The sequence below is a fragment of the Micromys minutus genome (assembly GCF_963924665.1).
Source record: "Micromys minutus genome assembly, chromosome: 1".
NCBI classification, from domain to species: Eukaryota; Metazoa; Chordata; class Mammalia; order Rodentia; family Muridae; genus Micromys; species Micromys minutus.
This window is the reverse complement of record NC_137969.1, coordinates 128,951,707-129,095,885: the sequence shown is the minus strand read 5'-3', so window position 1 is coordinate 129,095,885 and position 144,179 is coordinate 128,951,707. Positions and strand designations below refer to the sequence as shown.

The 144,179-nt window shown below is 44.9% G+C and overlaps 3 protein-coding genes across 4 annotated transcripts; 1 reads left to right on the top strand and 2 right to left on the bottom strand.

The window, feature by feature from the left end:
- The first annotated feature begins 24,910 nt into the window (after positions 1-24,910).
- On the top strand, positions 24,911-131,432 carry FRYL (FRY like transcription coactivator). Its single transcript, XM_080920253.1, has 59 exons — positions 24,911-24,959; positions 27,726-27,865; positions 28,551-28,647; positions 34,681-34,760; positions 35,454-35,534; positions 37,537-37,705; positions 37,965-38,057; positions 39,869-39,967; positions 41,040-41,141; positions 46,897-47,000; positions 47,281-47,389; positions 49,670-49,756; positions 51,277-51,448; positions 52,128-52,260; positions 54,959-55,066; positions 57,928-58,165; positions 59,473-59,655; positions 59,856-59,942; positions 61,198-61,466; positions 62,073-62,268; positions 63,220-63,344; positions 64,142-64,199; positions 66,272-66,363; positions 68,637-68,809; positions 71,521-71,681; positions 72,271-72,381; positions 73,580-73,734; positions 74,010-74,109; positions 75,050-75,218; positions 77,069-77,328; positions 77,523-77,663; positions 79,111-79,279; positions 81,857-81,941; positions 82,625-82,737; positions 83,836-83,986; positions 84,718-84,821; positions 86,403-86,588; positions 88,392-88,596; positions 89,539-89,660; positions 90,646-90,836; positions 92,111-92,205; positions 93,552-94,159; positions 94,528-94,625; positions 99,418-99,588; positions 100,799-100,939; positions 102,911-103,108; positions 103,622-103,783; positions 103,896-103,970; positions 104,266-104,442; positions 107,881-108,084; positions 110,215-110,379; positions 115,814-116,061; positions 118,372-118,579; positions 119,595-119,744; positions 120,529-120,627; positions 125,172-125,240; positions 128,294-128,404; positions 129,018-129,208; positions 129,372-131,432. Exons 2-59 carry the CDS (start codon positions 27,738-27,740, stop codon positions 129,628-129,630), a joined length of 8,835 nt encoding a protein of 2,944 aa, XP_080776379.1. The 5' UTR covers positions 24,911-24,959; positions 27,726-27,737; the 3' UTR covers positions 129,631-131,432.
- Positions 131,433-133,278: 1,846 nt separating this feature from the next.
- ZAR1 (zygote arrest 1) lies at positions 133,279-136,831 on the bottom strand (the record flags this gene model as incomplete). 2 transcript variants are annotated; one of them, XM_080912056.1, is made up of 4 exons in its annotated part: positions 133,279-133,422; positions 134,265-134,339; positions 134,422-134,514; positions 136,073-136,831. In XM_080912056.1, the coding sequence occupies 4 exons, from the start codon at positions 136,829-136,831 to the stop codon at positions 133,279-133,281; spliced, it is 1,071 nt and encodes a 356-aa protein (XP_080768182.1). The 2 variants fall into 2 exon arrangements, with proteins under 2 accessions (XP_080768182.1, XP_080768183.1); XM_080912057.1 differs by lacking the exons at positions 134,265-134,339; positions 134,422-134,514.
- A 1,191-nt stretch (positions 136,832-138,022) lies between these two features.
- Positions 138,023-142,813, bottom strand: SLC10A4 (solute carrier family 10 member 4; the record flags this gene model as incomplete). Its single annotated transcript, XM_080930038.1, has 3 exons — positions 138,023-138,535; positions 141,352-141,562; positions 142,224-142,813. The coding sequence occupies 3 exons, from the start codon at positions 142,811-142,813 to the stop codon at positions 138,023-138,025; spliced, it is 1,314 nt and encodes a 437-aa protein (XP_080786164.1).
- Between the last annotated feature and the right edge of the window lie 1,366 nt (positions 142,814-144,179).

Genomic DNA, 144,179 nt, shown 5'->3' with positions numbered 1-144,179 from the left:
GCCTTCACAGTTTGCTTCCTTCACTCTGCTTACTCCGCCCCTCCCCCCATCTGCTTCACAGTGCACCCCATCCTGTCTGCTTTGCATGGAACACCTGATCTCCACCAACCATCCTGGGAGTCCATCGGCCAGTGCTGCATCTGCTCTGTGCCTCCACTGGCCATTGTCACCCCCCCCCCCCCCAGAGGTGTGGATTGGTTGTCTCTTCACTTCTCATGCTCCGTGCTTGCTTGTGCTCTGGGAAATATCTAGGCACCTACCAGAGCAGGTAAAGATTCAGTCTTTTCTCTTGAAGTGAGATAACACAGCCAGTAGGAAGCTGTTTTGTCTGATTATCAACATTACATGCTCTGGATACATGTACATATGAAAAGCTAAATGAATCTAGTACAACACACACACATACACACACACACACACACACACACACACACACAACTAAAAAGGTGATGAATTTGGCATGGGGCCAAAGAAGGGCTGGGGGGTAGAGGTGAGGTAGGTGTGGTGCTCATGTAGGAAGTTCTTGAAAAATAAAACTAGAAGAAAGCGAGTAAACGGAAAAAACTTAAAAGTTTAAAAACTTTGATATGCTACCATTTCCCTTCAGGGGAACAGGCCCTAAAGCAAATTTGTATTCAGTTATACCATAGTAACTTTGAAAAAGTAACAACCTATTGTGTTCCATTTACTGAATTTGTTGGGAAGAACAGAGCAAACTTGATTTGTGGAATAGGTTTTATTAAAAAAAAAAAAAAAGGAAATTTATTTCAAATGTTGCCCCACCTCCTCAAGAATAAAAGAAAAAGAAAGATCTAGAGTTTTCATGACTCCCTGCCCTTATCCACAGTGCCTATCTTTGATAGCAACACTCCTTACTTGCATGATGCGCCTGCGCGGTTTGTGTTGGGCTAGATGTTCCGTCGGGCGCTAAGCGCGGAGGCCCTGGTAGGGACTGCTTAGCTGGCAAAATGTTGATGCAGCCAGGCTGAAGTTTGCCGAGCAAAGCCTTTGTCTTTTGGTAACAATGAGCAACCTCCCTGTGGCCTACATTTTTTTGTCTCTGGGCCAAAACTTTCAGGCATCACTTCTGTAAAAAAAAAAAAGAAACAAAACCTGAGTCAGGAACATTCTGTGACGCCAGCTGCACAGCGAGGATGCTGTCCTTTAAAAGATCTCAGAGGTCCCCAGACTGATAAGGCCAAGCAAGTGTCCGCCTACTCCATAAGTATCTGGTGTTGGTCAAGGTGGCAGATGTGTGACAGTCCCTCTTGTGAATATATTTTTAGCATTGCCTCTGCTTACCTAAGTTTACATAGCAGCTCCTGTTTCAAAGGATTCAGGGTTTTGTTTTGTTTTTAAATCACAGACAGTGGAATAGATAATAAATTGGGCCAGTTTGACCGTCTTGTGAGTTGGAATATGAATTAGCTGTGTTGCATTACAGTGGACGTGCACAATGGAATGAGTCTTAAATTGCCCAGAAATGGTTTTCCCTGAACTGCAGACAAAGCACCCTCCTCCCAGTCATACCTTCTAATCTAAATTTGGTAGAGCCATAATGCTCTCTGTCCGGAGTTAAACTTTGCATGCATGGTATTCATGTGCACATGTGGGTGTGCACATATCTGCACTTATACACACATGCATTCATGAGATTCCCATTAAATCGAGGCAGTCTGATGGGGGATGCTATCAGCTCCGTCTTGATAGCATTTACATGGTATAAAACGCTTCCTTTCGTGGTGTCCAGCCTGCCATTGTTTACCGTCTTCCTAAGCCTGTGCAGCCGCCACCCCAGTCCACTGCTAGAATATTTTCATCATTGCCACCCCCGTCCCCCAGAAACAGTGCACACTAATCTGCTTTCTGCACGGTGGCTCTTCTGGACACTTTGTATAATAGCATCCCAGTGACTAGTCAGAGAAAGGTTTGCTTGAATACGGTATGTCCCGAGAGAGAGGAAAGGGAGCAGTGCAGAGAGAAGGAGGAAGCAGCCGTACCGGGACAGTTGTATACAGTTGTACAGAGGCAGGCTGCAGAGAGAGAACAAGCTAGACACAGGTGAGGACCGAAGGAGCCAGAAGATTAGAGCAGACTGCCAAGGTTAGTATGAGGCCAAGCCGAGTGATTCAGGCAAGGCTGAGAAAGATGCCAGCTTGAAGCAGCCAGCTTGCAGAGCAGTTTTGAGCCAGGACAGCTGAGTTGAACCAGCCAGAACTCAGAAAGAACAAGAGGGGTTGAGTTTACTCAGCAGCAAGTCTCAGAGGCTGAAAATATTAGGCCTAGGTTAGCAGATGAGGGCAGGAAGCCTGGAAGACAGTTATAACAGTTATAATAGAAATGTACTTTTACATAGTGAATCTACCACATTTTGAATATCCATCTGTTGATAGATTTCTGATTTTTCTTTTTCTTTTTCTTCCTTCAAGGTTCAGATATAACCTAAGGAACATTGAGCCCCCTTGTCTGACCTCCAGTCCCTCACACATACACGCTTTGGCTAAGTTCTTTTAATCATTCAGATTTCAGTTAGGGGCTCCTCTGGCCCGGTGCTCCTCGGGCGAATTTCAAAGGAATAAACAGCAGATAGTTCAGGAGAAGCATAGACAGACAGAAGAGATGTCAGGTGCAGGAGATTGGAGGCTAGCTTTGGCCTCGCTGGGACGTGATAATTAGCAGAGACCTTCATAAAGAATGAAGGGGTGAATAACTTTTAACAGATGCTTGTCTGACGATGTAATGGAAAATGTAGACCTACACTACATAGGACGAATGAATACCTTTTTATTAAAGATGTTTCTCATAAAACTTTGGGACAGGATATGAATGAGTCATTTTTAATATAGGAAGATGGAGGGAGAGAATGATTCCAATGTAGTGGCCTTGGGTACGCTCAAAGATAAGGTTATCGATGTGATTTACACAGCCCCTGCTGTGGGTGGTTGGTACACGGGGTCCTCGTGCTTGGGCAGAAAGTGGTCTGCCCTTTGACCTCCCGGAGGAAGAACTTGGGAACAGTATGGACGATATCATTACTAACTTCTAAACCTAAAAGTGAGCTGGGGTTGGCAGATGGCTCCCTGCTGACAAATATTTGCTATGCAACCATGGGCACAAGCTCTGATCCCTAGAACCCACTGGAAAGTCGGGGAGGTGTGATCGCTGCCTGTAATCCCAGGACGCACCCGGCACACATATGTACTTCCCAGGCGTGACTGTGCACACCCCTCCCCCACAGTCCAGTTTAAAAAAATGGAGTAACAGGTAGCTTCCAGTAGAATTGATAAGTAGATTAGATATAGAATTCATATAGGTCAGAGAGAAGACTTAATAATGATTTTAGAGTAATTGAACCCCTGCCCCTAGAAATCACAGGTAATGACAGTTGGGGGTTCAAACTGTGGACAGTAATTAACCTTTAAGGTTAAAACCTTGAAAAGGGTGGGGGGGGGCTGGAGAGATGGCACAGTGGTTAAGAGCACTGACTGCCTTTCCAGAGGTCTTGAGTTGAGTTCCCAGCAACCACATGGTGGCTTACAACCATCTGTAATGGGATATGATGCCCTCTTCTGGTGTGTCTGAAGACAGCTACAGTGCACTTATACATAATAAATAAATAAATCTTAAAAAAAAAAAAAAACCTTAAAAAAGTCAATTCACCAAGATTTCTAATGTGATCTAAGAGACTATCCTTGTCTTGTGTCTTACTGCTCCCTTGCTTTGCATGGGCTGTGCCCCACGACATGCAGTTATTTGAATAATTTGCTGTATTATATGGTAGGTTTCTGTACTTATAGAGCTTTAGACACACAGTGATCAGAATTAATTTTAAGTGAAGTCATTGTACAGAGCCATTGCTCTTCTTTAGATCAGCATACAGCAATGGTCCCTCCCTTCCATTCACTTTTAGGAGCTTCCAGAAACTTGGGATGCCAGGGCCCCCAGCTCTGGCAAGTCTGTTTCTGATTTAAGACATTGACAGGCTTGGCCAGCGGAGCTGAGCATCGAGTCAGGAGACTTGCTTTGCCAGAATGTGGTTCTGAAATGTCTCTCAGAGGGTGGCAGTATTATTAATAAATAGCGCTATCGATACATTCTTTTTTAAAGGGTTGCTAATTTACTATGAGGAGCGCACCCCGAGGGCAGTTATGCTGCAGCTGACTCTGAGTCCCTTGCTGTCTTCTGAGCTCATGTAGACTGAATGCTACATGAAGGCTGCACGGAGAAATGAGCAGGTGGCTGCAGGCCCAGGGCGCTCCTGCTCTGTGCAGCGTGCTCACCTCCTCACACACTCAGGAGTGTGCGAAGTGTTCCGATTCCTTGTGTCTCTCCCACAGTAGCTACAATTATTCCATTTACTATCTGCCCCTTTCTTATGACAGATGATTGAAGCTTTAGATTTTCTCTCCTGTATCAGTACTTTTCCAAATCTGTCCTTTATTGTTTGGGTGTTGTTTACCCTAAGTATTTTAAGTGGCTCGCGTGCTGAGATGTGATTTTGTTTATTTGTTGGGTGGGGGGATGGTTGGCTCGGCGAGAGCGCTGTAGTCAGACTATGGCTGCCAGGGGGTGGCTTTCTCTCCCTCTCCCCTGTGGTCCCGGGAATCACACTGGATGTAAAGTGCCTTCACCTGTTTGTGAAGCCTTCAGCCCTCTTGTGAGTCCAGATATCGTTTTTTTATTAAAGTAAATAGTTTGGATTTTTTTTCCCAACTTGGTAGTCCTTTGTTGCCTGGATTATACACGAAAGCTTTTAATAACCTGTAAGGCTTTGAGAAATTAATTTTAAACTTCAAGTCCATTTGTACTTTAGTGTTTGAATATAGGATCTGTAGGATTTTGGCAGCCCGTTTTGATTATTGCTGTATTTTTATTATAGTAATGGGGCTACCAGATTTAGAAGATATTCATATTTTGTTTCTCAAACAGGGTCTCTCTATGTGTCCCCTAGCTGTCCTGGAACTCACTATGTAGACCAGGGTGGCCTTGAGCTCAGAGATTGCCTCTGCCTCCCAGATACTGGAACTGAAGGCGTGAGCTGTTATTATTATATGTAAGAATGCCTGGCGGATCTTTGCATTTTTAAGAACATAACTTCTGTGGCGTGTCTTGGAAATGTATTCCTCTAGACACTAATAGTTCCCTTCAATATCACCTAGACCGAAATCATGTAGAAAATTTAATTGAAATTATGCTCATATGTTAATTTTGTGGGGAACTGGCACTTCTGTTAAATCATCTCATCCAAAATATGCCTTTCCTTGTGATCTGTTCTTTTATGTCCTTTGAGAAATCCTTGTGGTTTCCATGTGCCAGTCTTGTAAGTTTTATAAGTTTTTTAAAAGAGGCATATGATATTTTTTACTTATTGAGAATTCCATTCATGTATATAATGTATTTTGACCCTGTCTACTCCACTGCCTCTCAGTCACCCCTGACCTTCTGCACCAACATGTCCTCCCAGCTTCATGTCCCCTTCCTTTTTGAAAAGATAACCTGAGTTCAGTTAGTGCTGCCAGTAAGTGACATCATCCACGGGGCATGCACCACCTGCCCCTAGTTATGTCTCCAAAGGAGTGGCTGCTCCCACCCCCAGGAGCCAGCAGCTGTCAGTAGCTCTTCAGTTAGGAGTGGGGCTCGGGACCTCTTCTTCACACCCTCCCCCATCGTGGCTGGTTTGATCTTGTGCAGGGGACCATAGCCTCTGTGCATTCATGAGCGCAATGATCATGTCACACGCAGGACAGCGCTGTGCAGCATCCCTGCATCTTCCTGCTCCTCCATCCTTTCTGCCTCCTCCTCCTGGGGTGTTCCCTGAGCCTCGGGAGGATGTCATGTTTAAGGCCGAGACGAGACTCCCAGTCTCTTCTCCTTAGACTTTTGAGTTAGGAGTCTTTGCCATAACCACAGTTTGCTCCTGAAGAAGCTTCTCTGGCCAAGACTGAGGGCAGCATGTGTAAGAGATGAATTCCAGACATAGCCGTGCAGAGCTAAAGGATAGCCTTCCTGGTTCCCGGTGATTTTCTAACTCTTTCCACTTAATTTCTATTAGTGAATGGATGACTTTTTAACAAATCCACCCTTATTTCTTGATAATTATAGTATAGAAAGTTTCGTCTTTTTAATATTTATAAGAATGACTCAATTCTCCTTCTCTCCCCTCCTTCCCCTCTCTCTTTTTGTTTTTTTCAAGACAGGGTTTCTCTGTGTAGCCCTGGCTATCCTGGAACTGGCTCTATAGACCCCGGCTGGCCTTGAACTCACAGAGATCCGCCTGCCTCCGCCTCCCAAGTGCTGGGATTAAAGGTGTGCACCACCGCTGCCTGGACAACTTCCCATATTGTTGCATTTGCTTATATTGCCTATAGCCTCCAGAATGGTGTGGAATAATGAAGCAGAAATCAGCATCTTCATTTTGTTTCTATGTTTAGTAGAAATCAGTGTTATGCTTCGAAGCCTCTGTTATGGCTTCCATTATAATAACAAAATGCCTGAGCCAGTTGCTTATAAAGAGAAAGGGTTTCTTATGGTTCCTAGACCATGGTTGGATTAGCCCATTGCTTCTAGACCTCTGTTAGGATCATGTGATAAAGCAGAAACCAGGAAAGGAAGAGGGAGTGACTAGTTAGAGCCCCACAGCTCCCTAGGGGAGGCTTCTGGTTAAGCCACTGTGCCCTCGCTCAATAGTGCCATCCTTTGAACCAAGCCCATAATGCATTGAACATCTGAATGTAGCCTTCCAATCCCAGCCCCAGAGGTTTATATCTATGTCACAGTGTAAAATGTGTCCAAGAGTCCCTAAAGTTCAAATTCATGGTCTCCTCTGAAACTGAAGGCAAAATCAACTGTGAGCTCCTGAAAAAAAAATCAGACAGAAATATATACTCCTAAGTTACATGTCTGGGCAGGCGCAGAGTGAGCCATTTCAGAAGCCAGAAATAGGAAAATGGTTAAGAGTTGCTGGCCCCAGGCAAGACTAGAACAGCAGAGCAAGCTTTACATCCTACAGTTCCTTGGTGGAGGACCCAGGGCCCGTGGTGGGGAATGGTTTCCAAGGGTTTGGTTAGGCCTGGCTCACTGGCCTCATTGCATATGGCTTATCTCTTGGGCAGGTTTCCTGTAGTAGGTATTGTTCTGTGCGAACATGTGTGCATCCTTGGGCTACCAAGACTTCACAGTTTGCCCTGCTGTGAGCTAGCTGAAGGGTCTTATTGTTCACTCTTTGACCCCCTCTGCCATAGTAACTCTGTAACTCTTGCGTGCCGAGTGCATGCTCAGCCAGCCTCATGTGGGCGATGCCAAGTTCTGCTGTCAGTACCAGCTGTACCTGGGCCTGCTGAAACCCCAGCCCTGGCAACCTTGGGACATTATACAGGGCATTCATGGAGGGCACCCACGTCCAGCTCTGTTCTGAAAAGCATTCTACGCAGGAAAGTAAACAAAATCGTGTTGCTGCATTTCTAAGCTCGTGGTGGTCAGTGGCCTTGCTGACTCAGTGCCTGCTCCTGAGGCAGCTCTCCCAGGGTCCCAGGGCAAACCCTTTGGCTTTTCTGTGCCTTTGTTGGGGCTGGCGACCACGCCTCACTTAACTGGACCATGACGTGCGCTGCTTTTCTGGCCAAGTTGTAAATTTCCCAAAGCTTTTCACATCGCTTTTTACTTTATGTGAGACCAGGGCTTCCTGTGTGGCACAGACAGCTTGCAATCCTCCTGCTTCAGCTTTTATCCCAGACCTTTTCCAAATCCATGTCTTTTTCCCCTCCCTAGCTAACACCGCCTGAATCTATTTAGCGCTGTTCTTACAAGGGTGTGGTGCCCTCACTGGAGCATGGCAACCCCCCAAGAGCCACACCCTGAAGAGAACTGACACCCTCTTGCCCCAGCAGCCATCACCTGCCAATGGCTCTCAGTTAACTGTGGGGGCCTCATGATCTTCTCCTCCCTTCCCCCGAAATACCCAGCATATTCATTAAATACTGCCTTGTCTCTGGGGTTAAGAATGATTTCTGAGCCAAGCTTCGGAAGTCATAAGGACTCAAGAACATTGTAACAGTGTAACATTGTAACTGGGGTTCTCCAGCAGAGTAAGTAATGGGTTACATAGAAGATGGGTCATCTTCCTCAAGCTTTACTATAGCAAATATTTCTGTGTAGACTTCAAGTGAAAAACATTGAGCACATGCCAGAGATGTCACAGGACTTCTATGTTTAGAAACTGTTTTTAGTGGGAATAGTTTAGATTAGGATAAATAAACATTTTTTGAAACAGCTGTTCGTGGAACAAGTGAAAAGTTTTAATTTTGCTATCTGTCACAGTTGAGTGAGAAGAAAAACATTGAGCTAACTAGTGAGGGGAAAATGATTTCATTCACAGACAATAGAAGCAGGGTATTTAGGGTTTAGAATTAATAAGCTAAAGATACCTGTTCTTAGTGGAGAACATGCCAGCTTCTGAATATGGACTTTAAATTTTTTATTTAATTTTTTTAATGAATTATTTTATTTATTTACACCCAAATGTTGCCCCCCTCCCAGTCCCTCCTCTCAGAATTCTTGTCATCCCTCCTGCCCTTTGATTCTCTGGGGGCATCAAGTCTCTGCAGGATTAGATGCATTCTCTCCAACTGAGACTAGACAAGGCAGCCCTCTGCTACCTATGTGCTAGGGACTACAGACCAGCCCATGTGTGCTCTTTGGATGGTGGCTTAGTCTTTGGGAGCTCCCAGGGGTGTGGGTTAGTTGACACTATTGGTCTTCTTATGGGATTGTCTCCCTCTTCAGCTCCTTCAGTCCTTCCCCTCACTCTTCCATAGGGGTCCCTGATCTCAGTCCAGCGGTTGGCAGGAAGTATCTGCATCTGTCTCAGTCAACTGCTGGTAGAGCCTCTCAGGGGACAGCCATGCTGGGCTCCTGTCTGCAAGCACAACATGGCATCAGTAGTGTCAGGGTTTGGTGCCTGCCCATGGGATGAATCTAAGTTGGGATTCTCTCTCTCTCTCTCTCTCTCTCTCTCTCTCTCTCTCTCTCTCTCTCTCTCTCTCTGTCTGTCTGTCTGTCTGTCTCAGAGTAGGGTTTCACTATATAGCCCCTGCTTGCCTGGAACTCACTATGTAGATCAAGCTGGCCTCAAACTCAGAGATACACCTCTGTCTGACTGCCTCGGTCTCTGAATTTGGGATTAACACTGTGTAACATACTGGCTACATGTACTTTATACGATAAAGATGCCAGATTTCCCCCAAGTTAATGCATAAGACATGAATAGCCATGGCGGTGTGACTGTCAGTGAACTTGATATGCAGGAATATGCTAACACTCTTATCTCAAGCATGGATTTAGTTTATGGTGGTAAAGCCAGGACTAAATCTCAGTAAACATACCCAGAAGAACAGGTTACATTTTGGGAGAGAAAAATCTGTATTAATAGCCAAAGAAACTTTGAGGCAGACGACAGACTAAAGTGGAATAAGGAAATGAACAAAGAAAGAGTTACCACAAAGTATAGGTAGCGGTTTACCTGTCAGAGTGAGAGCCTTCTTAGCTCATCTCCTTGTAGTCTGGTGTGGTAAACGGTGTCTTAAGGATCCACGTGGGATGTAGAGAACAGACTGCAGAGCTGTTCTGGGGGAAATAAGGTTCCCACTGGCAAGTTCTGAGAAACTGGGACAGGGTCTCATGCTCCAGAGCCTTATCTCCCATGTGAACTGACAGTAATTCGGAACTAGTTTGCCAGATGATGGAGGTGCGCACCTTGAATCCCGGCACTTAGGAGGCAGAGGCCAGCCTGGTCTAGAGAGAGAGGTCCAGGACAGCCTGGGCTACACAAAGAAACCCTCTCTTGAAAAACAGATTGAGAGAGGAGATTGAGAGAGAGAGAGAGAGAGAGAGAGAGAGAGAGAGAGAGAGGTGGAATCAGTTTGTTCTTCAGGTAAGGAGAGTTACATTCAATGCAGTTTCCCCAGGAATCTTGGAAGGCAAGATGGATCAGTGGGTAAAGGTATTCTGCCCAAGCCCGATGACCTGAGTTCATTACCTAGAACCTACAAGGTCAAAGGAGAGAACTGACTCTCATAGGTTGCCCTCTGACCTCCACATAAGTGTGACCTATGGCGCACATACCCTCCCTTATACACACAATAAGTAAATGATGTGATAATTAAAATGTGTGTATATGTATATATATATATATATATATATATATATTTTTTTTTTTTTTTTTTTTTTTTTTTGGGTGGCTAGTTTTATGTAAGTGCCGAGTAGTGTCCCTTGTGTGGACACTTCCTCTCTCTCCCTCTCAAGAACAGCTTGGCTGTGTCTGTTTTGGTGACTCCGAGCAAGCTGTTCCACATTGCTGTAAACAGTGTGCAGGATGCGGTGTGGTTTAGTTCCTGCAGGTGAGAACTATGATGGACATGATAGATATCACCTGTTTAAGAAACCTCCAAGCCACCTCCCGCCAGCAGTGAGTGACAGTTCTGTTTCTGCTTGTCCCTCTTCCTCCTTCACCAGTGGTCTGCTCGGGAGCTCCGGCTGAGCATCATTGGCAGTCCCCGAGTGCTTCCCGGGATGAGCATCTGTCACACACCATCCCGTCTTCGCTGAGAAGCACCTGTTTTTGAAGTCAGTTGGTTTTTTTTCTTTCTTTCTTACTGTTGTTGCTTGTGTATTTTGCATACCAATTCTTTATTAGATTTTTTTTATTCCTTGAGAATAGTCTTTTCACTCTCATCATTGATTTTTGCACTATTAATGTTGTTAATAATTTGTTTATTTTCATTCATGGAACTTGGTTTTGGTGTACATATAACAAGCCCTATCTGAGATCAAGATCACCTAGGTTTTTCTCCTATCTTCTGGGGATATACAGTTTCCAGTTTTATGTTTAGGTCTATGTGTTCCATTTTCAGTGAGTTTTCATGGAAGATAAAAGTTCTGTTTAACTTCTTTTGCTTTTTTTCCCCTTAAACATGTGGGTGTTGAATTGTTCCAGCCGCATTTGTTGAAGTCTTTCTTCTTGTTGCCTTTCCTTTGCACCCTTGTCAAAGATCAGTTGACTATATTTGTGTGGGTCTATTTCTGGGCTGTCTGTTCTGTCCCATTGATCTGTTTGTCTGTTCCTTTGCCAATAACACAATGCCTTGATTACTGTAGATTTATAATAAGTCCTGAAACCAGGTAGTGCCTGCCCCTGGACTTCATTCCCCTTCCACATTACACTGGCTCTTTCTGAGATATTTTTCTTGCTGTATAAACTTTTAGAATAAGTTCATTGGTGTCCATGAAATAAATAACTCTCTGGCCTAAGTTTTCTTTTTAAGCTAATTTTGCTTTTGATTTGTGAAGTTGGCCTCCTCCTCCTCCTCCTCCTCCTCCTCCTCCTCCTCCTCCTCCTCCTCCTCCTCCTCATCCTCCTCCTCCTCCTCCTCCTCCTCCTCCTCCTCCTCCTCCTCTTCCTCTTCCTCTTCCTCTTCCCATTCTCCTTCTTCTTATTTTTAATCATTGTTCTAAGGCCTTTTCTTTCTCAGGTGTCACCAAAACTTATTTATTGGCAAATGATGTAAGCAATAATGGTCATAATAGCAAGCAACTCTATGGTGCCATTGAATTTCTGTATATAAATGTGTGTACTGAACGTATCTGAGTTATATTAGCCTGTACCTACAAAGGAGTGTGTGTGTGTGTGTGTGTGTGTGTGTGTGTGTGTGTGTGTGTGCACATGTGCATGAGTACATAAATGTGTAGGTAAAGGCTAGAGGTCAATGTAAAGGAGGGCAACAGCTTGGGAAGGTAGCTTTTAGGTAGTTTCTTACAAAGGTGATACCCATCACTGTTGCTCAGGAGCTAAACTACATGTCCACACCACATCCTGCACACCGTCTATAGCTGTTTGTAACAGTTTGCTCTCAGTCGCCAAAACAGACACAGCCAAGCTGCTCTTGAGCGGGAGGGTAGAGGCACCCACACAAGGGACACTACTCAGCACTTACATGGCAGAGGTCAAACGTCTTCCTAAGTTATCTCCCAGCTTATTTTTTGAGAAAGTGTCTCTCACTGAACCCGGAGATGACTGGGCTCAGAGGGGCTGGCAGGCCATTCCCCCGCCCCAGCACTGGCATCACAGGTACATTACATGGGTGATACATGCTTTTACATGCGTGCTGGGGATTGAAGGCTGACCCTCATGGTTGAGCAACCAGCATTTTGCCTATTGACCCATGCATACGGAGAACCCTGAAGTCCATTGTTATTAAGACCCCAGAGACACACCCGGTCAAGGGTTATGTCTTCCCACTTGTCCTTTCCGTTTGACTGAATTTGAGTTTATCGGGGGACAGGTGCTGTATTAATATGACAGCTCTTTTATTGTATGTATCAGCACAGAGCTATAGAGAGTGAACTATATAAAAGATAGTAGCAATTACATTTTATGTCGAGCTTAAGAGAGAATAGGATTGCCAAAATATAAACTATTCAGTTGTTGCTTTATCCTAACATAGCTATCCGTGGTCAGTGGGGTTATATCTAAAGAGTGTTTAATGCAACATTGGATGTTTCTGTTTGTAATTCAGTGCCTGGAACGTGTACACTCTAACCTTTATGTTATTGTATTCCTTTAATGAGCAGAATTCTGTAATTGCATGTAGTGGAATTCTACTGTTTGGTCTGGAGAGATGACTCAGTGATTACAAGTTCATTCTGCTCCTAGAAGATATGAGTTCAATTCCTACCACCCACATTGGAGGCTCACAACCACCTGCAACTCCAGCTTCAGGGAATGCAGTACCCTCTTAGGGGCTCCGTGAGCACTACACTCGTGGGCATACACATACACGATTAAAGCTTTAAATACTAAGAGAACACAATTCTCCTATTTGACTTTATAAAATATTTAATTCAAGTGGTCAGGTGTCCCTGAGCATCTTGGTTAGGGTTTCCGTTGGTGATAAAACACCGTGACCAAAAGCAGCGACGGGGTAGGTAAGCGGTTCAAGTTGACTGACATTTCCAGTTAACTGTCCATCTCTGGGAGAAGTCAGGGTAGTAGGAGGCTGGAGCAGGAACAGGATGAGGAGCCCAGCTTGCTGGCTTGCTCCCCATGGCTTTCTCAGTGTGGTCCTCCTAGCCTCTTGACAGATGATAAATGTCCAGTTCTTATTATCAGGAAACTGGTAAAAGTGAGTATTTGTGTGTGTGTGTGTGTGTGTGTTTATTGGGCTCTTTATTCATTAATTCTTCAACCTTGCTGTCATCTTCTGTCCTGTTTTCTAAGGAATGGGATTAATTTCATTGGTGTTTTGGGTTGTCTTTGAATTCTCTGTTTAACGTGTTCCCAAGTATTTTTGTGGTTCAGCTTAGTTTTCTGTATATATTCTTCTTGTCTTAAATCGGATACTGTGTTTTGTACATTTTTCTCATGCCATTTGCTATGTCTGAATCATATCATCATTTCAGTTGCTTGTGCTGTTAAGAGGGCCATAAAAAAATAAGGTTTTTTTCTAGCTCTCTGGTAGTGGGATGTTTAATGGCCTGAGATTTCAACAGGAAGATACTTTTTCCTTCCACTTTTGTAACAGTAAATTGAAATATTGTTTTACTTTACTTAATCATAAACACTTGCTGTTGGTTGAAAGTTTAAGGTTTTAAGTTAGAAATGAAGTTATCCCTTGGGACCTTTCACTGTGCAGTCATGACACCACCTTAGAGCAGTGGTCCCCCACCCTCCTGACACTGTGACCCTTTAATACGGCTCCTCAGACTGCGGTAACCCCAAACCATAGTTATTTTCTTTGCTACCTCATAACTGTAATTTCACTACTGTTATGAGTCATAGTGTAAATATTTGTGAAGCTAGAGGTTTGACAGAAGAGTTGGGACCCACTGGTTGAGAATGGATACCTTGGCACATTTATTCCTGATTATTTTCAAAGCGGGTCGAGGGCAGCAGGAGTGAGACAGTTGAGATGAGCTGTGTCTTTGGCTCTTAAGGGGCCAAAACTAATTTTTAAAAATGTAAGATCTCTGACTTTGTCCACAGTGACACTTGTCAATAGATTCCCCTCTTAGTAATACACAATGTTGGATCAGGACACATCTAGACAAGCAGGCCATTGTTTGAGATAATGTGTGCTGTGTTCGAGGACTGTGAATTTTTGTCTTGGATTATTTTTATGATACGGTTTTAATTCTAGAATACAAAATGTATTTGAACTTGCTGCTAATAAAAGGCACTTGTTGTTAGATTCAATATTAACAGTTTGCAATGATCTTTAGATTATTGTTGCAAAATATCTGTATCTTTACATCCTGTGTTTTATAAAGTATGCTTTTTAAGGTTTGAGACACCCTCCCCACCACCACCACGTGGCCTAGGCTGACTTAGTAGCAACAACTTTCTCACCCCTGCTGATCTCGAACTTGGGACCATAACTACCTTGGCCTTTGGATTACTGAAATGCAAGCACAGGATGCTACATCTAACTTAGAGTAGACTTTTCTGTGACCTAAAAATGCAATGTAGGTTTCAAATTTATGTTTTTTAAGACAAATTTGCTGTGCTGTCATGATGCATATATCCACAGCTGTTTAGTGTTTAAGTACCTGTCTTCTGCCTCCCATTCTCAGGCCTGGGGTTGACTGACAGTTCCGTAGACAGAGAAGGCAGGAGCTGAAGAGCAGGTTAGATAGAAGCGCAGGCTGTGGCTTTCAAAAGTCTGTTTCCACTAGGCCAGGAGAAGTCGTGCGAGCCAGAGGTAGAATACGGTTATTGTTCAGCCTTGGGCTGGGAAGATGGGCGTGACTGGATGAGTCAGAGATGGGAGTGATTTGGTTAACGCTCTTTTCCACCACACACGATAGGACTCACACTACTTGGCAGACACACGTAATCCCCATCAGAACAGACAGTCACAGCACAGACAGTCACAGCATCTTCTGAGTGACTTAGGAGGAGGTACCTCGAGTTACTACTGATTCCTGACCCTTGCCTGGGTACCACAAAATCTGGACAAGGCTCTGAGCCTTTTCTTTTCAGTATCCTTTTAGCCCAACCTCCAGCCATCTCATTGGCTGTCTGAACTGGCATCCCTGGTGCCATGATTGGGTTCCTCAGACTCATTCTCCAGCGAAGCCAGAGAGATTTATAAGGACAAGTCAGATCCCATTCCTCCCCACCTTAATACGTTCCGCTAAGTGTTCTTCTTAGAGTCTTAAAGAGCCATCTATGTTCTGAGTGCCTCTCACATACCCCTCCACCCCTGTGCCCGTGCTTGGTCTTTCTGTTCACTCGTGTACAGTCTTAAGTGTTCCGATTCTTTCTTCATCCTTTAGGCCTGCAGCTAGCTGTAGCTTCTTTAATGAAGCCTCCACTGCGTGCCTTCCGGGCTTCATGTACTTGTCTCTCCCATTTCCTTCCTATCTCTGGACCAGTGTCTCTCAACGTTCCTAATGCTGTGGCCCTTTAATAGAGTTTCTCAGGTTGTGATGAGCCCCAACCATACAGTCACTTTTGTTGCTACTTTAAAACTATAATTTCGCTACTGTTGCTGATCATAAAATTAATACTTTTGGGAGATAGAAGTTTGCCAAAGGGGTCATGACCCACAGGTTGAGAATCACCACTTTACACTGACCAGACTCTAGTCATTCAGTAAATACTTGCTGTGTACCTGAAGTGTGCCAGGCACTATTTCTAGGCACATGGGAATCACCTAGGCCAGAGCAGATCAAACGAGAACGCCGAATGCTTTGGGAAGGACACGAGTGGAAGGTGAAGAAATACCCACTGCTTAGTAAAGGGGACGTGGCTGCGCTGCAGACATATTAGGTAGGCATCAGGACGGCAAGCATGAACGAGAACCGTGGATTGCTGCATCCGGGAGGGATTGAGGTGTGACTTTTGCTGAGATAGACGGAGTAGGTCCAGGTCCCGCAGAGCTAGTCATTAATACAGGGCTCTTCTGTTTCTCTGACGTCTAGCTTCAGCACCAGTCAGCAAAGTGAATAAGTTCTGTGCCGCTTCCAACTTGCATTCTACCTTGGGAGGAAAGAGCACCGCCATGTCTAACATCACGATTGACCCCGATGTCAAGCCGGGTGAATATGTCATCAAGAGTCTCTTTGCAGAGTTTGCTGTTCAAGCTGAAAAGAAAATTGAAGTTGTAATGGCTGAACCCTTGGTGAGTAGAGCCATCCATGAATCTTTTTTCCCCCTTTTGCATTAGCTGCTTTAATACGAATTTTCCAATGGGAATAATGTACTTGATCACATTAAGGGCTAGGATTGTTGTAAAGTGCTGATCCAGACAGTGGCAGTGGCTTCAGAATCCACTTTGATGAAATTTTGGAGATCACTTAGAGAAAGAAATGACCACACGGGTGGAAATTGTGTAGCCAGATAAAACACCGCAGGAAATAAAAGAGAATCTGGACTATTCTACAGGTTGTCCTAAAAACTATAGACAACTTAAATTAGTGAACATCTTATTTTTTTTAGTGATTGTTTTGCGGTCCAGGGTTCACTTGGCAGTTCCGGTTGGTCTTGAGCTTCTGTGTAGCCAAAGATGACCCTGAACTCTTGATCCTGTTACCTTTTCAAAGAGCCAGGACTGTGGACTCGTACCACCGTAGCTGACCTACATACATCTTACATTCACAATGCCCGAGAAACACTTAGAGAGTGTGAGTGGAGACTGTGACGAGGAGAACGGCAAAAAATAAATGTTTAGGTTAGATTCTGTAGAGTCATCATAAATCAGGATGCTGGGAAACAGTATGGTGGCTAGATGCCCGAGGACAGACTCGTATGTGGTTCAGGCTGGAGCGAACCAGGGCCTGAAAAGTAGAAGAGAAAGCTATATTGACATGTATCAGATAAAAGCAGTCCCAGGGTTACAGCTAAGAGTTGCCATTGTTTGGGATGTTGGGGAATTGGAAGGTGACAGGAACCTCCTGAGGCAGATCTGAGTGTATTAATAAACTCGACTCACTAGTGATCTGCCCATGTGGAGTCCATTGATCGGTAACTGGGAATTCTTTGGGAGATCTCCTAAGAGACAGCAGTAAGTGTAAAAGTGGGCACCATCTACCTCAAAGCTGAGAGAACACTTGATATTAAAAGAAATGAAGGGCTGAATAGAGATACCTTCCCCCGTTTGGAGACTGCCGGAGTTAAACAGAACAAGGTTATTGGATTTGCCGGGCGGACAACCTAGTCTCTGAGAGACTGGTCTCAGCACCTTGTTGCTAGTTCATTCAGGTGGCACTGAAGGTCCAGGTGGTATTTTAGGTTGCCCTTTGCGTTTGAAGGGAGTGAGCACGCCTCATGCCACGGGGGTGCTGTGAGGACCAGAGGGCGAGGATGGGGACCACGGCTGCTGCAACTCATTTACCCAACTTAGGGGTGTGCGCTGCCAGTTGGAACTTGGAGTAACTGTGGCTCATCTGAGACCAAAAGCCAGTGGGTGGTGGATTGAGGCCTGAGATGGGCTTCAGGACCTGTCGGCTCCTCCAGTCGGCTGTGCTCCCAGGACAGAGTACAGAGAGGGAAGTCGGTGTCCTAGGAAAGTGTAAGGAGGTATCTCCACACATGTTCCAAATGCTCTCAGACATCGGCCTGATGCTCAGGTGAGCTCCTTCCTAGTCATTAAATAGAGGAAGCTACTGGGCAAACAGATCAATGAGGTGATGTGGTCTGGGGTTTCAGAATCAGCCAGATGTGCATTCCAAAACTACGCACATCACTCTGTTCAGCTCAAACAATCCAGAGTTACTTTTTACATATCAAATTAATGCTTTTTTTATACCAGCATACAAGCATGTACATATTTTGATAGCTTTGTATCATATAAATTTTTTATGGTTTTGGTTTTGGTTTTAGTTTGTTAGTTTGTTTTTGTTTTTGAGGCAGGGTCTCACTACGTAGCTCTGGCTGTCCTGGAACTCACTACATAGGCCAGGCCATCCTCAAATTCAGAGATCTACCTGCTTTTGCCTCCCAAGTGCTGGGATCAAAGGTGTGCGAGTACCCACCAGGCCTGGCTCACAGTTTTGTCTTAAGACATAAGGATTTATAAAACCTTACAGACGTAATTAAGAATCATAAGTTTTAATTATAAAAATGCTGAATCTACAAAATGTTAATTTCTCTGTTGAATGCTCTTTTAGTGATATGATGAATAGTTAGCTACAGGAGTCTCTATAACTGCACCCAGTAAGAAAAGGAAACAAAAGAAACTTGTGAGGAGTCTCAGATTTATAGTGTGTCAAGTACCCGGCCAGGCCTGTCATGTAGTTCTAGCTCTGACACCCCCCCACACACACATACACACACACACATACACACACACACACACACACACACACACACACTGCCTGTTTCACATGTCATGGTCCTGTCGGGTCTCCAATATTTCATATTCTTGAGAAAAATTTAATTCCAAAGTTCTTGAGGTCTTGAGAGCAAAAGGATGTCCAAGTGGGTTACCGACCATGACTGAGTCTCTAAGTCCCTTGTCCCCTTTCTGTTGGTAAAACCTGGTGTCATTCTAGAGGTCCTATCTAGGTCAGACTCCGTGCAGGAGCCTGGAACCTCAGGAAGAGGTCTCACAGCCTCACCTCAGATGTCTTCCCTGCAGCCTTTTGTACTTTCTTCTTTCCATCTAAGGTGCATCCGACTCCCAGTTTTTAAATTGCCTTTTCTTTTTCCTTTTGGCAGTCTGCTAACCCTTCTGAACTTCCCCATTGCCCCCTTCAACATAGTGGGTCTATACTAAGCTAAATGTTTGTTTTCCGATAACATATGCCTGCAATAGTCATATAGTGATCTCTCCATAACATGTGTCAATGCCAGTATGTATTTATACATATGTGCACAGATGTCTATGAACATGCATGAACATGCACATATGATTGTGTTGTGTCATGGTTGGTTATGTGTCTTCTCTGGGGTGGGTCACATGATGCCAGGAATCCCATGTCACCCTGCAGGGTAGCCTGAGGCTTAGGTGTTTCACAGAAATTAGCACGTTAGTTGGATTTAACCCTAAGAAGACTCGGTGCAGCGGTTCAAGGCAGAACTTCAAATAATTCCTTTAGAATCATTCAGTGTGCTTTTACTCTTTCCTCTAACAGGCTTTTTCAGGGGCATCTGCTCTGTAATCTTACAATGAGTGGTGTAAAAGCCCATTCAGAGAGGCTGGTGAGACAGCTGCACAGTTAGGAACATTGGTTGCTCTTGCGGAGGACCTGATCTGGTCCCCAGTATCCACACGGCAGCTCACAACCATCTGTGACTTCAGTTGGAGAGAAGCTGACATCCTGTCTGGCCTCTGGCAACAATAGGTCCACACATGGGGTGCACAGACATACATCTGGGCCAAACGTTCATACATGGAAGATAAAAATCAATAAATCCTTAAAGGTCCCATTGTGGTGTAGATGTTGCTATCCCTCATCAGAGGCATTGCTGCGTATCCTCCCTGACACACTAAGCGTGACACCCCGGGCGTCATCATAACTTATAGATTTTTACCTGTGACCCTCCCATCTACCAAAACGATCCCTCCTTATGTAGGTCAATACCCAGGCTGCTAGGTTCTTTCTGTCCAAGTCTAGATAGATCGGAAATCCATAGCACCAAGACAGTGTGTAGAAGATGGCTTCCAGTGCTTTCTTTGTGATGTCATATATTCCCAAGGTAATTCTTTATCCTTTGAGGGAGCAAGCAGCTGCCGACATAGCTGGGTTCTTAGAGGAAAACCTCACAGCCTTTGTTCTAAGCAGACAGCACCCAGGGCTTGTCACGAGCCAGTGCTGACCCGGCTCAAGTCAGTCAGGATGGGGTAGCTGCAGAGATGCTGCCGGAACCTAACCTGCCAATGAAACGATAGAGCCAGCCTTCCCCTCCCTTGTCAGAGAGAGATAAAAGAAGGCTACAAAGGCCATCAAAGAAGAGCCGAGCCTGATCTTCTGCCTCTAATTTGATTTTCGCTTTTGGAGGAAGATTCGGGAAGGGCAGGCAGTGATTGAAATGGCAGCCCGCAAGCTAGGCAGCCCAATCATTTTTACTAAGGGAAGATGGATCGATCCCGGCTAATGACCCAGGCCTTTCCAGACTCACTTATTCACTGCGTCCATTGTCAGAGACTACAAGAGAGATGGGAGAAAAGGCAGTAGCTAGTCACCTGCTGATTTCGTTTTAGGCCCCTCCTTTCAAAAGCAAGCTCTCTGATTTACACTGTTGTTTGAGACTATCAAATACGAGTGCATTTTACGATGGGTTTGTTGCACTGTGTCTTTATGTTGCTTCTTTATGTCAGTCAGTTCTCCTGGCGTGTTTTCCAGAATAATTAAAACACATTTGCTTACTAAAATTTTATGCACACGAGTAGTTTGCCTGCGTGTGTGCATGTGACTAGATTCTGTGGAGGCCAGAAGGGGGTGTTAGACCCTTGAACTGGAGTTATATGGATGGTTGTGAGCCAGTGCAAAAGCAGCTAGTGCTTGTAGCTGCTAAACCATCTCTCCAGCCCTGGCATGTTTACTTTAGCAAGCCCTTGTTAAGAACGAGGCTCTAAACTGCTTACTGTAAGCACAGTGCACACAGACCATGCTCTTCCCATGGAATCCTGGAATGGGCTATGTCAGCTTTTTCTCTGGAGGCCATGCAGAGTCTCAGGAGAAGACCTGCCGAATTCTGAATGGGACAGCGTGGGTTCTGGGTAGCATCATAATCACTGTCCTACTGCTGTGAAGAGACATGTGAAGACCATGTCAGTCCTTATAAAGGACAACTTTAATTGGGACTGGCTTATATTTTCAGAGGCTTAGTCCATTATCATCATGGTGAGGAGCAGGCACTCCAGGCACGCATGGTGCTGGAGTAGTTAAGAGCTACATCCTAGCCTGCAGGCAGAAAGAGAAGTGTGGGGGGGGGGGAAAGAGACTGGGTCTGGCATGAACCCTTTGAGCCCAGTGACACATCTCCAACAAGGCCTCACCTCTTCCAACAAGGCCTCACCTCTTCCAACAAGGCCACACCTCCTCCAACAAGGCCACACCTACTCCAACAAGGCCACACCTCCTCCAACGAGGCCACACCTCCTCCAACGAGGCCTCACCTCCTCCAACGAGGCCTCACCTCCTCCAACAAGGCCACACCTACTCCAACAAGGCCACACCTCCTCCAACAAGGCCACACCTCCTCCAACAAGGCCACACCTCCTCCAACAAGGCCACACCTCCTCCAACAAGGCCACACCTCCTCCAATAAGGCCACACCTCCTCCAACGAGGCCACACCTCCTAATCTATCTTGAATAGTGTCAGTCTCTGTGGCTAAGCATTCAGATATATGAGCCTTTGGGGCCATTCTCATTCAAACCACCATAGCATTGTCGGGGTTTTGCCGTACTCAATTCCCCATCTTTTGGAATGAGACCTCATCTTGAGTTGTATTCCCACAGGTAGCACCTTTGTCCCTGTCCCTGCCTCCAAGTGGGTGGAGGGAATGGGAGGAGTGTCTTCAGTTGTTCAACCAGCCCTTGCCTCAGCCCACACTGGCTTTGAACTCCACATGTAGACAGTGCTGGCCTTGAACTCCTTCCTGATCCTGCCGCCTCCACTTCTGAAGTGCTGAAGTGCTGATTCGTGTGGATCTGGAAACTGAATTCTGGGTGTTGCTCATGGTCAGCCAGCACTGAACTGCACCCTCTTTGTTTTTTCTTCACTGTAGCTGTCCATCCTTTCAGAGTTCTTCAAGCCCTGAGCCTTTTGGGAGCCCCAGAACACTCTTCCTTCACTTTCTGGTGGGCAAGCTTCTCCGTGGCTCTGCTCAAATGATGTTTCTTCTTCCTTGTCACTTCTGTCTGCAATCTCAGTCCCATTTCACCCTCCTGTCCTGCCTGCTCTCGCCTGTCAGAGAGTGCAGACCCCTGCTGCTCTGATATGCTTCCTGCCTTATATTTTAGGTGGTAAACTTTTATAACAAAATATACACAATCACAGACTTTTGTTCTTGTATTCCTCTGTTTTATTAGCATATCTTAACCACACATAGTAAGAGGCCTCACTGTGACATTTCCCTATATGCACACAAAGTACTTTGGCTGTCCTCAACACATGCACACACATACCTACACACCTGTTGCCTTTTTTGTTCCACTCCCCATCATCGACTTCCTCTTCCAAACTAGTCTTTCATTTACTTTCATATTTTTGTCTTTGATTTTTTTGAATGAGCCAATGAGTTTCCTTAAAGTTGCTCATAGGAACGTTGCACACCTTACCAGTGGCTACAGCACAGGAGAAAGTGACTCTCTTCCCTTCGACTACAGGGCCCTCATAGAACATTCTGTTTTCTTGTGGTGTTGCTGGGTGTCCAGCTCTGTGACTGTGGAAAGCACACACTCTGTACCACAGTTATGTCCCCAGGTGCCGAGCTGTGTCCCCAGCCCCCATGTAGAACCCTTTCATGTATGAGAATTGCCCCTTATATACTGATGACTTGAGTCGAAGTAAATAAAATGGACATTACTTGGATCCAGACATATTCTGATCTAAATAATTCAGTTCAAAGAAACTCAACATTAAGACTTTTTGTCTTTCTTTCTTTTTTTTTTGCTTAGCGAGTCCATGTATCTTTATTAAATTTTTCTAATTGATTGGAGGTTTTCTGTTGTTGTCGTCCTTAAAATGTAGACTAAGCCGTGGACTCGATTCATTTTAGTTTCCCTGCCCTTTTGTAACTGCCACTAGGTAATATTCCAGAATTATCTCTGATGTGCAAAGAGACTGGAACCTGTGCTGGACCTCACAGCACAGTTAACAAGCCTTTGAAGTCACTTAGGACTTCAGACTGCTGTCCTACTGTGCACTCAGCCTGTTTGTTTGACCTGCCGTAAGGAGAACAGTATAACCACCAACATTACTTGCCTTAGATTCCCCGTGTCATAAGCGTTTACACCCTAAGCTGTAATCAATCCTAAGTTTTGTACACTTTTGTGCCCCTGACCCATGTGTGTCCTGATGCTCATTTGCTGGAAACAAATAGACATAAGCCAGTCTTACAAATGAATATCCACGGTAAACACTGGACACGACTTACAGCTACTGCTCCATAAACAAGGCTGTCTAATGCTGTCCGTTATTCCAGGCAGTTGGAGTTGGTTGGAGTCAGGAACTTAGTCCCTTGTAAAGCTCTGATAAAGACTTCGGTAGAGTCTCCCTCATCCCTTCCTCATGTGATCCTTTGTGATCCTTTCTGATCCATTCAGATCCATTCAGTAAGCACAGAGTGGGGCCCTTTGTTAAGAACACTCACAATCACACAGACACAACAAAACACAGACACTCTGGGACAAGCGTAGAGTCACGAGACAGCCCTCAGGCGGGCACAGACTCACTCTTACAACAGACAGAGATAAAGTAAGGCGGGGAGAGAATGCAGATCTGGGTTTGCTGGTGGTCTCAGCAAGGGGGAGTTCTTTGATCTCTTCAGTGTGACACTGATTATTGGAGACTGGGTTTGTTAATGTGTTCAATAATGTGCACGGGGGTCAAGACACAGACAATTTAGCAAACCCTCCAGGTCCTCACAGAGGCCAGAGACACCCCTGGAGGGAGAGTTACTGGAGGCTGACTCATTGGTTAAGGTTCACTCTGGCCTCTGGACACCTGTCCTCATATGCACAGACACACGATTGAACAAAAGAAATCTGCTTTTAAAAAGAGTTTGTGTACAAAATACCTGTGCCTTCATCAGTCTTCCTTGAACAGGGAGTTGTAAACTGAGAAGTGACTTATCAGCGTGTGCACACCTAAGTAACAATGGGGGGGTGGTAAACTCACTTTCTAGAGCAGTGGTTCCCAGGCAGCCTGCCCACTCCTAGCTTCTCTAATTCTCTAAACAGTTTCCGTGCATAGAGAGAACTGGAAAACCCCCTCTCCCCATCTGCAAGTAGCTTCTTTCTGAAAGCAGTGCTTGATAGTATGTGTATTTGTTTGGTTTTCAAATGAGTCCTCCAGCCAGCTTCCAGATCCAGCTTCCTGGCCTCAGAGGTAGGACACCTCATTGTCTGAGGATACTATTCATAAACACTGTTCCTCATAGCCCACACTAGCCTGGAGCCATACACATACACAAATATACACACATACACACACATGTATATACACACATATACACACATATGTATACACACATATATATGTATACACACATATATGCACACGCACATATATATGTATACACACACATATGTATACACACACACACACTCACACGCACACATGTGCACACAGTCCAAGTTGGCCCCAAACCCCTTCCAGTTTCAGCTTTTCCAGTGGTAGACTATAGGCATGAGTTGCCCCACCTGGAAAAGGATCTTTTCTTTCCCTTCCTGCCCTACCTACACCTCCTTACCTCCTTGGTTCTCTCTGTCTCTCTGTTCGTCCCCCCCTCTGGTACTGGTACATGGGGCCTCACACACAGTTGTTCTACCAACATATTTAACACTGGTTAAACAAATGAACAGACTAATAAAAGCATCTCGGTGACATTCTGAACTTGAATTTAAGCAGGTCTTTGTGTTGAACTTTAATTTCTTAATCTAAGAATTGTCATTAATAGAGAGCCATTGTTTAGAGAGTGGTCGGGGAAGTCCCTTGCTTGGCAGTAGTTTGGTTCCTATGTTGCCTTGAGGGCAAGGTAGAGGCATACCTTCCTCAAGGCAACCTGTAAAACAATGGAACAAACCCAAATGAACTGTAAGCCTAAACTGTTGGTCACCTGGCGGCCCTCTAATGTACTGTATTTAAGCTGTATTATTATTATTATTATTATTATTATTATTATTATTATTATTATTATTATTATTATTATTATTATTATTATTATTATTATTACTACAGGAAAAGCTGTTATCCAGATCTCTTCAGCGGGGTGAGGATCTGCAGTTTGACCAGGTACTGTCATTTGGGGGAACAGTTTTTTCTTTGAAGAACTATGTCTGACCTAATAACCTAGCTCACACCTGTCCACCGTTGAGAAAGTCCTCTGTCTTGTGTAATAATCCTGTGTATTTCTATATGGTAGATTCTTCTTCGTGGAGTAATGGACATGATTTTTTGTTTAGTCAGCACTTTAAGACTGCCTCCCCCCTTCATTGCTAATGTCTTTAATATGCTTTAAAAAGTTTTCCCAGGAAGCTAACTAAATCCTTTTATTTTATGTACCAGTTTGTTTCTATATTTATGTATGCATTCATTCATTCATTCATTCATTCATTCATTTGAGACAGGGTCTCACTATGTAGGCCAGACAAGCCTCGAACTCTCAGAGATCCCACTGTCCCTGCTTTCCAAATGCTGGGATGACAGATGTCCACCACCATTCCTAGCTCCAGAATCCAGCATTTTTACATTGTGTTACCTTACTTTCTAACAATTTAACATTACTTTTTAACTTTTAGCGCAGTTTTACAGTTCTTGGAAAACTGTATACAGAATTTCAACATCTAAAAATCTGTTTTTTTTAATTAATTTTTTTTTCTTTGCTGAGATTAAATGTTGGGTCACACACCCTGGTATCATAACCATTTTTATTACATAATAATTATTTAAAATAACAGTCTGGTGTCACTAATATATATAGGCCTGCTTATTCAAAATACTGTCTCTATAGTGGTGGGCCTGGCTGCCTTCCAGAATACTGGGTCTAGGAAAAGGAAGTGAATGCTCATTATAGATTAGCTGGTCAGATAAAGCAGTCTGTGTAGACTGTTGGCTCAATCGAAGCCCGTGCTGCTGGATCTGACTGGTGTTTCTAGATCCTCATCGCCAAGAGAGATCTGCAATAGAGCGTTTACAACCCACTGTCTGGGACCTGGTGTTCTGCATGTGCCAAGTGGGTAGACACTGGTCTACAAAGAAACCACAGGCAGGCAGGAAGGTAACGCCTGGCTACTCAGTTCTTTAGGGGTTCTCCACAATAGAAGTAAGGAAGACCGATAGCATCTGGCTTCGCCAGTGAGTGTACAGTCAGCGATTAAACTCTGACCCAATGGCCGCTCTTCTCAGGCAGTTTTCCTTTATATATATATATATATATATGGTCATTTAAAACTGCAAGTGGGTGCTAGGTGGTTTGCCGACAGAAAAATGCATTGTGTCGTATGAATTTTTTAACTATATGTTTAGCAGAGCAGACAATGCTTATTCTTCTTTCCCAGACACGAAATGAAGCTTTGTTTGGGGTGCACCACTCATTTTCTTAAAATGCAATTTTTAAACACATTGAGCAACACAATTAAGGTCTTGTTTTGAATTTCCAGTGTTACAGAGCCTATCCAGTTCCAGTCCTCTATAATAAACTGTGGCCAAAGGAAGTTAGAAATCACGAAGAGGCTTAAACAACGAAACAGCGCTGTGGAATCAATGTTTTCTTTTCCTGGAGAAACTTAATTTTGAAGTTTCTAAAGAGTATGAAACACTACAGAATTAATTTGATTTCTAGAGATACCAATTTATCTTCATTAAAAGCTACTTCCTGTAGTCACAGAACTGAACAAAGCCCTTGACAATTACGCAGCCTTCATGCTTTAGATAACATGTAACCCCGTGGCACATTGACTATCTGCTGTTTTAATTTTGGAGGCAGTGGGTTGAATCCAATTTAGAAATGGTTTGGAAGAAAGACCATTCTCTTGGAGTCTTTGATATATGACCATGGGGCTACTCGTTATAGCTAGTCCAGGAAAGTTGGTTTATTCAAAAAAAGGAATCGATTGGTGTTCATCTTAAATTTGGTGACAGCCAGCAGAATTTCTGTCGCTGTGACAAAGTATCCGAGATAATTAACTCGGATGGAAGAAAGGTTTGTTTTGGCTCATGGTGCCAGGGGTTACAGTTTCTGGTCACTTGCTCCCATTTCGTTCTGCCTGTGGAGGCGCAGTGCATGCTTGCTGTGGCTGCTAAGTAAAGAGAAACAGGAGGGAGCTAGACTCCCCCCAAGTGACCTACTTCCTGAGGCTGCACCTCTTAAAAGTACTGCAATCTCCAATACCAGCACCAGCCCAACACACAAGCCATCAGGGGACACTGCGGTTCCAAACCAACGTGTTCAGAGTTCAGCCCCCTTCACTTCATTATCTGTATCTCTGTGTCTCTAGAAGTTTGTTTACGGCGTGACTCCACCATGTGGATAAAAGAGTAACTACAGTTCCCCATGTCACAGGAACCCTGGCAGGATGGAGGCTTCCTCCATCCACACATAATGTGGTCTCCTTTGTCTTTAGGGAATCTCATCTGTCATAAACTTGGCGATGGTCTGGAGTCTTGCTCACGGAAGCATCGACAAGCTGGCAGGGTGGGAATAGGAATGATTTGAAGAAAGTGTGGGGAGGATGCTTAAAAAAAAGCAGCCGAGGTTCACCCATGTAACTCACCTCAGAGGTAGCCATGGATGTATCAGGGGTTCAGTAGACAGACTTGACGTCACGCACCCGAGTGGTGTGTGGGTGCCATAAGATCACAGTTACTGACTAAAGTGAGCGGTTTGGGATGACTTCTTACTGAGACTAAAGCTCAGGCTAAAGCCCTGGCTCATCTTTAGCTCTCAGACACTGTTTTACAATTTACCATCTCTGCATTTTCCGTGGGGTGGCTTGTGGAGTGAGGAGGGTGCTGCCCGCAGCTGTCCCTCTTCTCATACGTGACCGTCTTGCCTTTCAGTTGGTAAGCTCTATGAGTTCCGTAGCCGAGCACTGTCTCCCTTCCTTACTCCGAACCCTGTTTGACTGGTACCGACGCCAGAATGGCACTGACGATGAATCCTACGGGTACAGGCCTAGGTCTAGCACGAAGTCTAAGGGGTAAGCGGCTTGTCCAACCATCTTTCCTAGACGTGAGGCACTTGGCAGTAGATGGGACGATGGTATTGTCAAGCCAAGATTGTGTCACTTGGCTACAGGGCACAGATTACTTTATCTAGAGACTAGGTAGATAAATTCATGCCTAGAATGATAATCTACTTTATCAGTTGAGGGTATCTATCATAGGTGATTGCTTGAGGCTTAGGGGTTTAGCACTATACTTGGGTGTATCCTATGTAAAGTTTCACTTTAGATGTGGGAAAAAGTTACCCCATGTTGTGTTTTTATCCACAGAAGTTAGTCCTTTTGCTCAGTTCGTGGACATATTTTTACGAAGCCATACTAGGTTTTCTAGAGAACAATTGAAGTATTGTCTCTCTATTGCGAATTCTACATTAGGCTCATCTCCAGTAGATGGAACAGTGAAATGTATGTTGTACGTATAAATATCCAGTGTCCAAAAACAACAGAACATGCCACGCCATGCATGCAGTGGGGTACTGAAGCGAAGTCCCCACCCCACTAAGTACCCTCCCTCCTCACTCATTCCCGCTCACTCACACACTCACACTCCCTTGTGCTAAGGAGGAACACACACAGTAAACCACACAAACCAACCGCTGTGCAGTAGTCATTTTGGAACCAGGAGTCTCAACACAGTTCTCATTTTGGGTTCTTGTTTCAGGGATGAACAGCACCGTGAGAGAGATTACCTGCTGGAGCGGCGGGATTTAGCTGTAGACTTCATTTTCTGTTTAGTTTTGGTAGAGGTTCTAAAGCAGGTAAGTGCCTCTGTACCTCCAAACCTGGGTCCCCTGTCTCCCTCGCCTCCGTTGCTGAGGCCACATCTTTGATTTCCTGGGCCCTGGCTGCTCTGTACTTGCCTGCCCCTGTTTATGTGAAGGGAAATCTTTTTGCCATCTGAGATGCAGACTCAGGTTAAGAAGAGCGAGCTGGGTGGGGTTGTGGTAACTAGGGACTTGTCGCTGTCGGGCTACTCGATCCTCTTATTGTCACTTCGATTCCCTGAGGTGGCAGTAAAGATAGAAATAGCACCGGAAATGTCGTTTGTCGAAAGAGAAGACGGTGTGCAGGCGTACACATGTCTGTGTGAACTCTCGAAGGTTGTTTTTATGTTCGTGGTCTTTCAGACATTATATGTTATCAAAGGATCATCTATATATGGAGTGTGGTTAGGGAAGAAAATTAGGAAATTTTGAAAAACCTCACACGTTTTCCCTCATGAAGCATTTGAATAGGAGTTTCATGTTTGTTACTTAGAATGGGATGTAAAAGAATAGCAGATGCCAAATCTGAAAGTAGTTTGCAGTCTAGCTTGATTTAGCTAAGGCAGTATATTCTTGGGCGATAGTGTTTGTTTTTACAGTGTATGTGAACAGACATCGAACAGATAGCTGTCTGCAAATAAAAAACACAACAAACAGGTAAAAGAAATAAATGAGTTAATCAAAGGCCAAAGGCACCTTAGTATATGCAGTTTGTAAAGGTCTTTTTGTTGGTAGTAATTTTTTCAGTAGATCTGGGAATCAGATTCGCTCTGTGACTTTGCTAACAGGGTAGGGAGAGCTGTGGGGAGAAAGGGCCCTGGTCACGGGGGACCTTGACTGCCCCTTGGCTGACTGGTCCTGTCTGTTCTGTGCTGACACTTGTGTGCCGACTGTGGTCCTGTGATGTGTGGGCACTGTTTCCACTCTCCATGGTGCACGCTGAGCTTGTGAGTGCAAGGGCGGTGGCCGTACGCTCCTTTCTTACCGAAGTAATACTGGGTTCCCTTCTTCCAGACCGAGACGTTGCAGCATCCGCACCAGACACTGATCTCTGGGATCCTAGCTCACTGTAGTTTTTCTTCTTTGCATCTCATGTAACTCTCCAGTTGGACCCTGTTTTGTTGTTGTTGTGTTGGCTTCCCAGCCCCAGAGTCACCTGTACTAGGACTGGCTTCAGGGCTTCAACCCATAGCCAACCCCTGTGTGTGTGTGTGTGTGTGTGTGTGTGTGTGTCGTATCCTCCCACCATCTCCCCCCACCCCCCCCTGCTGAATTTCTCAGAGTTACAAGCCTCCTGCCTCCGCTTCACATAGCTCTCTTAACACAGGACAACATCAGTACCTGTTTTTAGAAGTTTTTCTAGTGGGCTTGTTTTTTGTTAAGATCTCTGCACAAGGTCTCGATGACTAGCTCAGGGGCCTCGGGTGTGAGACAAGGCACTACCTCTGATGAGGAGCAGGATTCAGCCACCACACCGTTCCTCCCAGCAGCGCCCTTTCTCATCCTTCATGATCACCCCATTCCAGAGTTCTCGTGTACCCAATCAAACAGCCTGCGTCACTGAGGACACATGTAAGCTTCTCCCAAAACCCTGTGTAGGGATTCTTCTCCACAAAAAAGGCAAAGTTGTTTTTGTTCCTTCAATTAGTTTCTCTTAACCTATAGAAAGTGAAATTAAAAAAAAAATCAATAGAGGTTTCTAAAATATAGAGACTAAGTAACCTGATTTATGTGAAAATGCCACAGAGCCTCATAGATCTCCAGAGTATGACTCAGTGTCTTGAGTTTGCCAGCATAATCGGTCCTCGTGAGGCTGGGGTTCTGTATTGCTGTCGCAGGTTCTGCATGGGGTGCTAGAGTATCCATGCACTGAGTTCACTGTTGAAAGGGAATCATCACTCAGTGACTTGGTCCCTGATAGGATAAATGATCTCTCCCTGGGTAATGGTTATGCGCTCACCGCTGCTTCCCCATGTGTGAAGGATTCTGTAATCTTTGAGCTAGCTGATCATTGTCACTGTTGGGTGGCCACCAAGGCACATACTAATGTCCTAGCTGTCCATCCTGTATGCTGGGACACTCAAGCCGAGTTGCTTTCCACTGGCCTTTTGTCCTCTGTGTAAAAGGGGCACATGATATACTTCAGTTGCATCCAAGAACTGAACTCCGTACTATTTGGTTTAAGAGGAGCTTCCCAGGTAGCATTCTCTGCTGTCTTCCTGTCTGTTACAGATGAGGAAAAGCCCTCAGCTATGGCGCCGCAGTGACAGCTTTGTGGTTTTCCTTTGTTTTTAAATTTGCGAGTTCTCCTTTTAATTATAAGATGTTATTATTTTCACTAGGTGAAATGAAGTGAAAGTTGGCCAGTCTCTTTTTCAAATTAAAGCTTTCCTCGCAACAAGTTAGTATAAAATTGATATAATTTAAAAATGAAATCAAACTAGCATTAATTCACCAATGGAGCAAAGTTGACTCAAGATTTTTAAAATATATTCAAAGAAAAGCAGCCAGAGGGGCTGGAGAGATGGCTCAGCAGTTAGGAGCACTGACTGCTCTTCCAGAGGTCCTGAGTTCAAATCTCAGCACCTACATGGTGGCTCTGTAATGGGATCTGATGCCCTATCTGGTGTGTCTGAAGACAGCGACCGTGCTGTCACATACATAAAATAAATAAATCTTAAAAAAAAGAAAAGAAAAGCATCTAGAGGGGCTGGGTAGATGCCTGTGTGGGCAATGTGTCTGCAGTGCAGTCATGAGGCCGTGAGTTCAGGTCCCCAGGAGCCATCGAAAAACTGAGTATGGGGACAGGCACCTGCTGTGGAGCTCCTGAGCCTGTCGGTCCAGGAGAGGTGATGCATCTGATGGAGAAGAGATGGAGGGAGCGATCTCACGTGAGCAGGTGCCCCCCCCACATCCATATACACACGTACACATACACCAAACACACACAGCACAAATAATAATAATAATAATAATTAAAAATAAGGTAGATACACCCCAGCCTTCACACCCAAGCCCCATGAACACACACATAGAACCAGTGCTCCCATCTCAGTGTGATTGTTGTGGTAAGACGTGACAAGAAGACAGAGTTTCATGAGCGAGCCACTGGAATAAATGGTGGTGCTGTGTGGTGCCCACTGCACCCACCTTCTGGAATGTTCAAGCAGAACCGAAATAGTCACTGACACCACAGCAGCCGTCAGATGTGGCAAACTTGATCCCAAAGATGAGACCGTCACCCACACAAGCAGACTTTTCTGTCTGCGCCAGCCCTTCATCCACATTGTCTCCACTTTTGAAATGAGGGCTGGGTGGCCCCGGAAGTAAAATCCTGGAGGTGCATTCACAGCGCAGTCGTTATCTGTTCTTTTGCGTCTGTCTCTATCTTCTGGCTTTAAGTGAGAGCAGACAGGTATTGTGTCCACGTACGTTTCCTTGTTTAAGTCAGGTATTTTTGGTATCGTTGTTTTATATTTTAGAAACAGGGGGTATAGAATATTCTAGAGAAACGCCAATCCCAGAAGTGCACGCGCAAGGCTTGTTGTAATTGGAGCGAATGGTACAGTCACGGGAGACATCAGCACTTTAAAATGCTGATGGTGGTGATCTAGGATAGGGTGACAGAGAAGTCTGCACATCCCTGCGCTGTCCCGGCTGAGAATTCCAGAGAATCTAGTGCAAACACGGAGTATCTGGGAGAAGTCGTAGGTTTAGGCTGCCTTGCGTTTCCTCGGGTCACAGACACCTGAGCCTGCACCATGACCATTGTGAGTGGTAAACTGCATTCTGGGAGTCTGGCCTGTCATTCACGCACTTGTTTTGTAGTCAGGCTTGCTGCGTCACCTCGAGGCAGATGTCTGCCTGGGTTAGGGTTAGTGTCTTGAGGCCCGAGACTCACACGACAGAGCAGCCATTCCCACAATTCCACCCTTTCCTTGGGGGCTCTGCTGTATGCACTGTTGACCAAGTAGAGAAGAATCTCCGGGGGAATAGAAGAGCCATGCCATCTGCCTCCGTGAGGTTCGGCCCCTTACAACCCTCCCCCATGACGTGGCCTTCAGTTCCCTTGTCCCTTCATGGGTACTGTGCTTCCAGGAGATGGGTTTGGCCTCGATGCCCTTAGAGAAAGGTGGACAGGTTGCGGGGACAGGGTGCCTCTCCATTTGTAACGCCCCAAGGCTTGCAATCTCTTGTGTCTGGAGAGTGTGGGTTTTAAACCACATGTGTCCTATAGAGGAAGCGGAGCCCAAGTTTACATAGCAAGACGAGAAGCTCGGGCTTGGATGGTGTCACTTGGCACTGTCCCACCGCCACAACAGCCACCCTCTTCATTCGAGCCTTGGCAACTATTTGCAACAGAGACTTAAAATGGAGTCTGTAGACTGTTGGCACCTCCTCTCCCTTCACACCTCACAGCCAACTATATAGAGTTCAGTCATGGCTGCCCATGGCCTGGTGGTTCGGAGAGGTCCTAGAATACAGAGACGGTGGAAGGTGGGTATCAATGCAGCTGTGAGGACGTTGGCATCCAGTTCTACCTTAGTGATGCAATTCCAATATTCAGGTGCTCTCAAAGGTTTTCCAAGAACGGGAAGCTTCTGTGGTTTTTGTTTCTCTTCACATTGAACCTCAAGTCCCTGGACTGGGATAAGTCATGATTCTGCTTAAGATAGGCGGTTAGCGTTGATGCCTGTGTGGCTCTCTGTGTTTGTTGGTTTTAAATGTCTGTTTATGTATGATCCCACTGCTGAGTTTGCCAACTATAATTTCAACCTAATTTCATGGATTTCGAGGCCTGTCCTTTGCTGCCCTCCTTCCTGACTGTTCTGCTAATTTTCTAATAGTTTTCTAATTTAAAAAAAATGTTGTGTATGTATTTCAAAAACAGTGTTTCTCTTGATTGTGAATGTTCTTTTACCATAATAACATTGTTATATCTAGTACTTACCTTTGCACTCATAATTGGCCCCTTAGATCAGCCAGTGTGCCCATTGCTGTATATTTAGGCATGTAAGTGTTACTATAGCAAAGGAGCTGAAGAGATGGCTGGGGGTTAATAGCTCGTACTGCCCTTGGAGAGAACCCACGATGGATTCCCAGCACCAATTTTGGGCAGCTCACAACTGCCTGTGACTACAGCTCCAGGGGACCCTGCACTGGTGACTTCCATGGGCATCTGCAGTCACATGCACTCACCCATAAACATACACATAACGCAAAAGAACGCAAATCTGTTTCCAAAGCAAAGGAAGTATTTTATGCTGTTGTAGTTTTAATAACTGGAGAGCTACAAATTAAATTGGCAAAGGACAGATTGGCAGGTAAGAGGCTCTTCTGTGTCTACATAAGAAAGAAACGGAGGTGGAGAGAAAACCATCTTTAGCAAGAGTAATTTGTAGTGTAAAAGAAATGGATTTCAGGTTTCTAGAGGCGGTACAGTGTGGGAAGGGAAGGTAAATAAATATACACAGGAGAAAATCAGTGTCAGCTATCAGCTATTTGATAAGACCTGTGTATGCAGCCCCATCTCTGTACTGACTTCCTGTCCCCCATCATGTCTTCTTCCTGGTTTGGAAGGCATTCACATCTAGTCAGGGGGGAACTCCTCCACAGAGCGAAACTCACACCCTGGCTATAGACAGCTCGGAAGACAGAGCTTTACATCGATCTACATCTGTCTCTCATCTGCCTTGAGCTTAAAATGTTCTGCACCTCTAATGTAAGGAGTGGGCAGCATGCTTCGATGCCTTTACTTACTTGCTGATGTGCAGTGTGGAAAGTGTCACCAGCCCCACCTTCGGTGCATGAGAAGCCTCGTTACGAACGTTATCCTTCCGAATTGCTTGATGGCCCCCCTCCCCGTGAGGTGTAAAATAGCAGCGTGGGCATTTTCCTTGGATTACTTCTAAAATGTTCATCGCCTCAGGAATACATGAGGGATAGACCGAAATGGTAGGGCTATTCATAAAGGTCTCCCGGGCTACGGAAGCCTTCCTGACATGATGTTTTCTCTTTAACTTTTAGATTCCTGTTCACCCTGTTCCCGACCCCTTAGTTCACGAGGTTCTAAACCTAGCTTTTAAGCACTTTAAACACAAGGAAGGGTAAGTGTAACTTCGGGTTGGTGCTTTTCCTTAGTCCAAATTCAGGCTATTTAAGTAAATACGGAACGTTCTTCTCATCCCTCTCCTGTTTGGTTTTCTTAAGGTTTCTTAGACCAAAGTGGGCTTGAACTCGTGATGGGCTCCTCCAGGCTGGAGTGACAGGCTTGGGTGACCACGCCAGGCTGCCCAGTTTGACTCTTATAATGAGACAAAGCCATTGTCTCCCAGTTGTTTTTAGTGTTTCCCGAATATGGGAACATTTTTGTAAAAAGAAAATAAAAAGTAATTGATAGCATCGTAAGAATGAGGTTAAATTTCATGGCAAGTTAAAATGTATACAGAAGAAAATTTATGGAGTTTTTATCCTATAAGTAAGTGTTCAGCCAAGATGTTATGATAAGGAATTTTATTGTTGATTTCATTCTTTTTCTTCTTTCTGGGTTGTTTTGATTTTGTTGTTGTTGTTTTTAAACTTTACTTTGGAGACAGGATTTCACTCCATAGCCCAGGATGGCCTGAACCTCAACTATGTCATTCATGTTAGCCTCACACTGCTTGTCATCCTCCTGCCTCAGCTTCCCAGGTCCCAGGGTTATAGGCATGAGTCGCCACACCCAGCTTTCTGGTAAGGAATTTCAGTCTGCATCCAGAGGAAACTTGTACTAAAACACCACATCCATTCTGTTGTTTCAGATATTCAGGGACCAACACGGGGAACGTACACATCATTGCGGATTTATATGCGGAGGTGATCGGGGTGCTTGCCCAGTCAAAGTAAGCAGCAGAAACCATTGTCTGTGCTTTGGAGCGACTTATGCCTGATGTAGCAGCGCTGACGATTCCACGCCTGCTCTTCTGGTACCCAGATTGCCATGAGGCTTGTGGCAGTCTTGCTTACTGTAGTCTCCGAACTGCACAGCCTGCATTTATTCATTTCTGGGCTTTGTATACATCTGAATCGAGTCAGAAGTTGTCCAGCAGAGTCCCAACATTACTTTAACCCCACTTTAAGAAATCTATGAGAAATGGTTTTGGGTTTTTTTGGTTTTTGTTTTTTTAAAAAAAACTGTCCATTTAGAGCTTTGAGCAGAGCTAATTAATTTTATTGCTTTCTAGTTGAGTGCTCTTAGCTCGTAGGCTGCACTGAAGTGAATTCTAATCATCTTGTTTTAATGCAAAATGGTTTTCAGTAGCCAGGAAAGATGCCAAGTAAGGAAGGCTAAAGGACGCTGGATTACCGTGGTGCAAGCACTTGCTTTACGAGGTGCATTCACAGGGCATCACGGAGCTGTGGATTGTGCTTAACTTTAGGGTCTGTGGTTGCTCCCAGGACTGGAAGCATTTGGGTTTGCCTTTGTGCGCCTGGGATGTGTTAGAATAATATTAGTTTATGTGTACTTGATGGTTTTTGAAGAGTCTTTGGTCTTGACTCACCACATAACAACCACTGTAAACTTTTAAGAAGGCAAGTGTGGTTGTCATCTATATACAGCAATCTCTAATATTTAGTAATATATATTATTCGGTACATTTTAATTGTAATTTTTACTAGTGACCCTTTGTATAGGTCATGCTGTAAGACTTAGTACATAGTTTCAGGTATTTTAAGTGATCAAGCGCCCCCCAAAAGACCCCCCTCCAAATAGCACCTTAATATTGAATACCATTGAGCCCACAGTGACTCCTCAACTGAGGTGAAGGGAACACACAATCATAGGTGTAAGAAATGATCAAGTTTTTTTAACATCATAAATGGCACCAGCCTCACCCAAAGGAGTTGTGGGAGAAAGAAATACAGCACCGTGAAGCAGTGCTGCTATGTCTTCACCCTGTGCATATGGAGCATGGAGAAGTGTGAAGGGAGAGGAGACTCACACCCAGGGTGTGTTCCCACCGAAGGAGAAGAGGTTGGGGAAGGGAGGCTGGCCGACAAAGGCTGAATCTTGTCTAGAGCAGTTCTTTTGAGTGTAGTGATTTATATTCAACCTCTGGTTGTTCCTGTGGAATTTTCAGCTGTTGGTTTTGTTTAGTTTTATTGTTTTAAGACAGGGTCTCACTGTTGTAGCCTAGGTTGACCTAGAACTTGCCTAGATTGACTTCAGACTCTCAGCAGAGCTCCTGTCCAGCCTCTGATTCTATCCATGTACTGGAGTGCTAGGCTTTAGACATCTGTTTTCAATATAACCAAAGGAATACTAGTCATACAGGTTGCTGATATGAACTCAGTATTGTGCTCACATTTCACAAACCTTCTGGTCCTAGGGACCCAGGAACAGGGGCACCCTTTCTTCTGTGTCTCTGCACATGGGACACTAATTTTCTGTTACAATCGATACCCTACAATTGATTGGTCTCCATGGATTAATTTGTCATCCCTGATCTATTCCCCTATGTAACTGTCATAGAAACTTAGAAAAGGGTCTTAAGTTTTGGAGAAAATCTTAATTACATGATGACTTGTGAGAACATTATTCAGTGGGTTTTGTTTGTTTGTTAGTTAGTAATAAGACATAAGAAATGACTTGCTAGTAATGGCGTAAGTAAGTATCTTCTATGATGCCTTCTTTCAGAGCCATTGGCTTTAGAATAAGCCTAGACTACGTTAACATAGTTGCATTCTCCTGAGAGCGTGCCTCTGGTCATTTTGATTAGGACAGAGAACGGAGGTCCTTCGGGATTTATCCTTTGATCACACCTTAAAGATCACATGGGAAGTTAGCAGTTTGTTTTGTTTTTGTTTTAATTCACATCCTTGATGTCCCCTTATACTTTAAAGGTTCCAGGCCGTAAGGAAGAAGTTCGTGACTGAATTGAAAGAGCTTCGGCAGAAGGAACAGAGCCCGCACGTGGTCCAGAGCATCATCAGCTTGATCATGGGGATGAAGTTTTTCCGAGTGAAGATGTATCCCGTGGAAGATTTCGAAGCATCCTTTCAGTTCATGCAGGTGACAGTCCTCCTCAGGGCTGGCAGCTACAGCTAGCCCAAAGCCGTCTGCTCTCGTTCCTTTTAAGGCCATTATTACTGCGTTTGTCTTTTTTAATTTCACATGGGATAACTACCCTTGAAATAGATAGTGACTCTGTTATAACTTCAGGCCAACCTGCCCTTAGCTTTGGGATAAAATAAGCAAGTGTTCTTGAAAATGGGATTGTTACGAATTCTTCAACCTTTTGTCAATCTGAACATCCCTTTTTCCCTCCAAGGAGTGCGCTCAGTATTTCCTAGAAGTGAAAGATAAGGATATAAAGCACGCACTTGCTGGTTTATTTGTGGAGATTCTTATCCCTGTAGCCGCTGTAAGTATAAACCTATATCTTCATACTATGTGTCATGTAAAACATACTTCCCTCTCTTCCCTGAAAACCCCTGCAAGGCCATGAGCCCGTGCCGGCCTCATTCACCCACTGCACCCTCCATTCCTGAGAGGTCAGTTTGTTAGGCTGATAGGCGTAGATGGCTTTGCGAATCATTTCACAGATTTTGATTCTTTTCCAGTTATTGTAACAATAGGGCAAACCTAGCCTCCTTTTGTCTTGGCCGGATATGAAAGTTAATTGTATTTTATTCAAATCTGACTCTACTTACAATTTGAGTGAGCAGACTTATCTTCGTGTTGAGAAAGGAAACTGTCCTGGCTTTCACTTTCCCTCCTTGTGTGCCTGTGCACTTTGATGAATTACCTGATTGCTCATGCACTGCTTTGGAAACACGCTTAGGGGAGGTGGGGTGGCCAGAAGATTGCTTGCTTGGTTGTTTGGTTTGATTTTTTTTGAGACAGAGTTTCCTCTGTGTAGCCCTGGCTGTCCTGGAACTCACTCTATAGACCAGGCTGTCCTCAATCTCACAGAGATCCGCTTCCCTCTGCCTCCCGAGTGCTGGGATTAAAGGAGATTGCCCCCATTGCCAGGCTAAGATTGTCTTTTTAAAAAGAAGCTAAGATATTGGGAAATTAATGACAGTGGTTGGCACAGCTTTGAAAACTGCCTTCCTTTTAGCTTACCACTAAATTAGGAAGGATTTTTTTTTTAAATGGGTACAAATAAAAGCGTGAATTGGAGGTTTTCCAGCGACACAATCATCTCTCAGCCTTGGGTTTAGTCCCATAAACTACATTCACTTTATTAACAAACAGACAAGGCTATCTTTTTTTTTTTAAATTCAGTTGTCATTGTCATCTGTTATCTGCAGTGACTTTTCCCCAAGTCCATTTGCTCTTCAGCATGTCAGGTAGAGCCTCTACCGAGGAATTTTGTAGGGACATGCATCAACCCCTAACTCAGGTCCTCTTTGAAAGTGCTGCCGCTATCCTGGGACATCTTATTCCTTGAATGGCCTCCTTCCCCTCCTCGCCTGACTAGCCTGTCTTCATTCCCTCATTGTATATTGTCTTCTTTGTATCAGGGACTCATCTGTGCATAGACACCAGCAAGCTGGGAAGTCTTCTGTATGACTCTGGGGCTCATTTCTGGCATGCAAACAGAGAATAAAGATGGATGCAGCACATGTAGGATGTCACATCACGGCAGGCACCGTGAAGAACTTGTGTGGGGACACAGAAGGAAGGATTGGCTAGGGGTAGGGGAGTTGAACTCTTAAATAAAGTATGATTATGTAAGTACCGTCTTGAGAAAGATGGTGACCACTGAGCAAACACTAAGGGAGAAAGACATGCTCCATGTGGGGAAGGAGCATCTCCACCATCCAGTATGGGTGCCCTGAGATGTCGCAGAGGCAGCCGGGAAGATGCCGTGGCTCCCAGGGGCAGAGCTGTAGGAGCGGAGGCTAAAAGAGAGTTAAGCAGGATGTTTGTTCAATAAAAGAGCTGGGTTCAGCTTAGAGCTCACTTCCTCGTAGTGTCCGTCCAAAGGCCCCTCTTGTCCTTGCGTGTGGCACCTACTCTGTGTTCTCACCTCCCATCTGTTCGGTTGTATCCTCTGCTCCTGCAGGCCAGGGACCAGGTTTACTTTATAACAGTTGGTACATAAGACTTCTATGTAAATCTTGGTGAATCATTAACTGACTTCAGACTTGGCAGACAGGTCTCATAATGCTCTGGTGATTGACAGGCAGTGACCAAGTTTTATCTCTGTCTTAACTCTTTCCCTAGGCTGTTAAAAATGAAGTCAATGTCCCCTGTTTGAAAAACTTTGTGGAGATGCTGTATCAGACTACATTTGAACTAAGTTCCAGAAAGAAGCATTCACTGGTACCGAGAAGTGTTTCAAACCTCCGTGTGCTCCATTGGGTGTTTCAGTAACTGATTTATGAGCCCTGTAGAGATTGAAGAGAAGTGTAAAGTGTGAAGTTGTAAAATACCCAGGACAGGGCAGACTTTGCACATGGACTTTCTCCTGTTCTACCTTAGAGTTTCTACTTTTTACTATTAGAAAGAGAGAGAAAGTTGCCACTGTTAGAGATGGAGAGGGGGAGGAAAGGAAGGAAGGAGAGAGAGGGGGAGGGAAACAGGGGGAGGAAAACAGTCCACTGAGTCTTAACCAGAGCACTGTCTTACAGCTGGCCAGTCTTGTTTCACTGCCTGTGTTTAACGGGCCCTTCAGGCTTCCTGCCCAGTGTTTGCCTGTCTCGACAGGTGTCTTAAACTTTATGTTGTGTTACATGTTGAATATAGTTTTATATTAAACCATAGCTGTTTTTATTTTATATCATAAAATTGTGTTCGAAAGCATCGTGTTTTAAGAACCATCCATTCCCTGTGCAGCCTCACCATTTCCATTCTGAAGCTGACGGCAGTTTTTTCCCCCAGTTAACCCGTCCACTTCACACAGTTTTCCCGCAGTTAGGGAAAGTGTGGAGAACTGGTCCAATATTGACCGCCTGCACTGAATCGAAAATAATTGTGAGACTTACTTGTGGCAGACATTGCTGTAAATGCTCCGCACACTCTGGCACATTTGAAGCCTCACGCCCCAGTCGGACATTTGTGGTTCCAATGGTCACTTTACATGTTTGGAAAGTAAGCTGCTGTAGTCATGTGCTTGGCCATAGCCAGCCTGAACTCAGATGCCAGGCTGCCCTTGCTCTGTTCAGAAGCACTGTGGTGGGGGATGAGAAGGAAGAGCCTGCCACCGCCTTGGGAGATGCTGGCTTAAGGAGCTGGTCTCGAGGAATTTGATCTTTCCTTGTTCCTTGTTAGCCTATGAAATGGGGAAACCGTATTAAAATGTCTTTAGGTTTTTTTTTTTTTCTTTAAGAGCATCATTCAGGAGTCCCGAACCTTTCCGTGATGAATGTTAATTCCCTTTTTCTCTCTCTCACAGGCTTTGTACCCACTAATTACCTGTCTTTTATGTGTCAGTCAGAAACAGTTTTTTTTAAATAACTGGCATATTTTCCTACAAAACTGTTTGTCACATTTAAAGGTAAGACGTTGTTACATCTCTGACCTGTGGATACTGTGACGTGTTCATTTCTCTGTGTCCACTGAACAGTAAAGAGCTAAACTTTGGTTACTCTTGGTGTATTTGAATGATAATTTTGTGGTGGTGTTTTGTGGACTTCCCTTCTGTAGGGAACCACGTATGAAAATTGATAAACCTTTACTTGAACATTTTAGTTTGTATTAAATGCAGAATTATGAATTTCTCAAGGGTCATCATATCATCTTAGATGTAGTGACATTTACTTATAAATGTGATTATTATGAATTAAACCATTACTTAGTCTCACAAAACCCTCCATGTACGCGTATTATCCTTTGCTTAAGAAAGCTCAGTAATGTTGGCTCAGGCCTGCATAATATGCAGAAGCTCCGACAGTAAATTGTCAGTAAATCCACCTCAGGGAGTCTGCACAGCATGATCTGAACATAGAGCATCACATCTCCAGCATGTAAGCTCCTTATGCTGCCGTGTGAACGGAGGGGCACTTGTTACTAACACCATCTGGCACGCCCACACCTGGCCTCCCTTAGTGTCACCAGCACAGTGGTGAGAGTTTGTAGGGAGACTGGGTTTCTTTCCCCCAGGATGCTCTGCTCACCTGGCCCTCATTTCCTCTCTGTCTAGCAGCACCATTAGTGTCTAATAGTAAAGGTGACTCTGCTTCGTGATGCTTCATCTGCATGGCCCATGAATCCAGGGTTAGAGGAGTCCGTTCAGATGTTTGCTTACAAGTCAGAGATGTGTAATCGACTGACATTTCCCTCCTGCTCTTTGTCTGAGCTACGTTGGAGACAGTACCAAGGCACAGTGAGGGTAAATGAAGGCCTCACAGGAGTCGTTTACCCTTCAAGAATAGTCTTCAGGATATAATCCTCAATAGCTTCATGATTTTATATATTATCTTCAAGCCTGCTTTGACTGCATAGTAAGATATATAGAAGCTGTCTGTCTTCAAAAGGCAATTTTGTCTGTTTTTCCTTTGACACATACATCTATTTATATCATCGTTCCTTAGACAAGACTTGAGACACCCTCTTTGGTTATGAAAACCTCCAAGAGACTAGATCGAGTTGATCAAACTTTGTTGTCTCACAACCTGGAAAGAAACACTACCAGGTGTTCACGTGGTAACTGTTTCTGTTCTTACTCTGATGAGTCTCAGGAGGAGACAGGCACTAAGGGGAGTGTCCCATCTTCTGAGTCCCTTTTCTTTCTTCTGGAATGTTCTTGAGGTGTGCATTTAATGTTTCCGGGCGTGACAGTTCATACCTTTCTCTTGCTTTGTTGGAGTTTCTTTCTTTCTTTCCACCTAACTTACAGTGCTCTCACAGTACCTTAACCCCCACCCCCACCCTTTTTTTTTTTTTTTGTCTTGAGGCTTTCATTTAAAATGCTGTTTTCTTTAAACCCTTACCTCCTGTTAAATATTTCTGGCTTCTTTTCCATTTGAGTGACTGGCTGCATCAACTTGCCAGGCTAAAGGAGCTAAGGACCACTCAGCATAGCATGAATATGTGGTTTACAGTTGTCTTGGCCATTAACCCTTAACTTACATTAAGGCTCTATTCAGCAGAAATTGTGGGACTCGGCTCCTGCTTGTTAAGCTTCCGATAATGTGGCCGTTGTGCTTAAATATGAAAGAAGATTTAAACATTCTAAGAAATGCTGTGCTAGTTACACATAATAACAAGCTGTATTTTATTTCTCCTATTTATTGGGAAATTTAATGAAAGGCTTTTTCTAATCAGTTACCTGATTCAAGTGAATCCATCGATTTCTTTTTTTTTTTTTTTTTTTTTTTTTTTTTTTTGGCTTGTTTCTTTTTTAAATCTACCTAAAAGTGTTTCCATTTAATTGCCACCACTCCTTCCTAGGATTTATTTCTCTAGTGTTTACTGGATGCCAGATGGATTGAATGTTGACATTTTCCCTGCTGCTGAGCAGAAGGAGGACAGAGGGTCTCTGTGTACGTCACCAGTAGTGACAGATGCTGGTCTGCACCGTGGTCATCCTGATTTATGATGCTTGCGCTTTGCTGGTCGGCCATACGCTCCTAAAATATGCACAAAAGAATGCTTCGTGTTCTAAGGAAGCGTCTTGGCTGTAGTCCTGGGATATTAAGAGACTTTATGCTCCAAAGTCATATAAATAAATACAGCGAATTTATTACAGCCATTATATAGTTTTTTTAAAAAGTATCCTGCCAAGCTGAGGAGATGGCTCAGGGTAGAGAGCTGCAGGGTGACAGCCAGTATCAGGATGTCCAGGACCCATAGAGAGGTTTCATGGGCATTGCAGCCCTCCTGTAATCCAGCACTTGGAAGGTAGAGATGGGATTGATCAGCAGGACAAACTGGCCACCTAGGCTAGAACAGCAGCTTCGGTTCCATATCGAGACTCTGCCTGTCTGCCTGAAAGTGGTGGAGAAAGACTCCAGAAGTTAGCCTCCATCCTACACACATACACACACACACACCCCTACACACACTCATACACACACTCATACACACACATATACACACACACACACCTACACACACTCATACACACACACATACACACACACACCATACACACACACACCTCTACACACACTCATACACACACATACACACACACACATACACACACACACTCATACACACACATACACACACACACTCACACATACACATACACATACACACACATACACACACACATACACACTCAAACCATACACACACACTCACACACACACATATACATACACACACACACACTCATACACACACAGTCATCTCTCACACACAGACACATGCTAACAGCGCTTTTAAAGTCAGTGTGCCACATTTTCAATTTGGCAGTCACAGCAAAATGGGCCTTGTTGCTCTATGCTCATTCGGAAGAGAACGGCGCTTCATTTTTCCTGAAAGTTAATATTTAAATCTTTATACTCTTAACGTAAATATGGTAAATTTTCATTCCCTTATTATCATTAGTCAATTTAGGATCAGTTGGTTTATGAATACCAATTCTAAAGTTTCTGAAGACTTGTTAGGAGACAGAGGAGTGGAGTCAGAGCCATGGACAAGTAACGCAGGGATTCGCCCCGGTCACCGTGTGTATTCTTCACTTAAATGTAATGTCGGGAGGAAAGTCGGACAATGAGACATGTTCGTTTTCTTCTAGCTTCAGTGTCTGAGGCTCCAGGATACCCAAACTTTGGGATTGGTTTTTTTTTTTTTTTTGTTTTGGTTTTGTTTTGTTTTATTTTGTTTTGTTTTCTTAGCATTTCTGGCCACTGCCTCGGAAATGTCAAATTTCTTCTAAATAGAGACCTTGGTGAGGAGCTGTCGTGTTTTGTGCTTATTTTCATCTAACATGCATGTGCTGCATCTCATGTTTATGTTTGCTGTCTCACGTTGCTTTATTTAGATGCCATCTAACAACAGTATCAGAAAACAAATAGAAACCCTGCAGGTGAGTTGTGTTGACGTCACCAAGTAAAGTATTGCTTTCTTTTCTTTAAGAGCGGCATTTGTTTTTGGTTTTGTTTTTCCCCTTTGCCCATTGTTGCATTGCATGTCTGAAAGTATTTACCTCAACGCGCTTTTATTGTGTGTGGAAGAGTATAGCCCAGATTAGGCGCCCCCTTCAGGAGGTTGGCTGTTACTGCAGCCCCGTGAAGATGTACAGCAGAGATGCCGGTGACTGGTGGTAGCAAACTGTTCACAGCATTTAAGGTTTTACTCCCGTGTTTAATTTACACTATCCCACTATTCTAAATGAAGGTGTTAAAGAAAATGTTCCAGTGAAATCAAGGAGCTGATAGCTTGGGTTTTCAACATGGCTTTGATGAATGAGTTTTCGAATCTTTACCCTGTTCGTTTGGGTTTTCTAACAAAGCAATTTTTTTTAAGTTCACATTAGAGAAAGGGGAATGTGCACATCAAAGTGGTTGCTGTAGAGGTCATATTTAACTGATGTGTCAGACTGTGTAGAATATTAAAGTCCTTACATTTTTATGTAACAATTGGATTGATCTGATTTGTATGAATTTTACTTAGAGAATTACACGTCTTTCTTTAAGGCCTAGATAATATAGGCTATTTCCTATCATTCTACTATATACAGCAGAGTAAGTTAGTTAATTTCTTCCTATCTTCCACCCTCCTCTCTTCTTCCTCCTCCCTCCACCATGGGCACACTGGTGACTTATGTCATGCTCTGCTTTCTGAGGGCTTCCACAAGTGTGTGGGCTAAGTCCATCACCATGACGCCCTCCAGAGGGCTTTCAGGGCAGGAACTGTCCTCTGCACTCTCTCTCTCTCTTCCTCCCCATCTTTCTGTTTTCTTGCTGACATCATAGTGTCATATCTGATATGTGGGGGTCAACTCGTAGGACAGAAAGTTATGTTTTCTTGAAGACATTATTACAAAAATTTGGCTATTGGGTTAGCAACTTTCTTAAATCACGTGTACCGTAGCAAACAGAAGGCTACCCCAGGGGGAGTGTTTGACGTTTGGGATCAACATGGATCCTGTCATGGAACAAGAAATTGCCATTGACAGTATTTAGGTTTTCTGGTCTCAGCTCTGTCCAATCTATGTAGATCTGCGCACAGACTTGTGTGGTCTCTACTGTGTTATCTGACATCCTTCATCCTTTTGCTTGTAAGTTATTTGTGGTAGATGTCTGCTATTCTAACCCTTAAAACAACCAGAACTGCTGAAGGAAACAAAGCATTTTCAAGAATTCTTGCTAGACATGGCTTCCTACACCTTTAATCCCAGTAACTGGGAGACAGAGGCAAGTAGATCTCTGAGTTTGGAGCCAGCCTGGTCTACATTGCCAGTTTGGAGCCAGCCTGGTCTATATTGCTAGTTTAGAGCCAGACAGGCAAGGCTATGTAGCGAGATTCTGTCATAAAGAATTCCTTGTGAGTTACCACATGTAATTGCTTAACAGTATAGAAACCTTCTAGAATGAATGTTTTAAAATGCAGACTTTTTTTAGCAGTCAAAAGACAGATTGATATAATTTTCAAAACTTACACTATCTCATTGCGTGACTGTGGTCACGACAAGAGTGAAAGTGACAACATTCACCAATAAAATGGGCTGAAGTAAAAGTTTCTCACCGTAAATCATAAAGAAATCTAAATAAAGTTCTGCTTGTACATAAAAATTAGGACTGGTCCACTTAATGCTGAGTGTAGGCTGGGACCTTTTTGATCTGTGAAGTAGGTACGTCTTCTCTCCAGATAAAGACAGGTCATCACAGAACACAGGAAGCGACGAAAGTTCCGAGGGCTCCCATTTACAGAAATGTCCTCACTAATGGCTGGCAGTATCTCACAGATTCATGTGACAAACATTGTTCGGTATTTCAAACTTGATCTGCCTATGAAGTAAAGGGGGATGGCCCCTCGATTGTGTCGGTATTGTGGTATAAACCACTTATCAAGTAGTCTGATGCTGTGTGTATAACTTTGAAATTCTCTGAAATGCTGGCAGGATTCAAACAGTCCACCCTGTGTTGAAGCAGAGGAAAGAGGTCGACTGCCTTATCGATGGTCACTTTTGAGCCATCAGTACTTAGCAAAGCTAAATACAGGCTGACTGACTTAAACTTCTTAGACTGAGCAGAACAGGGAGATGGGGCTAGTTGTTATCAGAGAATGTGTTTGACCCAAAATGTTTACCAGTGGTTTTAACACATTTATTCTTGTTTTCTTCTGTTTCTACACAGAATAAGGACCCTAAAATGTCCCGAGTTGCACTGGAGTCTTTGTATAGACTGTTGTGGGTTTATGTAATTAGGATAAAATGTGAGAGCAATACTGTAACGCAAAGGTGAGTGCCATCAGAAAGTACATCCAGAATGAAGCCTTGGCAGGTAGGATAGGGCTCAGGGATGAAGTGTGTGTCTCTCACACGCAGGGCTCCGAGCTCTGTTCCAAAAGAAAGAAGTAAAAGCCTGTGACAGTTGTACTGGTGTGTGTGTGGGGGAGGGGGGGTTACCAAAGCATCGTAGAGAAGGATCTGAACTCCCCTGACATCGGAGCAGGAAGAATTCTTGACAGGGGTAGAGTTTTTCCAACCTTCAGTCCTCCCGTCTGTTTTCTGCCCGCAGTCGCCTGATGAGTATAGTGTCAGCTCTCTTCCCGAAAGGCTCCCGCAGTGTGGTCCCCCGTGACACCCCTCTCAATATATTTGTGAAGATCATCCAGTTCATTGCTCAGGTGGGTGCACCTCCTCACTGGCCCTCTTGTCTTGGCTGCCAGCAACCCCGTTTTTCACAGTTGAAGAGTTTTATGTAAGTATGTAATTTCTCATATCTTTAGAGGTGTGCTTTTTAAAGTATTGATACTATTCAAGAGTGAAAAGAATGCTTAGAAAGTTTTTTGAAAAAAATACAGGATGCTAATGACTGTGTGTGAGAGAGAGAGAAAGACAGAGAGACAGAGACAAAGAGAGAGAGGGGCAAAGAACAGAGGATGGAAGGAACCACACAGATGGGAACACATTTAATTGAGGGAGAGTTGAAAAACTATGTCATAGTCCTAACAAAAATGTCTCAGTAATCTTGGTTTGTATGTGAGTTGTGTGTACATGTATGTGCCCTCGTGTGTGCATGAAAACCAGAGATGAACATCACGTGTCCTGTATTGCTCTCCACTTTTGTTTTTGAAACTTTAGGGGGTGTGTTTGTGTGTGTGTGCACACGCACTGTTGTGGGAACAAGTGCTTTTCTAGTGAGTTTCGATTGCTGTACTAAAACACCACTGACCAAAATGACTGAGGAAGAAAGGGCTTATTTCAGTATACAGTGTTCAGTTCCCCATCTGTTACCAAAGAAAATCAGGGAAGGAGCTCAGGGTAGCAACCTGGAGACAGGAACTGCTGCCTGCTTTCTTCCAGGACCTAGGAATACCAGCCCAGGCATGCTACCACTCACAGTGAGTTGGGCCCTTCCTTACACATCCATTATCAGCTGATGAAATGCACCACAGGCTTGCCTACAGACTAATCTGAGGGGGGGCTCTCACCCAAGGTTTCGTCTTCTAAAATGACTCCAGCTTGTGTCAGGTTGACTAAGAACTGTCCAGCACAGCACCTTCACCTGCTAAGCCAATCTCACTGTCTCTTTCTGCTTTATGTTTTGAGGCAGGGAGGGCCTCTCATTGAACCTGAGCCAGCTGATTGGCTGAAGTGTCTGGCCACTGAGCCTATGGAGTCTTCCATTTTAGAGCACCAGGATCATTAGGAGTACGCCAACTACACAGCAGCTTTTATGTGGGTGCTGGGGACCTTAAATCATGTTTGCGTAGCAAGCACCAAGCCTTCTCCCCAACTCACAATCTGGATTCAAGAGCACATACGCTAGATTCTACTGTAGCTAAATCAAAGAGATCTCTTAAGGAATAGAGAGAGTGCACCAAATCCCTTCTGGGATGAAAGAAATCCATTCTCACTTGAGCAAGGGACTGTGCTGGGCTGTTGGGGAAGCTGCCCTGATTAGAATGGAAGAGCTGTGGGCTAGGAGCCCTCCTCCATGAGGATGCTTGAGGGCCATACTGCTTCTGCTGTGGTTCCATAGCTAGAAGAGAGTCGTTCTCCCTCTTGTCAGAGGTGGCAGCCTTCTCATCTCTGCCCCGTTTCTCCGGTGTCCACTACTTCTCAAGGCTTACAGCTCTTGAGGAGTTCCCGGGAAATGTAGCTTTAACTTTCTAGCCTCTGCAAAATAGAAAGTATACTACAAGGGTATTAAGTGGGTTTGTGCGAGCCAGTATAGGGTTTCTGTCCCGTTTTCCTGTGGAACTTCAGTCCTGTGAAATAAATAGACATTCATTCCCTCCACAGCTCAAGGAAATGCTGACTCCAGATTCCTTATGTTCCTTTTGAACCAAAGCTAAACGGTTTAGTTGATCCATGGTCAAATTCTTTTACAATAGAAAAAGAGGGACATTTAGCTGAAGTGGGTAAACGTCTCTGATTGAAAACTAGAGGTGATAGTACCGAGTATAATGATGAGAAAGATGAGCGAACCAAGTTGAGGTTTGGTCCTGTGTTCAGAAAGCAGTGATGTTGGGTTGCACTGTTCGTCTTTTCTAGAATTGTGCCTGTGCCCTTCTGCGAGTCACCTCACTGTGGTAACCCGCCAGCCCTGTACCTCAGGCACCGATGCGTCTTCGTTAGCTTTTTGGTCTATTGAGATCCCTTTGCTGGGGTACCGTTCTTCCTGTCCTCACTATTCTTTACGTGCTTAGCATTTGTACTGGGTGAATATTTAAAATTTACCGTACTTGTTGGGAGTTCCTATCACTGATATTAGATGATATGTTTTAAAACATCTGTTGTATTAATATTAATTCGTATATATCTTTCTTATGTTCATTAATGTTTATAAACTTCCTAAGGGCAGCATCTATATTGTTTCCAATGTCTGTATTTCTCAGATAGCTTACTTTATATTCTAGGAAGGTACAATGATTTATTAACTAATTAATTTCTTTCCTTAGGAACGTTTGGATTTTGCAATGAAAGAAATAATATTCGATCTTCTCAGTGTGGGAAAGTCTACTAAAACTTTCACCATTAATCCAGAGGTAAAAATAAAAGATTTACATTGCAGCAGTAATGAAACTTTCAAACCGGAAGTGGCTGTTGATCCCCCTGGGGTTTTCTGTGAGCCTTCAGTCAGTCGGGGGGGGGGGGGGGGGGGTTGGGCATCAATGGAACCAGTTTAAGGAAAACCAGATAAAGGGTTTCGGGCAGTGACACACTGGGGAAATGCCTGGCCATTTGAGTACAGCACGGAACTTTCTCCTCCCGTCAGGGTTTGTGTGCTTCTATGATGGGGCCTCTGACCCTCTGATGTGTGAGTTTAGGGAGCACATCAGGACTTTGTCATATCTAAAAATGAGTTAGAATGTGCGTGTCTAACTTGTGGCATTTTGGGACATCTGAGATGTCAGGCAGGTCATAAGGAGTATATTCAGAGGCCAGATCCAGGTTTTTGGCAGTCTGGAATGGACAGTGATTGGTGTCATGTTAACCTGTGTAGTTTCTGTGGAGAGAGTACATATGACAGGAGGAGCCTGGCATGTGGGTAGAGGTGACACAGCCAGGAGGAACACGGAGGTGGCGAGAAAGAGAAGAAGATACAGTGTGGCCCCTGATGAGGGAGAAATGCTTCAGAGAAGTGTTGGGGGGATGTTTATCCCATTGGGATAGTTGAGAGAGCTAAGGGACGTGGATAGGTATTCTGTTGGAAAAGAAACGCTAAGGCTAAAATAAAGAGAAGGGGTGGATCCTCTGATGATCTAGAAAGTACAAGAGTGTACTCTCTTAGTCACTGTTCTATTTCTGTGAAAAGACCATTACCAAGGCAACTTTTCCAAGGGGAAGCCTTTAGCTGGGGGCTTGCTTATTGTTTCAGAAATTTAATCCATTATCTTCATGACCGGGAACATGGAGCAGTAGCTGAGACAGACAGAGAGAGAGAGAGAGAGAGACAGACAGACAGACAGATAGACAGACACTCTGGGCTTGTCATGGGTTTCTGAAACCTCAAAGCCCACCCCCAGCAATACACTTTCTTCAACAAGGCCACACCTTCTAATCCTTCTAATCTTTTCAAAGAGCACCACTTCCTCTAGTTAGAGCCTTTGGGAGCCGTTTTCATTCAAACCACTGCATTCACGGAAATTCCCACAAGTCTAGGAGGCCATCACCCCTGCACTGTAAGAAGACCAGAGGGAACAAAGCACATGTGACTGTCAATAGGCTGGTGTGATTTGTTGAAAAGATGAGTTGACACAGTTTTTCCCTGTGTAGGAGAAAAGAGGTCTTAGGAGAAGAGAGAGGACAGTCTAAAAGAATCATTAGCAGTTGAGAAAGCACAGAGAGGTTTCAGATGAGCCTTAGAGACAAGGGGAGATAGCTGGCTCAGAAGAACAAGGAGCCCCACTTGGGAATGTGAAATCATAGCAGATTCTGCTTCCTGGGGTGGTTCACAGTGTCAGGCAGGAAGATTAGATTCCTTCTGTCCTTCTTTCTCCCAGCCCCCTTAGCCTATATAATGCCTGATCCTGATTTCTTCCTCTTGGGTCTGTTCTCTCGGAAGAGAATGAACATTGGCCTCAGAGTCTTCCTTGTGATCGCGGACAGCCTGCAGCAGAAAGACGGTGACCCTCCCATGCCCACCACAGGAGTCATTCTTCCCTCAGGAAACACTCTTCGTGTGAAGAAGATTTTTCTCAATAAAACCTTGACAGATGAAGAGGCAAAAGTCATAGGTTTGTTGTTGCGGTAAATTTGAAAAATTGATGGGCGGGCCACCAAGCCAGATCCACTCACCCAGGCTGTTTCTCTACCACAAGGTCCGCAAGCTGCCCTCTCATGGCTGTCACCCAGCCAGCCGCTCTTGTACACCATGGCTCCCCAGCTCCCTCTACTTCCCCCTCCTCCTCCGTCCCTCTTGATTCTCCCGCTTCTCCTCTTCTCCCTTCCTCGACTTTTCCCCTCCTACCCTTCCTTCTCATCCAATGACAGGCTGGACCCGCCTAGCTGCATAACGACATCATCCTACAGTTAATGTTAACTGGAACGAATAAATATCGACTGTAGTACTGTCCTGTGCAAATCCATAGTCAAGTCTAAAGTGGACCCATTGCCAAGTGTGGATGCCCCAGTCCTGCAGTGATCTAATGATCACGTTTTGATATTTCTAGTATCCCTGTCAAGAGTCTTCTCGTCAAACGTGTTTTCTCAAGGGATAGTGCTGTGAATGTTCTGTCCTTTATCATCTTTATGGATTGTTTGTTCACAGTACCCCAAAGAGCACGTCACAGTTGGAGGTCTTCTAATGTGAAACCAGCAAGGATTCTTCCACGAGAGGCTGATAGGTTGTTGTTATAGAAAGTCGTCTTTCATGCAGTTTCTGGTATTATTGTGATGGTGTGCTTTCTCCTTTAGGAATGTCAGTTTACTATCCTCAAGTAAGGAAAGCATTAGACAGCATTCTTCGACATCTGGACAAAGAGGTTGGGAGACCAATGTGTATGACCAGTGTGCAGATGTCCAACAAGGAGCCTGAAGACATGATTACGTATGTAGTAATTGCATGCCTCCATTGCATGCCTGCATTGCTATTCCAGTTCTCACAGGAGGCTGCACATAGGTTTCCTGTTTCCATACATTTTCTCTTGGACTTCTTACATGTGGCCATTTGCTATAGTTTTTAATACAGAGATTCCTCCCCCACGCTCAATTTTTTTGTTATTTTATGTGATGCTGAACTAGTGTAGATAATGTAAGTCTAATAATGAACCTCACTTTCATTTGTCACATGGATAATTTCCACTTAACACGGATATGTATTGTATGGTTGACTTTCCCACATGGAACCACAATCAGTGTGTTTCTTTCAAAGAAGCATTCACAAGTCCCAGGTCATGTTAGAGAAGGTCACTCTGGCATGGCTGCATGCTGCATTTGGGTACAGGTATCTAGCTGATCTCATGTAGTCTCATGGACAGGTAGTAACACGTGGATTAGTCATATCAGTAACTGTAGTAAAGAGGAGTGTGAGGAGCTAGGCGTCGTTAGGGGTGTCTGAGACACACTGCTAGGTTGAGTCTAGTTAAGCTCATACTTAAAGAAGATGCCGTGACAACCTGAAATTGTAAGAATTTGCTGTGGTTTCTGTTTTCCCCTCCAATTATCTTTGTTGGCTCCTAGCTTCTCCTTAATTGCCCATTTTAGTAAAGGTCACATTTTGGGGACAGTCACACACTTGGCCGTGTATATGCACAGGTGCACACTGACCAGTCAGCAGCAGTTTAGAAAGGCGTGGTGTTCCTGGCCGTCTTATTTGGGTGTGAATCTGTTAAATACAGTGTCTTACAGACTGAGAGCCGCACAAGCATTTATGTCATTATTGTTAATTCAGCGGCTGCAGCTTAAACCATGCCTTTGGGGACTTGTATTATTTATCTGACTTGTGGTCACTCTAATCCATGCATGTTAAAGCCACACAAAGTGACAACTGTGTAAACATCTCTAACAAAGGCTGACCCAAACTCTTAGAACATTTTTGATTCTTTATTGCACAAGAATTATTATTTGAGTAACTTGAAAACAGTGGGGATGAAACTGAGAAGTTTTTCTTCAAATACGGACTAAAATGAAAAGTAAATTGTATTAAGTGGTTTGTAAAATGAACTCTTTCTTTACAAAGCTCTGGTACAGGTGGTGAGATCATCGCTCAGTGGCAGAACTCCTGCCTAGCATTAGTAAGGTCGTAGATTTGGTCCTTACCATCTCCCCCCATTGTAGACACATGTGTAGTAAAAATTAAATTATATTAAATATCAGGAGGGACTAAGTCTTAAAACATCAGTGTAATTTAGTTGTATAAAATCTAAACATATACACATGTGTATCACAAGACAAGAACAATCAATATGAATACTCATCTATGAGAACATCTGATTATAAAACTAATCATTTCAGATATCTAGTAGCATCAATATGTTGTGTGTAATTAAAAAAATCAACCCACGCTATCGCCTGCTTGGCACCGGCCAGGGGTCTTGGTCTGTTCCCAGCCTGGTACTGAGACCCTGCATGTCTCCCCTTGTCAGCGCCTCTCTGCCAGTGCTGGCTCTGACTCTCCAGAGCTCCAAAATCATCTCTCAATCCCAGGGCTAGCTGCTGCCAAACTGCCCAATCTCCCAAATTCCTGTGGCTAGCTCGGGGCTCCCTCTCGCCAACCCACACTCCACCTCAGTTACCTTTCCCCTGGAGCTCAATGGAGTCATGCAAAATGGGAAACACTAGACAATGTTAGTTTAGAATCAACAGAGAACACAATCGATGGGCGTGGAATCTATCCTCCTAAACTCCTTAACTACACTGTGTTAGAAATCTTCCAGTGGTGGATCACGGTGGATTCTGCCATCAGATCCAACAGTCCCCGGCCTGTATTTTGTCTGCTTCGCTCCCACCTCTCCATCCAAAAGGAGCGTTCCCTCTGCTCTCTCAGACCCAGAGGGCCTGCCTCCTCCCCATCCAGTGATTGGTTTCTTGTCACCTTTATTACCCAATCGATCAATTTAGGGGAAAATTGCACTACATCAACACTACTTTTATTGCTACTTACCTTGTTCCCGTGACAAAATACCTGAACAAAACAGCTTGAAGAAGAAAGGTTCATTTGAGTTCACAGCTCCAATCCTGGTGTGGTCCCATCCTGGTGTAGAGATCATGGCAGAAGGGCCTTGAGACAGCCAGCTACGTTGTAGTCACAACACAGAGCAATAAATGTTTAGGCTTCCCCAGCCTTCTCTTTTTGATATAGACCAGGCCATGGAATCCCTCAAGGCATGTCCAGAAGGTTGTGCCCCATGTGATGCGGGGTCCTGGGAAGTTAACCATCCATGTTAACCATCACACAGCTATCTGACAGTAACTGGTATTCAGTTGTGTTTGTGAATAACTAAGTTCTTTTTTTAAGTATTAAAGTGGATAGAACTTTTAAGTATTTAAAATTATGAAGTTATCATACCTACTTTCTAATTAATGAGGTCATTTATTAGCTGTCATCTCCCTGAGTGGTCCCCATCCTGTCCCTTGTTGGTGGGTGGTAACTAGCTGCTGGGTCTGTGTGTGTCTGCCTGTGGAACTGTTAGCCTTGGGACTGTGCTCGCACCTTCTGTAACATTTTTGTGAAACACATCTTTGTAGCTCATGCAATGCGTTTCTTATCTTGCTTTTGTGTGTGTGTGTTGTGATACATTTTTCAGGGGAGAAAGAAAACCCAAAATCGATTTGTTTAGAACCTGTATTGCTGCAATTCCAAGGTTGATTCCTGACGGTATGAGCAGAGCTGACCTCATTGAGCTGTTAGCAAGGTGAGTGGCATTCTTACCACCTGGCTGTGTTCACAACAGACCCAGCTTGGAGCCATCTGATTTACCCTCTTCATTCCCATCTTTTATCACCTCCACTCACATTTTCAATTTCTGGCTTCTTCCCACATCTCCCTCTAAGCCCTGTTGTCCAATGCCCTGTAGTAATTGTTGGCTGGGTTTATACGACAAATATCCCTTACATGTCGGCCTCATTGATACTCAGTGAAGTTTTACTTCTGTGGTCATTCCGCCAGCTTCTTGAGTAGTGACTGAGACTAAGTTATAGTATTGAGAAGGTTGGAACCCACTGCCTCAGCTCATGTCGTGTCTGCATTCCCACTGTGGCTTTAGAGAAGTAGCAGGACATACTGCAGAACTGACCATAACTGGGCATCTGCCTGGAGCCCGCCCACAGCCACAGTTGGCCAGCCACACCCTAGTGGAAGAGCAAACACAGGGACTGTTATGTTTGCTGGTTGCTGGGCAGTCACCATCTTCTGTAAATAGTGACCAGATTGCTACCGCACAGCGACTTGTTCAAGCCCTGGGGGAAAACACCTGGCTCTTCCCAGACTGCCTTGCACCTCCCTCGGGTGTTGGGGCCACAGAGACAGCGATATTTGTCTCCTGTGAGGACTCTGAGGGGTCAGAGGGGCTTACTTGAAACTGTACCTTTTCATAACTTCTCTTCCCACCCAGCCTCTTTAGTGTGGGTTTGTGGCACTGACTTGATCCTAGAGGCTGTGTGTGTTAGGCTCCTCCATGGCTGCAGGTCTGCTACACCATGCACACATACATGTATATGCTTTGTTTTGAAATAGGGTCTCACTGTGCTGTCAGGGTTGACCTTGACATCCCTCTGTATGCCAGGCAGGCCTGAACCTGGGGAGTCCTGCCTGTCTTTTGACTACCTGCTATTTGATGTTTATGCCAACATCTCCTCCCTTAATTTTTTAATTAAGAAAAAACTTTAATTTCTTATTATTATATGTGCATGTGTATATTGGGGATACACACGCCATGGCACAGGTGTAGAGTTTAGAGGTCGGAGTTCGTCCTTTACTTTAGCACTGTGTGGGCTTCCAGCACTCAAGAGTCAGAGGCAGAAGAATCGAGAATTGGAGGCTAGACCGTGTTCCATAGCGAGACCCCGCCATCTCCAAAATATTAACAGATAACATAGGAACAGTGCAGCGTAGGGCAGTGAGCGGCTACTGTCAAATCCATCCTCTCTGGTCCCCCCTCAGCCTCCTTTGACCCACATCTTTCTGGAAGGTGATCCTGCAAGAGAGATCTCTGGTATAGTTCCTCATCTACCTCAGAATGAGCCTGAGAGGCTTGGGGTGAGGGATGCTGGGGCCGGAAGGAGCCAGCCGGCCTCTGAGCAGTGAATGGCCGTTTAATTGCTATTCACTTTCCCTGTAGCTGTCATTTTTAATGAATTTACCTCCATGGCCAGAAAGATCCTAAAATATGTTGGTTTGGAGTTACAGTGTCTAACTCTTCTTTACTCAAAAATAAGGGAAGCCAGAAAGCAAAAAATCATACAAGGCATGTTGTAAATTTATAGACCTCTGTGAAGTCTCTAGGGAAAAATATTCCCCTGAATTTAATTATGAAGGTACCATAGTTTTCTCCTCTGCACCAGGCGCTTATATCCTGAGTCACACCCATTTGGTGTGAGGTATTTAGACAGTCATGGGTTTAAAGGTCGTGTAAGTAACTAGTGCTATTCGCTCTTAAAACCTATGCAGCTACAGTGGTGTCTCTTTAGCTCCTGTCACTTGAAGGCTGGCTTATAGTAAGACCAGAGCTGAGGCCAGCAAACTGTGATGCCTTCCTTCTTAACCACATACCATCCCCCTCTCTCGTTGAGGAGCTCCGTCTTTCCGTGCATGCGCACACACAACGTGCGTTTTGTAACTACCTGTTTCTTCCGGTCACCTCTGACTTTAATGCACTTGCCTTTATCGTCAGCAGCTAAAACAGTCCTCAACTCCAGATCGGGTGTTTTGTAATTCACACGGTGGCAAGCCTCACAGCTGTGGGACTGCAGCCATCTTTTAATATTCTCTCTCTCTCTCTCTCTCTCTCTCTCTCTCTCTCTCTCTCTCTCTCTCTCTCTCTCAAAAATCTTATGACTAAAATTAGGATTAGTGTAATGAAGTCTTTAAAAATTAACTTAACTTTTTAAAAATGTAATTACTACATACTGACTTATTAAGCCTTAAGCTAGTTCAGGCCTGGTGAGTTCTTGACCCATTTTATTTTCAAGGTGTAGCTATTTTTTTATATTATTCCTAAATTTGCTTCCATTCCTACCCTCAGGAATGACTTCCCTTGACTCCATCTTGATCTTACCTTTGTAATAGGCTGTTTATATTACAACCTTAAATGCCTTTAAACAATGGTTGGCATTAGTCATGTCCTCTCTGGTAACTAAATAAGTTATTGTTAAGATCCTGTGTGGCTGGGCTTGTTTTTATTGATAATAAGTGAGCACTATAAGGTGTTAAGGAGTGAAGGAATTTGAAATGGATTTCTGATACCATCTGTATTTCTAATCAACAGCGTATCAATTAAATTCAAGATTTACTATCCTGAACATTAGCAAAAACATCAGTGACTGTGAATCAATTCGCATGGGGTTTAAACTATAGCCGAGCACAGAGAGGGCGATTACGGCATAGCAAAGTGACCCCCTGTCTTCATATTCTCACAGAGCATGCAAAGAGACAGGTCAAGAATCTTAGTTTTACGTTCTAGGAGAGAGACGGATGTTCAGGTTCTTACTTTGAAGTGTTAGGTGACGGCACCATGTTTCATGCTACTGCTCACTAATGGAATTCTGTCTTTGGCAGGCTCACAATCCACATGGATGAGGAGCTGCGGGCGCTGGCTTTCAACACCCTGCAGGCTCTGATGCTTGATTTTCCAGATTGGCGGGAGGACGTCCTTTCAGGATTTGTGTATTTTATTGTTCGTGAAGTGACTGATGTCCACCCCACCCTTCTCGATAATGCTGTAAAGATGTTGGTACAATTAATAAACCAGTGGAAACAGGCAGCTCAGATGTACAACAGGACCCAGGACTCCCAGGTATCACGTGCCCCCACAGTATTGCTTTGGGGATGATGAGTAGAAAATGACTGACTGTGATGTGAACTGACACACACTAGCTGTGTCAGGCTCTGCAGCTGTTACTGCTTGTAATGACCTTCTCTTGATGAGAACCCCCTGTGTTGGACCCTCTCCTCATTCATGTAGTGGATACCAAGCTTTTGTGGTTAGCCTTCAGCCCTCTTTGTTTGGCACCATGCTACGTTTCATCGAGCACAGGAATTGTAGAGTTAATTCTTACGTGACAGTGTTTTCAGCATTGCAAAGCGTATGCCTGAAACCTTTGGTCGTGTGTCATTGGGGGTTGATGGCTTTTGCAAAGGTGCCAGTTTCTTGAGTGCACTGGTCTGTGCTCCTTCACTGTACAAGGTGCACACGTAGTTGATTGTGTTGCACTGTGCAAACACCATAGGACCCTGGAAGCTTAGAACTGGAGCTTCCAGGGTAACCCAGGGTCTTATTGAGCATACAGAACACAGCCCTGAGCACACCTGCTTCTAACAAGCTCCCTGGTGAGGAGGTATACCCAGCCTGCTCTTACACGTGAGACTTGCAACCCAGTCTCTCATTTCTGTCATGTAGACACCACACTGAGGATTATTAAGTGGTGGCTACAAAGTCATAAGGTAGTCAGGGACACATGTTAGGCGGGGCCTAACAGTGCCAATGGGACACTTGGGGGTTGTTTTTGGTTTGTTTGTTTTGGGTTGGGTTGTTTTGAGACAGAGTTTCTCCGTGTAACCTTGGCTGTCCCAGAATTCATTCTGTAGACCAGGCTGGCCTCGAACTCACACAGATTCACTTGCCTCTGCCTCCCAAGTGCTGTGATTAGAGGCACGAGCCACCACCAGGATCCACTGGACACTATTCTCAGCATACCCTGTTATCTTTCATGCTAATAGGGATCTGTTGAGCTCCGAGCCTCACTCCTACAAGGGCTCTACCACTGAGATACATACCAAGACCTGTTTTTACTTTTTATTTTGAGACCAAGTCTCACAAAGCTATTGCCCAAGCTGGCTTTGAACTCACTCTCTGTCCTGCACTGGCCTGATCCTTGTGGCCCTCCTGTTTCGGCATCCTGGGTTGCTGAGATGGCAGGCTATACCATCAGCCCCAGGCCACTCTATCACATTTTAGTGAAGTAAATGCTGTTTTAAGTCGCTTAATCTGAGGCAGGCCTGTTACTGAAACGCTTGTAACTTGCCACACGGGCTACTTATTTCCTTTCCAAACCCACACGTGGAAATTGCGTCTGTTTCAACTTGCATTTCTTTTTCGAGCAGGGCATTGCTAATGGAGGTCCTCACCCCCCTCCTCTGGAAAGGAATCCATATTCCACTGTGTTCCACGTGGTCGAAGGCTTTGCACTGGTCATCCTCTGTAGCAGTCGTCCCGCCACAAGAAGACTGGCTGTCAGCGTCCTTCGAGAGATACGGGCTTTATTCGCACTCTTGGAGGTACCTAAGGTAAGGGCTAGCATCTCAGGTAATCATCTCATGAAGCGCCAGCTTAGTTTCCTTTGCTGGTGCAAACCCAGCCTGCCTACCCTGCTCACCTTCACTTCCCATTGCTTACTTTTTTTTCATTCCTCATTTGCTTGGACCCGAGGTCTGTTTCTTTTAGGGTGATGATGCATTTGTTTAAACGGGCATTCTCTTTCCCACAGGGTGATGATGAGTTAGCCATAGATGTGATGGACAGGCTGAGCCCATCCATTCTGGAGAGCTTCATACACCTCACGGGGGCCGATCAGGTAACTGGGGGAATTTCTTCCCCATCTTGGGACTTAACGCAGGTGAATACACATCCATGTCTGTGCATATGTGTAAACGTGTCTCCTTAACAAATACAGCGAGTCATAAGGTACTTCTGAAGCATACAAAAGGTTTTAAAGTGGCGCATGCTAACAACATGGTAGTCCTTGTTACCATTAAAAAGAAGTTGATCTTGGTAAATTTTTAGTCTTTCTCAAGACATTTCCTTTAAATGTGATATTATCAGACTGTGACCTGCTGTTTTATGGTTACAGTAATGCAAAGAAATGCTTTTTAAATCTTGGGGGGGTGCTTGCTGAAGTTAAATAAATAGTATGTTAAAGTGTAGAGAAACATTTTATCAGCAAATACATTACAAAAAACCTGAAGGTATAAATTTTTCTTTTTCTCCTCTCCCTCTTCTGCCCTTGCCCTCTCCTCTGTTTGCTATGCTCATAATAGAACCCAGGGCCCTGTTCAACTCGTGCAAACTTCTTTTAGTTTCACATAGTGTGGACAAGGAGGGGCGGGAAGTCAACATTCCACAGTTAAAACGGAACAACTCTGACAGTCACTGAAGGTTTAATTCTCCTATTTTGGGTTACATGGATGAAAGACTCATTTGCTTTCTGTCCAACACCTGGTTCTTATAACTCATTTGCTATAAACAACCTAAGGCAGGTCATAATAACACTTTATAAGCCTAAGGCATGATTAAAATGTATACAGTGAAAAGAGTTGTGTTTTAGATCACTAACTGTATTATGGTGACAAATTGCATAATAAGCGGCTCACTAATGCCTTACTCAGTGCTTAATGAACAGAATGAGAGAAGTCAGATCTTAATTAAGTTAAGAATCGGAATGTTAAGGCACAGATATTTAACAGTTGGAGATGCTCACATTACAGGCTGCTCCGTTTCACCAGGATGAAAGTCACTGGGTTTTGTTTTATTTCCAAAGAGTTCTGTGGACTCAGGGAAGTTGGACGTTCACACGGATTCACTTAGGCTGTGGCTCGTGCCCTTCTTGCTCCATACAGCCTAATAGAAATAGTGAAAGCTACATGTCTCTCTGAGGGTTAGCCTGGTGGGAATGCCAGAAATTCGTTCACTCCTTCCTCAAACCTAGCTCCAGCCTCATTCTATGTCTTTTATTCCAGAAAACACTGATGGCCCATTTCCGGCATAAAGCACCTCTTATAGTCACTCAAGTGAGTGATAATAGTTTGCTCTCTCTCTTTTTCTCTCTCTAGACTACTTTGCTGTATTGCCCTAGCTCCGTAGATCTGCAGACATTAGCAGATTGGAACTCTTCTCCCATCAGCCACCAGTTTGATGTGATCAGCCCCTCCCACATTTGGATATTTGCCCATGTGACCCAAGGCCAAGACCCATGGATTATAAGCCTCTCCAGTTTTCTGAAGCAAGAAAATCTTCCTAAACACTGCTCTACAGCTGTGAGCTATGCGTGGATGTTCGCATACACGAGGCTGCAGCTCTTGTCCCCCCAGGTTGATATAAAGTAAGTGCTTTGAATAGAGCACATTTCACGATGGGTGGTCAGCTATAACGATGTGTGCTTCTGAAATCTGACACGCACTGGAAATTCATGTGCTATACTGCATGGCTGTATTATGGAGTGGGGCAAAAGTATGAAGGCTGTAGACTCACAGGTATCTATTCTGTATCACATGGTAGGCCTCTAATACTGCATTCATTACTCTCTGTCTGGTCCTTCCACAGAGACTTGCAATAAAACTTTATAATAACCACATCCTTTTAAAGTGTTAGACAGCTTGGCATTCGTTACATAAATCTTTCTAAATGTGTTGTGCACTTGATAGTTGCTGAGGAGAGAGTCACTACTCTGAGGGCGTGGCCACTAGTAGGTGCCCCAGTCAGTGCATGCATGGCCCGGGCGGGCCACACACGAGAACAGCTGCAATTGGAGACAGGGGGATTGTTAATAATGGAAAAGGGGGAAGATGTAGTTGGGAGGTGAACAGTGTGGTAGTGGGAAGGAAGCAATGATGGATGAATATGAACAAACTCCATTGGATTGTGAAATTTTCAAATAAAACTATTACCTAAAGAAGACATGTGTGATTTCTACCCCCCCTTTTTTAAGTAGCCCCATCAATGCTAAGAAAGTAAACACCACCACAAGCAGTGACTCGTACATTGGCCTGTGGAGAAACTACCTGATTCTCTGCTGCAGTGCAGCCACCTGCCCGTCCCCTTCAGCACCCGCAGGCTCCGTGAGATGCTCTCCTCCCGAGACGCTGGCGTCAACCCCTGACAGTGGCTACAGCATCGACTCCAAGGTAGGTCTTTCTCACCCTCCGGAGTCCCAAGGAATCCACCGGAGAGATGTCTTAGATCTCTTCTCAGGGAAAACATAATAAAGGGATTGGAGAATAGATCTCTCATTTTCACTGGGGAAGAAAAAAGTACTTTAAGAAATTCTATTCTTATTTCTGTGGATCCCTAGTTAGAATCAAGAATAGAGAGATTCTATTTTTATTTCTGTGGATCCCTAGTTAGAATCAAGAATAGAGTTTTTCCCTCTATGAATATTTTAAAGGAAGTAATGTCTTCTTACTGTGCTTCCCATTGTCAGCACGAGTCATTCATTAGTTCATTCATTTGCTCATTCATTCATTCATTTATTAGTTTTCTGAGATAAGCCTCACCTGTAACCCAGGTTAGAAGTTACTGTGCATCCTGGGCTAGCCTTAGACTTCCAGCAGTCCTCTTGTCTTGGCTGCCCCAGCCCTGGGATTACAGGAGTGAACCTCCACGCCTTGCGCCAGAAGGCACAGTCTAAGTAATTCGGTGCTTTTTACAGAATCTGCCTAAATCAGTCGGGCATGGTGCATGAGAGGAACCAGCAAATAGATGTATGTAGGAAGCAAGGCATTGTGCAGGGTTGAAGGAAACTTAAGATTGGAGTGTCAGAATCTATCTTTCTGTGTTTATGGGTCAGAGGATAGAAAGCGTCTGGTTGGGTCCATGGACTTGTTATGTGGTGCAGAGTCTCTAAGAAATACAGAGACCCACAGACAAGGTCTGTGAGTGAACTGCAGTAAGCCTCTACAAGTCATTTAGCTTTTCTAGGTTATGTGCCCTGAAAACTGAGTTGGATTCAACATTCTTGTTTGGCACAAAAAAAAAAAGTCATCTATTCATCGCCTTTGACCACAGATGGTTGAAATGTCAAATTATTTGGTTGGCTATGTAGTTGTAAATGCTATTCTGATTTTTCTCCCCCCCAGATCGTTGGCATCCCATCCCCTTCCTCCCTGTTTAAGCACATTGTTCCGATGATGCGCTCTGAGAGCATGGAGATCACGGAGTCCCTCGTTCTAGGCCTCGGCAGGACCAACCCGGGAGCCTTTAGGTAAGACCCTTCTTATGATCGCTCTGTGCTGGAATAGTGGGCGTGCCCAGAAGCAAGGTGGAGCCGAGTGGAATAGAGGTTGTTTGAGCTTCCTTGCAGCCCTGACTTCTCCACTTCAGCCACCCAGTCGGCAAGTTGGTGCAATTGCACCATCATCTCTCTTTGGTCTTACTGATAGAATTAAGACTTTATTTCCCCCACAGAATTGTTCTCCGGACATCAGCATTTTTACATAAATGATCAGATCATGGGTGGACCTTGTCTACTTGGGCTTTCAGGGTTTTTGTTTTTTTCTCTGTCCTAAGCAGGGAGCACATTTTCAAGTTAAATCAAAAAGTAAACCAGGTTCTATCTAATCTTCTGTTTGAACAAATACTGGCTCAGTAAACAACTGGCTGTGTTAATTGGTTACTTTTGACTATCTCCTTAGTGACCCCAGGCTAGCCTGCTGTATAGTAGAATGTTATCAGTCCATTAGTAGCATGCCAGGGTAAAACAAAGAAGGAAGAACATTTTGTGCATAACCATGTTTCAACACCATAAAACATATGCAGTTCATAAAATAATGGGATAAAAATATTGATGGTATTTTCTTCTCTCAGTTCGGATGCCGTGTTCTGCAGTTTCCAAGTGTTGGATTAAACAACTGTCTTATAATCAAAAGGAAACACTAAGAACTGTTTAGAACAGTAGCCTGGAGTTAGCACATCCTGCTGTTTCCATAAACATTTGCAAACGTCGGATTCTTCCTATTTAGCTCTCAGTGCCAAAAATGTATACCATTTTTTTTCTTCTAGAGAATTAATAGAGGAATTGCATCCCATAATTAAAGAAGCTCTTGAAAGAAGGCCAGAGGTAAGCGGCTGCAGTTGCCCACTGTAAATATTTTTGCAGTAATCACTGTCCTTCCATACCCTAGTAGTGCACTGACAGGCAGAAATTAAGAAGTGAAAGATTGGTGCTTTGTCGTTACTGACTGTTTGCTTGCCTTTGCCTTGTAGACGGGGTCTCACAGTGCCGCCCTGGAACTTACTATGTAGACCTGGCTGGCCTCAAACACAAACAAATCCATTTGCTGTGCCTCCCAGGTGCTGGGATTAAAAGTGTGCACCACCATGCCCAGCTGTCTGGTGTATTTTAAACTTTTCACGTGCAAACTACCTCCTCCCTTGTCTGGTACAAAACACAGGACATATAGAAATCTGGGACGCACAGTGGTTGGAGATTCACTGTAGCATAAGGGAGAACAGGACGTAGGCTGTGCACAGAGCTGGCAGGTTTTCCGAGACTGACCACACAGCATGTGATATCTGCTTCTCCAGCCTCACCTCCTCGGCAGCTACCTTGGTTGCCTTGGAAACATGGGCACATTCATAGACTCCTCTCAGGAGTCAACTGTGGACGCTTGCCCACAACCTCTCAACAGGCTTCGGTGGCACCATTCAAGGGTTCTGCTTCTAAAATCTCACATCTGCAGAGCTGAAACATTCAGAAACAGTGGGACTTTAGGGGCAAAGGAGGGTGTGGACTGTGATTACATCAGTTTGCTGTGCCACATGGGTGTGAGCTTGTAGAAACTCATAGGATGATGCCTCAGGACTCCTGCATTGTCAAGAACTGGTGCCTGAGCTGATCTTGGGAACATTTTTCCCTCAGTGGACAAAGGCACCATAGGGAGAAAAACAGCATTTAACTATATTATAGAAGAGTCTGGAAATCACATCTTTTCCGGTACAATTATATGTATTGTAAGGGAAAGTAATCGGTTAGGCTAGCTAGCTGAGCTTGACGTATCTCATGAAAGTGGCTTGGTTTTCAGTCTGTCCTGCAGTCCAGTGGCTCCTGCCAGAGAGTGACGTCTGAGAATTGTGCAAGGATCTTGCTAAAACTTACCCGCTAGGCCTGTCAGGCGAGAATCCCTGGGGCAGCATTTAACTCTGTTTCTGCGAAGCATCTTTCGTGCATGGCTGCAGAGGCTGTAAAGCGTCTGTGCTGCGAATGCTGGGGTGGTGAGAACCATAAGCAGAGTGAACTCTGGTGAGGGCTGCCCTCCCCAGAGGAGAATTTTGAAGCCACACCACTTGCTCCTTCCTGTCTTTGCTTCCACGCTGTTTGGTTGTAGAGTGTGGTGATGTCCTCGAATACCAGTGGTGATCTGAGAGTCTGCAGCCCTTGAGGACCCATAGGAAGCTGTTTAGTTCAGAATGAATTTCTCTAAACTTTAGAAAGACCCCAAGGAAGCACAATGAGTCAGCAAATGAACAATGAGTCAGCAAAAGAGCCTGCTCCCTGGAGGGCAGGAGGGTGACCCTCCTTGTGCAAGTGAAAGATGAAGACCTTTTAACTGCTCTGGATTCGGAAAATCACTTTGTGAGGCGAGGCAGATGAGAAAGTGACACAGGAGGTCGCTCTCAGCTCCTGTCTGACTCTCAGAATCAGCACCCCAGTGAAATGGCCGAGCTGATATTAGCCAGCGCTCCCCTTGTCTGTCCATCCCACATAGGCCATGTTTCGCTTTGCTTTTGTTTACACTTTCTGCGGCAAAAATTAATTCAGTGTGATGCAGGTGTGAGCAAAACCTTAGGTCTTTATCTGTTAAGATTATTTTTGGTGCCCGGTTTTCTGAGTCTTAGGGATTCCCCGTGAGTCAGATTTACTAAGTCAGTCTTCCGAAACCAGCAGGTTTACGAGTGACCGACCGTAGGGTTTTATTCCTGCCACACATAGGAGGGATTGGCTTAGAAAATCCGTGTGGTTTGGTTTGGCTCGGTAGTTTCACACCATCCGTGGAGCTGCGCCTTAAGACCAGAGCCAGCAGCATCCTCAGCATCCACACGGTACAATCTGTGTAACGGTGATGAGCCCACATCTCTCGCTGGCGTCACTTGAGTGTTCTCTTAATTCACATCCTTGTATGTTTGGAACAGAATATGAAGCGGCGCAGGCGTCGAGACATTTTGCGAGTACAACTGGTCCGGATATTCGAACTGTTGGCGGATGCTGGGGTCATTAGTCACAGGTCAGTGTGGGATTCTGACTTTCAAAACTTTGGGATCATTAAGGACTCTTTCCTCCTTGAAATAATATGAAAACAGAAAAGCACCATTTTAACAAAAATGCTCACCTAACATACACGTCAGCATCTGTGAATACTACTTACCAATTTAAGAGATAGCCAGTCACATTAACCACAGCCAGAAATTATGTTCCACCAGACGCAGAGCAGGGTTGTCTTGAGTTTAAGACTAGTCTGGGCCACACACTGATGATGACAATAACAACAACAACAATAATAATAATAACAGAAGAATCTGCAGTCAGCACTAGTCAAAAACTAGCTCTAATATGCCCATGCCTTTGATATTTGGTTGGAGCCTTGATTTCCAGGAAAAGGCAATAGTGGTGGTCTTTTCTTGACATATTTATAATTTCTTGCCCCATTTTGACAATAAATAACCTTCCAGGCTTGAGAAAAACTTACATGTTCAAAGGCTAATTATTAACAAAGTATGCAAGTTCGTTCTGACAGTTTGTCGTTGATCCCGATCCAGCTGGGGAAATTATGAACTTTACAAATGCAACTCACAGCTGTTTACCCCCTGCTCGAAAACCGGAAATCCTGTTCTTATTCTTGACAGTAGGACCAAGACCCCTGTGGAAAATACAGTGAGCTGTGAGCCGGAGTCAATAGTTTTCTTAAGAGGGTAATGGTGTCACCTGACCTTTGAGGCAAAAGTAATGGATCTGACCTTGTGCACCAAAGGAATCTGGAGAGAAGTCTTGATGGAAGGAATAGGTCGGTAGTTTAACAAGCATAGTAACAACGGTGCAGGCATTTGTCCTGGCTGTTTCTGAACATGCCAAGCACCCTCCCAGTCTAGCATCAGAAACTTGTGACAGACTCTCAAAATAGAGAGGCTCTGTGGGAGAGAATTTTAAAGCCATGGATTGACTTTTCTTTCATGTTGGATGGAAAGCCCAAGAACGAATGACTAAAGGTCGTCCAGCTGAAGTTGTGAGAAATAAAGTCGAGATGTGTATGAGGTGGGCCTCTGGTGGCCCTTTACCATGGCAGTAGAGGCATGTTAAAAATGAACTACAGAAGCTATGCCCACACTGAGCGGTGTTTTAGAAAAGACCTATTTTAGTTCTTTTTTGTTTTTCTGTGAGAAAATCAAAAGTTGTCACTGCTACAGATCATGTCCTCCATCCGGCAGGATTAGGGATGGGGGACATTTTAAATGGCAGGGGACATTATGTACCTAATGTGTCCAGAAGCCACTCAGTGGATATCTCAGAGAATGGATGGGTTTTTTCTGGTTTAGGTTGCAGCCCACTAATTGGTCATGGTTTGAAGGTAAAGAATGTTCTCACAGAAGTCAGAATATGGGTCATCTGTTAACTCAGCACATGTTTATTCTTGCAGATGGATATTTTCAATGTAGCCTTTCAAACATCTTACTCTTGTTTTTGTATGATCAGGATTTTTTTTAATGATACAACTGGTAAAAAAAAAATTTTTTTACTTTAAAAATTTTATGTAGAAGTAAGTACTTTCCCAATATAATGAGAGTTGAGCTTGCAAAATAGAGATGAAGTACCCTTTGATCTATATAGCAAGCACTTACTGTCCACAGGGTCATTTTAAGCATAGTGACAAATGTGGGCTCTTACTGAAACATGCTGTCATAGTCCCGGATATATAAGCAAGAGCTGATGGGACAATACAAGCATCAGAGCAAGAGACTTACAGAAACTGCCTTCCTTTCTACACTGACATATTCCCCACCCCGTACAGCCCCCAACCCCACGGGCCTCCCACCTTCTTACCACAAAGCTGTGCATGTGAATAGAGAGGCAGTAATATTTAGTTTTTGTAAAAGTTAGGTATGACATCGGACTGAGCTCAGGGACCCCAATGAAGGAGTTAGGCAAAGGACTGGAGAAAAAACAACAATACCAACCAACCAAACTAACCAACCAGTATCAACTAGTCCCAGAGCTCCCAGGGACTAAATCACCAACCAAAGAGTACACATGGATAGACCCATGGCTCCAGCCGCATATGTAGCAGAGGATGCCCTTAAAGAAAAGTCCGTATGAAATTGGAAGCCATAAGCTGCTGTTGAGTTCCTTGAAGAAGCTCCACCTACTCTTTATATGTAAACAGCAAAATCACAGTCCTTTCACCGTTCTGTCTTTAAAGTGTCCCTTTGCCACAGGCACACTGTGTGTGCTCTCCGAGTGCCCTTCTGAGAATCACACCTTCTCTGTTCTCTTGGCTCTTCTCAGTGCAAGCGGAGGCCTTGATAATGAAACACACTTCCTCAACAACACCCTCCTGGAGTACGTAGATTTAACTCGACAACTTCTGGAAGCAGAAAACGAAAAGGACTCGGACACGCTGAAGGACATCCGGTGCCATTTCAGTGCCTTGGTGGCCAATATCATTCAGAACGTTCCGGGTACGTTGCTCAGCGCTTTCTGGAGTGTTAAGAGGAGCCTGTGCTTTTCTCCCCTGTGAGGTTTGTGTTTTAGGGAAGTAACCTGTCGGCTAGAGATGATGGTTCAGTGGGGAAAGGCACTTCCTGCCCACACTGACGACCTGAGTCTTACCCCTGAGACCCACACACCAGCTCTGAGGCATGTGCATACATGTGTATACACACATCCACACACACATAAATAAATGTAATATTCTTTAAAAGCTTCTAACTAGTGAGCATCCTAGGAAACCATGTCAATACAGTGTTAATGAAAAGAATTGTTGATTTTAACCTCAAAATTAGTGTCAGTAACTAGAAATCAAGAAGTGATCAACCCAGTAGGGATTTTTCTGGATGATCATCTCCTTGGACAAGTTTGTGGTAGATACAGTGAGCCAGGAGTGTAACAATCACACGAAGTGGTAACTAGAATAAAGTTGTGCCCGCAGACTGAAGGAAGAATACAAATTATGGATAGAAATTAGACCAGTCGGACAGTGTTGAACATGGGCTCGTTCCACAGATGCATGCCTATTTATATTTGAGCAGGGGCTAAGAAATGTGCTATGAAGACTGCTCTGTACAACTGTGCTTTTAAAAGTCATATTTTTTTTTTCCAAACTGTGGTTTAAAAAGATTGCTGTAAGCCTTTTGAATGCAGGATAAGTTTCTTTTCCCTCTCTCCAAATATGGCTATTTTGTTATTTTAAGTAATACATACTAACCTTTGACTTTCAAACACATGGGTTGTATTTTTAACAGGGTCCTTTAAGTTCATAATTAGGCTTGTTAATTCTAAGCACAGGAGTCTGACTTTGTTCTCCAAAAGGAAAATATGTTACTTTAGGGTCAAGAGCACACTCTCTCCTTTCTATTTTCTGTGCGGGGAGTGGCTAGGGTAAAGAGGTTAAGTCTTGTTCCTATACACTTTCCCCACAGCTTCCATTAGCTTGATTTATAGAGATGCCGCTGAGTTTCTTAACACGTACTGATGTGGGAAGGGAGAGTAAGTGGCTAGTTTTGTGTCAGCTTGACACAGGCTCGAACCATCAGAGAATTAGGAACCTCAATTGAGAAAATGCCTCATAAGACCTGTCTGTAGCCTATTTTCCTAATTAGTGATTGATTGGGGAGGGGCCAGCCCATTGTGGGTGGTCCCATCCCGGAGCTGCTGGTACTGGGTTCTGTAAGAAAGTAGGCTGAGTAAGCCAGGCTAGGCTGTTAGGTGTGTAACAGATACCCTTTCCTCCCCACGGTGCTTTTGTTATTGGCGTCTCTTTACAGCAACAGTAACACTAAGGCAGCAGGATAGAGCTTAAAAAGTGGAAGTTCCCCTAACCAGTCCAAACTGAAAGGATTCTCAGAATCCTGCAGGCTTCGGGCACTGTTGAGGGGCACACAGACAGCAGTCTACATACATACACATGACTTGGAGGGGCACACAGACAGCAGTCTACATACATATACATGACTTGGAGGGGCACACAGACAGCAGTCTACATACATACACATGACTTGGAGGGGCACACAGCAGTCTACATACATACACATGACTTGGAGGGGCACACAGAGAGCAGTATACATACATACACATGACTTGGAGGGGCACACAGACAGCAGTCTACATACATACACATGACTTGGAGGGGCACACAGAGAGCAGTCTACATACATACACATGACTTGGAGGGGCACACAGACAGCAGTCTACATACATACACATGACTTGGAGGGGCACACAGACAGCAGTCTACATACATACACATGACTTGGAGGGGCACACAGCAGTCTACATACTTACACATGACTTGGAGGGGCACACAGCAGTCTACATACATACACATGACTTGGAGGGGCACACAGACAGCAGTCTACATACATACACATGACTTGGAGGGGCACACAGACAGCAGTCTACATACATACACATGACTTGGAGGGGCACACAGACAGCAGTCTACATACATACACGTGACTTGGAGGGGCACACAGACAGCAGTCTACATACATACACGTGACTTGGAGGGGCACACAGACAGCAGTCTACATACTTACACATGACTTGGAGGGGCACACAGACAGTAGTCTACATACTTACACATGACTTGGAGGGGCACACAGCAGTCTACATACATACACATGACTTGGAGGGGCACACAGCAGTCTACATACTTACACGTGACTTGGAGGGGCACACAGACAGCCGTCTACATATATACACATGACTTGGAGGGGCACACAGACAGCAGTCTACATACTTACACGTGACTTGGAGGGGCACACAGACAGCAGTCTACATACTTACACGTGACTTGGAGTACATCTGCTCTTCTTTGCTCTCATGTCAAAATGTGTGGTTCCTTTTACAAAAGCAACTTTTTTACTAGGGAATAAACACACAAATTTTGAAACAGTCCTTTACTAGTCAAAGCCCTTGTTTAGCAATGAATCCATTACCACCACCCCTGTGGTAATGCCCTCATATGTCAGACACCAGGAAGAGGCCAGCCAGTCCTGACTCCAGCTCCCTCCTGGATTCCTTGCAGCATCCTGCCTGGAGGCTTTGGGTGCATTCAGTGCAACTTCCTCTTTCTATCCGGAGGCCGCCTTCAGTTTTTGGTAGCTGACCGTTGGCTTGCACTCAGAATGAAAGGAACTAGAAGTAACTCTACCTCTGCTTCTCTTTACAGTGCACCAGAGAAGAAGTATCTTTCCACAGCAAAGCCTTCGTCACAGTCTCTTTATGCTGTTCAGCCACTGGGCGGGGCCCTTTAGCATCATGTTTACTCCCTTGGACCGATACAGTGATAGGAATATGCAAATCAACAGACATCAATACTGTGCATTAAAGGTATTGCCTTAGATTCCTTGTTTCCTTCTTACCATGTTAGGAGCTTTCTCTATCTCTCGCTATGTGATACCGTGTACAGAAAGGAATTTCTCCTTAGCACTGAGTGTTAGGGTATATATAAGTCTGTCTGCCACACAGGTAGCTTTGTTTAGGTACCTAAAATGCAATGCAAAGGAGTTCCAAAAATCTCCAAGATTTTTATCCTTGTATTCTTAAAGGATTAAGGATTCCTGCCAAGAAATATGTTTTGTTCATATTTAAGCATCCTCTCTGTTTGTGCATACTTTATTTGGTGTGATGATAAACTGCATTACTTGTAAAGTTACTGCTAGGGTACATTTTGCTGGCAGAATGCTTGCGTGGCATGTATAAGCCCTAGGTTTTGTACTCAAAACCATAAAAAAGAGACTACTGTTATATACCTATATAATAGTATGTATCTATATACTATTACATATGTTTATATTTTACATAGTATTTCCATATTATGGCTAGATACACGAGTGAAAACGCCTTGCCTCTTCTCATTAAGCAGAGGCCTTTGACCTCTTAAGTGTTGTAAGTGTAACTCTGATATCGTCATTTGAAGGCTATGTCTGCTGTACTGTGCTGTGGCCCTGTTGCAGATAATGTGGGGCTGTCATCAGATGGCTATCTGTACAAATGGCTGGATAACATTTTGGACTCTCTGGATAAAAAGGTACTCTTAACTGGCTCTTTGTTTTATAATGCATTACCATCACACTGTTTGCAGTTAACTTTTAGATCTCTGAAATATCAGTCTTGCTTAAAGTAGAATAGATTTATGTGTATAAAAAAAACCATAAGGGCAGTGGGGGCTCAGTGACTGAAGTATTTTCCAGGCTATCCCTAGCACCCGGCTAAATGCCAAGCTGATGTGGTGGCCTAGTTGTAATCCCAGAAGACATCTGGGCTTGTCAGAGCAAGCTGACTAGCTGGACTCACATTACTGGTGAGCTCTGGGCACCACTGAGAGACCCTGCCTCAAATGAGTAAGCAAATGCATAACCACGGGCCTTCCTGCCTACGCCCCAGTTTCCGAGCAGCTTATTTATTAACGGTGCTTATGGCCTTAAACTTGGGCTTGCTCCCACCAGCTGTAAGTTATTTGACCCACTTAAACTATGCTGTGTCTGCACATGGCTGGTTAGTTACCTGATCTCTGTTTCACACCTAAGACTTCCTCAGCACCCAGGTACCAAGCCTTCCTGCACCTATTTACCAGAGTTCCAGACTCCACAGGAACTGCCGACTCCTGTCTTTCTGCCTTGCTAATAGGCCATCAGATTTTTATTGATACTTTCACGCAGTACACTAGAGACTATCCCTACTCATGTGATATGAAGGTAAATAGGATGCATCATCTAAGGAAGTTGAGATTCTTATTACGTGAATAATTTCAGTTACTCTTACATAGTGTAGGATTAATACGGCGCCCTATATATTTTGTGTAAATAACTATTAAAGTGCACCACGTGCCCTTTGCTGTGTTTTATGTCATCATTTCGACCTCTTTTGAGTTCATTGTTCTCGTAATCTTCCCTGCCCTCCCCACCCCTGCACCCCATGCCCTTGCTGTTACACAGCTGTTATACCGGCTGCACAATATAAAGTGTGGCTTCTCTCCCCCTGCAATGGACTTATTGCAGATACTAATGAGACTTGATAAGCCACTGAGGAGGGCGCCACTCATCTCTCAGAAAGCACATAGGTACTGTTCATATTAATCCACTGCCTTCTGGGGAAAAATATATATATATTGCTGTGCATAGACTGGGAATTAGGGAGATTGGATTCTGTGATGGTGTGCGATGAATATATGCTGTGTCCAGTGTCCTGCCTTCTGACTCCCTTCTTGGCCTCTCGCTCTCCCCCAGGTTCACCAGTTGGGCTGCGAAGCAGTCACGTTGCTGCTGGAGTTGAACCCTGATCAGAGCGGCCTGATGTACTGGGCCGTGGACCGATGCTACACGGGCTCCCGGAGGGTGGCAGCCGGCTGCTTCAGAGCCATTGCCAATGTGTTCCAGAACAGGTATCCAGCCCGCATGCTGCTCAGAGCCACTGCAGTTGTTCGAGCAGCTGGTTTCAAGAAACAGTCTTTCAGAAATATTAGGAAGCCGGTCTTCTTCTTTCCTTGACGGCTGACATTTAGCCAAGAAAGGATGATGATCCCCTGTGGTTTACAAAGAGGCAGTCTCCTGTAGTCTTAGAAGCCGCTCACAGCCTTGCCCTTTGCCTGCCATGACCTTTAGCTGGTGTGAACACTTGCAAACCTCGCCTTTCCTAACGTGTGACGTTTGTCCTCAGGGATTATCAGTGTGACACGGTGATGCTCCTAAATCTGATACTGTTTAAAGCAGCCGACTCTTCTCGAAGTATCTATGAGGTCGCTATGCAACTCCTACAGGTTTGTGTGCAAACAATGATTAAAGTCTAACTTTACTCAGGGTTTGACAAAATGGTGTTTTTAACCATTAAAGCATCGTACTATTGATAGTAAAGTAGGTACCAAGTTCTGATGACATACAAGCCAAATACAAAACAACACAGCTACTTAGATCTTTAAATAATATAGACTATTCAGAGCTGCCCTATGGAGGATCATGTTAGTACATGTGAGTGTATTTTGATACGTACAAGGATTCACTAATGAGGGCTGATGTATGGGAGAGATTACTTCTCCTTGACAGGTGAGAATGGAGTGGTTTGGGCTTTTTTGTTTTAATTGTTCTCATAATCTCCTGTTAACTCTATGATATGCCTACAACCTTTCTTAGATTATCATTCTTATCCAATGTTTAATTGATAATAAGGAAAGACATTGTTTTTTTAAAAAACAAGGCCTTAAAGTGGGATTGGAGTGAATGCTGATGTTTCTAAGGGCTCTAGATTTTACACATGCCGCAAGACAACTAAAGAATTACACCCAGTCTTGCCCTCTTTTGCAATGAAGAAGAAAGTTAGCAAGCACTCTTGTAAGTCAAGGGCAGTTACAGTTTATAGTGTGTCTAGTGGCTAGCCAAGAGCTGCTTCAACAGGCTATTCCCATCTGCACATATTTTTGGCTGGCAAGGTGGTTAATCTTTTTCAAGTCATTGCACAGCAAGTTGCTGAACCGACTATACACAAACTCATGTCATTGGTGTTAAGATACATGGGATGCAAAACCTTCCAAGAGGTGGTCATCTTCTGCAGACATTTCAACACTAGAAATTGACATAGTCATCTAGTGACTATATAGATCTTAAACTGGAACACTGTATAGGAGAGTTTCTTGTTTTTTAAATTAGAGCTGAGCCTTAGAGAGGGAAAAAAAAACTGAAGTTGATGAAATTGCTTTCCTGTAGATCCTGGAACCGAAGATGTTTCGCTATGCTCACAAACTGGAGGTTCAGAGAACGGATGGAGTCCTCAGCCAGCTGTCCCCGCTGCCACATCTGTATTCCGTTTCTTATTACCAGCTGTCTGAGGAACTAGCCAGGGCATATCCAGAGCTCACTCTTGCCATATTCTCAGGTTGTCCAAGGAAATGCTTTTTGTTTCTTTTACAGTCAGCTCTAACCTAGTGTGTACACATGTGTTTGTGTGTGTGTGCATACAAATGTGTGCTTGAATGTTGTATGCATGGGGAAGCCTTAGGCTGATATCTCAGTCACTCTCCACCATGTTTGTTAAGAGAGGATTTCACAGATTTCGCTGGAAGAGTGGGCTCTTGTCGCTACCTCCTCAACTTCAGGACTAAAGATGGCGCTATTTTGGCCAACTCCTTACCTGTGTTTGGGGTCCACATTCTCATCCTTAGGTTTGCATGGCAAGCATTTCACCAACCAAGCTTCCTTCTGGCTCTCAAAGATGATTTTTAGTAAATTCAAAGCATCAGAATTGCAAGGTTGCATGAAAATGTGTCTGACAGAGTTTTTCTTTAGTGAGAACTCAGACTCGCCCATCTTGATATTGAAATCTTCTAATGTCATGCTCCTGCCTTTGAGAAGAAAGAAAAAAGGATATGTACAATTTAGGGTTTTTGGTTTTGCCTTGTTTTAAACAAACTAAACCTTAAATGTTGTCAGCTCCCTGGCTCCTCCAGCCTGGCTAGCACCTCCCCACAGTGCCTTTCTTGAGTACCTAGTCATACACACAAGCACCTGTTTGTATCCTCAGCCCTCTCTGCAGGAGGCCTTTACCGCTGAGTGTCAAGTTTCTGTTTGAAACCCCTGCAAACACCCCTCTGGCTCTAACTGCTCTGGGCCTTCTAGTCTCCAGACCAGCTGCAGATGTTAGCTGTCCTCAGTAGCTTCCCGTTCTACCATCTTGGTTTCCAGGCACTTACTGTCTTCTGGCTTTCCTCCTCTCTCCATGGATTACTCTGTCACCTTTAGTGGAGACTCCTTCTCTTCATGTTGATGCTGTGACTCTTCAGCCTCTAGGATGACTCCATCTCCCTGAAGGAGCCAAGCCCAGACACGGCCCCGGTTCCTACACACTTGAGTTAGGATCTCTTCACTCAAGTCCTCTCAAACTGTACAGTTTGTATGTGAACTACACAGATACTCCAGAATATTCGCCTTTGTCTTGAGACTTTATTCTTACTGTGGTCTGGCTCGTTTCAAAGGTGTAGCTCAGTGGTGTTAAATGTAAGACAGATCTCTAGACCCCTTTGCTCTTGCAGAATTGAGCCCTTAAATAGCATTCCCCCATTTTCCTGCCCTTTGTGTTTTATGCATGTGGCTACTGTGGATAAGCGGAACCCTGTATTATTTTGTGTCTGCTGTGGTTATCTCCCTCAGCACAGTGTCTTCTGGATTCCTCTGTGTAGCCTGGGCTTTTCTCCTCTTTTCAGACTGTAGAATATTCTAGAGTCTGTTGTCCCATTCTTTCCTCTGTCAGACATGTCAGTCACGTCTGTGTTGTTATGAGGACAGATGTGCAAATATTGCTTTGAGTCTCTGTTTTGAATTGTTTTAGCTATACGCTCAGTAGCTGGATCAGTTGGATGCTAGCTAGAGTAGTTCTCTTTAACTTTGTGCAGAGCCACCATTACTGATTTCTATATGAGTACTCACCATCTTAAAATTTTGCTGAGAGCCTAGAAACGTTTATTTAACTGCCAACTGAATTTTGTATAAATAAATAAATAAAATAAATAAGCAAGCAAGCATGGCTGGTCAGGGTGGCACGCATGTGCAATTCCAGTACTCCGGAAGGTGAAGTTCAAGGCCAGCATGGGCTACATAGAGAGTAACTGAGAAGATAAAGGAGATGCCTTGTTGGGCTTTTATCACTGCGAAGTGATTGGCAGGTCTCCCTGTGGGCTCAGAAGCACATGGATGATGTTGGGTCTCCCCTTTGCTATGCCTTGAAACCAGAGATCAGCCAGCGGATCCAGACGGCTCACCCCGCGGGGCGGCAGGCCATGCTCCACTATCTCCTGCCCTGGATGAACAACATCGAGCTGGTGGACCTCAAACCGCTGCCCTCAGGGAGACGGCAGGACGAAGATGAAGATGACTCCCTGAAAGACAGAGAGCTCATGGTGACCAGCAGGCGCTGGCTGAGAGGAGAAGGCTGGGGGTCCCCACAGGCTACCGCCATGGTGTTGAACAATCTCATGTACATGACAGCGAAGGTATCGGGGGTTTGTGTTCATCATGACTGTGCAGTTTGGGGGTTGGGAAAGTCAAGCCAGGGACGACTGGTGAGGGGGTAGAGGAGGGGGACAAGAACGCCGTTATCTAATGTTGGAAGAGGTGAAACTTTCTAGCACTTCACGGAGTAACAAGTTTGGTTTCCTGACGTGTCTCTTATATGTGCTGTTTTCAGTATGGCGATGAGCTGGCCTGGTCGGAGGTGGAGAACGTGTGGACCACGCTTGCAGATGGCTGGCCAAAGAACCTAAAAATCATTTTGCACTTTTTGATCAGCATCTGCGGGGTGAATAGTGAACCAAGCCTCTTGCCTTATGTATGTATTCAAATCTTGTTTTTTTTTTTAAACTGTTACACATTTACCGAGTCATCTGCCAGGGCATGGAGTGCCCACAGAGGCAACCGAGAATGGGGTGAGGACAGCCAGGAACGTCGTTCGGACTTAGCCATTGTCTCATTCCGTCACTGCCACTGCATGCTGTCCCAGGCCAGGTACTCTGCAAGGTCCCACTTCAAGGATAGCACAGGACTTATTCCCTGAAATGACACCTGGAGTGACCAACAACCTAATACACGCTACGCTGAGAGTAATTATCTGAGAGACCCCAGACAAAGGCTGGGGTTTGAGCGGGAGTGGTAGTGATGTAGAATCTACCAACTGAGGTTTCTGGAGGCTGCAGCTGGGAGTTTGATAGGACAGCTCAGGGCCTGTGTCTTCTGGAAGGGAGGGAAAGTTTGGGGGATAAATGGAAAGACAGGATGTTCTTTCCTGCTATTAACTCCATTTAGTTAAATTAATTAAATCTATTTGCTCCAGTTGAGACTAGAGAGTGGTTAAGAGCACTGCTCTTCAAAAGACCTGGGTTCAGTTCCCAACGTCTACATGGTGGTGGCTCACAACTGTCTGTAACTCCATTTCCAAGGGAGTACAATGCACTCTTCTCCCCTCTACAGCACCAGACACACACACACACACACACACAGAGGCATGCTTGCAGGAAACACACCGATTCATGTGAAGTGAAAAAATGTATATGAAAAAGGTGTTGAGCCACGTTAACAGACGACAGGAGCAGTGAATGCTGAGGGGCACGTCCAGATGTGCACCAGCGTGTGCGGCTCCCCAAAGCATGCCCCAAAGCTAGATCTTCAGAGGCTTGACATGAAAGTTCTTACAGACCCTTCCATAAACAGGCTTTGGGGTGGCGTAGGTGACAGAGTGACAGACGGATACGGACATCATGCTCAGGCCCAGGAGCCGGAGCCACTCTGTGGTGGGCTCAGTGGTGGGGATGGCAGGGTGAGAACGAAAGCCTGATGCTTGGCGTGAGAGCTGGATGAGTAGCAGTCAGAGAGGACACCCCCGCCCTGACGGCAGCCCAAGAAGATTTTACAGGAAAGCTCCCATCCCCTTCCGCCCTACTCTTCTATAAAGACCTTAACTTTGATTTAAAAAAACAAATCTGTTCCAATGGGGACTGGAGAGATGGTTTGACAACTAAGAGAATTTGTTCTTACCAACGGCAGAGTTCAATTCCCAGCACCTACATTTAGTACACAACCAACCGTAACTCCACTTCCAAGGGGCCCGGCCTGTTGTGCTCTTCCGGCCTCCTGAAGGTGCAGTGCGTGACTGTGATGCACATAAGTCAGTCAGAGCGTACACACACATAAAAAGAAACATTTAAAACGCCCCCCTCTCCAGACCAAGCCATGAGCTTAAAAGCTTCCTTCTTTTGTCTTGAACACTATCTCTTGTGCAGGTGAAGAAGGTCATCGTTTATCTGGGTAGAGACAAAACCATGCAGCTGCTAGAAGAACTGGTGAGCGAGCTTCAGCTCACAGACCCCGTCAGCTCGGGGGTCACTCACATGGATAACCCGCCCTACTACCGCATCACTTCCAGCTGTAAAATCCCTTCCGTCACCTCAGGTGAGCCCCGCCCACATGTTCTTATTCTCGGGAGTTCTTGTCTTTAAATCTCATTACCAATGAAGCAAAGTCGATAGTAGGCATGTATAGTGATTGATCTGAAACTTGGTACATCTTCTATAAGTAAAGAAATTTAACAATCATGATTCTTACTATTACAGAGAGGAAGGGTGGTTTTGTACTTTTTTAGGAACGGTATAAGTTCCTGAACAGTAAATTTTTTTTTTATTCTGTTCTTTGTTGTGTATGTTTTTAATGATTGGAATCAACTTGTTTAGTTCAGAAAAATGACTCCCTGCTGGGATTATTCAAGTGACCCCCATGCTGTAATTATTCGGATCTGTATTGTGCATTGTAGACAGTCAAATGAATGCAAGTACCTTTGGCTATGGATAGACATAATCCGATGTTTTTATGAAGTGTGGAATGATGCTATGGTTTATGAATGTACAGTTTGGAGTCATCAAGGCAAGCTTAGCATACCCTGAAGCATCCAGGAGTGGTTTGAGTTGAAGCAGTTGCACTGTGAGGCTAACTCCCAGTGATGAGTAATGATGAGTCAGTGTAGCGAGGCCGGTGGGTCTCGCCCTTCCTGACAACCCTTCGGTACAGTTCCCACGTGGTGATCCCCCTGGCCACAAATTTACTTTCTTTACTACTTCGTAGCTGTAACCTTGCTACTGTTTTGAATCGTGTGGTAAATGGTTGATAGGCAACCCTGGGGATCTCGCCCCACAGGTTGAGAACCACTGGTCTAGACTGTTGGTGAAGATTCTGTAATGCTTGGTCTCCCAGTGTACATTACATGCTCACACTGCGTCAATACCAACTGCATCATTGGAAATATTTTCATTCCTGTCTTATAATTTTGTTTTCCTTTGAATATTCTTTTGGCTCTTACCTTTTGGCCTGAGTTTCCACCAAAACGATCTCTTCCCGTCTAGCCCTCTCACACATGCAAACAAGTCCCAGGAATGTTTGCTGATTTTTTTTTTTAAATGCTCCACTAGTCACGTTTCACGGCTGAACCTTGTTTTCCTGTATCTGATAATTTCTGACACCCCCATGTTTTTTTTATGGCTGCGTGCTCTGACTTTGTGCTAAGACTGTCCTTGACAGCCATGTTCTAGATCTGCCTTAGAGAGAAGTGTGGCGTCGGGTGTCTGTAAGCTCTGTAAGTAGAGAAGATGCTGTCAGCGTCCTTTGTTGGACGACAGTCTCCCTGATGTCTGTCTCTGTGTGTGAAGCCTTTTCTTTTAGATGGATCAGACCTCCCAGAAGGAGTTATGTTGATCAGCTCCCGAGAGAAAAACTATAGACATCTGTGGGCTGTCTGTATTCACACACTGTCTCCTGGAGCCTAACAGGCCAGTGGCTATGAGGGCCGCCGGGCAGGGGCTGCCATTCTAAACCTTAGTACGAGCATGTTCATTTCTCCTGCGGCCATTCAGAAAGTGTTCGTGTATCAGCCCGGCTTGGTATGTCCCAGGCAAGAAGTGTTCTCATATACTCTCAGGAGGGAAAACTTCTACTGGTGGTGGGCTGAAACAGCCACCAATTACAAATGCGGTGGATTTATGTTTCAGAGAATGACTACTTTTAGAACAGACGTTTCAGACGGTTCTGTTTTTTAGCACTGTTTCAACATTAGGGAAGCCTCTTCATTTCTATGAACCCGTGTTCATAGCAGTTATTTCTCACCCATTTATTTGATTTTTTTAAATTGCATCTCTAAATGTTTTGAGTAGTAGTGGCACATGCCACCATCCTGTGCACGTGGAGGTCAGAGGACAGCTTATGGTCTTACTGGTTCTCTCCTTCCATTTCTGTGGGTCTCTGGAGTCAAACTCAGGTTGTCAGGCTTGGTAGCAAGTGCTTTACCCACTGAGCCATCCTTTCTGTATCCGCCATGTCTTAGTTAGGTTTCCATTGCTGTGAAGAGATACCATGACCAACACAACTCTTATAAAGGACAACTTTCATTGGGACTGGCTTACAGGTTCAGAGGTTCAGTCCAGTATCATCATGGTGGGAAGCATGGCAGCAGACATGCAGACATGGTGCTGGAGGAGCCCAGTGTTCTACATCTTGGTATAAAGGCATCCAGGAGGAAGATCTCCTTCATGCACATTTCTTCTAACAAGGCCACACCTATTCTATCAAAGCCACTCCTCCCAGTACTGCCACCTCCCATGGCCAGGCATATGCAAACCATCATACACTGTCACCATTTGCTTTCTCATGGTCAAAAAATATGGTGGTCCTGGAGCTGGAGAGATGGATGGCTCAGCATTTCAGAGCACTGGCTGCTCTTCCAGAGAACCCAGATTTGACCCCTGGCACCCACATGGCGGCTCACAGCCGTCTGTAACTTCGGGATCTGACTCCCTCACACAGACACACATGCTAGCAAAATGCCAACACACATGAAATAAGAATAAATCGTTAAAAAAAATGATTCAATAAAAGGGTATGATGCCCATGAGTATTGCCGCTTTGCTTTTGTGTCGGTGGTACATTGACCAAAACATGTATTGTTCTCTTAAGCTAACAGGTACTCTTTATCTCTGACAACAGGAACAACTTCCAGTAGCAATACAATGGTAGCGCCCACAGATGGCAATCCTGACAGTAAGGCCCTAAAGGAGAACTTTGAAGAAAGGTGAGTCCTCCTGTCTCAGAGCACACGATAATTTCTTCATGCTAAGGCTCTAGCAAAGCATACGTTTCCATGCGTGAACATCTTCACATGGACTCCCCAGCAGCCTCTGCTCTTCGGGATGTTCTAGTGATAAAGAACGATCCATGATAAGTCACTGTGTGCAGAGATGCTCCTAAGTGAGCGTTTCTCTCTATGCATCACTCTCAGCAGAACCCCTCTATGATGGGATGCTTAGAGGGGAAGCTTCAGCTGTACAATTATAAGGTAGAAATTGGCCCAGGCCTCGTGAACTGTCAGTAATATTTTGTAAAAAGTGTGCTTCTTTTACACATAGAAAGTAAAGCAGGCGTAAAGGGGCTGAAGAGGGTTTGATGCATAAACCACTTGCCATAGAAACATGAGGATTAGAGGAGAGATTCTTAGAACCCCATACAAACCAAGCAGGCACGGCAGCCAACCAGTAACCAGCACTCGGGAAGGCAAGGGAAAAATGGGATCTATGAGACTAGCCACATAGGCAAGACAGCCAAGGTCAACCTCCAGTCTCTACATACGCGCACACTTCTGCATGCACGTGTGCACATACAAACACACAGACAGAGAAAAAGAGAAAGTGGATGATGATGAACCAGAATTGCCACTTGACTGTGATCTGTGCCTGACTCCCACCATCCTCCCCACAGCTACGCACACCTGGACATCTATGGTGGACTGAACAGCCATTTAAACCGGCAACATCACAGACTGGAGTCTCGATACAGTAGCAGCTCTGGAGGGTCTTACGAAGAGGAAAAAAGTAACCAATTCTCAATGCTCCTTAAACTCAATGACATGTATTGTTAACCTTGTGAATGAGTTTGTTCTTCCAAGGGATTGTCTTGAAATGCTTTAAAATTGTATTTAACTGCCAGTAGTTCTAATGTGACCTGAGGTGTCTTGATTTTAAGGAATGAATTCATTAAGCAGTTGGGAGATTTTTGTTTTAGGTTCAGATTTCCTTCAGAAAGCATGTAGAATCTGTTCTCAAGAAGTGTCAGAGGGCTGAGCGGTGGTGGCTCATGCCTTTAATCCCAGCACACTGGAGGCAGAGGCAGATGGAATTCCAAGTTCAAGTCCAGCCTGGTCTACTGAGTGGGATCCAGGACAGCCAGGCTACACAGAAAAAACCCTGTCTCAAACAAACAAACAAACAAACAAACAAAGCTTTAGAGAACAGACACTGTATGCTGTCTAGCTGTTGTTCCTTAAACAGATTTACTTATCTGTGGATCCATATTTTGGCAAAAAGTTTTCTCTTCTACTTCCAAAGTGAGCAATCCAATCCTAGAAGGGAGGATAGAATAGAAACCTATGTATTGCAACTAGATCAGGACTCCGCAGGTTCTGGTCCGATCTCATTTTGTGCATCATGGAACTGAGGTCCAGAGAGGTTAAGTGACTTATCCATGTCACACAGAATTCACATTTCCAGGTGTCATTTGTTCTGCGCCCTGTAGCTCCGTGTGGTAGAGCAGATGTCTTCAGGAGATGGGTTTGTGTCGGCCCCGTCTCAGGAAATTTAGAACCAAATAACTCGCCAGACAATCCTTGTCTCAAGGCACCTTTATTTATGAGATGGTCTCCTGGTCTGGCCTTCAACCAGGGAGACATAGGACATGTCAGTGTAGTTTTGCTTGAGGGGATGGTACCTCAATCAATAAATCAGTCTGTCAATCTCTTCTTCCCCAGAAAGTTTATAACCTTTGTACCTCGGCCTCCCTAGAAAATGTGTATCAAGATGGCGGGAAATTGGCCCCCTTCCCAGTGCTGTGGATAGCGGGGTGTCTTACTAGATAGAGCTTGCTTACAGCAGACATTAGCCGGTGCAGAAAATGAGATGGTTTTATCTTGATAGGTGACTCAATGCCACTTTATTCTAATTGGCGTCTGAAAGTGATGGAGCATAACCAAGGAGAGCCACTGCCCTTCCCGCCAGCTGGAGGCTGCTGGTCACCACTGGTGGATTACGTGCCTGAAACAGCATCTCCTGGATTGACTCTTCACAGGTGGACTAGAGCCTCATTCCTATCTCATAACGAGCCACATGGCGGCTGAGCCCCTTCAGCTTCCCGGACGCTGTCTGGCACAGCACAGAGTAGGCGTGGTCGTCCTCGCGGGGACACCGCACCAAAATTAGTCCCGTCTGTTGAGATGTTAAAAGATCCAAGACCATATTCTTGAGCGCACGAAGTTAACATTACCGAGTCCGATTGTCCTGCTGCTCTTCTGGGTGTCTGGCATAGTTACTTGACCTTTCTACGACCCAGTTACCACATCCAAAAAATAATAATAATAATTTGACTTCTTTGTGGTCAGCATTGGTTTGTTGTTGTTTTGGTTTGGTTTTTTTGGTTTGTTTTGTTTTGGTTTTGGTTTTTGGAATTCAATTAACCTGAATTCTAGTGAGTGAAACCACAGGAAAGCAACTCCTACATTCTTTCAGAATGTGTCAGTGCATCAAACACAGACTGAACACCTACTGGGTCAAGTGCTGTATGTGGTATGTTAGGTCTGAAGATTCCAGATAAAGGAAATACAGCCCTTGACTCCGGGAGCTCCGAGCCCCGTGCTTTGTGCGAAAGGCTTTCGCTGTAACTGTTTTCTTCTGCTACATTTTTTTCCCCTCTAGAGAAAGTGTGGTTCCATAGCATACTCAAGTCTTGGAAGAATGTGTACAGTTTGCTCTTGGTCACTTCCGCTCTGGCATGCTGCTAACCGAGTGTCCTTCCTGTCGCAGGTGTAACATAGCCGTGATCCTGCTGACAGACCTGATCATCGACCACAGCGTGAAGGTGGAATGGGGAAGTTACCTCCATCTTCTCCTTCATGCGATCTTTATAGGTAACAGGTTCTAGTCCCTCCACTTTGTGCTCCCAAGACCGCTTTAAGGTGGTTCGATCAGTGGCTCTCAACCTGTAGGATGCAACCCTTTTGGGGTTGGGGGTGGGGTCAAACAACCCTTTCATAGAGGTTGCATATCTGATACCCTGCACATCAGACATTGACGTTGTGATTTATAGCAAAGTTACAGTGTGAAGTAACAATGAATAACATTTTGGTTGGGGTCCCCACAACATAAGGAGCTGTATTTAAAGGTGGCGGCATTGGGAAAGCTGAGGGTCCCCCTTTCTAGATGCTGCTGTTCCTTGCGTTTTAGTATTGCTCCCATGAGACATCACATCCTCCGTCTCCAGGGGAGGCACTCTCAGCCTGACCGCAGGCCTGTCGGTTGCCTTTTACCAGGGAACAACCCCAAGGTCGTGTGTATGCCAAACAACCGTGGGACCTCTCAGCCCCTCCTCCAGCCCATATCACCCCCCCCCCCGATGCTTATGCCTACCCCCTGGTTCTTTGTACCCTCCACACAAACATGCAGACATTCGACCCCAGCAGAAGCAAGAGGGGATGCGTCTCTGTAACAGATAAACATTAGTTGGCCTCACAGAGTGAAACCTTTCAGCGTGAATGAAGAATGCAAATGCATTCTGGGTGTGTGAAGTGTCCGACCTCTGCAGCCTGGTGATAGCAGAGTGTGTCTGTGTCCCTGGTGGCAGGCATGGACTCCTCCTGTAAATGCCTCTGTGCTTTTGACACTGGCTTCCTGAAACCAGTCAAGGTAGTCAGTCGGCTTCTGATGAAGCTTCCCCACCATGAGAACGTACATGGTTTTTTGCCCTGCCTGGTTCTCCTGGGAAATAGACATTTACTTTGTCTTACTCACCAGGCAGACTAGAACGCCTGCTTTCCTAACAGAACGAATAGGTATCTGGAATTACAGTGCAGAGTCATCATTTCTAAGAGGTTATGAAGTTTTGGGCATGAAACAAATTTAAGAGTTAGCTTGTGAGCCAGGCAGACGCAGGCAGATCTCTGCAACTTCCAGGCCAGCCAGGTTGCATAATGAGACCCTGTTTCAAAATGACTAAAGAAAGAAAAAAATCCCAAAGCAAAACAAAAAATGGTTACCCCAACTCTCCCTAGATATACAGTGGGCAGGAAGCCATTATAGTGTGTGGGAACTTACGACCAATTGAGAAATCAGCTGTGTAATACATAATATAATATCCCATGGTATCTCTTCCGTACAGAAAGCGCTCGTGTTTATGGATTCTGGGTGCCTGGTCTGAACCCACCATAGTTTGCACATTCTCTGGGTGTGCCTGGATCTGAACTCAGCAGACTATTTTTCTTGTCTCTCATTGGTCCTGAAAGAGTACCGTGGCCATTCCTGAGTTCCCATTCTGTTCGTAGTGATGCAGCTTTGATTTGGAGTTTCCGGGAGACATGGGGGTCACACACTCTTGCTACATGCATGTCAGGAACCTGTGTACTGCCAGTGGGCCCATTTGGCCATAAGAGTTTTGTGGTGAGCACATTGCCCCCCCCCCCCGGCTGACAATGCTTTTGTCCTTTCCTCTCCAGGGTTTGACCACTGCCACCCCGAGGTGTATGAGCATTGCAAACGCCTGCTGCTGCATTTACTAATAGTGATGGGACCCAACAGTAACATCCGGACTGTTGCCTCTGTCCTTCTCAGGAACAAGGAATTCAATGAGCCCAGAGTGTTGACAGTCAGACAGCCTGCACACTCAGACTTCACCCTCACAGGTACCAACTTCAAAGCCACGGGTCCTGAGCTGGGCTCCTGCGGTACCGAAAAGTCAACCAAAGAAAAGTTGAGATGTGCAAACATTTCAGATACAGTTGCATCATTTAAAGTAGCATCTGAATCACTCAGAAGCAGCCAGAGAATGCATTAAACGTGGGGTCAAGCCCCCCACGTGTAAGGCTCTCCAGCAAACAGATTTTAGGGTGGGAATATATAAGTTGAAGAAGAAACAGAAAGTGCTTCATTTGAGACTTCTATGGTGATGATTATTTTATTGTGTGTTCTGTGTCTCTGTTAAATTCTGTTTTCTTGATGCTCACAGTCCACTCACAATAATAATAATATTATTATTATTCCACTCTCACTAATACAGTGGTTTACAAAATAATATTTGTGGGGGTTTTTTTGGAATCAAAGTACATTTCATTTTTTATCTCTTCACATGTCAGACACAGCACTGATAAGACATTTAAAACTGGCTAAAAGATCAAAGACCAGGTCCTTGTGGTAAGAAAAAGGAAAAAATCAAAACAATGCCTGTAAATTATCCTTGGCCTACACTCTCTCTCTCTCTCTCTCTCTCTCTCTCTCTCTCTCTCTCTCTCTCTCTCTCACACACACACACACACACACACACACACTCTCTCTCTCTCTCTCTCTCACACACACACACACACTCTCACACACACACACTCTCACACACACACTCACTCCCTCTCTTTCACACACACACACTCACTCTCACACACTCACTCATCACATATTCTCACACATCTCATACACACACACACCCTCACACACCACACACATATCACATACACACACACACACTGACACACACACTCCCTCTCTCTCTCACACACACACACTCACTCCCTCTCTCTCTCACACACACACACACACACACACATACACTCACTCATCACATATTCTCACACATCTCATACACACATACATACCCTCACACACCACACACATATCACATACACACACTTTCACACACACATTCATACACACTCTGACACACACACTCACACACACCTACCTATATGTGCACTTGTAACACCCCCCTCCCCACAACATACACAGAATTGTAGTACAAGATGTAATTTTAAAAGTTTTTAAAAAGCAAAAATAGAATAAAACTTCCTGGTTTTGCATGAAAGCAGTTTCACTCAAAATCCCAGGACTTGTTGCTTTCTAAATGTCCTTTTGCCATTCTGTGAGGCTTTAATTTTTAATGGTGTCTATTTAACTTGATATAAATATTACATAGGAACTAAAACTGATTCTTAAAAGTAAAATGGAGCCAAGATTATAGAATTTTTTTATATGAGGTTGAAAATTAGTTCACATTAGAACAATGTAACTCGGGGCTGGAGAGATGGCTCAGTGGTTAAGAGCACTGACTGCTCTTCCAGAGGTCCTGAGTTCAAATCCCAGCAACCACATGGTGGCTCACAGCCATTTGTAATAGGATCTGATGCCTCCTCTGGTGTGTCTGAAAACAGGAACAGTGCATTCACATACATAAAATAGATAAATAAATAAATAAATCTTTAAAAAGAAAAATGTAACTTGCCTTAAAGATGAAGAAAACACCAAATTGCTAGGACTTTGCCGCTGCTCATGGTTTCCAGCAGGTGGCAGCAGAGGACCGCAGCTAAGCTTTAATATGGAGCTGAAGCTTTGCTTGCTCTAGCTGAGCCTGTGGAGACCAGATCCTGCCCCATGCCCTCACCTCTGATAGCAAGGAGCAGTCCTGCCGTACGTGTGTGTTCATGGTTGGCTTTCTCTTTCAGCAGGCATTAACGATTTTACACCCGATTACCAGCCGTCCCCCATGACCGACTCAGGGCTTAGTTCAAGTTCTACCTCCTCTAGTATCAGCTTAGGAAACAACAGCGCTGCCATTTCACATCTCCAAGCCACGCTCCTCGGCGAGGTGGACCTCTCTGTGGAGCAGGATGGAAAAGTCAAAACCCTCATGGAGTTCATTACCTCAAGGTAACCGGGCGGCTCTCGCCATCCCAGCATCCTTTGTGCTGAGCTCGCCTCGCTTCCGTCAAATAGCACAAGCCAGGATTCGATTTTTTTTCCTGAAAGTATACTTTGAAACACACACGTTTATATTGTATTTATACATATTGTACATATATGACTTTTATATATATCACCAACGCCCAGAGACAACACTAATATCTGGAATCATAACAGTCTGATCAACCAACCAGCAAATACCTTTTCTGGCCTGCTGCCATCATAGATAAATAGATAGAGAAAGGGTAAGAGCCAGAACATGGGACTTTGAGAAAGCAGGGTGAGTTTGGCAGTGGTAAAGAAGTCCTAATGCTAATGCCGAGAAAAGTGATTTCTACACAGTGCTAAAGAGCCTGGGAAATCCACACCGGCGAGCCTTGAAAACTAGGCCCATGGTGATAGATTACATTAAAAAATAAAAAAGTGTTGGCTGGACAGTGGGCTCAGCAGTTAAGAGCAGTTGTGGCAGAGGACGCAGATTTTTGCTCTCGGCAGCCACACAGTGGCCCACAGCCCTCTGTCGACTCCAGTCCCTGGGGATCTGACTTCCTCTTCCGACCTCAAAGGGCCACAGGGGTGCCATGTCTCGCGTGGATCCATATGCATGTGCAACACACACAAAATAATAAATAACCATTTTTAACGGGCTTTGCCTGTGTGTATGTCCCACTGATATCTACGCAGAAATTGGGAGGTTAGTTTTGTGGGCGGCCAAGTCACAAAATTATGAAATATGATTAGGAATTAGTTAAAATGACATTGAAGGGAAATGCACAGGAATCCTATGACCTGTGTTCTGACGTGTTCAGTCACTGTCCCTCCCACGTGTGTCAAGGCAAAGGAGCAGCAGGTTAGAGCAAGCACTTGATGCCACCTCCAGACAAACCAATGTCACTGTCCCGTTTCCAGGAAACGAGGGCCCCTTTGGAACCATGAGGATGTTTCTTCCAAGAACCCCAGCATCAAGAGTGCTGACCAGCTCACCACGTTCCTGAAGCACGTGGTTTCTGTCTTCAAGCAGTCAAATGCAGGTACCTACCATCTTGGATGAATACACCAAGCAACATTTGATCTCGATACAATGTTGGTGTGGCTGAACTTTCAATGATGCCCAGCCAAAAGGTTGATAACTAATGTTGTCCTATGTATACTTTTAAGAAAGATTTTCTTGTTTATTACGTGGGTGATGACACAGGTATTGGTAAAGAAAAGTTACTCGTTAAAATAAGATCTCTACCCATGATGTAATAGTCATGTGGCTGATAGTCATAAAATTACATAATTGAATTAAGAGTTATGAAAAATAACGTTAAAGCAGTGGTTTTCAGACTTTCTGATGCTGCAACCCTTTTAATACGGTTCCTCATGTTGTGGTGACCTCAGCCATAAAATTATTTTTATTGCTACTTCATAACTGTATTTTTGCTACTATTGTGACTCGGAATATAAATACCTGATATGTAGGATATCTAATATGCGACCCCCAAGTTGGTCCTGACTCACAGGTTGAGAATCGCCGCCTCAAAGGAAAGTATACAGAAATTATGCATTTAAAAATGCTTTTTATGTAAGTAAAGTTTTCTGCGATTTGAAATTGAGCACATGGTCTTTGTAAAAGCATTCATTGCTGACATGGTGCTTGCCTGTTAGGGATCGCCCCGCTTCTCCTTACCTTTGGCAATGCCTAGAGGCATTTTTGTCCTCATTGTAGGGTTGGCAAAGTAACTAAGAAGGTTCTAAGTCCCAGTCAATACCTAGGATAGCCCTATGGTAAACTACCTGTCCCTAACTGTCAGCATTGCAGAGGGTGAGACAGGGATGTCCCCAGGATCCCTTCCCTGGGGATCAGAAGAAGGATCTCTCTCCAGTGCACATACACTATCATCACTGTACATAATTAAACTGTGATCTGCCTGGCCAGGTAGAGTGCGTGGCACTGGTGGTAAAGTGGTTAAGCCTCTGGCTACAGCTCCCCAAGTTGTACACAGGCACCCAATGTCTCCCGTGTCTTCTCAGAAGGAATTCACTTGGAGCGCCATCTCAGCGAGGTTGCCCTGCAGACGGCCCTTTCGTGTTCTTCTCGACACTATGCTGGGAGATCCTTCCAGATTTTCAGGGCACTGAAGCAGCCCCTGTCTGCAAACACACTCTCTGATGTCCTCTCCCGGCTCGTGGAGACTGTAGGGGACCCCGGGGACGACGCACAGGTAAGGTGCTTATTAGCTCCTTTGGGGCAGTTATCAGCTGCTCCTAGGAGTGAAGGATTCATCCCTGTAGCCAGATCCGCACAAGAGCTTTCTAATCACTGGCGTCGGTTAGCAGCAGGCAGAGCTGTAGGGAGCAGAGCAACTCCTGCTGACTATTTAAGAACCTATTAAATTCTAATTTATGCCTGTTAGATAAAGCTTTCTCAACACATACATCTGCACACTACCTAGACCTCACTCCAGAGTCACCCAAGGCAGGAGTGTTAGAATGTCACATTTCAATGAGAAGAGAAACAGAGTTTCATTTTTAAAGATAAGTAAAACATCACACTAGAGAACTCAAGTTTGTACGATCCAGTCGGTTGGTTGATTTTTAGATAGTGGACCTCCAGTGACAAATAAGACAAGGTCTTGGAATTCTGGAAATTGTAGAAAGAAGGGGTTCAATCTACCAACCACAGCCCACACAGCCTTACCTAATAGTAAATGCCATGAAGTACTAAGGTATTGATTTTGAGAGCCATGAAGGAGAAGGGACACACACACACACACACACACACACACACACACTATCTAAGTAGTGATCTTCAAGGAAATGAACCAGGTCCTGTGAATATTTGGGTTGAGAACACTTCAGGGAGGAAAACAGGAGTCAGCAGCACAAAGGCCCTGTGGCAGGGGCAATAGGTCTTCTTTGAGGAACTAGCAAATACTGAGAGACGGGTGCCTGACATAACCAGTTCAGAAGCAAGTCCTTGTAGACTACATTGCACCAATAGAAACCTTCTCTAAGGTTTCCAGAAGAGATAAAGAAGTACACGTGATATGATTTGCTTTATTATTTGGGGTGTGTGGCCTCCTTGCAGCGGCTGAGGGGACAGACATGTAGAGTCAGAGGTCCAACCAACGGGAGGCTGTTGAAAGAATGCAGACTGGAGGAGCTGTAGGTTTCGACAGAGACTGCAGCAGGTACGGGGAAAAGAAGCCAGGCCTAAGATATATTTTAAAGTGACATTTTTCAAGGCTTGATGACAGAATCGGTGTCTGTACAAAGACGGAAACAGAGATGGTGCCTGAGACTTTGGGCCTGAGCAATGTGTGGGAATTACGATGCTGTTAAAATCAGCCCGCGCCATTAGCCTGATGAGCACGCTCAGGAGGTTAATTATTTTGTAGCACAACCGTGAGGTTGGTTCTATTTTTAAATCTCCCCAGGAAGTCCACTGACATTAAAAAAAAATGTAATTAATGAAAAATCTATTCTTTATCCCCAGGGATTTGTGATTGAACTGCTTCTCACCTTGGAATCTGCAATTGATACTTTGGCTGAAACCATGAAGCATTATGACCTGCTGTCCGCCCTCTCTCAGTAAGAACTTGCAACCAGGCCTGAATGTAGGGCTCCGGTGTCTGACTATTGTGGCAGTGGACATGTCTAACTTTGGTAGTGTGGGTGACATCCCAAGAGTTCAGATAGTGGGCCGCAGATGGCAGCCAGCCTATGGCACCCAGGAAGCCCTGGGTTTAATCCCTCCCACCAAATAAACATGGTAGCTCCTGGCTGCGATTCCATCACTTGGAAGCTGGGGAGAGGTGGGTCAGAACCGAAGGTTATCCTTGTCAGCACAGTGTTCTCAAGGCAAGCCTGGGATACACAAGGCCCTGTCTAAAAGAAAAAGAAAAGAAAGGGGAGGAGAGGGAGAAATCAGATGGGCTGGAGAGATGGCTCAGCATTCCCTCAGGTGGAAATGGAGTTCAGTTTCCCACAACCACATCCACAACTCCACAACTCCAGCTCCAAAAGGTTTGACACCCTCTTCTGCCAATGAAGACATCCATGGATACATGTGTACACAACTTAAAATATATTTTTCAAAAAGCATGGAAAATGCTTCCAAGTGAGGACCATCCTCGGGCGAGGACTTCCAGAAAGTTCTGGAACTGATCTTGCCAGTGCTTTGCTGTCACACCATGGTGCAGTTACTCCCTAGGTGGTCCCTCAAGACACCTGCCTTTGCCATACAGCCACTTTCCCCATAGTGCCTCACCTCCCACTTGCTGTGCCTTGCAGATCTCAAGCAGCTAATCCCCTAAAGTCTCCTCCTCCCTCCCTAAGCATCTCCTCCCAACTCCCCTTGCTAATTATCTTTGGGGTTCCTATTTTCCTTTATATTTTACTGATAGCAATTAAAAGGTTATAACTTAATCTTTACCAACTTACTTCCCTCCATAGGTTTTATTTACCGTCCCTATGTTTCTCCGTACTTTTGGTATACATATAAAAGTAATTCATTTTAATCAGTTGGGTATGCAGAAGAAGTCAAACATCTTTATGCTTGGGTCCCATGGAAGGGATGTGCGATTGGGAGCAGGAGAGCATTGTCAAGTTGGATAGCTATCCTGCAGACAGGGTCTGCTTTCCATGTAATGTCTATGTATCTCTATCCAGGGCTGAGCTACTGACTGCTTCATTTGCGTTTGCGTAGCAGAAGAAATCTTGTTGCACATTTTCTTTTTATGTTGTGGCAAAACTGAAATCTCATGAAACAAAGTCAGATAAACAAGTTACTCTTTCGGTTCTTTAAGAATAGATCTAATGTGGCAAAAGGGACTTCTTTTTCTACCATCCCTTCTTTCTTTCTTTTGTTCTATCATCTCTCTGTCTACCTAGCTGTCTATCCATCCATCCACCCATATCTTTTCTTTTGTTTTTAGAACCTCATACCACGATCCTGTAATGGGAAACAAGTATGCAGCTAACAGAAAAAGCACTGGCCAGCTCAATCTAAGCACAAGTCCCATTAACAGCAGCAGCCATTTGGGATGCAACGGTGACACAAGGAGTAACTCCTTGAGGCTGAGTCTAGCCGGTGACCGCAGAGGTGATCGCCGGCGGAGTAACACGCTGGACATAATGGACGGACGGATAAACCACGTGGGGAGCTTGGCGAGGACTCGAAGCCTTTCCTCGCTGAGAGAGAAAGGAGCGTATGACACGCAGCCCTCTACGGAGCCAAGCAACCTGATGGCCACCATCTTTTGGATAGCAGCGTCTCTGTTAGAATCCGACTATGAGTACGAGTACCTCCTGGCCCTCAGGCTTCTCAGCAAACTGCTCACCCACTTGCCTCTGGACAAGTCAGAGAGCCGGGAGAAGATTGAAAGCGTACAGAGCAAGTTGAAATGGAGTAACTTCCCAGGCCTTCAGCAGCTCTTCCTCAAGGGCTTCACCTCAGCGTCCACCCAAGAGATGACCGTGCACCTCCTCAGCCAGCTCACTGCTGTCTCCAAGCACTCGCTGGTGGATCCGTCCCAGCTGTCAGGTGATGTCGCTAACGTCGGTTCCTTTTCAGGGTGTATGGTGGGGCCTTGGGGACTGAACCGAGTTTCCTGCCAATGCCGAGCAGACACACAGCCACTGAACTCCATCCTCAGCCTAAAATTTCACTTTATTGTAGTTGGAATGTAGACCAATCATGAGCTTCGAAATTGTTGATTTCTGCCAATAACAATAATAATAGCAATAATAATAATAATAACTTTTCGTGTTAGATCAGTTATCTGGTAAAATTTTATAGTGTCAGATATCCCATAAACAATGAAAAATGTTTCTGTGGCCCATTTAAACATGTCTTTAACTTTCCAAATATTGTGCAATAAAGTTGGCTCTTGTTCCCCCCCCCCCCCATAGGATTCCCTCTTAACATCCTTTGCTTGCTGCCGCACCTGATCCAGCATTTTGACAGCCCGACTCAGTTTTGCAAAGAAACAGCCAGTCGGATAGCAAAGGTAAGCAATCCGAGGTTGAAATGTGGGCGCGGCCCTGTCCTGCAAGTCCTCCCGCCGTTCCTTTCCTAATTTTGCCTCTAATTTATTCTATCATAAGGAGCTGCACCAACGCCAGTGAATAAAAATATCAAATTCCAGTGACCCTCCTGAGTCCTGAGTCTTTTTCTACTCCTTTTTCTACTTTCCATCTCTACCACTCTATTTCTCTTTCATTTCTTTATTTACTGGCAAAGCCGGACCCGCCCTGCAGGGGGTGCTAGAGACTCGATGAGAGGTAGATAGAGCTGTCATCCTCGCGGGCCATGGAGCAGGGACTTAGACACAGAAGCCGAAGCCAGCCTAGAGTCCAGTGAGGCTCCAAGGCCGTGGGGACCTAGCCTCTAGGGGCACAGACAGCAGAGGCCTCTCTCCAGGGCGTCGTGTCCAGGTTTATACTGAAGGTCAAATAGGGGCCACCAAAGTGAGATTCCTGAGGGAGAGGCTAGAAGGGGACCAGGAACTGAAGTCTTCTGGGCAGAAGAAACTGCATGTGCAGAAAGCTGGGACAATGCTCATCGGATAAGAGCCCTTGCTGTTCTTGCAGAAGACCTGAGCTCACTTCCCAGCTCCCATACACATTGCGCATGCGCATGCGCACACACGTTAACTAGAACTATTAAAGGAGAAAACTACCTATGCAGAGTCCCCCAAAAGACAAGTCATAGTATATTTTGAGTTTCTTAAGATTCTTTCTACGTTTTTCTTTTTTAACGCTTTCTTTTGTCTTTTCTCTCTGCTCCCTTATTTTTCTTTCCCACCACACAGTTCCAGAAGCAGTAGTACAACTATTTTTATATCATCTGTTGAGGTGTTGAAAATGTATGTCTCCTAATTTCATAAAACATGGTTCTGACATTTCATACTTTTAATAATTTCCTGTCTGAACAGCTTTTTTAATGATAAGATTCTAATTTATATGTTTGCAAATGTGTGCGTCAGCCGTTGTCTCTTGGAGGGAGAAATTCTAAAACTTAAAAACATACAGTTACCAATAGAAGTTGGATACATTTAGGAAGGATCCGCAGTAAATGACGAAAGCCGGGGGGTGGGGTCAGCGAAGGACTGGACAAATGGGGAAGGAATGCCGGAACTTTCCAACAGAGAGGAATAAGTTAAATTGCCCTCTCGGGAAGAGCTTTATACAGAACAATTTTCTTACAATCTGTGATTCAGTGGACACACAGCATATAGAAGGGAAGAGGCGGCACATACGGACGGCCCAGTGAGGGGAACCTCACGGCACTGCTGAGTGCAGAGTCTCGGCGCTAAGCAGCAACAAAACATGCTAGCAGTAATGAACGCGGGAGCCTTTGCGCTACCCCACCAGGTACTACAGAGTGCGAGGAAATACGGGGAGCTGGGCCAGGTGGCACAAGCCTGTGGAGGAAGGATCCGCGCAAGTGAAGGGCGCCCCGGTGTCCCGAGGGGGTTATAGGACAGCCGAGGGGCGTAGTGAGACCTAGCCTTAAAATCGAACCAGAAAAGATAAAAGGTGTGTTAATAAAATGAGTTCCTCCCTACTTGAATTTCTAAATTTATTGTAATTTATTAGAGATTCTTAAATAGCCGATTGATTGTAGGTCACTTAGCTTGTCATGGTTAACGGACACATACCTTAATTTCTTTTTTCTTTTTCTTTTTTTCTTTTTAAGATTTATTTTACTTATGTGAGTACACTGTAGCTGTCTTCAGACACACCAGAAGAGGGCGTCAGATCTCATTACAGGTGGTTGTGAACCACCATGTGGTTGCTGGGAGTTGAACTCAGGACCTCTGGAAGAGCAGTCAGTGCTCTTAACCACTGATCCATCTCTTCAGACCCCCCCCCCCTTTAATTTCTTAAAACATGGTAAATCCAGTATGGTGGCTCATGTCTGTGGTCTTAGTGTTCTAAAGGCTGTGAAGGAATTTTGTCATGACTTTGAAGCCAGCATAGTAAGTTCTAAGCCAGCCTTGGCTACAGAATGAGACCCTGTTTCACAAAAACAACAATAAGGTTTTTAAAAAATCCAAAATGCTGAGCCGGCAAGATGGCTCAGTGGGAAAAGGTACTTGTCTCCAGCCTGCACAAGCCAAATGTGATCCCTCCATAGTGGGTAAGAAAGAGGGAACCAGCCCCTGCTGCACACACACACACACACACACACACACACACACACACACACACGTGCACATGCACACAGTAAATAAAGAAATGAAATCGAAGAAGCATATCTGATAGAAAAGGGTGGGATAGACATTCTTGATTTTTTTTGTTAAGTTCAATAGAACATTAAGAATTTGATGGAAAACTGATGGTTTGAAATGAAATAATACTGTTGGAAAATATTTGCCTAAAATACACCAACTTTATATCTAGCATTCTTGCTTGTAAGGGTTTAGGATGACATAAAATTTATTAAAAGTGGCTTTTGTTTTAATATCCCAGTGATGCATCATTAGGAAAATATAAACAAGGCCTCTCCCCAACCCCAGGAGTTAGAAAGAAGACAGGAGAACTATATATTGGCTTAATTGGAATTTTTAAGGAGAAAAAAAGCTCAAATAGAGAAATACAAGCATCTAAGAGATGTAACTGGAGTGTGTTCAGTAGCCAACCCACTGAATGCTGGAGTCACTGAGAAGCCTCGCCTGACCCAAAGGATGTCATCGCCCCTGAAGTGAGGCTGCTGGTGTCCTGACCTCAGCAGGACACAGGATGTCCCCAGTGGGTTTGGTTTTTTTGCTTCTAAGAATCCAAACCAGGCTTTCTGTGATTGCTAAATTGTTTTTAAGTGTGCTCTCTCCTGCAGCGCAGCACAGGATGACTCCCTCTGTGCGTGCTTTTAGAAACCTGCAGGCTGTGGTTAAATTGATTTCCTCAATTTATTCTCTCACTTGGAACTGTTGAGAGTAATTTTCTGCTATTATGTGCTTCCTCATTATGCAAATGTCACCAGCTCTCTGTTTGTGCCCACGGAGAGCTCGGCACCTCAGGGCCAGGGCAACAATCTTTCACCAGGGCAGGAACCTTGCCAAAAAGTTGGTTACAGAACATTTCTTTTTTTATCACTAGATTGTATTTTAACCTAGTCTTCCAAATGTCAAGAATCACTCTTAAGCCATTTTCTTTTTTTGTACTATTGCACAGAGATTCTCTCCCTTCTCAAAGATAAGTGTTCACAAATTATTGTTGAGGGGAAAAATACCCTTTCATAAGAATTTAGTCTAGCCACAGGTGATGGCGCACACCTGTAATCCCAGGGAGTCCAGGCTTGGCCAGGGCTACATAACAAAGCTCAAAAGCAAACAAAAATCTCCAGAGAATGTTTTATTATTCAGGAAATTTTATCTAGCAAGGATATAAATAGTCATTGTGACATTATATGATTGTATGACTTTTAAAGTCGTTCATTAGGTTATTCTGCATTGAAATAGAAACGAGAAACCGAGTCCCCCTTCCATCTCCTCGTTGTTGGCTTTACGAATAACGGATGAGATCAGCTGCTTTCAGTGAATTGATAAAATCACCTCCGTGGCCCTGCACTGGCGTTTTCTGCAGTCACACGTGTATGTCTGCAGCCCATGCATGGGTAACAGCCAAGAGATGGACTTGAGCCTCTTCAAGTCTGTCAGATGTCCTCTGAACTGTTAGATTATTTCAGTAGTTAAATATATGTGTGTTTCAGAGACGAAGTTCTCTACTGAACGCTGTAGGCTCTTGTGAAAATGGATACAAAGCAGTAGGAGTAAAATGGAAGAAGCTTGACAAATGCAAAGAACTGACGAGACAGTATGACAGTAGACATCACTGGGAACGTCCTGTGTCCTGCTGAGGTCAGGACACCAGTAGCTTTATCCTCAGGGGCGATGACATCCTTTGGGTCAGGCTAGGCTTCTCAGTGACTCCAGCATTCAGTGGGTTGGCTACTGAACACACTCCAGCTACATCTCTTAGATGCTTCTATTTCTTTATGATACACAGACATGTACATGCATGCATATATGCATACATATATGTATGTACATACATATATACAGACATATATACATATAGACTCATAAAAAAGCGTGGGCCCTTTTACAGTTCTAGGTTGTCATAGCATCTCCAGAGGAGGCTAAGAGACATTGTCACCAACCTCTCAGGGAATAAATGAACTAAGAGTATGAATTCAGTCAACAGTCTCCCCACCCCCGCCAAGACTCCAGCATGGTCCTGTGGCTGTCACACAGGTTGAGGCTGTCATCCCCGAAGCAGCCTGAGAATCTCAAGTCGAGCATGCCCGCTTAGGCTCAGGGGCACTAGCTCACTTTGGGACCTGACAAGACAGAAAGTCATGAGTAGGGCTTATAAAACCACAGGTGACCGTTCACCAGAGGCAGCATTACAGTCCGTAGACACCAGACAAGTGCTGCAAGTGTCACTCTTCCTGACACTGTGACCCCTTGGCACAGTTCCTAGCGTGATAGAAACCCCCAACCACAGAGCTATTTTCACGTCTACTTCACAACTGAACTTTGTTACTGTTACGAATTGTAATGGGGATGGGGGTTGTCGAGGGGCCGTAACCTTCAGGTTGAGAACCACTGCTCTATAAATTCTTTCGGCAGTGTCTTGGTCTTCCCTTTCCCCATCTTAACTTTTCTTGCCTTCTTAAAACTGAAATGCATCGAAACTTTAATGTGCATCTCAAATCGTGTCTTTAAATAAATGCATGTAGCCGAAAGCAAGCTTAAGTTGTGGGCAGGTGAAATGAGCATGTGTGTTCTCTAGGTCTGTGCGGAAGAAAAGTGCCCGACGCTGGTGAACCTGGCTCACATGATGAGTTTGTACAGCACACACACCTACTCCAGAGACTGTTCCAACTGGATCAACGTGGTGTGCCGATACCTGCATGACTCTTTCTCAGAGGCCACCTTCAGTCTTGTGACTTACCTGGCAGAGGTGAATTTAGGCGGTTTTGGACGGCTCGGTGGCGAAATAGTTCAGTGGCTGTTTCTAGAGACAGCACTGTGGTACTAACTGTCTCCGACTGACTAGAGAGAGCATCAGAGAGAGACACACGTGGTTCTTCTGAAGTACAAAAGAATTTTTGAAGCTGGATGTTTTTCTCCAATTTCTAGTATCTGGAAGCATTGCCTTCATTGACATAGAAGTCAGTTGTCTTAGTAAGGATTTCTATTGCCGTAATAAAACACCTTGGCCAAAAGTAACTTAGGGAAGGTTTGTTTTACTTACAGTTCCATATCACAGTCCATAATTGAGGAAGTCGGGTAGGAGCTCAATCAGGGCGGGAACCCAGAGCAGGAGCTACTCTAGAGGATAGAGGGTGCTGCGTACTCTTGCTCAGCCTGCTCTCTTACAGACCCCAGGGCCATCTACCCTCACAAGCTTTCCTACAGACCAATCTGATATTCCTCTACTGTTCACTCTCCCCAAATTACTCTAGCCCATGACAAACCAACGTAAAAACTACCCAGTGCAGTAATTAACAGGAATCTTTCCTTTACCAAGAAAAGAAGTGTGTCTTGGGTGGCGATTATCCTGGAGAATAGGTGTAATTTCCATTTCTCCACAACTCAGACTTGGAACCTGGCCTCACACCTGTAATCATAACCAGCAATAAACTGGGGGGAGGGGGGCTAGCCTGGGCTGCACGGTGAATTCCAGGCAGGCAGGAAGGAAGGAAAACTCAAGAGAGAATAGAATCTTTTTTCGGGGGAGAGTGCTTTTGGCCATGTTTGTTTTTAACTGAAAGGCATGTTTCTTCAGCTGGTCAGAGGTGTCCCCATCAAGGGTCCAGATGGCTGTTACAAATTCAGTTTTTATAGGATCAAATCTTGTGCAAGATGAGTTAGCTGCTACATAGCTTTGCAAGTGGTAGCCCATCATCCTCCAGTAATAGTGGTGCCAAAGTTCTTTCTTTAATCTAAAGTAACTAATATTTACATATGTGTTGTTGAAGACTGTTAGACCGGAGGAGCCTTTTATGGCAGAGGGAAAAGTCATGCATGTGCCGTTGTTAATGTTTCCAGATGTCTGATAAGTTGAGCAAGCTGATAGATGAAGCCTATTTATGTCTTTCAGCGCTGTAAGTATGCCGCCCAGTGTTTGTTCAGCCTGACTAAAGCCTGCGTTTCAATGTTCCTTTCAGCTGTTAGAAAAGGGACTGTCCAGCATGCAGCAGTCGCTGTTACAAATCATCTACAGTCTGTTGAGTCACATCGACTTGTCTGCAGCCCCGGCCAAGCAGTTCAATCTGGAGATCATAAAGATTATTGGCAAATACGTGCAGGTGAGTGACCACAAGGTTCACATGCAGCATCGTCTAACATGAAGTAATTCCCAAGCATAAAAACTGGGAAGCATCTTAGATCCGGAACACCAACGATGTTTCGGAGTATTTCCTACACAGAAAGCGTTCATGGTGTCAGTGGTGGCCCAGAAGCGCCATCTGGATGATCATGTTGGTGTGGGGCTTTTGTTAGATTTAAGTCGCATTTCTGCAACAGCTACAGAGAGTGTGTGTATGCAAACAGCAGCAGTTACCATCTCTGAGGATTAAGGCTGGGACTTGTAGCATCCTTTGTCTGACTCTGTGATAGTGAGTTACTATGTATAGATTTTTTTTTTTAATTAGACACAGAAGGGTACTTTAAAGGTCTCTAAAGTCCCTGGTATGTCAGGAAGTGCCAGATATCTGGAAAGTGGAAAAGCAAACGTTTAAATGTGAACGGTGATGAATAAAGGCACTCTTGTATAAATATCAAGAGTCGGGTAGAGAGATAGACCGCTCAACAATTTATAGTGTGTCCTGCTCTTGCAGCAGACCTCAGCACCCACCCTAGGAGGCTCACGACTGCTGTCAGTCCAGATCCAGCAGATCCAGTTCCTTGGTCTGCACTCTGAGCATCTGCATGCATGTGCACTTACACACACACACACACACACACACACACACACACCACATAACTAAAATATATTAGTAATAAAGTATCCAAAGAACAGATTCTCTGAGAACCCTCACAGATGACTATTTTGTACGTATGCCCCACTAACATGCATTCACTGCAGTAGAATTTTAAAAGGGAAGTACTGAGATCAACACTTTTGTAGCCTAGCCCCAGTCTGAAATGAATCAAATTGTATGAAAATGCTTTTAGGGATGTCGCTCAGTGGCAGAAGCGTTTCTAAGCAGCTTTTTCCATGTATTCTTTGTAACATATATTATTAATAGATATGAGGGCTGGAGAAATGGCTCAGAGTTTATGAGCCCTGGCTGCTCTTCCAGAAGACCCAGGTTTGATTCTCAACATCTACATGGTAGCTCACGGCCATCCGTGGCTACCATCCAGTTCTAGGGGATCTGATGCCTTCTTCTGGTCTCCTCAGGCACGGCAAACATGAGTTGCTGAGCCATACGTGTGGGCAGAACATACTCATATACATTAAAACAGAACAAGAAAAATTATCATGAATTCTCTGCTAGACATTGATTCTTCTGCACATACACATCTGTCATGTCGGTTACTCCTAAATTATGTGGAAGGATTATAGAAAACTAAGAAAAGCTTCCTCTGAAGGTCAGCAGTACCTGAGAATGTCACCTGTGTTGGGGCCTGGGTAGTCCAGGGCTGAGAGATAGCTCACCAGTTAAGAGTACTTGTTGCCTATGCTTAGGACCCCAGTTTGATTCCCAGCACCCACAAGGCAGCTCACGACAGTCTATAACTCAAGTTCTAGGGGATCCAACACCGCCTTTTGGCTTCTGTGGACACTCCACACGTGTGATGTAGACGTGTGCAGGCAAAGATCCATATACATGAAATCAAATAATAAAAGCTTGTTTAAAAGTCAGAATGTGTTTTAGTATTTTAAAATACATCTAAAATGCATATACTTAAAACCTTTTTATCATCCAGTTAAGATTTAGCTCTGAAACCAAAACTTCACCTTGAGAGTTCAAATGTATGTGATTCGTTGTCTGAACAGCCAGGTCTCTGCATAGGACTTTCCAAATTAATGATTTGAGATAGCCCCTGAGAGAAAAACAAGGTCCTCCAGTGGGGGAGCATCAGTAAGTCTATTGTGATCATTTAACACTACCAATAAAAGCTCAGAAGGCCCTCTGTCAAAACAACCCAAAGAAAAAAACAGCCATTTCTAGACATGTTACAGCAATGCTGTTCTCTGTCTACAGCGTATGCTGGGGCTTTTGTTCTCTGTGCACATACGCAACGCTTGTGTTGATTCTTTCTGAATCCAGAGCCCGTACTGGAAGGAAGCTCTCAACATCCTGAAGCTGGTGGTGTCCCGCTCCGCAAGTCTTGTTGTCCCCAACGACATCCCCAAGGCCTACGGGGTAGATGTCGGTTCTCCCGAAATATCCTTCGCTAAAATTTTCAATAACGTCTCAAAGGAGCTGCCTGGCAAGACCTTGGATTTTCACTTTGACATCTCCGAGGTAAACTGCCCCGCGGTCGAGACAGTTGTTAGCGGAACTCGTTATAGAAGTGAGGGAGGGCCGACTCCGAGGGAGCAGATGAGTATCTTGATTCCCGACTGGAAGTAAGATAGAAATGCTCTGGGAATAAGCAGTGTGCTCCTGGAGGTGTGTTTCAGAAAGGAGGCACCATCTCAGCTGAGTGTTAAAAAATAAGTATCCCTAGGGGAGCAGATTTGGGGTGCCTTGGCTAGGTCTGTATTGCTGTCATAAAATACGATGAGCAACATGAACTTGGGGAGGAGAAGGTTGATGTCACCTTACAGTGTGTAGTCCATCATCCAGGGTAGGCAGGACTAGAACCTGGGGACGAGTTGATGCAGAGGCCATGGAGGAACACGCCCCTCATGGCTTGCCCAGCCAGCTTTCTTGGTTATTTATGGAAAACATCATGAAAGATACATTAACATTTAACATGTGGAAGTCCCTCTGGTGTGGGAGCAGGAGTCAGTGCTGGCATTTGTCTCTGTGCAGACGCCCATCATCGGGAACAAGTACGGAGGCCAGCACACCGCTGCGGGAAGGAATGGGAAAGCAAAGGTGATCGCGGTCACCAGGAGCACATCCTCCACCTCCTCTGGCTCCACATCCAACGCCCTGGTACCCGTCAGCTGGAAACGGCCGCAGTTGTCACAGGTACATAGCAAGCGCTGACATGGGCTAGAAGAACCGGTGTTTGCGGTCATGCAGGCACGCCAGAACTATCTCACTTTACCCAGTACTAATGCCGGACCTTCCTTCCTGTTAGCGGAGAACAAGAGAGAAGCTGATGAGTGTACTTTCCCTCTGCGGCCCCGAGTCTGGTCTCCCCAAGAATCCGTCTGTGAGTATTCAGGAGCACACGAGTGAAGGGTGCCAAAGTCATTGTGCCTTGGTGCTTGCCTTCTCTGAGTAAGTCCTGGTATTAGCCAGGAATAAAAAGGAGATGCCCTGTCGCCAAAGCTGGCAGCTACGCTGGTCAGGTGGTGAATTAGTTAGGCATGAAGACCAAATAGAAATTCTGCATTGTCTGAAGGGTGAAGCCTGCAGGGTTCGGGGCGGGGAGGGGCGTGCCTCAGATGCAGACTGACAAAGATGGTTGGCAAACTGTTCTGTTTTGTTTCTTCGGGGGGCATCAGGTTGTCTTTTCTTCAAATGAGGATTTGGAAGTCGGGGACCAACAGACCAGCTTGATCTCCACCACCGAGGACATAATTCAAGAAGAAGAAGTTGCCGTCGAAGACAACAGCAGTGAGCAGCAGTTTGGCGTCTTCAAGGACTTCGACTTCTTGGATGTTGAGTTGGAAGATGCAGAGGTAAGAACGTGGCCTTTCTTGATCTGTATAGATGGTCACAGTTGAGCCAGCCTCTGACCGTGCCGTCTTCCCTTATGGAGACAAGTGCAGAACTAAGAAAGTAAACTAAATATGATTGCCACAATTAGTCAGGAGCAGAAGGAACCTTAAAAAAAACTCATGTATTCACAGATTTAAATGTTCACTTAGCATGAGCTAAACAAATTAATAGTAAATATATATATTAAAATGGATCAAACATAATTTCCTTGATTCTGTTTTGAGACAAAGTTTCCTCACCCCTGTCCTGAACCTCATGCCAATCCTCCTGCCTCAGCCTCTCAAGTGTAGATGACAGCTGTAAGCCTCCACGCCCAGCTCACACGTAGTTGTATTTGTCATTAAAGTGACCGTGTGACACCTTTGGCTTTCTAGAACTCTCACTGGCAGGCCCTACCACTTTTTCTTCCACTGCCCCAGGACCTGTTTCTTCTGACACCTGAAGAGCTTCCGCGTGTGAACTGATTCTGTCTAGATATGTCCACCTACACTAGGTTCTCAACCCCTATGGCAAAACCTCTGTCTCCAAAATATTTACATTACAATCCACAACAGTAGCAAAACTAACAGTTAGGAAGTAGCAACAAAAACAATTTTGGGGTCATCACAACACGAGGAACTGAATTAAAGGGTCGCAGCACCAGGAAGGTTGAGAAGCCCGGCTGTACCAACCAAGGGTTCTCTACGTGCAAATCCAAGTACAAAGAGCAGATTTGTCAGCCCATGCAGCTCAGCCGGTCTCAAGTCAGAGCTCTGCATTCAGGAGTCTGCGAGGCCATCTCCTTATGATTTCCTAGGCCTTTCCCTTCACCCCAGGCCAGCCTGCTCTCACACAGCAGCCCAGTGACCGTCACTGTTCTATGGCCTCATGAGCCCACATAGCAATGTTTTGGGCAGGTAGCAGTCAGTTCCAGGGATGCTCTTGGGCGAGGGGAGAAGTTGCTTTTCCAGATACTCTTAGCCCTTCAGAGCTCAGCCCTTGACCCAGGCTGAAGCACCCGCGGGTTTTAGAAGCAGCCACCATAGTAAATGTAAGGGAGATGTTATCTTAGACTTCTGGGATCCCATCCATGTAGCTCAGGTCGGTTCCCACAGTCCCTTAAAGCTGAAAAGATCTTAGTAGATCCAGAATATGGACATCCTAAAAGTATTACAAACATATATTAATAAATAGTGAGAAAGGTGCTTAACATCAAGTATTCTGGGCCATGTTTGCATGTTTCTCTTTCGGAAGAGTCAACTCAGGAAGCTCGTGTGCACCCACCATGAGGGGCTGTTCTCTTTGGCCACTGTGACTTACAGTTAGCTCTGAACAGGAGGTGGTCTAGGGAGGTCTTCCCCTTACTATGCTCAGCCTGTCCTGCAGCCTCCAAGATATGAACCCGGAACCCGGGAACTGCACATGTGCCAGTAGACCTAACCCACCTCTAAAAAAAAAATCTGTCTTTTCTTGTCCTATGCATGTTTCCCATTTTCCTTTTTATATTTTTACCTCCTAAAAGGGCATGTTTTTAAAAAGCCTTTTCATGTTCACGTTCATCCTTTGGGAAAACATACTGTAGGAAGTGCAGGACAGGGTCAAACTGTCACAGCCAGATGGGAAATGGCATGGCTTGAGACCCAGTGCCCCGACCCACATTTACAAGCCGCTTCCAAATCCTCCTGCAGTTACTTGGGTTTTTCTTGTTCAGAATTCAGATTTCTAAAGGCTCCTGACATTTTTCTAACAGTTAAGGTTATTATTTTTTTTTGTTTGTTTGACTTTTTCCTGTAAAAAGCTCTGGGGATGTATTTGAGTTCACCCAGCCCTCTGAAATGTCAGCAGGAAAGACCCTAGCTTTCAGCAGCTCCTTAGAACACGGAAGCATCTGCAGTCCTGTCTTGACTTCAAGTCACAGTGATGGGGGCGGGGGGAGTGGGAAAGGACTAACCTGAAGCCCAGAAGTCATGGCTAAATAACAACAATAATAATAAAACAGCAGGAAATACTTGGGTTTGATGGCTTAAGCAAACAATGAAATGCCTTAAAGACTCCCTGGCTTTGAAAGCCCCGTGGTGTTCATTCATTCACTCACTCACTCATTCACCAAACGCACCACAAGGCCAAAGACCATTAACGTGCTATGCAGCATGGCCATATTTACCATGTAAGTTCAAGAAAGGTACTTTTCATACCCTAGCCTGGCAGAACCCTAGACTATCTGAAACACTGAGAGAAGCAGCCAGGATAAATCCGAGGGTGCAGGGGGCGGGGCTCCGGAAGTGCCTCCAGCCTCAAAGCTTCCGTTTTTTCATGTCAGTTCGCACAACCGTCTTCCAAATAAAATTCCATTTGAAAAAAATTCATTCCTCTGTTTAGGGGGAAAATTCTTGTCTTCAGAAACCTTTATTTCAGACAATCCCTTCCACGTAAAAAATATAAATTAATCTTTTTTTTTTTTTTTTTTTTTGCCAGCTTAGTATAACTTGTTACACCAGGGCCTTAGACTGTTAAAACTTAACGTTCTTCAAGATTAGGGCTCAGCACAAAACAACGTAAATCCTAATGGGAGTGAGGCTGAAATGTGTCCTCTCTCTTGTGGCCTCTTCTGAAGTGGCCAACGGTAGCATTTTGATAGCTGTGGTCTTGATCTTAAATCATACTGAAAAAACGACCACTGCATTTAACCACAGCTGTCCTGCCGATGAAAGTAACTGTAACCCTGTATTGTCGTCATTTGAATGTGGGTGCTTTAAGTCAGTTATCGAATTGTACCAAGTAGTAGTAGCTGTGTACATTTTGAAGTTTTTTGTAAGTTCTGTGTTGCCGAAGTACACCACGGAAGCGTTGTTCTACGTGTCTGTCTCCGGCTCTTCCCCAGTTCGAATCACATGTTGGCTTCCCGCAAAAAGCTAACCCCGAGCTTGCGTCCGTCTCTGGGTTTGAGGAGTCACAGGGTTCTTCTCCCAAAAGGTGTAGCATATATTTGAATGTGTGTCTTCGTTCTTTCTAACTCTGTGTGTTTTCCTTTTTGCTAACCAGGAGCTGCAGGTAAGTTGTAGCCTGGTGTGGTGTGATTTGTGTCTCTGTTACCGGTGTCTGTCCTCTGTGTGGTCTCATCCGTGCCCGTGTGTTAGAGTAGAAATAACCTAGAGTATAGAAGTAATTAGTCCCCCAATGGTGCAAGATGGATTATCAAGAAAATGACTTAGTAAAAATAACCAAATGATTTTTAATCTCTATAAATATGAACATTTGATGATGGGTTTAACATTGAAGGAAATGGACAGGCTGATTGATTCTCTGCCTTTCATAATGCATTCAGTAATTTTTTTTTTCATCTTGGTGTGTTTTCGGGTGTCTTAGTCTCTGCAGCATCCATGAGCATGTGTCTTAGAAACCGTGTCTTGCTTTTCCAGGGGGAGAGCATGGACAATTTCAACTGGGGAGTCCGCCGGCGCTCACTGGACAGTATTGACAAAGGAGACACCCCGTCCCTCCAGGAGTACCCGTGTTCCAGTAGCACCCCGAGCCTGACCCTGACGAACCAGGAGGACACCGACGAGTCCTCGGAGGAAGAAGCTGCCCTCACGGCAAGCCAGATCCTGTCACGCACACAGATGGTATTCATCTCACCTTTCCACAGAGAGGAGGGGCTTCAACTGACTCTTAGCTTCCAATTTCAAAACAAAATGGCATCTGCATGCCTTCTGATGGCCATCTCAGTGTGTGGGAAATGCATGCGCCGCTGTTAGTGATCTAGTGACAGAAACCAAGCTTAGGACACTAACCTGTGCGTCTATAGCAGTTAGAGCCACTAGATCCTTGGACCCTTTCAGGGGCTCCTCTCAAATGACACACATTTTCGGTATCAGCCAGGGCACTTACACCTCTTAATACACAGCTGCTTTTCTTTCCTGGTGTGCAAATCACACTTTGGATGTAGTGTGTAAGGTTGAGTACAGCATTGGTCCTCTTCAAAGTTAACTTAGGAAACTGGAAAGATGGCTTAGCAGCTAAGAGCATTTTCTCCTCGTTTCAAGGGACCTGGGCTCTGTTCCTAGCGCTCACATCCGGCGGCAGCTCATAAGCACCTGTAACTCCAGCCTCAGAGGACCCCTTACCCTCTTCTGCAACCACATGTACATGCCTACACACAGGCACACACATATACACATGCCTGCGTGGATGTCTCTATGCGGGTGTCAGATCCCCTGGAACAGGAGTTACAGTTGCGAGCTGCCATGTAGGTGCTGGGAATTGAACCACAGCCTGTGCTCTTAACCGATGAGCCATCTCTCCAGCCCCTACACATTTGGTGATACCAGCATGGAGAATAGCACCCTGGCATGTGCAGTTCAGAAGTCTCCCTTTAGCAGAGACCCCTTGCTCTACAGCGTCTGAGGGTCAAACCCTTGCTGCAGCATCGCACGCGGAGGGCTTTAAGCAAGTGTCAAGCTGCCTGCCTGTTGTTGGCTTCCTGTCTCCTCGACTATTCTGACATCTCGTTATTAACATCAATAAGTCTTCCCTGTGCCACCCCCATTTATGTGTGAAGGGACTGCTGCATATTTACCGCCCTGCCAGGGTCCCCGAGGTGTTTCACTGGTCTCTGTAATTCCCACCTGACTGCAAGGCAGGCAGGCTTACTGCAGATCTGGAGAGTAGCTGAGATGTCCCAGAGCACACAGCTCGTAAATAGACTGGAGACAGGCTCGACATGGCAAAAAAGGTTTGTCCCATGGGACTGGTTTAGAGGGATGGTGAATTTCCTGGCCACAGAGATCAACCATATGCTACAAGGCTGGGCTGGCTTTGCCTCTCTCTGATTGAGGCTCAGATTATATAAACTGTGATTATAAGCTCACACGCTGGCTTTACCCACTTTGTAACTCTGGGAAGTTACACTACCATTCATTAAGAGTAGACCCTAACAGTAGAGCCTTGCTGGAGATAAGCCACCAGAGAGAGTGTCTTATTAACGACCATTGACTACTAACCGACAAGGGCAGGGCCAGTGTCAATGTTACTAATCCAGGGGAAAATTGCTGGAAATTGCTTTATGTAGAGAACGTTGCCTCTGTGTATTGTAAATCAAAAGCTGGACTTTGCTAGGCTGAATACTAACCAGGAGAAAACTGTGGCATTGCTTTGTCATGAGCTCTGAAGAGCTCTTTACAGCTTCCTTTTGCCTTTTTGTCTTAGTGACACGGTGCGGTTGCTTTTTGCTTACTTTGCTGGGGGTGCGCTCTTGCAGGCCTGCCCACCCTGAGTTCCCCTGGCCAGAGACCCTCAGACCACATGCCTGGCGTGCACAGGGTCCTTGGTTCAATACCAGCTCACACAAAACACTGGGTTTGATCTCAGTCACCACCTACGCTGGGTGTAGTAGTACGTTGCCCAGAAGGAACATTGGCTACAGAGAGTTTGAAGCCTGCCTGAGATACATGAGAATCCACCCCCTGCTCCAGGGGGTGGGGAGCATACGCTTGAAAAAAAAATAGAAATTTCGGCTCCAGGCTAGCACAGTGCTAGATAGTTCTCCAACCTTTCCTTTGTGTAGTTAGCAGCATCTACCCTTGTGGTTGCATGCTCCATCAAGCTGAGGGATTAGCTGCCTCCACTCACAACCCATTCTGATACATACTAGATGGGAGAAAGGCAAACTAGGAAACCCTAGACAGTCTTCATAACTCAACCCATCAAATCCTGCTTGCGGCTGTTGCTACTAATGACCGACTCTTTGCCCGCAGCTAAACAGTGACTGCGTGGCGGACGACGTGATGCCCGAGCACCAGGACCTGCGCCAGTCCCAGGATTCTGCCAGCAGCAACACCACGGAAGATGTGCTGCAGATCAGAGATGAGACCCCCAGTTTGGAGGCCTGTCTAGATAATGCTAGCAGCCAGCTGCCTGAGGTGGGGAGACATGGGGCTGGTGCATGGCCAATCTAGGGTTCCCTTCAGCACCCTGCCACACCCCCGCTTCTCTCCCCAAAGAGTTTTCTCAGCTGACGTGCTGCTAATGATTTGATTTGTCTTCAGCATTTCTAACCTGTTGGGTTGTTTTAAACAAAACAGTCAGACCCGGTTGGGTTGGTTTTGTGTATATGTGTGTGTATATAGTTTTCTTTTTTTAAAATTGATGTGTCTGAAACAGCCTACAGGTTAAAAATAATGTATAGTGTGTCAATGAGCATTTTGCGTTGCAGAGCGTGACTTGGCTACTACGCCAGCGCTTCTCTGGGGACAGGCACCGCCTGGGGCGCTACGACTCTCAAGGACTGCTTCTGTGTGCCCCCCACCCTTCCCTTTTGCTTTGTATGGGTTTTCTGTGATTGGTGCTGACTGGGCTAGGACCTCAGGCTAGCTGAGTTAGCAGACGGGCCGATGAACCTTACCAAAAGACCCTGGAACCACTAGTATTATGGGTTTTGGAAAGGCCTGTGAGAAGAAAGGCCAGATTCCAAGCTAATGAATGACCAAAACTAAGTAAGTATTAGTTGTCTTAGTGTTTCTTATTTTGAAAGATGATTATAGATGCTTTTTAAAAATGTAATCATTGCTGTAAACATGTGAAACGTGCTTTTTGCTCAGTTGGTAAGTAATAGAAACGGGTACTTTTTTTTTTTGGTCTTAATGAAATCAATGTATTTACTAGACCCTGACTGATATGGCTATATGACGGTATTGCTTTTGTAAGGCAAGGTCTCATGTTCTTACTAGGCTGAGAATTGGATGTGTCTGACCCGTTTTAATAGTGAGCCATTTTGAAATGGAGGCATTTTGGCTCCCTGATCTACCTGTCTTTGAAATTCTAATAGGGTAAGGATGCAGGCAGCTCATGTTCATTGCAGTTCACTAGGGATGATGGGATTTGCTGTCTACATTAAGGAAGACTGAAAAGGCATTTGCAAAAATACATATTTTTAGATAGATAGACAGACAGACACATTTCAGTACAGGAACTCAGTGATATGTTGAAGGATTTGTGGAAATTCAAAGAGTAATAAACTGGTTGTTTCTGGAGGTGACAGAGATAAAGGATAGGTTTCAAGGTATTTGTACCTTCTAGGTAAAGGGGTAGCATGCAGAAGACACGGCATGTAAACTAACACGGCACATGGCATGTAAACTAACACGGCATACAGCATGTAAACTAACACGGCACACGGCATGTAAACCAACACGGCATATAAACTAACACGGCACATGGCATGTAAACTAACACGGCACACGGCATGTAAACCAACATGGTCCATTCAGCCAACTGCAGGGAGTTATGTCTCCCAGGGCATAAAAATGGGTGGAAGAGGAGAAAAGCAAGAATTGAGGGTCAGACACGTGTGGTCGGGAATAGCACGCTCAGGATGTAGACTCCATCAGAGAGCAGGAGGTCCTGCGATGCTCCTTTCAAGAGATGGCTTTGCTGATGAGCATTGAGATGCTGCATAGGCAAGCATTCATTCACTCCTTTCTTCTGTCAGGCAGCCCTGGTGGTTCTTGAATTCATGGCAGTCCCCCTGCTACAGCCTCCCAAGGGCTGGAATGCGAGGTGTGAGCTGCCATGTTACCAGCTCAGCCGCACTATTGAGCCACCCACCTTGGCCTAGACACTAGTCTAGGATCTGGGCATATACAACAGGCAGCTGGTGACATGGGGCTAAATCCTAACAGAGCTAACAGATAAATAAGCAAGTAAAAACAGGTTTCCAAGATGTGAGACAGTGGTCACTCTATTAGGTCTTCTCCAGAAATGTAACAGTGACATGATTTGGGTGACAAGGTAGCCTGTGTCGTGAGGCCTCAGGGGAACCTGTGGACCTATGCAGGGTACTTGTCTGTTTCTTGGCTGTTGATTTAGGCTTTGTCTGATGGAGTCTCACTGTGACTCACAGTCATCCTCCTGCCTTGACCTCCCAAGTGCTAGAACTACAGTCGTGAGCCTAGCTTCATCCAACAGTGTATAATAGTCTAATGGACTCTCTGCCTGAGTGCATCATTCCCACCTATGAAAGAGCTCTTGGAGGTGTCGTCCTTCTTCCTCATAATGAAGGGTTTGTTCTCGCTGTGCACGGAATGAGAACGAGAAACTTATTGTGGAACTGTGTCATTTCATTAAGAGCGGCAACATTGCTTCTGTTAGCTGGGCTGGCAGGATTTGTTTTTCCCTGTGTCTCTAATGTAGCATCTGATGCTCCAAAATTGCCCTCCAATAAGGAAACACAGGAAAGTGCCAAGATATTAAAATCAAAATTAGTTTTAAAGTAATTTCTGCAAGTATTTAGTTAAATTTTTTAAAAGATTTATTTATTTTATATATGTGAGTACTTGGTCTTCTTGCACACCAGAATCTGGAGTCAGACCCAATTACAGATGGTTGTGAGCCACCATGTAGTTGCTGGGAATTAAACTCAGGACCTCTGGAATAGCAACTAGTGCTCTTAACCACTGAGCCATCTTTTCAGCTCCCTATTTAGTTTTTATAGGTGAAATGGCTTATAAATTAAGGGCTAAATCTCACTGAAGTGTTTATCTAAGATTTCCCTTAAAGTATGCTACCATGGGGAAGGTAAAAGTGGTGTCTTAGTTGCTGTTCTGCTGGTTTAAAGAGACGCCATAATCGAGGCAACTTATAAAGTCAAGCATTGGGAACTTGATTTAAGTTCATTATCACCATGGTGGGAAGCAAGGCAGCAGGCAGGATGGTACTTCAGCAGTAGCTAAGAGCTTGCATCCTACCTGAAAGTTCTAGGCATAGTTTAAAAAAGACAGAGAGCAATGGAGAGAGAACTTGAGCTCGGGAGTTGGAATGCCTGGGCTTTTGAAACCTCAAAGCCCACCCCCAGTGACATACCTCCAACAAGGCCACGCCTTCCAATCCTTCCTAAACAGTCTCCCAGCTGGGAACCAAAGAGTCGAATAAATGAGCATATGGAGGCCATTGCCTTTCAGACTACCACAGGAGGCGTGTCATGGCAGAAAAGTAGCTATTCTATGACAAGAAAACAAATGACTAGAAGACTGGAAAGAGGGATCCACAGTTAGGAACACCCACTGCTCTTCCAGAGGACCCAAGTTCAGTCCTAATAATCATAGCTGACAGTCCCCAACCATCAGTGACTTCAGGTCCAAGATATCCAATGCCTCTAGCCTATCAGCACATGCACATACCCACATACGCGCGCACACACACACACACACACACACACACACACACGCACGCACGCACACACACACACACACACGCACACACATAATAAAAGCAATCTTTAGAAGAAGAAAAAAAAACTCCCTCTCTGATCTGTTCAAAACACAAACTCTTCACTTGATGTCATTAAGGAAGCCTTCAGTCATAGGCCACGGAAAACTTTGCACATAGAAAATTAACCTTAAAAGGAACAAAACACATGTCTGTCACTGTGTGACTGTGGAGTTCAAGGAAACTTGAGTCTCACAGTCTGTTATATAAACAATGGAATTTATTCACTAGCCCAGTGTACTACTCAGTGAGGTCTAAGGGAGCTGTATGCCAAATAATAATAATTTCCAACAAAGCATCACTTAGATAGTAGCAAGTACTAGCCAGATGTAGGTGTACACTAATGAAAAGTGTGTTTGTGGTGGGCGGTGCTTTATGCTGCCACATTTGGGTGTGAAGCAGCTCAAATTGGTGTGGAAGGAAAAAACAAGTACTGTCAGTACGGTAGACATGAGGCCATTGCTGGAAGTATTAAATAATATTTCCAGATTATCAGTGCTGTTTCTTCACTAGCTAAGTCTTTAAACCAATCTCCAGATGGAGCCTGCAGCGATATTAAATATAATCCACTGGGATGACTTAAGTCCTGCTCTGGGAGGTCAAAGGTCACTGCTCCCACATGCAGAGCCCTGTCTCCTTAATGCACTTGCTTTTCTCTCCCACACTCCTCAGCCTTCGAGATCTGCTGCCTTTCCTCCAGATGCCCTCACTAGCTACGTCTCTCTAAGCCCACCATCAGCTGTCTCCTTTCTAAGTCTGGTCTCAGTTGCCCCTGGCAGCCGTTTTTTCCCTTTGGCTGGGTACCAGCGGACCTTTGCGTTCCGTATGCCAGTGTCCGCTGTCGCCATCAAATTAGCCCAAGCCCATCACAAGATTGCAAACCCATGAGTTTTACCGAAGAGTGAACCAAGGCAGATCCAAGGGTTCTAACTTCCTTGCTTTTCACATTTTGTAGGAAATTTTTCATTATTAAGCGATAAATATTAAAAGCTATTGCAAATATTAAGTAATGTAGGTCTACTACTGAAAAAAAAAGTTTAGCTTGGCTTTTAAACCAGTGCTACTACTAGTAAAACTCAAGCTGATCAGATGCAGGCAAATTAGAAATGAGTGTTGACACTATCACAACCAAATGTGGCTTTGACATGTTTTTCTTTACTGTGTTTTTTAACTGTGGCTGTCCATCTCTTTAGCCAGCACCCACTGGTTTCTCCACCTTGGCAGTCACCGACATTATGTCAGCATGTTAACAGTGGGCAGGAAAGAGACCGCCTAACTACCGCTACATGCGTTTACGTTATCACTCAATCGAGAAAGGTCATGGATGTGCAACCATCCTTGTTTAATAAATGAGCTTACAATTTATTTAATTTCAGAAGTTAGCACCTTAAAGTTTCATAATCTTTTGAGAACTCTGTCTTAGCTGTGAGACTTTACTGGGTTGCAAAACTTCAAAGAGCTATATTGCCTTGCTACCTGAAGTCAGCTGTCCGCATCACGGATCCCTGGGCAGGGAATGCAGTTGCTTGGGTTGAGTCTCTTTATTCTGGCTTGTGGGTGGCTCTGCCTCTTAGATCAGTGGATTCACTCTTGAAGCATCTTACTACCTACAGCCAGAATTTACTGTTCTGATAAAAGGAAAGGGATGTGAGGTAGTTCAAACAAGAGAGACTTTGCAGTAATGATGCCAAATTTCCCTGTATGTATAGAAGAGAAGGCATCTTAGCAAAGGACATAAAATCCAGTCAGCACCCAATCCCCGTAAATAAGGAGGAGAAGGAAAACAAAGTAAAAAGTATTTGTTCGTTTTCACGTAGCAGCTGGCTGTATCTTATAATTTTTAAAGTTCTAGGGTTGGGGATTGGAGTCAGTAACTGTCTATTTGCCTCGGGTGTTAGACCTTGAGTTCTTCTATACCAGCCAAAAACAATGGGAAAAAGAAAAGCTATAGGATCATTTAAAAAGACAATTGCAAATGTCCACACAATGTAAAGCTGTACAGACAAAGCTGGATGCTGGCCGTCATCCTCACTGCACTGATAAATTCTCTTGCTGTTGTTGAAGTCTGCTAACGCTGCAATTATCCCACAGGATACAAGTTCAGTATTAAAGGAGGAACATGTTACAGCCTTTGAAGATGACGGGTCATACATTATTCAAGATCAACAGGACCCGCTAGTCTGCCGAGGGATTCTTGATTTAGAAGAAACTGATATGCCAGAGCCTCTGGCCCCTGAAAGCTACCCCGAGTCTGTCTGCGAAGATGACGTCACCTTGGCTTTAAAAGAGTTGGATGAACGGTGTGAGGAGGAAGAGGCTGATTTCTCTGGGTTGTCAAGGTGAGCATAATCACACATACAGTAATGAGTCTCCACTTCAACCCTGCCCCTTTCCAACTTGCTCCTCCCCCATTCCCGTTTATGCATTCTTGTGAATTGGTATTTGGTCTATAATCTTACTGTCTTTGTTCTTAAAGATAAGCCATTCTATGGTTGGTTGTTGGTTTCTGTTAGCATGTATAAAAAATAAAAACAATCCATCCCTAACACACCATGTTAGAAGCACGCCACACGCCTATTTGGGCAGACTATCAAATGGCCAAGTGTTAAAATCGATAGCAGAATGAACTCCTGGGCTACCATAATATTCTGTCAGGTCAGATGGTCAGTTAGATCACTGTAGGAAGCTGAGCCATCACATCTTGGTGCTGGAGGATGACACGTTGATTCCTTCAGATGTTTACATTCTGCACATTGAAAATGTCAGACTGGAATGTGAAGACATCTCAAACAGAACTTTTCTTTGCTTGGATTAAGTTAAGTGACTATTATATAAGTTCCTAAAGGGAATTCTGGTGGCTCTTAGTAAGTAAGTTTACACACGAAACAGTTCTGTGATCTGAAGTTTAATACTGTCTAATTTGTCCTATTTCTCAACAGCATGACTGCCTAAAACCCCACATGATGATACCACCAGTAGACAAGCTAGTGTGATAGGGAAAACTTCGCAAGACCCTGCCCTAGATGAAGAGCTACAGGCACTCAGTAGTTGACCAGAGGGGGGTGAAAGGGAAGAGAAGATGGGAGGGAGAGAGGAAGGGAGGGAGGGGAGGAAACTGTTTCTACTGATGAGCCCCTATAGGATTTATGATCACAAATGCACACATACAGATAAAGAGCAGTATAAATGGAATCTCAGCAGTGTGTGTGTGTGTGTGTGTGTGTGTGTGTGTGTGTGTGTGTGTACACGCATGTGCGTATCCATAATGAAGAAGGCATGGAGCCAAGAGGGAATTTGGGAGAGGACAAGTAGTTGAAGGAGGAAGAGAGTAGGATAGAAATCATGTAAATATAGTGCTTGTGTATGAAATGTTTAAAGTCACCAGAGAGACTTACTTTAACCACGTGTGCAGTATGCCAGACCTGTGTGCTCAGTAGACATGCAACATCCTCTTTAGCTGTAGAGAAGGACCGAAGTGAGCAAGTTTGTTACCACTTTGGTGTGTCTATCATGGTGTTGTTATGAGGGTTTTAGGCAGACATGGGTTTGAGGTTTCATTGCAACAGTTTCCCTAAGGAGTCTGGAAGATGGTCTCCAACAACAGGTGTCCTCATCCTCTGGCTCTTCAGATCTTCCACCCTCTCTTCCTCAGTGTTCCTTGAGTCTTAGGTGTAAGGTTGCCATCTTGTAACGTGAACCATTCATGTTCCATTCAGACTCAAAAACTGAGGCTGAGGGAAACACACCGTGGTCTTTTTCCCATGGCTCCAGTCTTATGTTTCGACTGTCTTGCTGTAGGAATTATAAATTCCTGAGATAAAATAGCCACCCCTTCTGGCCACTCCCTTGTCTGCTTTACTGCCAGGCACATGCAGGTGCTTCTAAAATACCTGAGTATATACCATGGTTGGCAACCTGGGCTTTGGGCCTGTGAGTACACATGTATTTGCATGCATGCATACATGCGCACACCCACACACGCACACACAAACACGCAAAATAAGAACATAAAACGACATTAACAACATTTTATAAAGGGATTCAAAGTAGGTCATAATAAGAACACGTTCTAATTCATATTAGTTGGTTGTATGTTTGTTTGGTTTGAGGCAGGAACTCTCTACATAGCCCTAGCTGTCCTGGAACTATGTAAACCAGGCAAACTTTGAACTCATGGAGAACCACTTGCCTCTGCTGCCCAAATGCTGGGATTAAAAGTACATACCGCAATGCCTAGCCCTAATCCATATTCTTTGTAGATGTAGCTAGTGTTACTCCAGTAGTAGTATATTGTAGATAGACTTGGGTTAAGATAGGAAGGACATGAATTTACCTGCACTATCCTAGAAAGTTTAGGCTGCATTCTCTAAGTTAGTGATTCAAAACCTTCCTAATGCTGTGTGACCCCACCCATAAAATTATTTTCATAACTGAAATTTTGTTACTATTATGAATTGTAATATGAATATCTGATATGCAGGATGTCTGATTTGTGACCTCTAGTGGGGTTGCGACCCACAGGTTGAGAACTGCTGCTCAAAATCAGTGCGTATCTGTGAATAAGGATAGTTCCTGTTGAATGGTGTAAAGAACTAGGAGTCTGGTCTTTTGAAAGAACCTGAGGATCGCTATGGTTTTTGTGTCTACAGTCAAGAGGAAGATGAACAAGAGGGTTTTCCAGAAGTGCAGACCTCGCCTCTCCCAACGCCCTTCCTGTCTGCCATCATAGCAGCTTTTCAGCCAGTGGCTTACGAGGACGAGGAGGAGGCGTGGCGCTGCCACGTCAATCAGACGCTGTCAGACACAGATGGGTCTTGTGCGGTGTTTACTTTCCATGTGTTTTCAAGACTGTTTCAGGTCAGTGGAGGTTAAGGCTTCTGAGCTCGTGGTCGTCTGGTTAAGATTAAGCTTCTCTGCTTGGTGTCTCAGGCTTAATATCCCCTAATGAGCACGTTTCTATGAATGTAACATTCCCTTAATTTGCAACCTGACCTGAGTACCCCTGGTGTGTCGATCACTTACTAGTACAGATGTGAAAACCCACAGTGAGACTGCTCTGAAGCTTGCCATTGTACTTGCCCTCCACCCGCTGTTACAGGAAGGGGACGAGTGTTTGTAGGGAGGCGCTAAATGACACTGTCTTCGCTGTGGGAACTCAGCCTTGCAATAGCCTAGATCTTTCCAGTGAATATTCTCAGACAGCACCATGGCACCTGGTTACTATTGTGAGCACTGGGGAGAAGGAGAGCGCCTAAGGCACTGAGATGCATTGATGGTTAACTGTCCACAATCTTCCTTCCCTGACCACACTAAGTTTCCCCAGCCTCCAGTTTCCTTCCTGGGCAGTTGTCCACGCTCAGTGGTGTGAGTTCCAACTTAACCTTCCTCGCTTTCTAGTTCTATCCCTCCCTCTACAGCAGTATCGGCAGTTTCCTGATGCATTTTTTTCCTCCCCTTAGTCTTCATAGCCGCGAGCGACACCACACTTGTGTAGGCAGATGCACAGTAGCTACTCCCTACACCCAGCCGGGTCACCTCTCCTCAGGCAACCTGGCAGTCTCCCGGGTCATGCAGACAGTCTCGCACACTAAGACCCCTGAGCTCAGTTTTCCTCCTCAGCTCTCCCAAGTAGCTGGGAACACAGATGTGCACCATCGTATCCAACCATAACAGCTACTTGTTGACGTATTTCCTAAAGACATGTGTAGAGACCCTATAGAGCTGCTAATAGAATTCAGTGAATCATTACAATAATTTCAGTTGTAACACATCTTTGTGTGTGTGTGTGTGTGTGTGTGTGAGAGAGAGAGAGAGAGAGAGAGAGAGAGAGAGAGAGAGAGAACACTAAACTTTTCTCATGCTTTTCTTATAGACAATTCAAAGAAAGTTTGGAGAGATAACGAATGAGGCCGTGGGCTTTCTTGGTGAGAGTCTACAGCGCATTGGTACGAAGTTTAAAAGCTCATTGGAAGTAATGATGACATGTTCTGAATGTCCCACTGTCTTTGTGGATGCCGAAACGGTAAGCCAGGCATGATGGCACACAGCTGGAAATACCAGTACTCTGAAGGCTAAGGGTGGAGTCTGAGGCCAGCCCAGAGCGTATAGTGAGTTCCAGGACAGCCACCTCTCTATGGCAAAAACCTGTCTCAAAACAAGTAAGATGGCAACGCTGGAATGATGTCATTCGCCTATTAGCCTTTTGTAAAAGTAGTTTTCAGTTCCGAACTGTGAAGGGTTCGTATCTTAACCCTGATCTACATATGTAGCAAAATGTCATCCCAGCCAGACATGGCGGAACATACCTTTAATTGCAGTTTTCAGGAGGCAGAGGCAGGCAGATCTCTGAGTTCAAGGACAGTATGGTATATATAGTAAGTTCTAGGCCAGCCAGAACCACATAGTAAAACTGTCAGATAGAGATAGATAGATAGATAGATAGATAGATAGATAGATAGATAGATAGATAGACAGACAGACAGACAGACAGACAGACAGACAGACATTCCAATATGTGAAATGTTGTATAACTTCACAGGTTCTATACATATAGAATCCAGGATGAGAAAACTGAATTGTTATAGTCTAGCGATTTATGTTCTTTCCTGTTCTTGAACAAAATTTGGTAAGAGATGGGTAGACAAGATATCCAGGTCCCTGGCTTGCTGTGAGCACTGTAGGCTAGACCGCTACAAGTTTAGAAGCTTCAGGGATGGTACCTTTGAAGTATACACTAGTCTGACAGGGCGCCAAGAGAGTCCAGTAACCAGCTAGTGGGTGCTCATGACCTGTGTCTGCTTTCACAGCTGATGGCGTGCGGTTTGCTAGAAACACTCAAATTTGGTGTCTTGGAGCTGCAGGAACATCTGGACACTTACACCACCAAGAGAGAAGCAGCCGAGCAGGTCAGTGTCCTGCACACACAGAAGTTGTTTGCTTTATGACACAAGTGTTGGCCCAGATGCAGATTAGCTCAGACAAGCAGCTCTCACGGGCCTTAGAGTAGGTCCTGGGACAGCTCTTCCCTGTCCGGAGACTTCCTGCCTAAAAGCACAGTGGGAGACTGCAGCTGAGGTCAGCATAGCAGGAGGGGTAAGTAATAAGTAGTCTTTAGAAATGCAGGTGACAGAGTTGTGGTCACAGGGCTGTGGTGCAGGGCATCTGCCACCTCTAATGGAACTCATCTTGGTGTTGGGGGTGAGCGAGGCAACAATGTTCCACAGTTCTAGTCAGACATTTAAACAGTGGCCCAGCTCCCTAAATCACCCGGGTGTCTTCAGCTGCCAAATGCAGAAAAACAAGGAGGGAGAGGCTGTTTTTTCAGACAGACTTTAGGCATTTTCTTCCTAAAACAGTTGAAACTTTCACTAATTAGTATTAAGTATAACCACATTAAAGACCTGAAAAACCGAGCGCGAAACCTGGCCTTTCTTCCCTAAAACATCCCGGCTGAAACTATGCAGCACGGATTGAACATGTAAACACAAGGTCAGTGTCCCTGACCCAGAAATCTGAAACCCAAAGTGCTTCAAAGTCTGAAACTTGCAGCAGCAATATGATGACAAAGCTGTCATGTGATGGGTCAAAACATGTGAGAGAACAGTTATCAGAAGCTTCAGTTAGGACTGTGGTAGTGATGGCTAACCAACCAGACTGTCTCCCAAGTGGCTGGTCCAGTGGTACCTCTGCGACTTTATTTTATAAAGTTATGACTTGTACAACATTACATGCAGGTTATGTGAATAATACACACAAACGCACACACATGTTCCGTGCTAGACTTTAGTTTCATTAAAAACAAACAAGCAACCTCATGTGCACCAAAACCTGAAAGACTCTGGTCCCCAGCTTTTTTGATAAGGAGCATTCAAGCCGCAGTTACTCAGAATACCAAAGTATCTGCCATGATAAGTATTAATAAAAGTACACCAGGGGGCTGGAGAGATGGCTCAGTGGTTAAGAGCACTGACTGCTCTTCCAGAGGTCCTGAGTTCAATTCCCAGCACCCATATGGTGGCTCACAACCATCTGTAATGAAATCTGATGCCTTCTTCTGGTGTTTCTGAAGACAGTGACAGTGTACTTAATATATAATAAATATATAAATCTTAAAAAAATAAAAGTACACCAGGGGCAAAAGAGGCTTCTCCTGTCAGCCTCAGCAGCAAAGCTGTCGTAAGCCAAGTGCTATGCATAAGTTCCAAAGGGAAGGGGGTTTATCTTGGACTCTGGATTTGAGGTTGGAGGATCTTTCGGGAAAGAAGATACCTGCACTGAGGCTTTCTCTCCTTATCATGGGAGTGTGAGCTCACATGTGGTCTGAAAGAATAAAGAGACTGAAGAACAGAGCTCTCGGCTCAGGGACTTATCAGGCTCCGTCAGCTCAAGCCTTCCTATAAATACCACTGTCTGCATGCAGATGTCCACTTCTGCCGAAGAGCTCTGTGGGAACGGAATTGCTAGGTCATAGAATCTGTATGGTTGAGTCTACCAAGCAGCTTCACTAGAGAAGTGTTTGTCATCGGGCGCACGTGAATTTTCCATTGCTTCATCTGTTGGTCTTCAGCCTTCTTCATCACTAACAGTCGAACGTCGATCCTTCGTGGGGTAGCTCAGAATCCTGCCTGTGACTTTCCTTATTGTTTGTGGACAAGGAAGGGCCATACCATGGCATACACGTGGTATCTGCAGGATTCCTTGTGGGGGGTTGGTCTCTCCTTCTAGCAAGTGGGCGCCCGAGATCCAGCTCAGGTCATCAGGCTTGGTGGCAAGTGCATATACCCACTGATCCTTGACACATGCTTTTTGTTGGATATATGTATTGAAGCCACCTTCCCTCTGTTGCTATCATTCTCACTACTGAAGAATCTTTAATGACCTGAAAACTTTCGCTGTAATGAAATGCAAGTTCATTCGACCCCACCACGCTGGTGCCTCATGGGTCTCCAGAAGTCACTGTCTACCCTAGATGCCATTACTACAGCGGCCCAGTGAATGAGGTCTCCCTGGTCTGCATTCCCTTCCAGCACAATTCAGCACCACCCACATAGCAGTCTGGAAAGGTTGGAACTTCACGCCAACTACTGGAACTCATAAGACACGGCGCATCTCAAGGCAAGCCCTTAAGAAGCCTTTTAGAAGTCTGCTTCACGTTTTGGGAGACTTGACTCCCTACTTCAGAATAACTAAGCCATGTAAAAGCAAAGAGAGATCTCCCAGCCAAGAGCCCACAGTCAGGAGTACGGCATGCTTGGAACTTTGGAGCCCTGGTCAAACCATGAGCTAACTGGAGAATCATGGTTGATCCTAGAAATGACACATACGTTTATCTGATATTGGTTATATGCATAGCAATTTTTTCCCTCCCTCTTACTCTAAGATATTACATTTTAGAGTGCTTGACTTTACAGCAACAGATAACTTTTTAATGGGGCAATTTCAGATGCACAGAGATAAAGCTAGCTATTGATATGCTAGAACTTCGCAGCTCTGACATTATCATGAGAGAAGACCACTCAAAGGAGCAAACTGTGTCAGGAAACCTAATTTTGTAAAGATGCCATCTATAGAATTAGTGTACTTGAAAATCAAGCAACATACTAATAGAAATTCTGAAATTCAATTCTAAAATTCATAACTGCACAACTTTTCTTCAACTTAGCCACTCATATCTGGCCCACTGTCTATTTTCCATAAGTGAAGTAATTTGAGGGCCCAGCCACCCTGCCTGTGTGTACATTACATACGTCATGTTTCCTACCTAGAACTGAGTTCGTATCCACCACCAAGACAACAGGGTTTGACAAGCCTAAGGCACCCTTTTCCCTTTTCTAGGAAAAACTTAAATGTTATTGTAGATTTTGCCACAAAGAAAATTTGAAGTTTTACTTCTAGCCACCAACACTTTAAAGATTTCAAACCAGGTACTACCTGCATAAGAGTAGACCGACCTGTGGAGCATGACAGATGCCAGCCAGGCCCATGATGACAGATGTAACCAAGGTGTGACTACGTCTAGAGCAGAGAACCATCCTCATGAGTCCTGGCCTGTCTGCCCCTTTCTCGCCCCCCCCCCCCCCCCCCCCCCGTCTTCTTGTCCATCGCTGTGTGTTTCTCTACTGTTGGTTTGTTATAGAGCTTTCTGCATGCCGGGTTAAGATTTACCCCCAGCCCTAACTAGTGTCTTTGCTGCACATCCCGAGTTTCCATCCTCTAGGGTAAAAGTGTGATAAGGAGGTGGTGACCAGGACCTGGAAGTCAGAAGTTATTACGTTAAATAGTATTCCCTAAAATGCTGAACAGAGTGTGCAGTATTTAAAATGTTTAGAATAGGCAGTAAATAATCAACTGAAATAACTCATTTTACTAGTTTACGTGGACAAACTGGGCCGGTAGTTTAAGTGTCTGTGCATGTTAACATGTTGTATGATAGAAATTAAGGCGTAGATTCCATGGTAGGTGTTGACTGGATTTTACGAAATCTGCTGCTAGTGTCTGACAATGGCTGCCACCAGCTGTCTCTTACCAGAAAGGTTTAACATGTTTTTATTCCAAGATGCTGTCAAGAAAATCACCCAAGGGCCAGTGTTGTCTGGGTGGTTGTGATAAAAGAGACAGAAGGTCGAAGACATTGTTTTTTGAAACAATTACCATTTCTTCTTTCTGTGTAGAACTCTAAGCTACAATAGAGAATTTTAAATACCTAACACTAAAATATTTTCCAGGGAGCTACTTGGCTGCTAGTTATTTTCAAAGGATGAAGTCTGAGTGGTTAATTACTTTATTTCACAAACACCAACACACCACAACCCAGTTATCCAGAAACTGCAGAAGCTTGGGGGCCCTTAGCTCTCACTTTGGAAATTCTGTGGCTCCATTTTTCTACACACCCACTATGATACTTTATTTTAAATTAGTATTGACTTAAAGAAAACCCACATACACCCAGATGCCTCAGAGGCAGCATGCTTGTCATTTATTACCATCCAAAAAGAAGGAAAATAAAGAAAAACAGGATTTATATAGATCTTGGTTTCTGTCTTACTAACTAGAAGTGGCATGCCTCTTTGGGGAACTAAACCTTAGATGAGCAGACAGCCCTGGCTCATTTTTCTATAAGTTGCCTTTATTAGATCAGCCAAAGGGAAAGTGAATCTTCCATTTTCCGCATCTCATGTTTAGACATAAAGGTCAGGTAGAGGCAGTGAAAATTTCCAGTAAAATCCACTAAGCACAGCATCTCCCACAATACGGGGCCCCACGGGCTCTGAGAACACCGATTTCGTCTTTGTGAATAAACTCACAGCGGGTCCGTCTTGTGTTGTTCCTTGTTTGTCCATCTTTTTATATGACTGGCCTTGGGTGGAGAGGAAACTGTGTCTACAGCCAGTCCTAGCCTTTCATTGATTGTGCAGTGACTATTGGAATTTACCCTCACTCATTTCTCTAGTGGCTAGACAACTGCAAAAGGACATTCGGTGCCAACGAAGATCTGTGCAAGATAAACACCAATGCGCACGTAAGTCTCTGTATTCTTCCTCCCGAGCGCCTACATCGGATATTACAAAACAATGTATGCATGCAACTGTCCTTACGTGATATCCCTAGAAAGACTATTTGCAAACCTTTTTCATTATGGTTATCAGAACAATCTCCCTGGAAGTTAGGTTCAGTGAAATATTGGTTTAGTAATGAAAGCTTCACTTTAATAAAAATGAACAACCAGCTTGCGACCGAGGCTTAATAACATTTAGTAGATAAGCTGATGGGTATCTAGGCAGTCCAGGTTGGCATTTAGTTCATCTGCCTCTCGGGGAGAAACGGCTGTACATTATTGGTATTCTGTGGATACGTTGTCTGGTGATAAAAGCAAACCCCGGGGACATGTTCTCTGTACCTGTTACTCTAAATGTGAAAAACGTGGCTTTGTTGTGTTTTTGTCTACTTGCTTTAAGCAGTAGCAACACCTTTTCTTAAAAAGAATAAGCCATAAGACTTCCTGTGGGAGTAGTCTGTTAAGACCTATGTGCTATTCCAATGGGAGCAACCTCATAAGAGAAAGCCTTCAGCAACTCAACCTTCGCCACACCTGACACTTGAATTCCCACCAATTTCAACATTTATAATAAATAGGTAAATATCTGAAAAAAAAAACATAATTTAACTCTTCGGCTTTTCAGGCACGATGCCAGTCCATTTTTCATGGTCACGTTTTCTCCTTACAACTCGCCTGAATGATCCCTTGGTTATTCCCATTTTGAACATGAGAACTGAGGCTCAGTGAAGCTAATTTGCCTAATAATAAATAAGTAATATAAATCAAGATTCAAACCGAGACAGGTAATTCTAAGTCCTGTACTATTTGAAAGGAACATTAAAATCATGACTAAAGAGACAAGACAGGATAGAAATTGGCTCTGGAATTGAAGCCAATGGATGCTTTTGACAGTGCTTACACACATCCATCTAAACTAAGTGGAAATGCTCCGTGGTTCTTAGATAGTCTTCCTCCCTCAAACAATTCCATAACCTCCGAGTCTGTTTACTCAGTTAACAATGAGAGATACTCGGTGAAAAACGGAGACTGTACTCTTTAGACACATTTGTATCCCACACCTTACACACTTTGTGCTGTCTGGGCGCCAGCTCATGAAGATAAAATCTATCCCGCAAATATCAGTGTGCGTGCAAATGTGTACGTATTGTCCTTGATGCCTGTTTCAGTGTGTCGAGGTCGGTTTTGGTACACCGGAGCTATAGTGCCTGTAAATCTAGTGACCATGAGATTTGTTAGTGCACATCAACACCCCTGGTGTGTGTATGTAGAATCGGTTCCGTGTGTCATGCTAACAGGAATGAGGAAAGGGATTTAAAGCTTGAATTCCCACCTGAAATAAACTCTCTGAAATGAAACTTCCTGCTGCTATTTGAAGTTTGGATTGTGCTCTGCTAATGTTACCGGGGCCACTGTTTGCATAATTTACGGTCAGCTGTGTAGAGCTAAAGTTCACCTTTGCTTTAGCAAATCCTTTCTAAACTAGTAGGAATCCTTCCGAGGAGATGGCTCAGAAAAGCAGGTTCTAGAAGCCCCATTTACATCCCGACAGTTTGTTTTAATTCGAAGTTACTCCCACATCCAAAGCCTTCTGCTGTGCTCCATGGGTTTTATACACCCTTCTCCCCGGATTCAAACCTAGTTGACCCAAATAACATTGAAGCAAAACACACCAGTTCTCGGCCATCGCAAAAAGGAGCCAGCCTGAGAGCTGAATAGAAGCTAGTAGGAAAGTCTAGAATGAGCCGCACCAGAGGGCCTGCTGCCGGTCCGTGTTTCCTGTGTAAGATGATGGGCCGATTCAGCCAATCATTTGGTAGTAATAATAATAATAATAATGGTCAAATCATTTAGTAAGTTTCCCACTTCATTCATGGAAATGCTTTTACCATTGGGTTTGTTGGGATGAAAAACCTGGATCAAAATACATTTACAATAGCTAGGGCTCCCAAGATTGCTCTGTTTCCTTCTTTGACTTTTATACAAAACAAACTGTAGCTCAAGTTAAGCTTCCTTGCCAAAGGGAAACAGACAGAACCCACCGTGGGTCATTGCAGTAAGTGTATGACTTTGTATAAACGTGCTCCTCAGTTTGCATGGGGCATCTGTAACCTCTGTTGCAATGATTTCTTATACTAATTCTTGATCTTTTTCTCTTTGTATTTTTTTTTTTTTTTTTTTTTTTGTGTGTGTGTGTGTGACCCGATCACCTTGCTTAGCAAATGGGAATTCTAGCAGTAAGTGGCCTGTCTTGATTTATAGATTTCTTATCCTTGTGAGACAAACTGGTTTTCATCTGCCATTTGGCCTCTTGTGACCAAGCATGAGAAAAAAATGACATTTTTGCCATTGACTACTTTGAAAGTAGCTTCAATTTTACATAGCTCTAATCTGAGACATGTTGATCCTAAAAAAAAAAAAATCCAAGGAAATGGTGAGACTTTAAAATGAGTGTGTACACGCAATTAGCACTTGTGTGGTTTTCTATACATACCACTGACATGTCTCCTGTCACATCCTAAAATTTAAATTGCATGTGTTAGTTTCATAGTCTCACTTGAATGAGATCACCAAGTGGTTTTAAGAGTCTATTTCCTTAAATGCCCCCCCTTTGGTAAGAGGACACCCAGTTTTGCTCTGTGCCAGTTGACGGTTTCATCAAGAACCTCAGTGGGATCAAAGCCTGCACACCCGCGAATTCTTGTCAACTCAAAAGTTTTAAATTCATGTCGAGTCCTCCCCGTTCAAAGCATCCTACATATTGCCTTCTGACACTGTCTGGTGTGGAAAATGTGCTTCCTACTAAAAAGGGATTTCATAACCAGCAACAAGCCTTGTTATTTGAAAGCCAACCCCCCCCCCCCAAAACAAAAAACCTTTCACCTGCCTTATCAGCTTCACACCGTATTAACCCACTTACCGCAGAAGCACAAACGCCAGGACGATTTTAACACTTCTATACTGTTGTGTTGGGAGTACACTGACAGCTAACCTCCATCCACGCTGCTCATTTCTAGGAGCTGGAGCTCTGCCGGAGGCTGTACAGGCTGCACTTCCAGCTGCTGCTTCTGTTCCAGGCCTACTGCAAACTCATCAACCAAGTAAACACAATCAAGAACGAAGCAGAGGTAAGTCCCAGCCTACATCCGGAAGTGTGATTGTATCCTTGCGGGCCTGCATGGGACTCACGTGCTTGTGTATATACGTTCCATGGTAGAATGCCTAAAGTCGAAGGCCACTTATATCAATTGTTTCTCCCAGATGATCAATTATCTCTTCTTCAAACTGATGTGCCATGTCAGGTCATTGTAGTAAACAAATATATAGACACACACACACACATTTCTATAAAATACCCTTGGTAAACAGCCTTTTAAAATATACTTTCCTTCACTGTCCAGAAGCAATTATAATCTTCCAAGACACAGTATAAACATTTATTGCAACCCAACTTATCTAGACAGTCTAAGCTGGTATAGGGATATATACCTCTGTGTGTGTGTGCAGTACAAATACATTATGTACTGTACTTGTGTACCTGGTACTCAGGAGGATCTGAAGTTCAAAGTAGCCTAGGTTACATCAGAAGTGATTTTGCCTTTTTAAGTCTTTTGTTTAGTGGCTAGTTTGTATTCCTGACAGAAGAGTCTTCCTACCATCAGCTATCCCCCCTGCAACTGATTAGCCTCCCCTTTTGTTGCTGTCCATAGGAACAGATCCTTAAAGACTCTCTTGTTTTAGGTCATCAACATGTCAGAAGAACTTGCCCAGCTGGAAGGCATCCTTAAGGAAGCTGAGGCCGCGTCGGAAAATGAAGAAATTGATATTTCCAAAGCTGCACAGACCACAATAGAAACTGCCATTCATTCTCTGATCGAAACTTTGAAGAACAAGGAGTTTGTGTCGGCTGTGGCACAAGTCAAAGCTTTCAGGTAAACTGGGCAGAGATGCCACAGCGCCGTCACATATACTCATTCAAATAATAAGCAGTGCGGGTTACTCACCGGGCAGCTTTGCTCATAGGTTTTAACCTAAAATGTAGCGTATGGAGTAACAAGTACACCTCAGAGCGTTAACATTATGTATTCTCTCTAGAACCCTCTGGCCCAATGACATCTTCGGCAGCTGTGACGATGACCCCGTGCAGACACTCCTACATATCTACTTCCATCACCAGACACTAGGCCAGACGGGCAGCTTTGCGGTCATCGGCGCAAACCTGGACATGTCAGAAGCTACCTGTCAACTGATGGGGCTCAACCTGGAGATCCGAGAGTCTCTCCGCACGGTGCGGTCGTTCCCGCTCCTAGCACAGGCCAAGCCGGTCGGAAATGTGGCGAGCACTGGATTCTGAGCAACTTCTGCCCCTCAGGAGGGAGGAAGCTGATCGAGACTATTAACCAAGCACCTTTTATGAACCCTTGTGCTTCACTGATAACTCTGGGGCAGCACCTTTAATTGTAGTCTACTAATAACTTCAAACTGTCTAAAAAACAAAAATATGTAACCGCTTAACTGCTGCCTAGACCTCTACAGCAACTGTGTGAAGAAGGAATTTTTTTATTATTATTAACCTATGTGAATAAGGGCTAAAAGCGATGCATACAAACTACATCACTCTGGAGAAAGAAAGAAATCCCCGAGGATGTTTGCAATAATGGCCTCCAAGACATGGCAGGGCAGGCGAAGTGAGGCTGGGATCGGGGCCAGTTCATTTCAGCTGAAGACCTGAGCCTGCGGAACCACTTGGATTTCAAGCCGTCACCAACATAAACGTAGAGTTGACATTTAATAATCAACTTGACCACCCAGTCAGACAGACTTATTTTGCAGAAACCATCGGGTCTGGGGTTTTGTTTTGGTTTTTTTGTTTTCCAACTTATGGGATAAGGGTTTGGGGTTTGTTTTTGGTTTTGGTCTGTATAAGGAATTGTGTGTGTGTGTGTGTGTGTGTGTGTCTGTGTGTGTGTGTGTGTGTGTGGATGTCTGGTGACCGCTTCTCAGAGCATGCCTAAAAGAGCACCGCAAGATTATTTTTGAAGAAATTTTATTTTATTAGATCTAACTCTTCATAGTGTGTAAATGTCAGAACACTTTAATAATATTTTAAAACTGGGTTTTCCCCAGTGTCTCAAAAAAGAAAAAAAGAAATAATATATCTGTTAATGTTATTGGACTCTGCTGCTCAGCTCTCTGATCAGTTCTTGTGTTGATATTGTCGATAACTAACCAAAGCAGACGCCTGCAGAGACTCTCAAATGTAAACTAAAGACGCACGCCGCCCGCCCGCCCGCCCGCACCTCTCATTACACAAGCTCACTTCACCCGGTAACTGTTACAGACACCGCGCAGACTAAAGCCTGCATTTTCTTGTTCTATCAGAAAACATGTACAAAGCTGAAGGAAAGGTTTCAGCCACTGGTGGTGGACCGTGTGTTCTGCGGGCTCTGACGGCTGCAGCCTTCGAGAAGAGATGCAAATGGCTTGTGTGTTTACGCAGGACACAAACTCATTTCAGGCTAAAGGAACCCTTGGGGCTACAGGGGAAAGACAGAAAGCCTGAAGACGGACTCCCAAAACACGCAATATACTTCTCCACTGTCTGTCGCATAACACAGACTGGATCCTGTCCCTTTTTTTTTTTTTTTTAAATAGAATTTTGTAAAGGAAATGAATGTAGTCCCACAACTCCTCTGATCTGAAAGGAACACCTTGTATTTTTTTATATGCATCTCTTTTCCACTGTGACTTTTATTTTCAGACTGAGCTCTGTGGCTCCAGAGTTTAGAATGTAGAAATGAAATTGCTTAGCTTTGCCTTTTCCTGGGGGCGTGGCCCCTGACAGAAATGTAATTATGCTCAAGTGCATTAATCGGGGGGCACTGTGCACGCCGTTGGACTGCTGACCGTCGTCATGTTTCCTGTAAGATTCTTTAACTGGTCACAGCACATTCATAATCACTGTATTTTTTTGACCCAGATAAAAAATATTTTAATGGTGTTCTGGTACTGTAAATGGTGCCCTTTAAATTATTAATAACTCCTGGGCTGGGGGGGCAGGCACAGGGATGGTGTCAGGAGACACCCCACACTTCACATCCCCTCTCCCATTTCTCTCACCCTCCTTCCATCCTTTTTGTTAAAAATAAAAAAGCATTGTAGCTATTGGTTTGTGTGGTACTTTAAGAAGAAAACAAAATATAGGTGACGTCATGTTACCTATATAGTTCTCACTTTAAAAAGAGCAGGAAAAAAGTTAAATTGACTACCCAAAGGTTTGAACAATTCATATGTAACTAATTTGGTACAGGAAGAATACATATATCCGAAAAAAAAAAAAAATCAAAAACAAAACCACATCCATTAGGATTATCCTGGTCACACCTACACTGACTCCAGAGTTTGTGTAGACTGACAAAATTATTAGCGCTCAATTCTAATCAGCTTTTTTCACTCTGCAAGAGCCTAGTGTTTGCTACATACAACCTTCTCTTACCATTTTCATCAATAGCTGGGAAGCTGAGAGATCTTGGGAAGCCAGAATGCAGTCGCAGGGTTTGGGGCCGTACCCAGGTTTAGTGACCCCACGCCTACCCTGGTTTGAAGCGTGGATAAGAGCCATTCTAGGAAGCGTAATGCCAGCGCACAGTGCCGACTGCTCGCTCAGAGAACCACCTACACATCAGGAAAAAGAGCCACTGGCTTCTGTGGCTTTTCTTTTCCCCCTAGTTTTTAAAGCGGTCCACGGTTGCTTTGAAAAGTGTGAGAACAACATAAAACACTTCTCCTGACATGCAGAGGCCGCATTCAGAGTGTCCTGCTATCCTTTCTGCTGAGTCGAATGCTCTTCTAAGCTTTGGGTGACACATAGTGTGACAAGCCTCAGTGCTAGAACGTTGGCTGTCAACGATGGAAACTTTGAGTCCCTTTGTTCAGTATATCCGCATTCAGTATGTCCACATAATAGTAGCTGCCCTAAAAAAATTAAGTCAACCCACCTTAGCAGCCAGTGGGTTGTCTTGGGACTCTGTAGGTCTTAGTTCATCTACTTGACAAGTACTTACTGTGGACATAGTGTGGATTATGTCCCACTCAGGACAGGAGTCAACTGGATTACCTCTGCCTGGCCCTGGTCCCAACTTAAGAGACAGCCAGGGAAAAAAATGGAAGCCCATCACTTTTAAACACTTGGTTGTTAACCTGCTTCTGACCACTTTAGTCCCTAAAATGTATCTCCAGGCCCCAGAGTGTTTTCCTTTAAAAGGCAATTTATCCTCATAGTCTACCATCCACACTACACCTTTAAAATGTTTTAGTGAGGGCTTGAGAGATGGCTTCGAAGTTAACAGACTGCAAGGGTAGTTAACATGCCGTTGTATGCGACCTGGGACTCAATTCCCAGCACCCACTTGGTGACTTTCATCAGCAGATCTCATTCCAGGGCTGGCAACGCCCTCTTCTTGCTTCCTTAGGCATAGCACATGCATGTTGAGAAAAACAAGGGGAACAGTTTTTTCAGCTATGATGCTTGTGTTAGACCAACAGTTCATTAGAGGAACCTGAGGCTACACACCCAGCTCCATCTGGCAGTGGGTGTAATTAGGAGTAATTTAAAATTTAAAAACATGAAACCACTGAATGGGTGCTGGGCCTTTTTAATAACACCTTTCTTAGGGACTTGAGACCTACAGACTGAAGCTGTAAATTTCTGGTCTGTGAAACCTTAAGAGTTGAATGAGGTGCCTGTGACTTCAAGTCAGCCTGGTCCACTCTGACCATCAACCGGTTAGCAAGATTACCAACCTTCAGCACTGGCTCCCCTCAAACAAACATGAACTGGATAAAGCCTCAAACTGTTTGCAATATCATTTATTCACAGGCTTTCTATCAAAGTACAATGCCTTTCATGAAGTATTTTGAGAAGGGAGAGAGGACGGGCCTGGAGGAGAGCTCACTTGTCCGCTCCATTAGCCCCATCTAGCAGAAACGTGTTCAACTCTCACTAAATGATGTATTTGAAGCTGAAGGTGCTGTCACAGGACAGGCGTTTGTCTTTGCATCTCCCACACAAGTCTTGACGATGGGGGCGTTTCGGGTCCACATGCCGAAGTCTGACTGGGCAGGCACATCTAGTTCTTTTACAGCTCTGAAAAGGTCAGTGAAAAGTTCAAAGGATGAGCCCCCTTTCCCCTTGATTCCTGGAACTTCAAAGCAGCCTGCAGAACAAAAGTGACCCATGGTTGGGCACTGAGATCCAAGTGCAGAAAGGCTGAAGGCACCTTTTTGTAGAAAAGTGCCTACAATCCCCTTTCTAAATGGAGTCTTAGCGCCTTTCCACTCTTGGTTTCTCAGGGCTCACCCTAAGGTAGTTAACTAACTCCCCAATTACCAACTTTAGGTGCACTGTGCTCTCAAGTAGCTGTGGAAGCCCTTTAGTTCTGTGATTGACCTTAACAGGTAAATGTTGTCACTTCCTTTTTAAAGGTTACCTAAGTCCCTTGGCACAGTGTAAGCAGACACAGCAGCCATCAGTACAAGTGAACTACACTGAGCTAGACAAGGTAAAATGCTCTAACAGGAAACTCCCTTTGTAAACTCTCGTGCAGGAAAAGCTGAAGCTCGGTTTCTTGGGTTTCATACTCTGACTTGTGCTCCCTAGTAGCACTGGGGTGATAATGTGACACCTAAAGCTGGCAGGAAGGTACTGTTTTCCCTTGGGAAATGGCAGATAAGCAAGCCTTTCATACTGCTAATGAGGCAGCCGATTCCAAAGATGCTAGTGCAATCAAGTTTTGCACAGAGCAGAAGGGAACACCACATTTCATGGTGGAGGGGACTCCCCACCACCCCTAGCCAAAAACAAAAACAAAAAAAGAAAGAAAAGAAAAAGTAGAGCCTAAGGCTACTGGGAACCGAATGCCTCTTTTAAGAAATATATTCAAAATAGCACGCAAAAACCCTCTTCCAAAATGCAAACGTTTGATTTACTTGGCAGGTGATGTCCTCCACTCGGTAAGGGTTGTAGGATTTCTGACACACTCGGCAGAACTGTTTGAAGTACACCTGCCATGAGAAAGCATCTGTGTGAAACAGACACTCGGCACGGCCGCACGGACGGGACCACCTCGTTCGCCGTGTCTCTTACCTTGCTGGTGCCCTGCACACACCACACATAGGCGCTTTCCCACCGGATGTTGCAGTCTCTGCAGTGATAGTAGCCGTACTTCTGCTCTAGGAACTGAACAGGATACCAGGCTTTAAGCAAGAGATGCCTGGCTTACCCTCAACTCAGAATCTGGGATTCTACTTGATGCTTTAAAATTACCATGGTAGTTCCATCAGGTTAGATTTGGGTCACCCTCTAAATTAATCAGGCAAAATAATAGCTCTATCAAATATGTAAATGGAGGCCAAACAAGATAGTTCATATACTGGCAGGTTGGTGAGCGTTTTTTTCCCCCTCAGACAAGGGAAAAGCCAAATAATGCTATCTAGAGCTCAGGATTCTTCCCTTGGGTCTTTTATGTAGGGTGATGTGTGGTCTCAGGACTTTCACAGGTGAAAAAGTTATGCTGAAAGAGAACGGCTCTTCTAAACCTCTGAAAGTCTTCAGCCAATATTAAATTCTCCATGATGCTAGTTAAGTTTCCACAAAGTCCCCCACTACCTATCTGTAAGCATAGCTCATTTAGTATGAACTATGAGGTGTTAGCACCCGATTCTTAAACTTCCCCAGCTTCCCACCTAGAGACACGTTGGAAACGAGTTTTTATCATTAAGCCTTTAGGACTGGCAGGGCCCTGGAAGAACTCTTAGTGAATAGATGAACAAACACGGCAGAGACCAGGAAGCTTAAGGTTTCGGCCTAAGACCACACCCAGCTGTGAATGACAACCAAGCGCTGTTCTATCTTTTCTGACACCCCATTCCACAGACACCCCCAACCCCAAACACAACAATAAGAAATTCCTCAGTCTTTTCTTAGCTATCATGGCTCTCCACCTGGGGGGGTCGCACTCCTTGTGTGCCCCACCCCCACCCTGTCCTTGTTTGGCTGGCCTAGGCAGCAACTCAAGACCATCCAACAGCTTAGCAGCACTGGCCCTCTGGATGAAGGGAGAGGATTTTTTTTTTAAGCCAGGCAAGTTTGGAGGGGGCGGGGGGGGGGTGTAGGGGGCGAAGCTTCAGTTGACAGCTTCAGAAATGGAGGGAAGGGCCTGGTAGAGAAAAACCCGGTGAGTCAGCTGAGACTGATTTCGATTTCTCCACATCTAGAGGGAAAATGGGAAAGGGGGCCTTGGGAAAATGACTCTCACGCGACAAAGTTCACACGATGATGTTCTGCTGTGTGTACTTCTTTCCGCCGTCTGAAGTATGGTCCAAACTGGACCGATGTGCGTTCACCGCGGGGTCGGGCCACGCAGGGGTTGGTTTTTTTTTTTTTTTTTTGTAAGCACCTCCCATTGTGTTAACAGGCAGCGGCTGCAAAAATCCTATACATCGAAAAGCTGGAGAGATGGCTCAGCTGTTAAAGAGCACTGTTCTTCTAGAAGGCCCTAATTCAGGCCCTAAACCCACGTGGTAGCTTACAAGGGACCCGACACCCTCTTCTGCCGTCTCTCCACTCCAGCGAAGTGTACAGATATGTCATGCAATAATAACGCATTAAAATAAAAAACAAAAACAAGACTGACGGCATTGAAGAATTCTATGCCCCGCATCACCCAGAGCCTCCAGCTTAGCCTGGAAGGAGCCCTCCAATTGTGGAAGCGTCCAGGCCGCCAGGCTGGCCTCACCTGGAAACGCAGGCGCTCCTTGTCCTGCTCAGTGCTCTGAGGGGAGGCCCGCTGTCCGGGGGCAGCCGGGTCACCGGCTTCCTGAGCCATCTCTGCAGCAGGACACGGCTCCTCACTCCCGGGCTCAGACTGCATCGCCGCCACATTGTCCGCGTCCTCTCGAGGCGACTGCTCCTGCCCCGCCTGCCCTTTAGCCTGGACGTCGCCCTCCTCCTCGCTTGGCGGCTGGGGGACAGCCACTTCTCCCGGCTCCGGCTCTCGGGTGCCAGCGGGTGCCGGTTCCCCCTCCCCCTTCGTGGGTGTCTGCACGCCCCCCGCAACCTCCAGCGAGGAGAGGCCACAGAAGGTCACGGGCGAGTACAGGGCGACCGTGCGCCAGGATCGCGGGGGTCTCCCGGTGCCGGCGAGGCTGCGGGGTTGGCAGGAACCCGGCCGGGCGTCGGGGCTGGCTCGGCGCCGTCTGGGCTGCAGTGTGCGGCGCCCGAGAGAACACTGCACCGAGGCGTCGCGGCGCGGGTTCACCTGCACCGCGGCGTCGCGGCTGCTGACCAGCCGGGGACCCATCCGCGACAGCAGGGCCATGAGCTGCGCTCGCTGGTAGCTGTCGAAGTACTCCGCGGCCGTGAGCTGTCTGTAGCCGGGGAGGAAGGAGGGGGGCGCTGGACCGCAGCCCCTGGCTCCGAACCGCCAGCTGTCTCCAGCTTTGGCGGCCTGCGGGTAAGGATGCGGGCACGGGTGGGGCGTGCTCGCCGAGAACATGGGTGCGTCCCGCGCCTCGCTCGCCCAGGCAGCCATCAGCGCGGCCCAGCTGCCTTCCGCTCGCCGCCTTAAATAGGCTGCTGCGCACCGGGAGAAACAAGCCCTATCACCCTCTAGCCACGAGGAGCGAAACCCTCCCCAGCCTCTCTCAACACTGGTTTAAGAGGCGACCCGCTCATAGATTGCAGGAAAAGGGTTTTCCTTGCCAGCCACAGCAAGGATTTGTAGGGGAAATAGCCAAGGTGAGAATTCCACCCGAGAATCAGAGGCATCAACGGGATTTTCCTAGCCAGGTGGGCCCCATGCCTCATCGCTCCAGATGTCTGCCATTAGAAGGCACGGGAGGCCCTTAGGGAGCAAAATACCGAGGTTAGGAGACTGCACTGAGCCTCGTATGTTCTTGTCTCATCACAGCTCAGAGCAATGGAACAATGTCCACCCACTGCTCTTTCGGAAGGAAAGCCTGTAGCTACAGTCCTTTCCCAGGGGTGAAGAGAGGTGCTTAGCTTCTCCCCTCTGGGGTGAGGTCTACACATTCTCCTAAGTAAACCATTTCTTCAGACGATAAATGGATCTGAGATGCGTTTATACAAACACAGGAAACGTATGGGGGGGGGGGGAGCCTTTATCCCCGGACAGTGTTGATAACCATTAACAATAGATACGAGATCAAGTAGTCACGTACAGTAAGATGATTTGCTCTGGTTTGATGGTGGCTTGACGGTGAAACGCCATCCTGCAGTTTTCCTGGCCTGCTTTGAACTTTTCTCAGGACAGACTAGCATTGAATATAACTAACCGGGTGTCTGTAAGTTGAGCAAACCCATGTTTCTGTTTTACAATTTTACTCATGTTTGTACCAGACATCTACATTTCCGAACCTATTCCCTATCTGTAGCGATGCTGGTGGAAACGGCAAAACAAAAAACCAAAACCAAACAGAAACAAAAGCCAAACAGCACTTAAGCAGAGGACGCAGCGGTACTTTATCTGACCCAGGTGTGAGCGATATTGGGACACTGCTGAGTTATAAAAACACGTGGCTAATACTGAGATACAACATTTCAGTGGGAAGATCGAATCTGCTACAGGAAACGCCCACCCATCTTTATCCCGGATGTGAACCATGCGCACTACCAAATGTCACAAAGTGATACTTCAGCCAAATGGAGGCTCCCTGTATCTCCACGTTCAGAGGGAAGTCTGGGTGGTTTCCATCAACACTAAGTCATCTGTCCCCACAGTGCCGTAGGAGGTGTCCGCCATTTCCTCTTCTTTTAGTTTCTTATAAGAAATGTCTGTGTCGTCGTCTTCCTCTAGGGCATCTCTCTTGTGCAGTATTTCACTCCCATACATTTTGTATATTAAGACAAAAACCCCCGCTTCCGCAGACTGGAAAAGGGCATAAAGCAAGGGAAACATATACATACTACCTATGAAGCGAGGCGGGAAGGCCAGTTTGAGGATCGCGGTACAGAGCTGTACATTCTGACTTCCTGTTTCCAAACATACAGTCCTCTTGCAGTTGGGTGGAAGATGGAAGAGAGTGGCTAAGCCGTAACCCGAGGCATAGCCTGCCAGAGGCATAAAAATGGCCACCACATAAACAGCTGCAGGAATGCTTGCCAGCAGTTCGGGTCCTAACATGGTGCCAGTCATTATGAAAAGAACCACCAGAGTCAGGAGCAGAGACCACAGGGAAACCTGGTAAGAAAATACATAGGCAACCTATTAGCCATACCATCACCGAGGAGGAATCTGGGCAAGCTACACGCCCGTTCTAACCTCCCAATGATAGACTATATCCAAAGGCTGACACTCCATCTTAGACGGAATTGCTTGGAGGGCTGCCTCGATATACCGTGGCTTCTCTGGGCTCTCGCACTTGCCTTGGTTGGAAGGACATAAAAACCATCTACCTCTTCTGAAACCAGAGATCATAGGAAGGTTGCTGTTTCTAAACAGACTGTCCCTTGGTCTCTTCACCGTGATCATACACCATTGAGTACTCTGTGTTTAATTTACTACCATGCCTCTTTCAGATGGAACAGCTAGAATTCAGCCCAAGAACCCAGTATTGGTCTGAGGTCTGGCCTGGACAACGTGGTCTTTACCTCTCTTGGACTCTGTGCTTTATATGAAAGTAGTCCTTATTTCACACTGGAGATAAAAGGCTGCTAGCATTTACAATAAAAATTAACTTAGTCTAGGATACGTTTAACCTTCCAAGTTCCAAAGATGGCTAATAGTATGGAAGCAGTTACCAACTCATTCGATTGAAGTGTAAGATCTGATTAATTCTTTGAACCTCTGCAACTTTTCTCCTTGACTCTCCTCACTGTAAGTTTTTCTCAGTTCTTAGAGTGTTTTAGAATAGCAAGGTCTTAGGTGTGCTGCGACTGACCAGGTCACATGTGCGTTGCTGACGATCTGCCTGACACATTTCTCTCATTCGAGGGAAAGGATGCACAAATATGAGGAAGAGATCTAAAGTCCCCCAGTCCCTCCAGATACATAGTTGAGTTGCTCTTTTCCCACGGGGTATGAGTGAGCCAGGGATCCAAGATCCTGACAAGTAATTCTGCCTCTCTGAGGGAGTGGACCAGAGAGTCGGTTCTTCTGGAGTTCCTGGGATTGATGTGCACCAAGCAATCTTTTTTAAAAACTAAAGTGTATCTTGGCTGGTCAAACTTCTACTGTAAGAGACACTAAAACAGCTTCCTAAGGTATATAAAAACATATGCACACTGGCAGAGAACTATGGCCAAGCAACACTTTTACTAATTTCCAAAGTATTGTACTGAAAGCACAGACAGGAAATCCAATTCTTCACTCTGAAGATGCTGGCTACAAAGTTCCTTTAAGCCATTAAGAATTAAAAATGGAACAAAAAGGAGAAAGGAAAGAAAACTTTAAAAAAGTCATTAATTAAATGCTCACCTTAGGTGCTTGCAAAGTATAGCTGAATGGCTGTGCTTGCTAAAGGTATCTCAAGACCATCTATGGGGATATTGTATGTGTTTATTAAATCCTATATTAGACTTCTTTCTCTTAGAGCTAGATCTGTGTGCAGAACTGAACCCTCCATTTCTCTTGCTGGGGAAAGTTGGTTCCTCTGTATAAGTAGAAAATAAGTTAATAAAAGCAAATCAACAACAAAAAGATTCTGTATTTTAAATTTTCCATAACTGTAACATTGAAACGGCTCCTTTTTTGTAACCTAAGGGATTTTGCAAGTTCGCTATGCATTTTCATTCTCTTACTTCCTAAAATGAACATTCTGTTCACAGTTTCACTGTTTTGATTCTTCAAAAGAAGTGAAATTAATATTCTCTGGCAAACTATTAGAAATTATGTGCTGTTAAAGCATCTGTTTTAAAAATAAAGCAATGTCAGAAAAATTTTAGTTGTTTTTTTTTTTTTAGTTTAGTTTTTGTTTTGACTTTATGTGTACTGGAGTTTTCCCTGCATGTGTGTCTGTGTGACGGCCTCAGATCCCCTGGAACTGGACTTAGAACAGCTGTGAGCTGCCACCTGACCATTGGGAACTGACACTGGGTCCTCCGGAACAGCAGCCAGTGCTCCTAAACACTAGACTATCTCTCCACTCCCTAGAAATACTGTCTAATAATAGTATAGTAATCCCTTGTCATTTTATTAACTTAAAAAAACATAAAATAATGCAACAGGGAAGCAAAGACATACACGGGTTCAGACATGACAACATAATTTACTCTGCCCAGGACCTGGTTTTGTGTTTTAAGGCGGACATTCTGTGTCTTCTATTATATTGGCAACGTTATCTTGCTAATTTTACTTTTTTTTTTAAATTAAGCTACTTAAGGGTCCCTATTTCAGGTTTTGTTTCCTCAGAATTAGAGTTCTGTTCTTGAACACACACTAATGCATTATCAAATGTTTTGGATAATTTTATTTAATCTGCTCTGAATTTCAGTACTATTCAGATCTGTGGGAAACGCTTGCCGTTTCGTGGTTTAGTTTGTTTTGAGCTGGCGTCTCACTATGCATCTCTGGCTGTCCTGAAAGTCACCCTGCAGACCAGACTAGCCCTGAACTCAGTGATCTGCCTGCTTCTGCCTCCCAAGTGCTTGGATTACAGGCATGTGGCACTATGCCTAGATAATGTTTGCCATTCGACCACACTGTGCCCCCAGGAGTGCACCCCCCCCAGTGATTGCAAAATAGCCTCTCGGTTGGTTGTTAATTTTCAGAGGCCTTACCATCTACCAGCTTTGTGGTCCACGCTGGTTTCAAACTCTAGACCCTCTTGGCTCAGCTCCTGAGCACTGGGTCTATAATTTGCATCTTTATTCCCAACTTGAGCTGTGACTTAATTAGACCTATTCTCCTAGGAATTTCCCACTTCAGACATTAGGCTTGCAGCATAAACCTAAGTGTGTCCCTGAAAGCCTTTTTGTTTCCATCCCTGCTTTCCAACCCTCCTAGCATGTCTAGCACTCGTTAGAGACCAGACTCTAGGAAGAGAAGAGAGAGCCTACCTTCACGATGTAGTCAGCCACCCGGTTGTATTTGTAGCGAATGAAGACGCCCAGCCCAATAGGAATGAGGGTGCTGCAGAGAGTCAGGGTGACTGCCCCTAGGGGGAGTAATTGCACCAGAGGGGTATTGATCCAAGCCCGGCTGTAGATCCAGAGGCAGAGGGGCATCAACACCAGGGCCAGGAGTGTGGAAGAAATGGTCATGATGATGCTGCACAAAGGTATGAGCAGAAACCGGAGCCAGAGTCAGCCATATCTTTCCTTACCTGTTACATAGCCCGGGAGGGGGAGGGGAGGAAGCCTCCTGGTTGAAGTCTGCAGAGAATCTATTTCATCCTATCTCAATATGAATCCTAGACAAAGCTAGGCTGCAGGACCCAGGACAGCTGCCTCGCGCCTCATCCTGAATACTGTGAGAACTTGAAAGAAACCTTTTTCTTTTAACCCTACCAAATAGCCCGCCGCGCGGAAGCTGCCGACGCTACTTGTTGGATTAAACTCGATTATGTTGCATTCTCGAGATTATTTTCCTCGTGGGACTCCAGTCTTGATTTGCTTTTTTTGCATTTCCTTCGAGTCCTAGCTTCCGACTTCTCCCTTCTTTTTGCCTTCCAGCTAGTTACTGGAGACATGAGCTAAGACCCCGTCCCTCCAGGAAGAGGCTGTGTGTGAAATCCTAAGGCTGTGTGTGAAATCCTTAAGCAGCTAGGTCCGTGTCTAGATCTTCCCCCATTGAGACACAATCTTTAACCGTCCGCCAGGATTTCAAAGCCATATCCCCACCCCCACCCGGTCAGGGCTTCATCCCAAAGAGCTCCAACGCACCCCTCTGGCTGTGAATTATATGGGTTGGGGTGAGTAAGAGGCCATACCTGAGGTTCATGTCGCCGTCCACCAGCAGGGACATGAGATTGGAGAGGTTTCCACCCGGACAGCAGCCACACAGGAGGACGGCCACCGCAGCCACCTCATCCAGCTTGAAGGCGAGGGCCAGCAAGAAGGCGAGCAGCGGCAAGAAGCCGAACTGGCAGAGCGCAGCCAGCAGAGCGCCCACGGGCCGCCGGACGTGCGCCCCAAAGTGGTTCACGTCCACGGTACAGCCCAGGCCCAGCATGGTGATGCACAAGGCGGCGCCCACGAACACGTTCAGCCCGTGGTTGAGCGGCGTGTCCCAAAATGGGGGCTCGTGGGGGATCCAGGGCCGGGGGAAGGCGGAGGAACCCTGGCCTGCCACTCCGCCCGCGAGGCTGCTGCTCGTGGGCTCTGGAGTCGGAGTCGACTCGGAACTGAAGCCGATGCTCGGACTCGGAGCGAGGCTGAGCCCGGGACCGGGACTGGAGGTGACAGCGAGAGGCGACAGGGTGCTGGCGCTCGGGCTGCTGGCGTTGGGCGACAGGGTGAGGTTGTCAGGCAGCAGTGAGGACGGGGCAAGGAGCAGGGTGGTGTTGTCCAGGCCGTCCATGACGCTGTCGCCGAGGCACGGTCTGCAGGGGCTGTCCCTGGGTGCACCTCCTCCCTCGGTCCTGCGGTTCCTTCCACCTGTCTGTCTGCTCAAGCGTCCCCGCGGCGTCGGTGCGGCCGGCCGGTCGTCGCTCCCGCGTGCATGCTGCCGGGCAGTTGGCTCTGAGCGCCACGCAGCCCTGTCGCCGCCCGCCCGCACCGCAGGCCCCGCCCTGCCGCCCAGTCCCCTCCTTTTAATCACAGCTAAGTGGTTCTGTACCAGTGCAGCCAAGGGCAGAACAAAGACCCAACAAAGCCCAAGAGGGCGGAGAAGAGACCAGGCCTGGCTGCCCATCAAATTCTCTGATGGCCCTGCCTCTTTTTCTTTTTAAAATATTGTTTTTCCCTAGCGCAAATGTTAAATTTGAACATAAAGTCCCATGTGAGGTTTGAATATATGTATAAGCTTGTCAAGTCATATTGAACGTAACTCCTTCGACATTTATCTTTTCTTTTCTTTTCTTTTAATGATGAAAACATTTCCAATGCATTCCCCTACCTTCTCCAAATACGCAGTACACAAATCTCTTTAGTCACTCTGCCCGACAGCTGCACACCAGAACTCGGTCTCTTTGGTAATGAAATTTAGAGGGCCAGACTCATCGGATGGAGAAAAAGAAGCTTATGCGTATATATATGTATATGTATATATAAGTCATATACATAAGTAGTTTAAATAGCCCCCAGTCCTGCCCATAGAGGATCCGGCCAGTCTGAAAGCAGTACACATTCCTGGAGTAACTTCACAAACAAAAATGTTAAGCTGTTTTATGTTCAGTCTAAGAGTAAAAAGCACAAATAATGATCATGATCATGGGTTTTTATTTTGTTTTGCAGTTTGATGTTGTTCAGAGCCAGGGCAAACCCATGGACTCCGTTCTCTGTCTATGAATTCCATTTATTTTTAATTGATACATTGCAATTGTATCTACTGTGCATAAGGTTTTGGTCGCATACACAATGCTAATGGTCAGACAAGAGCCATCGGCACAGGTTTGCAATGTCTCTGGTGAGGAACCTGGAATCCTCTCCAGTCCCTATACTGAAAATATTGTTGCCAGCCTGTCATCCTTCTGTGCCATACCTGATTCTCACCGTCAGAGCTGGGATATTCTCACTTCCCCTACGGAGTGCATAAGTACCTGGCTCAATCTCCACCTCGCTGTGAAGCTGGGCTGAGAAATGTCTCCATGAAAAGAAAAGAAAAAAAGAACATTAAAGGTGTTATGGCCATTTGAAATGTAAATAAAATATATCCAATAGAAAAAATTCTTTTCTTAAGGAAAAATTAAAAAGGTGTTATGGTCAGCCTCCATTGCAAATGCCAT

Coding starts and splice junctions, on each gene's coding strand:
- FRYL (XM_080920253.1), top strand. CDS start 27,738: ATGAGTTCCGTAGCCGAGCACTGTCTCCCTTCCTTACTCCGAACCCTG. Junction 68,810..71,520: donor TATCATTCAGAACGTTCCGG/GTACGTTGCTCA, acceptor TTCTCTTTACAG/TGCACCAGAGAAGAAGTATC. Junction 128,405..129,017: donor CAATCAAGAACGAAGCAGAG/GTAAGTCCCAGC, acceptor CTCTTGTTTTAG/GTCATCAACATGTCAGAAGA.